At 35.7% G+C, this 144,179-nt stretch overlaps 1 protein-coding gene, 1 non-coding gene and 2 pseudogenes across 2 annotated transcripts; 1 reads left to right on the top strand and 3 right to left on the bottom strand.

Annotated features, from left to right (window-relative positions):
* The first annotated feature begins 8,717 nt into the window (after window positions 1-8,717).
* LOC144253077 (BUB3-interacting and GLEBS motif-containing protein ZNF207-like) lies at window positions 8,718-10,212 on the top strand (annotated as a pseudogene).
* An 11,656-nt stretch (window positions 10,213-21,868) lies between these two features.
* Window positions 21,869-22,370, bottom strand: LOC144253078 (profilin-1 pseudogene; annotated as a pseudogene).
* Window positions 22,371-61,464: 39,094 nt separating this feature from the next.
* On the bottom strand, window positions 61,465-125,962 carry LOC144253073 (DNA polymerase alpha catalytic subunit-like). Its single transcript, XM_077795001.1, is given in 26 exon segments — window positions 61,465-61,506; window positions 67,373-67,495; window positions 67,922-68,071; window positions 70,402-70,526; window positions 73,256-73,266; window positions 77,170-77,345; window positions 78,592-78,708; window positions 81,734-81,823; window positions 83,140-83,201; window positions 84,121-84,205; window positions 87,097-87,251; window positions 88,120-88,267; window positions 89,135-89,206; window positions 90,820-90,936; window positions 91,685-91,797; window positions 97,946-98,121; window positions 98,660-98,861; window positions 99,118-99,205; window positions 99,637-99,729; window positions 100,557-100,619; window positions 101,087-101,202; window positions 107,203-107,283; window positions 108,313-108,409; window positions 112,546-112,677; window positions 117,972-118,306; window positions 125,947-125,962. Coding segments are annotated over 26 exon segments (2,985 nt in total).
* On the bottom strand, window positions 71,252-71,381 carry LOC144253082 (small Cajal body-specific RNA 24). The gene has a single exon (XR_013343112.1).
* Window positions 125,963-144,179: the final 18,217 nt, after the last annotated feature.

Below are 144,179 nucleotides of genomic sequence, written 5' to 3'. Positions count from 1 at the left end.
CCATCCATTATACACCCCCTCACTAATTTCCAAAGCGGAATGGTACCGCCCCTTAAAGTTCCTTGTTTGTAAGCGAAATCCAGATCTTTCCCTAATTTGTCCCAACTGGAAATCGTGAGACTCCCTGAAAAAGCAAACCAAGGAGCTACAGAGTCAGTCTCTTCTAAAAACCTCTGTAATGTGCACTGCTTCACTTTAAGTCCCTTAGAACGCAGTAACCTGTCCAAGGCCAGCAAAATTGGACTTGAGGGAGTAGCACCCATACTGTTCCAAGCAGTATAAAGAAAGTGAAAATACAAAACCCCGCTCTCTCTTTATCTACAGAGGAGCGTCTTATTTATTTATTTATTTTTTCCCCGCTCTCTCTTTATCTACAGAGGACACAACAACAAAAGAAACACAAAAAACAAAAGCGAAATGACACAACAAAAGAAACACAGAAAACAAAAGTGAAAGTACACAGTGCAGCTGCAATAAATATGAGGCTCTCTCTTTCTTTGTAGAGGAGCTGACCCCGCTTTGGACGCGGATCCCACTTACTGGGACTATCCCTGCTTTGATCGCAGATCCCACTTACCTAGGACTAACCGGTGCACCACCCCTGACTGACTGAAAGTTCTGGTTCCCGGGTCTCGGCGCCACTTGTCGCGACCCCTTGCCCGCAAGGAAGACGCAACTCAGGAATCTTCTTTCAGCAGTTTATTCAGGTCCTTGATACTTTTTCTTCTTTCAGCTGTTTATTCAGGCCTTTGTATTGACATGTCTTTTAGCTTCTACTGCTACTCCTACTACTACTTCTACTGCTACTCCTACTGCCACTACTACTACTGCTACTACTACTGCCACTACTACTACTCCCGTGTGCCCCAGCCTTAATAAAGCAGATAAAGCCCCAATGCACAACTGCCACGTGGACTTTTCTCATAGGGTGCCAAGTCACAGCGTGCCAACTCATTCTGATAAGGAGTTGTTTGTCACAGACTACAGGGGAAACCAGCGCCATCTTGTAATGGCGGCCACAGTTCACAGAAACGGCTCACCACACTTTCACTTTCTCAATAGTTGCCCTGCCAGGCTTAGTAGGTTTTTTGCACTGTTTATAGAAAATATTGAGTATGTTCCTAACTCTTCAGAGGTCAAGATTGTTCTTAAACTTTGTAACACGAAAATGTTCAAATGTACACAGAAGCGGGACAGCACCTCTGCCCGCCTCCTCAGGGACTCCCTCCACTGCTCTCCGTGGTGGGTCACCTAAAAGCAAACCCAAGACCAGTGTCACTTGATTCACAGCACGTCAGTATGTCTCTCCAGGCTACAAGGACTCTTCCCTAAGTCTGTAAATTACTGATCCTAGTAACCGTTAAACACTGACAGTTCCTTTACATCCTCTAATATCAAGTCAGCCTTCATGTTCCCTAATTACCTGATCCATTCCTTTAACAGCAGATTTTTAAATTTTGTTTAATATGAGATGCATTTCACTTATCGTATTGGTTTTTAATATTCACAGAAATCTTGATATCACCCAGGTAGGAACCCGCCCTCCTCCACAGTCATTTCCAGTGGCTCCTCTCGTAGCTTGCAGCCACACCCTTGTCCCTGTGGGTCCTCCCATTCTCCAGGGGTCTTCTGTAAACAGGATCCTACAGTGCGAGGGCTGTCACCACTGTCTTCCCTCACTTAACATAACCCTTCCAAGGTGCATCCATGTTGTAACATATCTATTACGTATTTATTCACTTTTATTTTTTTCAGTGCTTACTAGGCTAGCACTCTACCACTGAGCTATATCCCCAGCCCCCATCGTTCCTTTTTATTGCTGAATAATATTTCTACTAAATGCAACATTTTGTTTATCCTTGCATCAGTTGATGGACATTTAGGTTGTTAACAAATGACATGAATTCAATTCATTAGTGTCTATTTTCCACATATTTTATTATATTGAATTTTTAATGTTACAGCATTCTTGCACAACTATACTCACCCCTCAGAATTCAGATTAAAAAATGGTACAATGGAGAGCCTCATCCACCTGTTGATCAATATATTAAAACTCAACTTATGCATTTAGATCATTTAAATTTTGGGGGAAGGAGGTACCAGGAATTGAACCTAGGGGCCTTCAATCACTGAGCCACATCCCCAGATCTTTTTAGTATTTTACTTTAGTATTTTACGGGGTCTCACAGAATTGCTTAGGGCTTCACAAAGTTGCTGAGTCTGGCTTTGAACTTGCAATTCTCCTTCCTCAGCCTCCTGAGCTGTTGGGATCACCATGCAAAGCTCATTTAAAAATATATATATTTTTAATGATGTAAGAAGCCAGGCATGGTGGCACATAATTGTAATTCCAGCAGCTCAGGAAGCTGAGGCAGGACAATCACCAGGTTGAGGCTCTAAGCAACTTATGGAGACCCTGACTCAAAATAAAAAATAATTAGGGCTGGGCTGTGACTGAGTGGTAAAGTGCCTCTGGGTTCAATCCCTGGTACCAATAAATAAATAAGAGTTAGGGGTTCAAGCCTACTTTACATCTTCAGGTTTGTGGGGCAGTGAGCACCAGGTACCCTCCTCTGTGCTTTGCCCTGTTCACAAGGGCGTGTCCAGAGGCCTGCAGGGCAGTGCTGGGAGTTTCTAGAGCTGCCTAGAGCTCCACATGGGGTTGGGACATGGCTTACTCAGCCAGTGTCGTGCGATCTTACTTACAAATAGCTCTGCCGTGCTTGGCCTTGTGCAGAGGGTGTTTTATATTTTGGCCAGGACGGCTTTAGGATAGATTCCTAGAAGTGGTGTTGCTGGGCGGGAGGACAAATGCTTCTGTGATTTTGCTAGGTCCTGGTGGAGGTGACGACAGGAATCTTCCCTAGCACTCAGCAATCATCTATTTTGTTGTGCAATTTAGCAAAACCAGGTTGCCTTCTCCTATTCCAAACATGGACATCTTTTAGATTTTGAAATAGATATTTAGGAATTCTTCCTTTCTTTTCTTTTCTTTTTTGGCAGTACTAGAGATGGAACCAAGGGCCTTATGCATGCTAGGCAAGTGCTCTACCATTGAACTTCCTTCCCAGCTCTTTTTATTTTATTTATATCCTCTGCCTCAGCCTCCCAAGTACTGGGGATTACAGATGTGGCCCACCTGGCCTAGTGAAAATTAGGGATTCCTGATGCTTAATGGTCAAATGTACTAAATTAAACTTCAGATTTCCACATATAATCATAGAAAAATAACATTTTGTATAATTACATTTATTTCTCAATCTAATGGGAAGTTGTAGGTACCAGATATTATACACAGAGTTATGAATATCATGTAAGGTAAAGGGATTGGTTGATCTTTAGATTGATACTTAATCCCATAATAATATGCTTTAGTAGGTTTGACTAGCTTATACTGGAAATTCTGTATTTACAGCAACTGCGATTTTGAAAATATATCATCATGATTAGTACCTCTTGAAATCTAGATATCCCAAAACTCCCATTAAGAAAGATGAGAGGAGAAATGTCACTCCCGGCTCGGGGAGTGTTTCCGTTGCTGCCATCCTGGACATGCTTTAGTTAGAGCCAGAGATCTTTCAGTCTCCTAACTCGAGTGCGACTGCAGGGAATTTGACCCCGGGTGGTTGGTGACACTGTCGGTCAGCGTGGGGCGCATCAGGAAACCACCGGCCACACATGCTCTGCCTCTTGCTCTGGCTGCTGTCCCTCAGGCCTCTCAGACCTGACAGTCTGCCAGCGGGAAGGGATGCAGCATGCTCAACTGCAAGCCTCAGATGTCACTTGACAGAGGCTCTTCTCACCTGTGAAGGGGCATGGACTGCAGAGCAGGAAATTCCCTAAGCAACATTTAGATGGAAGCCTTTCCCCTGTAGGCAAGGAAAGCAGGGCCCAGGGGGCCTCACCTGTGGTCACACTGCCAGTGGGGGACATAGCAGGCACCAGCGCCCTGGTTGCTGACCTTACACCTGAGTCCCCTCCCTGCTCTGCCACCTGCCTCCCTTTGCCTGGCATCAAAGGGAGCACTTCTCTGAAAGTGATTGGCCACGGCTGCTCCACTTCCCTGCTGTCCTCGTGGTCCAGGCGGAACCTGTTCAGTGGAAGCTCCATCAACCAGCTTTGCACTGCTGTGCCAAATGCTACTGGTGACCTGCTTACAGGAGGAAAGGTTTACTTTGCTCCTGGTTTCAGAGGTTTCAGTCCACGGTCACTTGGCCCATTGCCTTGGGCTGTGGTGAGGCAGAGCATCACAGAGTGAGCACGTGCTGCAGGGAGCTGCTCACCTCAAGGTGGCCCAAGGTGGTCGGCAGGCAAAGAGAGAGCAAAAAGAGGTCAGGTCACAATGTCCTTGTAAGGGGATGCCCCCAGTGACCTGCTTCCTTCTGCTGCTGGACCCCACCTTCCAAAGGTCCCACCTCCCTCAGCACCACAGGCTGTGACCAGGCCCTCAGCAGTGGGCTCCTAAGTCCGTGCTGTCTGGAGGGCAGCTGCCCTTCCTTCCCCTAAGGGAGAATGCGAAGGGCTTCAGAGCCTGAGGCTTTTGTGATTTGGTGACAGAAAAGGAGCCTGGAGAGACATCACGTGCAGAATCGGGGTTCAGTGCACTGTTGGAGCTGGGGTGATGCTGGTGTGGGAGAGGCCAGTGGTGTCACACGTGGGGAGTGTGGCTGGAAGTGATCTTGCCAGTGCGGGAGCTTCCCAGCCTCATCCCAAGGGTGCTCCCTGGCCCTCCCTCCCTTCTCCCTCTATCCTTCCCTGATTTCTCAGCCCAGCTCCAGTAGTTCTGTCTACTTCTGATGCTACTCTGGTAGATTTTAAGGTAAAATTTCTTATACGCCGTGCAGCGTGCACTTAGTTTTCATTACACAGGCTTTTAAAATCCTATTTCTGCTTTAGGGAGAAGGGCAATGCTAGGTTATTATGAGGCTGAATTTGAACTATAATTCAAGAAGGAACGAGCAGCCAGGTGTGGAGGAGCACGCCTGCAAGCCCAGCCCTCGGGGGGCGGGGGGGAGGGCAGGCCAGCCTTCCTTCTCCTGAGACCTGGTTGTAAAGTGGGAGTCAGGCCAGGCCTCAGTGCTGGTCAGGAGACGCGGTGTGCTCCACACTGCTGACCCTGCCCAGCTCCAGGCGCTTGGGGACTGCTGTCGTTCCAGCGGTTGCATTTTGCCTGGACTGACCACCTGTAGCAGGTGTAGCAGCAGGCTCCCCAGGGCCCAGGAGTGTGGGAGGCCATCCTCGCATGTGATTTGAGTTACCTCCCTGGCTGGGAGAGAGGCGCTTAGACACAGCCGTGTCAGAGCCTTTCCCACCCTGTCCCAGGTACGAGGGCTTGTCCGTGCAGAGGCGTGCCTGGCCACTGCCCCAAAGACCCAATAGCTGGCCCTGACCTTGGGATGCTGCCCCCCTTAACCTTCATTGGATGGGATTTTCCCTGGAATTTTTTTGTTCCCCAATAAAAGCTCACTCCCTGGCATGCACTCCCTCTCTCGCTAGTCTCTTCTGTAAACCTCTCCACCGCATTAGGTGGCTGGAGGCGGGAGCAAGGAGAAGCCGTCCCGGAGCTGGGAATAAAAGTAAATGAGAGTCTGCCTCTTTAATTTAAAACTCACTAGCAATTTTTTATGCATCGAACCTTCTTTTATGAAGCTCGCGCTGGTTGCCTGGCAGACAGGAGTGTTGCTGGGGTGTTCTGACCAGAGCTGTAAGGAGACTGGATTGGACAGAAGCAGATGGCGGGAGATGTGCTGGTGCTGGAAGGCTGAGAGGGGAGACTCAGAGAGAGCAACAGTGGGGACAAAAAGAACTGTGCCACCAAAGCCCACTTATTCTCTGGGCCTAAATCAAGGTGTCAGCAGGTAGTTCCTTCTGTACTCCAAGGGAGCACTGCTCCACGGCTCCACTAGCTTCTGGTGGCTCCTGAAGTCTTCAGCGCTCCTCAGCTGGAGACACATCATGCTGGTCCCTGCCTCTTCACACAGCCTTCCCCTGGGCGTCCACACATGGCCTTCTTGCGAGGGAACTCTCACTGTGTTTAGGGACCACTCAATCCAATGGTTTCATCTGGCTCCCTACCTTGATAACACCTGCAAAGGCCTAGTTTCCAAATACAGCCATATTCTGAGGTTCCCAGTGGATGCAAATTTGGTATATCCAAATTAGGAGCTCAGTATGTATATTCATATATATATATATATATATATATATATATATATATATATATATATATATATATAATTTTTTAGTTGTAGATGGACACAATACCTTTATTTGTTTTTATGTGGTGCTGAGGATCGAACCCAGGGCCTCCCATGTGCTAGGCAAGCGCTCTACTGCTGAGCTATAACTCTGGCCACTGTGTATTCTTAAAGAATGGATGAGACTGAAAGGTGGGTAGGGCCGAGAGAGGAGGCTGAGATGAGGCGGACAGCAGGAAGGAGAGCAGATGTGAGAGAGACTGAATTCTTGGATGGGAGCCACGACGTGTCTACTGAGGAGGGCATTAAAATAACAAGGGAGTATGTCCCTCTACCTCGGCACTAGAAGGTATTTTAAAATTGGAATTTTGTGTGGAATTGTCATGGGTAGTTTGGAGACCTAAATTTAAGGCAGATTTAATTTTGTGATTAACAAGTAAATCATGCTAGTGTTTTGAAATGAACTTTTATTTTAGAATAGCTTATATTTACCGAAGGGTTGCAGGGGCAGGCAGTCCCCTGGACCCTGTGCCAGTGACCTTCTTGCTCATGATTCTCTGGGGCCGCTGTTGGTACAGTGTTAACGAAAGCCCATCCTCTGTCAGATTCCTCACTGCCCCTGCCCTTGCTGTGTCCCAGGAACCCATCCATCCAGGACACCATGTTGCTTAGTCATCTGTCTCCCAAGGCCCTGCTAGACTGACGGGCCCCCTGTTTTGATGACTGGGCAGTTTGGGGGAATTCTGGTCAGGGGGTCCCTTGGCCTTCAGTGTAGGGGGCTGCCTTCTCCACTCCTGGTTAGCCTCGGGTTGTGGTTTCAGGCAGGAAGACCATGGCGAGTGTCACTCTCTTCCCATATCCTGCCGGGGTACAGGTCCTGGGCATGACTCACCTCTGCCCGTATTGACCACCTTGTGAGGGGTCAGGCTTTCCCTGCTCCACCTTGTGTCCTATTTGGAAGGAAGTCACTGGGCCACCCACACTGAAGGAGTGGGAGTTGAGCCCTGCCTTCTGGAGGGAGTACCTATAAAAGTCAAGAACATGGACATTGTCATTCTGCCTGGGGGTGTCCCCGTTTATTTATTCATGCAACCATTTATTTATTTGATTTTATGTTTTGGGCGGGGTGAGTGCAGTCATTTATTTTTCAGTCTGTGCTTATGAATACCTACACTGCGCTTTGGTTACAATCCAGCGCTCTGTTCCAGCTTTGGCCACTGGGAACTTTCAGTTGGCTCCTGTATCCCTTTGGCCTGCCCCCTCAATCCCGGGTTTGGGAGTTCTCTGTCACTGAGTGTTTCTCTCCTTATCTCCCCCTTGTCTATCTGTCACTCATCTCCACCAGTGAGAGACCCTTCTGTGTTTCTCTCCTTATCTCCCCCTTGCCTATCTGTCACTCATCTCCACCAGTGAGAGACCCTGCTCCTACCATCACCACTGCCTCCCAGGGCTGGTCACCACCAGCACACCCTATTCTGCACAGTTCCTCTGTCTTTGTCTTCCAGTCTCTTCTGACCTCCAGAGTTTCCAGGTGGTCACTTCCCCTCACCCTGCTCAGCGGGGTTGTGGCATGCATTTGCAGTAGGGTTGGGCTGTAGGTGTGGCAGAGCACTTGCCTAGCCTCCAGGAGGTCCTGGGCTCAATCCTCAGTGCTGGGCTCAATCCTCAGTGCTCGTAATGCAGGTACATTCTTGTTTGCAATCTGCATTCCGTCACAGGTCCCTATCTTCACTTTGGATTTTACTTGGTTACATCCAGTTCCACTCTTGGTGGGTCTCTGGGTTTTCACAAGGAGTGGTGCATATATCCACCACCACAGCATCACAGAATAACCTAGAACGTCTCCTGCTCGACCCCACACCAGCCTCAGCCAATGTGCCCTTCCAGAATGTCATGTGAATGGAATGACACAAACTCCCAGCGTGGCTCACTCAGCCACGCTATTGGTACCTTGGTTTGTCCCTTTTACATCCCAAGTCATGTCCACTCTGTGACGAGAGCACTTTGTTTCTCTGTTTACCTGTCTAGGGGAATCTTGATTGCTTCCAGTTTATGACAGTCACAAATGAAGCTGCTCTTTGTTTAAAATGCCAAAATTCAGACCAAAGAAAGATTTTTACAGATTCAAGAGAGAAGCACCAAGTCATTGGTAAAAGGTAACACATCTGGATAACTCAAAGGGCCAGAAGGACACGCAATAATATATTTCAAGCATTAAAACAGAAATACTATAGTGGCACCTCCTCATACACAAATGCATCTTCATTAAGCTTCTCCACAGACCCTCACCATAATTGTTCTTGTTTACAATGTATCAGCAAAGATCTCTACAAAATGGCTCAAATGTGGTTACACTCCCTATTTCTTTTTGATCTGCTCTGACTTGCAGAAACTAAATCTACCCCCTGGGTTTCTTGTGGGACGAGGTGGTGGCCATTGGGTCAGAAAAGTGAGCAATTTATTTCCTCCTTTTCCTGCTTTTTTCTCCTCCCTTTAATTTTCCAAAAGGACACAGCTATGGGTCGCAAGAAGAAGAATTAGCTGAAGCCGTGGTGCTGGTATTGTAATAGAGATTTGATGATGAGAAGATCCTTATACAGCACAAAAAGGCAAAGCATTTTAAATGCCATATATGTCATAAGAAATTGTATACAGGACCTGGCTTAGCTATTCATTGCATGCAGGTTCATAAAGAGACAATAGATGCTGTAAGGAATGCAATACCTGGGAGAACATACATAGAGTTGGAAATATACGGTATGGATGGTATTCTAGAAAAAGATATGGATGAAAGATGACAACTTCTTGAACAGAAAACACAAGAGAGTAAAAAAAAAGAGGCAACAGGATGATTCTGATGAGTATGATGATGATGACTCTGCAGCCTCGACTTCATTTCAACCACAGTCTGTTCAACCTCAGCAAGGTTATATCCCTCCAATGGCTCAGCCAGGACTGCCACCAGTTCCAGAATCACCAGGAATGCCTCCAGGCAAGCCTCCACTGATGCCAGGTGTTCCTCCTCTGATGCCAGGTATGCCACCAGTTATGCCAGGCATGCCACCTGGATTGCATCATCAGAGAAAATACACCCAGTCATTTTGTGGTGAAAACATAATGATGCCAATGGGTGGAATGATGCCACCTGAACCAGGAATACCACCTCTTATGCCTGGTATGCCACCAGGTATGCCCCCCCCCCGTTCCCTGTCCCGGAATTCCTCCAATGACTCAAGCACAGGCTGTGTCAGCACCAGGTATTCTTAATAGGCCACCTGCACCAACAGCAACAGTACCTGCTTCACAGCCTCCAGTAACTAAGCCTCTTTTCCCCAGTGCTGGACAGATGGGGACACCTGTAACAAGCTCAAGTATAGCTTCATCCAATTCATAAAGTCTTTCTGCATCTTCTAAACTCTGTTTCCTAGCACAGCACAAGCTCAGGCAGCTGTGCAAGGACCTGTTGGTACAGATATCAAGCCCTTAAATAGCACCCCTGCAAAAACTACAGAACCCCCAAAGTCTACATTCCCTGGTTATACACAGTCTACAGCTTCAACCACTAGGACAACAAATAGTACTGCAGCAAAACCAGCAGCTTCAATAACAAGTAAGCTTGCTACACCTACAACCACCAGTGCAACCAGTAAGTTGATCCATCCAGATGAGGATTTATCACTGGAAGAGAGAAGGGCACAGTTACATAATTATCAGCATAATCTTCCTCGATTAGGACAGGCCCCAATCAGTAATCCACCAGTTGGACCAATTGGAGGTATGATGCCACCACAGCCAGGCATCCCACAGCAGCAAGGAATGAGACCCCCAATGCCACCTCATGGTCAGTATGGTGGTCATCATCAAGGCATGCCAGGTTACCTTCCTGGTGCTATGCCACCATATGGGCAGGGACCACCAATGGTACCCACTAACCAAGGTGGGCCTCCTCAACCTCCAATGGGAATGAGACCTCCTGTAATGTTGCAAGGTGTGCTGTTTATATAGCCGAGCTTCCGTCAATAAGGCTTCATTGTGACTTTAACAAACATTATCTTCTCACATACCAGGAAGTATTGTAAATTTATTTCACATAGGAAAAATTATTTGGAATAATAAAGCAGGAACTTTTCCTGAGGTTGCAATTTATACTGTATGGCTTCTTTTTCATGTTTTGTCTAGGTTTTTAGAAGTGAAGTATAGTAAATTTGGATTGTTAAATTGTGAAGGCGCTGGAATTACATGAACATACCACCTTAATAAAGGCAAGTTCTGTAAGCTTACATTGCTATTTGTAAAGTTATGCATTCACAGCATTTCAGATGCTGTTGGACTTCATGTCCCCAACCTAGTTTGGTGAGGGCTGTTTCCAAGTACCTGTACATTGGAAGTCTGAATGTGTAACAATACTTAATGAAGGTCATGTGACTTTTCTGTACTGTTAAACTTCATTGTAATAAAGAGAGAAAAAAGTATGCCTTTTTATTTATAACCCAGCTGTGGACCACTGCCTGAAAGGTTTGTACAGATGCATGCCACAGTAGATGTCCACATAATAAAATTCATAGTTATCAATGCAGTTTTGATACATTATTGAATTCTGTCCTTTGAATAGTAGATTGTTTCTTAGCTGCATGTTTTAAACTGAACAGTTTATATAGAATTGTATGTTGATATTTCCATTAAATATACATATTAATTATTATGTAATAGGTTTGAAATCTTCATATTGTCACCTTTCCACACCCTTGGGTGTCATCAGATCTCATAGATATTTAAAATATATAAGCCTTAATAGTTCTTCCATGAGCTATTTAGAGCCTACTGCCAGACCGATTAATTTCATGCTGATTATTTTTGAGATTTCAGTACTGCATGGACCTCAGAAGCTTTTCAGGTACAAACTTCTAGAAGCTTAGGTGCATGTAGTAATAGCTACTTATGTTGTTAATGGGTTGTTATATGTTATTCTAAGTGTACTACTGTGCCTCTTGGGGTACTTTGATGGTAATTGGTGGACTGACAATTTTTAAATATATTAGGTTCCTGGAAGGTAACATTATTTATTTGATTAGATGGATACCTTCTGTTATTAAGCCTACTTGGCTTTGCTGTTTTTATCCTTGGCAAATTTGAATATTATTGTGTTCTAATAGAGAACTTTTCTGTAGAGATAACTGCCATTATTCAGTATTTTGTGTTACAAATCTTTTATAATAATAGCCCTTGTTGGACTTTTTGTTTTTCCTGATATCTTTAAGTATCAAATAATCCACAAAGTAATTATCAATGAATACAAGTGGAGTTTCTCTAATTGTAAGGCTTCTAAAAAGTGAGTATTTCTTAAAATAATTTTGAGGTTATGGGAAAAATGTTAAAAAATAAAGTTTTAAGGCAAAAAGGCTTTAACTTTGTAGGAAAATATATTTAAATGTTTACTCATTACAGAAGAGTTTGTATTTAAGTGAATAATTTCAAGTATTTTAAAGCTGAATGGTTTTTAAAATCTGGTGCTGTGCTCTTCTGATATAGCTTCTGTACTCTGGTACCATTGAGGTGCAAAAAATTCCATACTTTGAAAAGACAGAATCCATTTATCACCATGAAAGCTTTTGCCAGTCCCACAATCCTTTCCACTGTTTGCATAGCTAAATTGTTTTGTAATATGCATAAGTTTTTTTTAGATTTGGTCACTTGTTTTTCATACTTCCAAAGAAAAAAACTTTGTTGAAAAGTATTTAAGGTAAAAGTGGCCTGATTAAGAATGATTAATCATTTATAATGATTAAATAGGAAATGTTCTCCCAAATCAGTGTCAATAAAGGATTTCATGTACAGATTTATCCACAAACTTTATAAGAGTTGGTAGACCTTTATAAAAATTGTGTAAAGCTTTATGTGCATTTTATGAGAAGACCAATATTTTATAGCAAAGTTTATTGTTCTCTGGGGTCCAAAGGGATAAAAAAAATTAAACAAGTGATAAAATTCTAATGAACAATTAATTGATGGTGTTATGCATGGCATTTAAGAACTAAGTACATGATCTTTCCTGTACCTTGTAAGTTATGTGGCTCATAGGTGATGCCCATTTAGTGTATGTAATCTGTAATTTTCATGCACCTAAAGATGATTAAGCTTCTAGAAAATACCTTTTACCTAACTGCTTCTGGGGTCCTTAATGTGGTTGAATCATGAGTGGGACAAATTATGTTGAAATAACTCTTTTGACTTGTGCTTCTTTAAGTAGTAGATAAAGTTGAGTCAAATTGAATTTTAACTGTCCTACTTTGGGGATTTGATAAATTCAGGCAGGCACTGTAATTGCCATTATTGAGGAAGTTATAAGATTAATAGAACTGCAGTTTTGGCTCTTTCATCTACTCCTCTTATCACCCTTTGTAGAAAAGCAAAAACAACATTTTGTCTGGCACTAGTTTCTATTTTATAAGATTTACAATTGATGATAGTAACAAGGCTGGCAAATGAGGATCAATTTTTGAGAGACTGCTGGAATTATTTCATTTGAATTTGTGTTTTAGAAATCTCTCACAATGTTTGCCATTAGATATGGGAGAATACCTATTCCATTGATCAAGTTATGTGTTGAACTCAGTTTAATTAAACTTATATAGGGGAAAATTCCCTTTCCCTAGGAAAAAACAAATATGGGCTCAAAATGGAATTGTAGTAGATAAAAGAGCTGCTCTTTTCTCCTATTCTTGCTTGATCATTGGATTTTTTTTAAAAAATAATGCATGTATTTTAAATTAATTGGGTAATGTTTTTCTAAAATTAAAATTTTCTTCTTCCTATAGCCCTGCCATAGGACAGGCTGAGGCTGAGTCTCAGTGTTGCCCTGTTCAGTCTGAGGCAAGTAGGATTTATTTTATTCCTTATAGGGGCTTTCACAGCTTTATGGCTGTTGGATATTTATGTCCCCAAACTTGCAGCAAGTTTGGTGAAGGCCCCTAAATTTAATTAAACTTAGGATTTTTATAATCTTTGGGCAGAGAAGGCTTTATATTAATATTCACATTTGACTATGGTGTAAACAAACAAAAACAAAGTATTTTATATTACATAATTAACAGCCTCAGTAAAGTTTATATTATTGTATAGAACCTCAGTAAATTGACAATTTGACATTCTTAATTTGGAGCCATGAAATGTTTCTTTCAAAATTTTCACTTTCATTTCTAGGAAAATCTTACTGGTTATACTCTCCCCAAACTATTAAATTTAACCTCAAGGATAAGTTAATTATTGGAACTGCCACAGGGTACTGATATATGTTATTAATCTTAAGCTTATACATTGACATCAAGGTTTGAAAGGACATCTGGAGATGTTTGTGATTTTTAATATTTTCAGATGTCACCACATTAGAGCAAATGTTAATGTAGTGCCCTGTGAAGAGTGGGAAGGTTGTATGTGTTTGTGTGCTTGTGTGGTATGTACAGGTGTAGAGTACATGTGTGATAGAAGAAAAGGGTTTGAGTGTTACAGACCTGTCAACCTCGATAGTTTACTAATTTTTAGGAAACCAAACTAAAATTGGATCGTGTGGCAAAGTTACAACTATATTAAACTGGTTTTGAAAATGATTACTTCATAGTTCATACTCACTCTTAGTGAGCAGTGTTTTATGCAGTATGCAGAGATGAATAGTATCCACATTTGTTTCCAAGCAAGATTAGTTTTATTTGGTGAGAAAAGTTGTATGTCTATGTGTGTGTGTGTGTTATAGGGGATAAAGAGAAAATTGGAAGAGGGGCCAAAACAAACCTGGGTTATGTTTGTTCCTTCTTCTGTATTAAGACACCATCCTAGCCAGATAGCAATTCCTCTGGATGAGAGCAATTAACATATAGTATGATATAGACCTGTATTGTGTTTTTATTCTTGGAAACTTAAAAATCATTAAAAGCAATTCAAATTTGGGGAAAAAAATTACCCCTGGACTTAATGAATGCACTCTGCTTCTGTGGATTTATAATCTGTAAAATCCCTGACAGTTCTAAGAAATGAGACACCAGGTAACTTATGAGAACTCACAGAAAAAAATAACTTTCATGTAGACCCCTGCAAAAATGTATACCTTCAAGCTCCCCTGTCCACACCACTGGGTATAAAGCTCAACAAATGTCTGGACTCAGTATTCAGTGAGAGAATTTGTTTTAAGTGAAAGCTCCCTCTGGAGATGCTGCAGACAATAAACCTGCTTCCTGCTAATTCCTCTGGTGTCCAGTCTCATCTGTCTTACTTCAGTACTGCCAGTCTACACTGTGATCTGCATCAAAGTTATTCTTCAGAAATAAAGACTTTTCAAAACAAGAATAAACTAAAATAAACTATGACAACTAGGCTACCAGTGTAGGAGATTCACAATGGAATTTTATATACACAAGAAGAAGATTAAAATAAATCATTGGAGAATACAAAGAATGAATGTAACCAGAAGAGTGGATAAGCAAATGCGAATTAAGAGTGAACCCTCTATTATAAAGAAACACACCTCATTAACATTGGATTCACATCATGTTAATTATCAACTTAAAAGATATAGACTGAAATATTAAATTAACAAACAAGACCCAAATGTATGTGGTTTATAAGAAACACACCTGACTTGCAAAGTTGTTCACATAATAAAAGTGAAAAAATAGAGAGATATTCCATGTAAATGAAAGCCAAAAAAGTAGTAGCTATTTGTAAATGTGATAAAGGTGACTTCAAGCAACAATTACTCAAATGTAGCAAAGAAGGTCACTACATACTGCTAAAGGGAAAAATCCAACAAAAATAAAAACGTCTGTAAAATATTTACACGTGAATGGCATTGCAACCAATTTTATAAAAATAATTACTATTCAGTCTAAAGGGACAAATAGGCCCCAATAAAAAACATAAGTGTTGGTGAAGTTAATACTACTATCAAAAGTGACTGGTTAGGTGGACAAAACATCAATAACTGTCCTATATATCACTTTTACTTTATTTCATATCAACTTAATAGTTATCTACACACTATTTCATCAGAGAAGAACAGAACTCATAATTTTTTAGCATACAAAAAACTTCCTTTCTAATAGATCATATATTAGGATACAAAGCATGTCTTAGTAAATACAAAACTGAAATAATTCCCTCTAGCCCTTACCACATCACAATGGATTGCTATCAGAAAACAACACATACAGCCTTTTTAACAAGTGGGTCTGGGAAAAAATAGATACACACATGAAGAGAAAAAGTCAACTTAAGAGTGGATCAAAGATTTAGGAATTACACAAGAAACTCTACAACGGCTAGATAAAATTGTAAGGTGAACTTTTCAACACATTAACACAAGCATCAATTGCCCTAACAAAACTCGTAAAGCATAAGAAATAAAACCAAGAATCAATAAGTAGGATGGCATCAAATTAAAAACTTCTGAACACTAAAGGAAACAAATAAAAGCATAAAGACAGAACCTGCAGAATGGGAGATCTTTGCCACCTGATCCACAAATGTGTGTTAATATCCAGAATATATAAAGAACTCAAAAAACTTATTATAAAGCAATTAATAACTCACAGAATAAATTGAAAAAAAACTAAAGAGATCGTTCTTAAAATAACTACAAATGAACAATAAATATATTTAAAAAGTTCAACATCTCCAGCAGTTTGGGAAATACAAATAAAAACTACATTGAGATTTTACCTCACTCTCTATAGGATGGCAATTATCAAAAACTCAAGTAATAGTAACTGTTGATGAAGATGCAGAAGAAAAGTACACTTGTACATTGTTGGTGGGACTGCAAATTAGCACAAACACCTTGGAAAGCAATGAAGAGATTCCTCAAAACACCAGTAATGTATTACTCAACTCTCCCAGTCCTTGGTATATATTGAAAAGATTTAAAATCAGCACATTTTAGGAATGCAGCCCCATCAAATTTTATGGCAGCACAATTCAAAATAGAAAGGCTATCAAAAAGAAGCCTAGGTGCCAATCAACAGATTAATGTATAAAGAAAATGTGGCACATACATGTAATGCAGCTCTACTTAGTAAGTCTTCAATAAAAAGAAATAATGGCATTTGATTGTAAATGAATGAAACTGGAAAATGTCCTGCTAAGTGAAATAACTCAGACTCAAGAAAGTCAAGGGTTGAATATTTTCCCTTATATTAAGAAGGTAGATAAAAATAAAGAAAAAATGGGGGATTCCATAAAAATAGAGAGGTTAGAGGAGTAGAGGAAGGAGATTTAAAGGGATGGAGGGACTGTCAAAGGAAGTGTGGTGAAATGAATCTGAAGAAATTTTCCTTTGTACACTTAGGAACATATCACACTGAATTTCACTTTGATGTATATCAATGATGTACTAATTAAAACAACTACAAATAAATACAAGAAAGAACAGTGGAGTAGATAAGAGATAACAGAGGTAGGGAAGGGAGAATACTGGGAATTCAAACTGGAAAAATATATACCATGCTTGTATGATTATTGCAAAATGAACCCCAATATTATATGTGAAATAATTATCTAATTATAAAAGAAGCAAATAGTGAGTAGAACTACAGAAACTGCATGAATACTTGAAGAATCAATAATACAGTTGCACAATCAAAGGGTCACTGATGAAATCAGGGGTGGAAAAGTTTTAAATAGACCCAAGAACCACAAGAGAGTCAAAACACAACATCTCTATATTTATGGGACAAAGTAAAAGCAGTTATTTTTATTGCTTGTTTTTTATTTTATTTTACTGAGACATTGTATGTAAATATAATAGTGGGGTTCATTATACTATATACAGAAATGCACATGTCATATTTTGATAAATCTTACTGCACAGGAACTTTTCTTTCCCTCTGATGTCCCTTCACTAATCTACCAAAAGCAATTGTATGAGGGTAGTTTATAGCAATGGCTACCTCCATTAAAAATCTGAGATATTTCAAATTAAATACCTCATGAAGCATCCAAAGTCTAAGAAAAACTTCAGTAAATGAATTCTAAAACCAATACATGAAAGGAAATAATTAATGTCAGAGTCAAAATTATAAAATAATTAAAAAAACATATCAATAATAAAACAAATAATTGTTTATTGAAATTGTGAATAAAATTGATAAACCCTTTGCCAAGGGAACTAAAAGAAAGAGAAAGAAGATTCAAGTGAATAAAGGTAAAAACAAAAACAGAAATATTAAAACAGACACCACTGAAATCCAGAAGATCTCTAGAGACTATAGGAAAACTTATTTGTCAATGAATGGGAAAATCTAGATTATTTTAAAAACTAAAATTGCAACAAAAATATCTAGAAGATATTTGTAAAATATGGCCTAAAATTTTTGAATCAAAGGGATAGAAAAAAAAACCAAACAGCTCAATAACAAGCAATTAGGTTGAAGCAATAATAACAGGCCTCCAAGACCAAAGGTGAATGCATGGCTAAATTTTATCAGATATTTAAAGAAGAACTGATATTAGTCCTCCTATTACATGTAAGAGCAAAGGAAAGATTCTTCCAAAGCAATTCTGCAAAGTATTACCCTTACTGGAAAAGAGAATATGAACAGAACAAGGAAAAAAATTGATACCAATATCTTTGAGGAACATAGTATAAAAATCATAAAATCTTTACAAATCACATTTGACAACACATTACAAAATTACATACAGTGTCAGGCATGGTGGTATATGTCTACATTCTCAGAAAGGCAGCAGGTTGTTGAGGAACACTGTAATTTCAAAGCCAGCCTGGGAAATTTAATGAGACCTGTATCAAAGTAAACAATAAAAGGTGCTGGAGATGTGGCTCAGTGGTACTGTGCCACATCCTGGTTTGAGACTCTAGTCACATAAAAACAAAAACAAAAAACATAAAAGCTGGTTTTGCTCCAGGATGATTCAATACATGCCAATCAATAAAACTAATGCACCACATATAAAATCAAGGGCAAAATTTTATGATCACTTAAGCAGCTGCAGGAAAAGCCTTTGATAAATTCAATCGCCCTTAATAACAAAGCCCCGAGAAACTAGAAATATGAGAAATTTATTATAAGATAATAAGGACCAAGTATATCAAGCCCAAAGCCAATAGTATAATGAAGAGGAACTGTTGGAGTCTGTAAACAAGTCAGGATGGCACCTGGCATTTTGCCAGAGAAATGTTACAGTCTGTAAACAAGTCTGGATGGCGCCTGGAAAAATGCCAGAGGGAGTGGTTTGTGAAGTAAGGCCAGCGAACCATTAAATGTGGAGATTCCTTATTGGTTGACTGATGTATCTAGTTTATGCTAATTAAGATAAGCTGGGTGGAATGTATAAATACCTTTGTTGTCCTACAATAAAGGGCTTCTACTCCTGCTGTATCAATCTACACAAGTTCCTCGTCACCCCCCCCACCCCCGCTATTTTGCTGCAGCTGGAGTGCGGCAAGGAACATTTTCACTAAAATCGGAAAAGACAAAAATGTTCATTGCTACCAATCTCACTAATCACAGTACTTAAAAGTTTAGACAAGAGAAAGAAATAAAAGAGATTCAAATAGGGAAGTTAAAATGTTAAATCATTTCTATATGCAAATGATATAGTCCTATTCTTAGAGGAACATAAATGATGTATCATGAAAATTCTACTTTTGATGAACAAATTCATCAGAGTAACAGGAAACAAAATAAATATATAAGAATAAAGTGTCTATACACCATAGCATACCTAGTGAGAACAAAGAAAGAGTAATAGCTCATTCAAATAGCTTTAAAAATAGCTAGGAATAACCCTCAAGAAGACAGTGAATGACCTCTTCAAGAAAAATTACATTTGATGAAAAAGGAAACTAAAGAAGAAAATAGGAATTAAAAAGACCTCCTATGTTCATGGAGAGGCAGAATTAATATTGTGAAAATGGACATAGTACCATAAATGAATTATATATTCCATGTATTCCCATTCAAATTCTAATGACATTTTTCACAAAAATTGGGAAAAAAAGAACTACTCCTAAATTTGTATGGGAGGAAAACAAACAAAAAAAGACTTAGACAAAGTGATGCTGATTATAAGACAAACAATGGATAAACAACAATGCCCAATTTCAAAATATAAAACACAGCCATGGTAATAAAAACCATGGCCCTGGTGTAAAGAAAGACCCATAGACCAATGGATAGAAGAAAATTCAGAGAGCAAAGTCACACAGATACAGTCATGTGATACTAGGCAAAGACACCAAAAACATATTTTGGCGGATAGACAAAAGACATTTTAGAAATAGTGTTGGAAAAACTAGATATCCATATGTAAAAGAAGGAAATTAGATGCCTATTTTATAACACTATACAAGAGTTTATTCAAAAAGGACTAAAGACATATGTACCAGACTAGAAGGTTTACAAATGCTAGAAGAAAAAATATATGGAAAACACTTCAGTATGTAGGCAATGACTTCCTGAATAGAGCCCCCTACAGCTCAGAAAAAAAGAGCAACAATGGATAAGAGGGGGTGCATCAAACTGAAAAAATTCCTGCATAACAGTAAGAAGTGGTAGCCTCCAGAATTGGAGAAAAGAGTAGCTTTACTAGCTACTCTTCTGACAGAGGGTTAATAACCTGAAAATATTAATGCAAATATCTTAACACCAGAAACACAAAAACCTTTTCAATCAATGAGCAAATGCACAGTGAGTCCTCAAAATAAGAGATACAAAGGCCAACACTTCAGTGAAAAAAAAAAACCATAACATCTTTATCAATCAGGAAAATGCAGATCAAAACAACAAGCTCCCATTTTCCACAATTCAAAAAAGTAATCATCAAGAAAGCAAATAATACTGGGAAGATGAGGAGAAAAATCTCTTATATGTGAATGGTAGGAACATAATTACTATATCCCTATGGAAATTCATATGAAGGCTACTCAAAAACTGAACATAGAACTACTTTATTATCCAACTATACTACTCAGTACTTAATGGAAAATATTAAAATCTGCTTACTTTAGAGATATACATATGCCCATCTTTACCATGACACTATTAATGATAGGCAAGTTATAGAATCAGGCTAGATGCTTGTTAATAAAAGAATGGATAAAGGAAATGTGGTATATATACACAAGGAAGATTTCTATGCATAGAGAACAACAAAAATAAGTTAATTTTAGCAAAACGAATGAAACAGGGAAGCATAATGTTAAGTAATATAAGCCAGACTCAGTAAAAAAGTATCATATATTGTTCTCATATGAATAACTAGAGGTGGAAATGTTCAACATAAAAATAAATGAATAAAAATTTTTAACCATTAGCATACATAAAATTGGGAGTATGGAGGAAAGAATGTTGAAAACAGAATTATGGGAATATACTTGATCTATATGTATGTACAAATATGCCACCTTGAAAATTCTGTATAATTAATGTGTATCAATTTTTAAAAATTTACCATCTTTTTTAATTTTTAGAAGTTCATTTTTTTATTTATTATATTCATTAACACTAATACTTTTTCTGTTTAGATTTTTATTTTTTTGAATAGCAGTACTATCTGTATTATATATATGTATATATTTTTAATTGATTTCTTTTTAGTTATATGTCACATTGATTTCTTAAGCATATAAAATATGCCACATTTATTTGCTTAGTTTTCTATTCATTATAATCACAAATGATTGTGATTGTAATCCCAAACCCTGCCTCCTAGTCATTGAAGGACGTCAAGAGTAAATGATAGACAAATATGACACATTGTTCTATATGTCCAGCATGTACTTCCCATAACATTCCAAAGTTTGGCCTAATATTAAGTTGCTACTCTTATTAATTTTAATATTTATTATTTAAGTATCAGCCATCTTGACTCTTATTCAATCTGGACACAACTTTCCCTTCATAAATGAATTCTTTGTATGCATCCCCTTTTCTCAGGTTCATATTCATAAAGCTGTTCTTTTGGCTTCTTTTCTATTTCTTTCATTCCATAAGGGCACACTGAAAAACTGTTTATTCCCACCATATTCTCTCAATGTTAATTCTATAAATATATCTCATCTGTTGCTATCCTTGTTTTCTACTATAACCTGGTAGCCTTATTTCTTTCTAGCATGTTTGTCATCATGGAAGATGATATGTAAAAAAAAATGCAAAGAATTTTTTTTTTAAAAATACATTACCTTTGAATCAGGTGACGGAATGGAAGGACAATCATTCTTTATTCTGATTGCCTGCACAAGTGTGGTTTCAACTACTTCCTTCTTTGATTGGTAGGTTTACTGTTGACAGGTAAGTTTCCACTCTTTTGGTTCCCAATGTCATATTTTACTTCTGACGGTAAAAACATAATAAACAGTATATAAAATTCTGTAATTTTTTTTAGTAGAATCTTTTTTATTCAGAAAAAAACAAAACCAAAAAAAAAAGAACAAAAAATCCAAAACACAAAAAAAAAAAAATGAGAAAAATTTTTTTCCAACCACACACAGGAGGAGTATGGGTAAGGGGGAGGTATCTTTCCATCCAGCCCCGGCCCTGCCCCAGCCCCAGCCCGTGGTTTTGGCAGCAATAAGGGATGTGGGGTAATGGCCCAAAAAATAAAAATGGTGTCTGTGTATGGGAAGGAGGGGTTGCAAAAGCTGTGGGCAGTGGTGAGGGAAGGGACAGAAGAGGTCAGTACTGGGCATGCCGCAGGTGGGAAGCCATTTCATAACATTTCTTGTTGATCAAACCACCGTGGACACCTTCTTTGCCCATCAGCAGGACTAGCGTCTTGGCAGTCATGGTGACAGTGACATTGAAGGTGGGGGCTCCACCAGTGCTCTTGGTACGAAGATCCACGGTAAATTCCCCATCCTGCAGCAGTGAGTCCCGGATCACAGAACATTTCTGGCCCCCAAGTGTCAGCCCATTCACGAAAAAACTTGACCGGTCTTTGCCAACCAGGACACCAACCTCAGCTGGCGTAATGTTGACGAAGGTTTTCCCGGGGACGCCGGCCCAGACGGAGGGCGAGTCCTTGTAGCCCACGATGGCTGCGACCTGACAGGTCCCGTCTGCCATGAGGTTGTCGATGTAGGCGTTCCACCCGGCCATGGCGCTGCTGCTGGGACTGCTCTCGGAGCTGCTGCTGGGGCCGCGGGCTGGGCTCGGGCTAACTCGGACTGGCGGGCCGGGGAAGGCGGAGAGCTCGGGGCACGCGCTACCATCCGGACCGCAGCTCTGCTAGCTGTGCAGCAGCCCTCGCACCGCCACTTCCTGCTCTTCCCCCCCTCTGGATTTTTATTTGCAAAGGCGGTAGGGGCGGGGCCTGCTCCCCATTCTCTCCCTCCCCGCGTCTGCCCAGATACCGAACTTTGCAAATGCAATTTTAAAAATCCCTCCCCCCCTGGATTTTTATTTGCAAAGGCGGTAGGGGCGGGGCCTGCTCCCCATTCTCTCCCTCCCCCCGTCTGCCCAGATACCTAACTTTGCAAATGCAATTTTAAAAATCCCTCCCCCTATTGCAAAATTTGCAGAGTTCGATGGAAAGCTATGAAAATGGCTGGGGGTGGGGGCTGGCGGGGGAAAGGATAAGATTAGGTCTTGCCCCAGTCGGCATTGACTACAAACTAGACTTTGGTATAGGGGAAAGGGGTGAGCCAGAGAATGTAAAAGAGAAAGGAGGAATAATTAGCAAAATGCAAATTGAGCAAATTAAAGCGAGTTCGGTGAACCCAGGGTTAAACAGAACGACTCCTCTTTCCCCCACCTCCGCCGGAGGGAAGGAACGGCCAAAATTCTGTAATTTAAAGTCAATAAGCATCAGAATTTCAGGCAGTCTTCAAATATCTTACCATTCTTCATGGATTGTCTGGAAGCTTCAATTAATTCTTTTCCTTCTTCTGGGATGTTCTAGGAAGAAAAAAAATTAAAATATAATAAGAACCAAAGTTGACAAAATAATTAATGTTCTCCACTACTGCAGGGTACAACAGAATAAGCATTCTGATGTATACTCAAACTAAAATTCTCTCACTAATGGGGTAAGGATTATGAGCCATGACAGAGATATCTCCAAAATGTCACTCCCCTTATCTCCAATTGATTTTTACACAAATACTGAAATACATTATACTATTTTTAAGTTGAATGTTATAGAATAAAAATCATATCCATATTTATTTAGAATACTTTTGAAAAAGACTAAAAATATGAGAAATTATAGGTAATATTTTAATGTGTTTTTATGACTTAATATTGGCATGAATTACCTCTTGAGGGGAAAGCTCATAAGACATGAGCTTTTAGAGTATCAAAGATGATTGACTGTATTCATAAACAGTATAAGTTTTGTCCATCTTATGTGTTAAATAGCTAAAGATAAATGATTATACAAATTTTGCTGCTTTCAAAAGAAAGAGAAATGACAAAAACCATCTTCTGGGGTGATATCAATGAATAAAAACCACACAGAGTTACTAAACAGAAACACTAACTCAATAACCAAACCAAAGTGACAGAAATGGCACAATGAAAAGACACTGAAGAATGTTTTCTGCAGGGAAAATTAGGCATTAGAGTAGGTTATTGTTTTAGAAAGGGATATATATATTCTTTTTATTCCAGTACCTTCATATAATTAAATTAACAAAACAATAAGATATAAAACAATACAATATCTCTTAATAAACCAGGTGGTGCTGCTAACCACATCACCAGGTTTGCTTGACATAGGTAACAAAAGACAGTGGAATATGTTGTTTTTTAAAGGATAAGCAAGAAGGAAGAAACTACAAATTTTCATCTGAAGTCCAAATTTAAACTCAAATTTGGAGAAGGCTTGGAGGATATTGTTGTTCCTACTAACACATTTATGACATTACTCTAACTTGTTTATTCTTCCTTTATAGCACCAATTTGAGATAACTTGCTCAAAACTTTCACATCCAACATATTAATAGAGAATGAAAAATTAAAGCATATTTTTGAATTCAATATACTTAATTACTAGTTATCTCATGCATATTATATTACATATGACATTTCAGCAAGTAGACATTTATTTTATCCACATTTACTCATGTTCAACAAAGTATATAACACCAATTGCTAGAAATAGTGCATTTTTCCAAGCCAAATGAGCTCAGTTAAGTTATGAATAATATCATAATAGCATTCTAAATGGAATACAGTATGATAACTCTATACTTTTATCCCCCAAATAAAAATTACACCCTTCTTACTCACATAATATTTGGATCTTCATAACTGAAATAAAATTAAAGTTATTCAAAAACAAAAGATGTTGTTTACATTTAACCTTATTTTAGCTGCTCCAGGATATTTGCAAATATATTTCCTAACCTAGAATAGTTTATAAAATAGTAGTGTTTTGCAATGAACATTTAAGTAAATATAGAAACATCTAAAATTTGAAATTTCAGAGTGTGACATAGAATTTGGATATTTTAAGAAAGTATAATGAAAAAACAACAATTCTGAAACTAAAGTATTTCAATTATTGGAGTTTCTGCTTCTAAACTGGTTATTACTTTGCACATGCCATCTAATCTTCGATTAGATGAAGAGTAAATTTTTAGAAAATTTCATTACCTGATATTTTTTTGAGAATTTTTATTGGTTCTTTTCAGTTATACATCAAAATAGAATTTATATACTAGGATATAATTATAAAAGCATAGAATTTAATTTGTTCTAATTCAGGACCTAGTACTTCCTTATGTTCTTCTAATCTATCTGCTATTTACTTATAGTTTTTAAAATTACTGAAAGTTTTAGTGGAAAGACTCAATGTATGGATATGTAAGCCCTTCTTAATGCAAGTATTAAGATATAGATTCTAGATTACTGGGTTGCCACAATTCGCAATATTACTTTAGTATAAATACAGAGCCAAGGAGTGAAATAGAGAATACAAGTCTCCTTAAATGTTATGATACCAAAACATCAAGGGTCCAAGTGAAAAAAGAAAAGTTATATGCAATGTATATTATGCATTCCAAACTAATGGCACCAGGGAAATTCCACAATTCTATAAAAATTAATTTAGGAATGGATATTGTAAGTCATGTAAGAATGATTTAAAACCACAGTAATATAAACTGACCCAAAAATCCTTGACTAAAATATTATTTTTTTCTGCAGTTAGAAAGCTGCAATTTTTCTGTTACTATTTATTTCCCAGGCTATCATTCCTTCCTACCCCCGGGACCCCCAAGTACTTAAGAGAACATTGATACAAAAAAACATTTTTAAAAAATTCAACATAATTCTTTAAAATGGATTATTAGTAAATTTTCATATAAAATGTAAGAAAAATATAGCTACATTTTCAGCATTAACATCTTAAAACACAAAATTCAGAGCAAGAACATGAGCTTTACAAAACATCACTTTACCTTATTATGAGCTTTATACTTGCTCTCAACCCTTGCAAAGCAGCAATCACCTGGATGTGATTTTTTAGTAGATTTTTAGAGCAAAAATGTATAAAAAAACAGGTGAGTAGTTTTCTTTTTAAAGTAAACTCTGTTTAAAGTTAAGGTATAATTTATTAAATAAATGGTGTTTCTTGATTGCCATAATTAAAATATGACCTCCATTTAAAAAAAAATAGCTCGTATTTACCTCTTTCTGTCTCTACTGCTGTGAATCTATAAAATATTCAATGAAGGCACTCTTAGTTCCAATTCAGAGAAAAAGCCAATAAATCAGCAGAACCTGATAATAATTTATTTTTGCAAATTGCCTGTCTTGAAGACTGAACTTAAAATCCATGTAATAGCTGGCATTTTTCTTCCACCTGAACTGAAACAAACCTCTGATAACTCAAGACAAGGTAGCAAGATGCACAGTTCCCTATCTTGGAATTCCAGGAGTCAAATACTAAGCAAGGTGGCTTGAAAATGTCGGTCTTTGTTATTCAGCATGGAAATCACCAGTAATAATACACTATCCAATCCCTTTATACATAAAAAGTGCGAAGAGTTCTCTGGAACTTTAAAAAAATTTTGAAAGCTACAAAATTTGTCTGAAAGATGTATTCTAAATGTTATTAGAATACATCTTTCAGACACATTGAAATAAATTATAAAATTGATTTTTTTTCCTGTGTCATTCCCACTTTATTCAAGTCCTCATAAACTAGGAAGCATTTTAAAACCTTTACAGACTCTCAAGGGGAAAGACTGCCAGAAAAGCAGAGTCTTGGTATTTGTACCTCTGTTTCCCTAACTATTATGTAAATGTCCTCCTTCCTCTGGGAATCCATTTCCCAGTTTCTCATCTGCAAAAATCAGTGGCAGTCTCCAAACTTGAAGTCTACATTCCTTAAATATACAGATTCCTGACATAAGGTTAAACTAAAAGGAATCTCAATCAGTGGCCTGTCTAAATATATATCTAATCAAAATAGAAATAAAAATATTAAAAGCTTATGACACTGATGTTTTGTTATAAAATATTCCTCCAGACCCATATTGGAGAAATTTTTAGAATTAATATTAATTGTATTTCTGACAGGTAATTAATGAATGCATTAAAAATTCCTATGTCTCCCACTTTGTACTTATCAAATGCAAGGAAGAAACATGGGGATTATAAAAGTTTGATACTTAAAAGTAAATTATTGGTCCCATAACCTTAATCTTTACTAAAAGCTGTAAAAATGAAAGAAAACCTTATCTTTGTCACATAAAATAGGATAAAGATATCAGTGTCAAACAAGGGGAGACAAGCAGGAAGTGGCTTTTCTCACAGCTCCATGACATGGGATTCAGAGAGTGAGAAAATTACTTCTCTGTGAGGTGGGGATTAAAGCATGCCCCTGATACTCAATATTGGACAGAGAGCCTTGAAAACTGGGGAATTTGGGGTGCATCAGATGAAGATGAGAAACAGAACTGAAGCTTAGGTTCTGATGTGAGTGGGGGAAATCAGTACATGAGGACGGAAAAGACTGAAAAGTGCTGCAGACAAGGGGCTAGTGTTATGCCTCAGAGGTAGAGTGTTTGCCTAGCATGCATGAGGCACTGGGTTCAATTCTCAGCATCATGTAAAAATAAAATAAAGATACTGTGTCCACCTAAAATTAAAAAAGATAATAATAATAAGAACAAAAGTGCTGCAGACAGTCTTGGAATGCAGAATCTGGGACCAGGGGTCAAGCCTGCCCTGGGCAGACTCAAGTTTTTCTACTCATTAAACTGTGGAATGAAAGTCACCACCAGTCTGCCTGCTATGTACAGGTAGCAGAAGCTGGAGATATATTTAAACATCTGTTACTGCAGTGGCTCCAACTCAGACTGAGAACTTAGATCCATGTGTTGAGGCTCAGTCCGATACATAAATCTGCCAGACACCAGCCACAAGGCCTAAACTGAGCCTAGCAAATCAGTAAAATTCCTGGCATGGACAGTATTTTTCCTGGAGGTAATGCAAGTCAGATAAGCCAAAAAGAGCCTATCCTCCTCTCTTCCCTTGACACAACAGTGCCCAAAACCAGTGGCAGTGGCTTCAAAATCTCATTGAGCAGTATTGATGGTTCTTGGTGCTTGGTAACAGACCTCAGGATGTCAGAAAGAACAGTGCCCTGGAAATACAGAATGGTAAAGGATTGGCTTCACTGTCCCATGAATGTAGCCCTGAGGAGAAGAGTGAGGTATAGTACAAGGTGTGCATTTATTTATTTATGCCTAGTAACTTCCCATGGAATAAAACAATTGGGGAAAATACTGGACCTCACTGCCTTCCCTGAGTATATCTTGTACAATGCAGCATAACCCTTATCATGGAGATGCAGCTGACAGCACTTCTCACAGCTCCCTATGCCATTCCATGGAGAAGGGAAACTGAGATATGGAAAGATACTTTGGAACAGACAACAAGCACATAATCTCAGTAACAAACTAGGTTTTTATTTTTGTTGTTGTTATTGTTGTTTTAGTTTTTCTCTGTGTACAGATGGATGCATGATGAATATTTATACATTTGCACATCTACATATGTTTCTGGTTCTTCATTTGTGCCATTGTTAAACATAGTTATTTTTTCCATTATCTGTTTCTGAGGGTTAAAGATTTCAATTAGCATATTTTGCATTGGCTTTTTATTCTGTTTCAAATCTTTTATTTCCCTTTGTTTCTATATCTCTCGTTTCTCTTACAAATAATCAAATTCCATTGTTCTCTCTTTACTCTTTATTTCTTTTACTACTAAGCAAATAATCTAACATTACATTTTAAGGACCTAGAGAAAAACACTAAAATCAGCAAAAGAAAGCAAATAATAAAAATCAAAGATGAAACTGATAAAATCAAATATTGAAAAAGAAATTAATCAATTTTTTAATAAACAAAATTGGTAAATTTTAGCCAAGCTAACACAGAGATAAACATGCAAAGTACTAAAATCTATGGTGAAAATGGAAATATCAGCATAGACACTACTGTAACAGAGCATAAATAGAGTCTATTTTTCAATATCTATATCCAAATAAGCTAGAAAATCTTAAAGACATCAGTAAATTCCTGGAAACATGAAGTACCCAAATTGAACCAGAGGATATAGAAAATTTAAACAGATCTATTGCAAATAATGAGAATAAAGAAGTCGTCAAGACTCTACCAACAAAGAAAAGCCTAGGACCAGATGGATGCTCAACCTATTTCTACCAAATCTCTGAAGAAGAACCAATACCAATCCTCCTCAATCATTTCATGAAAGTAAAAAAGAGGGAACTATTCAAGTTAATTCAATGAAGCCTATCTCACATTGCTACCAAATCCAAAGACTCATCAAAAAAAGAAAAATTCAGACTAATATCCTTGATGAACATAGATGCAAAAATCCTCAATAAAATACTGCTAAATCCCATACAAAAATATATTTTAAAAAATAGTGCACCATGACCAAGTGAGTTTCATCCCAGGAATACAAAATTGATTCAACAAATGGAAATCAATAAATGTAATTCATCACACAAATAGACACAGAGATGAGAACACATGATTATCCAAATAGATGCACCATCTACTTTTGACAAAATACCACATCCATTCATGCTTTAAACTCTAGAAAATACAGGAATTAAGGAATCAAACCTCAACATTGTAAAAGCTATACATGACAAACCCAATGCCAACATAATTCTAAATGAAGAACAACTACAGAATTTCTTCTAAAAACTAGAATGAGACAGGGATTCCCACTTTCACAACTTCTATTAGTACATAAAGAAACTCCTAGCAAATACAAAATGTAGATATAATACCCTGCAATCTATCAGATCATAATGGAATAAAACACCGAATAACCAAATTCACTATTGAATGATAAACAGAGAGCTGAACAAATCAGGTCCTTTAATCTCTAGCTAGAGCAATGTGGCAAAGGAATGTAATTAAAGGGATATCAAAATGAAAGAAAGGGCTAAAACTAGCTCCATTTAAAGAGGACATGATTCTATACTTAGAACACCCCCCACAAAAAAAAAAACTCACTAGAAAACTTTTAGAACATAATTGAATTCATCAAATTGCAGGATACAAACGTAACACTCATCAATCAATTTTGTTTCTATTCTCCAATAAAGAATGAGCTAAAAAAGAAATTAGGAAAATTATCCTATTCAAAATAGTATAAAAACACTTGGGAAAAAATCTAACAAAAGAGGTAAAAGACCTCTACAATGAAAATTACATAACACTCAAGAAAAAAATTGAGGAAGACCTTGGGGGATGGAAAGACTTCCCATGTTCTTAGTCAGAATTAATACTGTCACAATGACCATACTACCAAGAGTGCTATAAAATTTCAATGCAATTCCCTTCCAGAGCCCAAAGATGTTCTTCACAGAAACAGAAAACATGGAATCATGAAATAACTTAGATAAACAAGAGACCTAGAATACCCTAAACAATTCCTAGCAAGAAAAATGAAGCATGAGGCATCACAATATCAGACTTCAATTACACTACAGAGGTCTAAAGACAAAAACAGTATGCTTTTGGCAACAAAACAGGCAAGACCACCAATGAAACAGAAGACAGAAACAAAACCAAATAAATACAGTTACCTCATACTAGACAAAATCACCAATATAATATGCTGGAGAAAAGATAGCCTCTTCAACAAATGGTGCTGAGAGAATTGGAAATCCATATGTAGTAGAATTAAATGGAAACCTAATCCTCTCACCACACAAAAAACACAACTCAAAGTGGATCAATGACTTATGTATTAGACTAGAATCCCTGCTCCTGATGGAAGAAAATGTAGGCCAAAAACTCCAACATATCAGCTCAGGAACAGACTTCTTAATATAATCTCTAAAGTACAAGAAGTTATTGGTGGGCCTGACCATGGATCGACAAAGAAGAATGCCTATCTTGCTCATTGTGCAACAGAGAAGTCCTAACATACAACACTATGTTTTGGAACAGAGTGTTGTCAGAACACTGGCAAGCACCATTTCCCTGCTCCTTTGACAATAAATTATTCCCCTGTTGGTACAAGGCAGTTCCTAGACTCTTGGTTTCAAGAATCCTGTAATATTGGCACATACCCACTATAGAAGCTATTTTTGCTGCATAATAGAGCAGAAACAATTCTCTGAAAATGTCTTTGGAGCAGTTTCTTTGTGCCTTCATGCTCCCAATAGTAGATGCTGGAAGGGCAAGACTCTTCTGCAAAAAGTAAAATCAATTATCAATAAATAGTACTGCATCAAACTAAGAAGCTTCTTCATTGCAAAGAAAAACACCAAGAACATGAAAAGGGAACCAACAGAATAGGAAAAATACTTTTGCCACCTGCACCTCAGAAAAAGCATTAACTTCAGAATAAAAAACTAAATAATGGGGCTGGGGATGTGGCTCAAGCAGTAGCACGCTCGCCTGGCATTCGTGCGGCCCGGGTTTGATCCTCAGCACCACATACCAACAAAGATGCTGTGTCTGCCAAGAACTAAAAAATAAATATTAAAAATTCTCTCTCTCTCTCTCCCCTCTCTCACTCTCTCTTTAAAAAAAGAACTAAATAATGATGATGATTTTGATGATGATGATGATGATGATGATAATAATAATAACTTAAAACTAATAATAACACTACCACCCATTTAATAAATGAGCAAAGAAATTCAACAGGAACTTCACAGAAGAAATACAGATGATCAACAAATATATAAAAATGTTTACAGAAGTTAAAGAAAAGCAGTAAACAGACCAGGGAAAGATGGCTTACAAAGACATTCCAGTGTAGGAGAGAGCAAATATGCTAATATCTTACTTCCAGCTACTTTTTCTATTTTATGTGTGGTACAAACAAAACTTTACCTCCCTTAAGGGTAAAAGTGTTCAAAGATGGCAACCTTCAGAGTTTATATACTCTTATCCACACCACATTGTCATGGGTAAATGTAGAAAGAAGCACTAGAAAGGTATCAGTAAGTTGTTATGTAGTAGCTGATACAATAAAATATTTACATAGACTATTAACTCACTCATGCTTTCAGAAGGAGCCAAACATTGTCTATCCACATAGGAGAAGAAAATCTTTCCCACTTCATTTACATTATAGAACAAAACAAAATAATATAACAACAACAATCAAAGAAAAAAAACAATGTGAATCTTGTGGCATTTCCTCTGAGAGAATTTACTGGTAGGACAGAGGAAAGAGATAAGTGGTACTGTATAGCATAGAATGTATGAGCTCTGGCTTCAATCCCCAACAGCGAAATAAATAATGATGATGATAACTATAATGGAGATGATGATGACTATGATGATGAATGATGATTTTTTAAAAAAAATTGTACTGTTAAAATGATACAGGCTGAATTTATATTCACCACTCAAAAGAAGAGAATTATTTCAATTCATGCATTCTATTCAAATTTGAGTCTTATTTCCCATGGCAAGGTAAATGTAGAAGACTTTTTGATGAGAATTTTATAAACTATGACTTCTTTAAAAATATGTTTTTAGTTGTAGTTGGACATAATACCTTTATTTTATTTATTTTTATGTGGTACTAAGGATTGAACCCAGCATCTTGCATGTACTAGGTGAGTGCTCTACTGCTGAGCCAAAAAAACCCAGCCCAAACTACAATTTCTTGAGACTGTAAAATTCCATTAAGAAGAGTTTATCTGGTCCCAGGAGAGCAGGATGGTCCATTTAGCACTGTGTTATACAATATGATGTCAATTTTCCCAATCCTCCTCATAAGTGGAAGTCTTTTATAGACTCCACACTTCTTCAGCATGCTTCAGTATGCATTTTATATGTCCTCATGTCCTATTCTGATGAACAAAAGCACTAAAAATGGAAGACAACAGCTTTAAATGTACCCAACTCACAGAGAATGTACCTCAATTTCATGATGCTATGCTGGCACCACAAAAGCACTAATATAAATATAAATAAATATATATATATATATATATATATATATATATATATATATATGTTCAAATGTATTGTTTTCTTTTTCTGTTTAATTGTGACCTGAATGATTTATGGGCATTAATACAAATTCATATTTTTTCTCATTTCTAGCATTTTTTTTTTTGTTACTGGGGATTGAACTCAGGAGTACCCGACCACTGAGCCACATCTCATCCTTGATTCATTATTTTATTTAGAGAAAGGATCTCACTGTGTTGCTTAGCACCTAGCCATTGCTGAGGCTGGCTTTGAACTCAGCCTCTCCTGTCTCAGCCTCTCAAGCTGCTGGGATTATAGGCATGTACTACTGAGCCCAGAGACTACTAGCATTTTTGAAGCCACTTATTTTTCATGGATCAATATTTGGAGCTACCAATAAAGAAAATTCCATGAGTAGATAAATTCTATGTCAATTCCTACCAAATCTGTAAAGAAGAAATTACACCCAAAACTCCTCAAATTATTCCATTAAATAGAAAAGGATAGAACACTTCCAAACTCATTCTATGAAGGAAGAATCACCCTGATAACAAAACCAGACAAAGATACCTCAATGAAATAAATCTTTAGATAAATATCTCTGATGAACATATATGCATAAACTCTTGACAAAATACTGAAAAATTACATACAAAAACATATTAAAAACATAGTGCACCATGACCAAGTGGAGTTCATCACAGAGATGCAAGGTTGGTTCAACCTATGAAAATCAAAACATAACTCATAAATAGACTTAAAAATATCACATAATTATCTCAATAATTGAATAAAGAGCATTTGACAGAATACAGCACCCATTCATGTTCAAAATGGTAGTAAAACGAGGGATAATAGGAACATAACTGAACATTTTAAAAGCTCTATTCCCCAAAACCCAAGACTAACATCATTTCAAATGGAAAAAAAATGAAGAATTATTTCTAAAAACTAGAACAAGACAAGGGTGCCCTCTTTTACCACTTCTATTCAACATATGAATATTGAAATTCTAACCAGAGCAGTTTGGTTAAATAAATTAAAGGGATATAAATAGAAAAAGAAGAGCTCAAAGTGTCCCTATTTGCCAACAACAAGATTCTAAAACTACACCACAAAACTTCTAAAACTCATAAACAAACTCAGCTTAGTAGCAGGTTATAGAATTAACACCCATAAATCAATTATGATCTTGTACACAAATTATGTATCAGCTGATGAATCACAATAGGCTCAAAAAATTAGAAAAACAAAATAATTGGGAAACAATCTAAGAAGTGAAAGACCTCTTTTATGACAATTACCAAACACTAAAGGAAGAAATTGAAGAAGCCCTTAGAAGATGGAAGATTTTCAATGGTCTTGGATTGGCAGAATTTATGTTATCAAAATTGCCATACTACCAAAATTCTATAGATTTAATGCAATTCCTATTAAAATGTCAATGATATTTTACAATGAAATAGAAAAAGCAGTTATGAAATTCACTTGAAAAAACAAGAGGCCCAGAATATTCAAAACAATCCTTAGTGAAAAAAGTGAAGGAGGCAGCAGGCATCACAATATCCAATCTCAAATTATAATATAGTGCTAAAAATGGCATGGTTTTGACACCAAAACAGGCAAAAAGTCCAATGGAACACAGAAAACATTACAGAAATCACATAAATATTATTATCTCAAACTAGACAAAGGCACCAACAACATACATTGAAAGAAAAGACAGCCTCTTAAACAAGTTGTACTGAGAAAATTGGAAATATGTATATGGCAGAATCAAATTGAACCCATATCCCTATTCCTGCACAAAACTCAACACAAAGTACATCAAGAACTTAGGCATTAGACCAGATATCCTGTACCCATGGAAGAAAATATAGGCCCAACTCTCCATCATGTTGGCTTCCTCAATAAGGCTTCTAAACTGCAACAAATAAAATCAATAATCAATAAATGGAAAGGTAACAAAGTAAAAAGATTTCTCACAGCAAAGAAAATTATCAGGAACATGAACAGAGAGCCTACAAAATGAGAGAAAATCTTTACCACCTGCACCTCAGAACATTAGTCTTGTGGATATGTAAAAAACTCAAAAAACCAGCTCAGGAGGCTGAAACAGGAGCATCAAGAGGTACTAAACAACTCTGTGGCTAAATAAAATTCAAAACAGGGCTGGGGCTGGGGCTCAGTGTTAGAAACTTGCCTTGCCGGTGTGAGACCCTGAGTTTGATCCTCAGCACTACATAAAAATAAATAAATAAAAAACAAATAAATAGATAAGTAAATAAATTGTGTTCATCTATAACTAAAAATAATAAAAATAAAATGCAAAACATAGGGCAGGGGATGTGGCTCAGTGGTTGAATGCCCTTGAGTTGAATCCCTAGTACTTGCCCCCATGGACAAAAATCAAAAAACTTAACCCAAACATACAAATAACCCAATACAGTTGGGCCTATATTCTCTTCTAGTGGGCACAGGATGTCTATAAATATGCAAAGAATCTGAACTGGTAGTTAATAGAACAAGAAATACAACTGGTCAACAAATATATTTTTAAAATGCTCAAAGTCCCAACAATTAGAAAAATGCAAATTAAAACTACATTGAGATTCCACTCTTGGTTCAGTCAGAATGGTAATTATCAAGAATGCAAGTCACAATAAATGCTGGAGAGTATGTGAAAAAAATGTTACACTCATACATTGCTAGTGAGACTGCAAATTTGTGCAAGCATTCTGGAAAACAGTACAGAGATTCCTCAGAAAATTTGGAATGGAAACCCCATTCAACCAGTTATCAACCCAGTTGATTCTTGATTTTATTTGTTGCAATTTAGAAGTCTTGTTGAGGAAGTCAGTTCCTAAACTGACATGATGGAGAGTTGGGCCTACATATATAACCAAAACACACTGTAGTATGTTAAAATCAACATACTACAGTGACACAGCCATATCAATATCTACAGCAGCCCAGCAATAGTTAAGCTATGGAAACAACCTAGGTGGCCTTCAAAAGATGAAATTTAAAGACAATGTGGTATATATACACAATGGAGTATTTCTCATCCTTAAAGAATAATGAAATTTATGGCATTTGCTGGTAAATGGATGGAATCTGAGATTATTATACCAAGTAAAATATGCCAATACCAAAAAACCAAATGTCAAATGTTCTCTCTGATTGTAAATAGAATAAGTTATATCCCATGTATGTACAAAATACACTATACTGTCATATATATCTTCAAAAATAAAAATAAAACCTGGTGCTGAAAGAAATTAAAAATAAGAACAGAGATAAAAAGTTTTCACCTAACACACCCATTTAGTAATGAATAGAGATGACTAAAATTAAATGGTGTGAACATCCTAAAGCAAAACTAAAAATAAATGAAGCAACTCTTATGGAATTATGCAGGTATGAGATCTTCATTTATTCAGGTCCTCAGCCTAGGTCTCTCCAATGTATTTGCAGACAGCACATTATTGACAAGTTTGGAAGAACCACAACAGAAAATGCATTTCAGATACTCTACTGCCTATATTACTAGTCCAATAACGTGACTCCACTCTCACAACACCAACACAAAAAGTTGTTACTTGACAGTGCAAACTATCACAACTCAGGAGTCAAAGATAAGACATAGGAAACTACAATACAGACACCATTTGGAAAAGAATTCAACATTACACGTTTAACCAATAGCACAGGACACATCATCCAGGGAAATCTATTTCCTTAGCAGACACTCACATAAATGTGGAAAAGATATATATCCCTGAAAATGTACAAATTTCAATACAGAAATATACGAAAGGTAAAATGCAAGGTAGCATGACTGCTTCATAGTTCATAACTCTAGAAACTCTTTCCAAAGATAATGCAATAGACAAAAGTGCCAGAAAAAAAGTTTGGAAAAGGGGTTTAAAATTGTGAATTAATTCAAAGATGAAGCAAAGAAAAACTGAGTAAATGAAGGAAAACAATGCAGGACATGGAAAAAAAATTCAATACAGATTCTGGAAAAGAATCAATTAGAAATCTTAAAAATGAAGAGCCCAATGCCTCAAATTAAAAATATCCAGTTGAAGTCAGACCCACAAACTAGATCAAGTGAAAGAAAAATATCATAGCTTGAAGGTGATGAAATATCACATTCACACAATATCAATAACAATTAAAACAATTGTAAACAACTTACAAACCCACTAGACACAATTCATAGACTACTTTTATGAATCACTGGTACACACAATGGAGAAGAGGTACAGGCTGCAGGCAATGCAAATTTTCTCAGTGAACAAAAGTAACTATTTCTTTTATATTGTGAAAGTTATGGACATCCAGGTATAAGATTTTAGAATACCAAGTGGACATGGCCATATGAGAACCTCTCCAAATCATAGTCTATAAAATTACCAAAGGTAAACTGAAATCTATAATAAGGGCCAAAGCAATTATAAACACATCAGAAAAATATTAGATTTATGAGTAGAAATTTAAAGGCCCAGGATAGTAGGAAATGGTATAATTCAAACCTCACATGAAAAGGTTAATAAAAGAAACGAAGAAAAAACTGTAAAATGGATGAAAAGGGTGGTCATCATGTTAAGGTGAAAAAATCAGAAAAAAATCCAATTATCATATTCTCTTCCTAACATATGGTATCTGGAAAGAGAAATTATGGAGGGAATATTAAAGAATAGGGATGGTAACTGGGGATGAAAAAGAGAGAGTAGGGAAAATTGGAATTAAGGAGAGTGGTCAGGATTCAAGTATTGTATATGAGTGTATAGAAATATCACTGTGAAATTCACTAATTTGGTCATTCAATAGGAGTTGATATTAATAGTTGACAAGAACACCTGTTTTTATAACAAGGACAATTTGTTATCATGTGACCATATACAAAACACAATGTACTAATTTAAAAATATTATTCTTACTTCTGCAAAGACATAAAATTTCAGAATCAAAATTAATGTAGAATTTCTTCACAATATCATTTAGATGATAAATTTCCTATAATTAATTACTAACTCCTGAATTCTATATGATCAAGAAAGATATTAAGAAAAATATGAATGGAATTTGAACATTTATTTTTTTCCACTGTTCTTTTGTGATCAAACTTTCTTACTCTTATTTACACAGGGCATGAACACCAAGAGTAACTCACTTTTGTGAGTCTTACCTGGATTGAAATTTACTGATGTTCTAGATTATGCTTTCATATAACAAAGAATTAGATTCCTGTTGCTATGTTTTGAAAAGTAATAAAATTGGTATTTTAATATTCAGATGAAAACATTGACCAAATACATTTCAATACTTATTAATGTTTTAGATCTAGTATCAGAACTTTTTAATATGCTCTCCAAATCTGTATGCTGTATAAACATTTTATTAACTTGAAAATTATTTGTACAGTGTTGTTCTGTTTTTGAGATGGTTTTTCATGATGATGGTCAGGCTGATCTTAAATTCCTGGGCTCAAGCAACTGTCCTGCCTCAGGTTCCCAAGTGGCTGGGGTAAATGCATGTGTCTCTGTACTCATAACTTGTAATTAAAAAGAAAAAGTAAGATGAAATGATCATGAATTGAGAGAAAGACAGGTACATATATTAACTAGTGTGTCTTGAACTCAGAAAATTCTCTGTCTGTAAAAAATAGCTTTTTGTTCTTGCACAAGTACTTTCCCTTAGGCTTAAAAGCCTTCTAAAAAATTAGGGTTGTATAACTTTAGTTCACCTGGTTGTTATTGAGATTTACCAAGATAATATTGAAACATTTTAAGCAAAATAGTAAAATAATGACATACTTCACTACTTAAAACTGACCTAGAACTAATGTGTATTTTTCACAGATTCTAATATTCAAAAGTTAAAATTATTTTAAAAAATGCTTGTGTCCTAACTTTCATTATTAATTGGGCTCTTCTTTGTGCTTTATAACTCAGAGCAAATCAGCAATTAATTTATAAATCTATTTATAAACATCTCCTTTAATAAAGAATATAATCATCCCCTTCTGTGAGACTAATCAATAGCATCAAAGGCAAGAAATTAACAAATGCCAAGTACTGGCTTGGTCGACTACCATTTCTTCCCTACCTAGTTGAACAGAACCAGCAGATCTTTGTAAGAGTAGCTACGTTTCCATGTTGATCTCCAACTGACATGGAACACAAACTCCTCTTTAACACAATGGATGCTGAGGAGTCATGATGGGGCTTAGCTCTCTTGCATTCAATGAATCTACTTAATCTCTTCCTTTTGAGATAGAACTTAATAAATGCTCAAAACTTTAGGCAGTGATTCCAACAGCTTGTAAATTTTTCATTGCTCCGGAAAACCATTAGAAGTGCCATTCAAAAGTTGGCACCCACCCTGGAAAACATAGATATGGGGCTCCCTGCAGTTAAAGAAAATCTATTTCAAGGGATGGAAGGATTCAGGGAACAGATCTATTAGCCACATTGACAAAAAACTCTTGGTATCTTCCAGTGACATTACTTGAAGCTCTCTAATAGCTTTGAATGATTTTAATTTTATGACAGAAAAAAAAGTCCTCAAAGGATAATTCACCAGAAAGGGCAAGGCTAATAGGAATCAGGTTCCTACAATGGGGACAAGGTCAGAGTGTTTAACATTTGTTGGCCAAAGCTAGAGGCTAAGTTGCCAAAGCAGAGTGCTGCTGCTTGGAAACAATTGTTAAATAAAAAATCATGAGTGCATAAGAACTAAAAAGAGTGTTGTAACTATTGAGTCTAAGTGTGTGTTACCATGAAGACTCAGAGTTTGGGATCATGTTATAATAAAAGCTGTTCATTACCAGACTGCAGGGCCAGTTCTGGCAGAAACACCACAGCAACAGAACTGACAGAGACAAAGGAATAATTTAAAACCTATTTATCCCCCTCCTTTTGATTATAGAATTGTCTTCATTAGACTTCAAGAACTACCACATATCCAGCAATCCCTATTGGCTATATATGTCCCAAAGGAATGAAATAAGTATGTCTAAGAGACATTTGTACTCTAATTTTCATTGCAGCACTATTGAAAATATCCAAGGTAAAGAATCAACCTTAGGATCTATTAATAGATGAATGGATAAAGAAATGGTACATACACACAATAGAATAATATTCAATCATTAAACTAAAGAGAATCCTGGTCTTTGTGAGAAGATACATAAACATGGAAGGCATGCCATTATTAAATTAAAACCATGCACAGAAAGATAAACCCCATGATTTTACTTGTAAGTACAATCTAAAATTATTTCCCATTGAACTGCAGAATGGTGCTTACCTGGGTCTGAGGTGGATGTGGGAGGGTTGATAGAGAGATTTTGGTCAAAGGAGACAAAAATCTCAGTTAAGAGTAACAATTTTAAAAGTTCTGTTGTACTTCATGTTAGTTATAGTCAATAATCATATAGCTTAACTTGAAAAATTCTGGGACAGTGGATAGTATGTGTTTTCACAACAAAAATAATAAATATGAGACGTAATACATATGTTAATAAATAAGATTTTATTATTCCATAATGCATACATACTTCAAAACTTGTTGTACATAATAAAGAAAGAAAGAAAGAAATACAATTTTATCTGTCAATTAAAATAATAAAAAAGAAAAAAATAGAAAAAAATGTTAACTGTAAAGTAGGTGGGTATAAGATCAACATCTTTATTGTGGTAGCTCTTACCTAAATTGAATGCTTGAATAGAACAAAATAGCAAACTCTCCCATGAGTAAGTAGTAAGGAGCTTCTCAACTGTTTCAGTTGTATATTTAACTATATATATCACAGACAAGGGCTTTTTCAATGATGACCAGATTTTGTTGTATCTACCAATGTAATTTGTCACATAATGAACAGAAACTGATGAGTATTAATAGGCAGATGAAACATATTTAATAATATTCAATGTCTATTAGTGACTAGGAAATTATTTTTAAAAATCAGAAGTATAAATCAATTAACCTATTAAAATTAGTTTCCATTTTTCAAAAGGACAACAAATATGAAGCAAAACATCATCTTGATTTGGTGTGCTTGTATAAGAGACCATACATAAATATCTGCTAGAATAGATTTTCTTATTTTAAGTATATTTTAGCCTTGTCTCTCAAGGCAAAAGTATACTTAAAATAAGAATATTTAGAAGAATTTGAGCAAAAAAGTAAAACTCAATACACTCTTTGAGAAAATGGACATTTAACTTTTATAATTATTAAGACAGCTTGAAAAGTAGCTGGCTATAAGATCAACATACTAAGTTTGATGTTTTATCCGTCAGTTAATGTTTAACATGCTAATTATGTTAAATTAATAAATTCAGTTCTAATCCAATGAGAGTTATTTGGAAAACCTGTGTTTTTTTGTTGTTATTGTTGTTACATTGATAACTTTATTAAAAATTGAATAGAACATAATTTAAAGGATCCATATCCATCATCTTGCTCCCCACTTCCATCTTCACTGAGAAATTCTGCAAAATTTTTTTCTGGGTCTGCTGTTTTTGGCTTCTATTATTAACCACATCTTTATTTCCAAATCTGGTATTGCAACTTTTTGATCATTTTAGAATTAGCCTCAAGAGAATGATGTCTCCTATTGATCCATTGCCAAAGCTGTCACTTTTGTCAATTTTCTGATAGTCTTTTCCTGGATACATTTTGATCCTCCAGTTACAAGTTGCTTATATAGCCTTCAGAGGACTCATTGCATGTCTGTATTTATTTCATCACATTTTGAATAAAAGTTCTGCTCAATATGGCATCTTCTGCACATTCCTCCTACTGACTTTATTCTTTCTTTTTTTCTGACAAAATCTTGATTTTACTCAAAATTTGGACATCTTATATCTGTACTTGCTCCAAATTTAATTTAATAGAATCAGGAAAGTTTTGGAAGAACATTAAATAGGGTCTGTCAGAATCATGTAAAAAACAATTTTATACAAAATTTTGATGTAGTTCAAAACCTACTCATGTCTAAAAATATTACTAACAAAAAGTTGGAAAGTTTTCCTCAGATATAAAATATTGGTACCTTTGTTTAAAAACAAATTAATCTAAAGTGAGATTGTTCATTATGTTCAATCTTCAGAAGAATTTCTTTGAAATCAGAAACACAATGTAAATACCTGCTAACAACTGTGAAACACGTAATATTTTAAATGCACATCTTCTATCATTCAGTAATTTTACCAAAATCCTTCAATACAAAAATATAGGTACATGTAAATATTCATGCCAATTTATTTGTAAAATGTAAATTCAGCTAGGCATAGTGATGCATGCCTGCAATCCCAATAACTCAGAAGCCTGAGGCAGGAGGATTACAAGTTCAAGGACAGTCTCAGCAACTTAGAACTTGTCTAAAAATTAAAAAAAATAAAATTAAAAGAAATGGGGATATAGCTCACTGGTTTGGTGACTCTGGTTGTTTCCACATAGGAGCCTAATTGCACTGTGACTTTTGTATATAAAATTGTGTTTTTATATAGAATGTAAACAAGATTGTATACAGAGGGTGCAATGATGAAATGCATAGCTTCACAGTGAAATCAAAATATCTTTCTTATATTAGGAAATCAACTGTAGTGTGAATGTCTTTTTTATATAAAAGAGTGCAATAAAAAGATACAACAATGTACACAATTCATAATATAATGTATAATATTCCATAAAATATTATGCTTCATATCTCTAAATAAGAAACATGGATCCTAAGGCAAATTAAAAGATTAATTTTGTTTTAAAATTAGCACAACATGTTACTAAATTGTCTCATTTCTAATAAGATTTTAGTCTATCATTTTCTAATTAGACAGGATGAAAAATACTAATGACTCAAAATCAAATGATAAACAACATAAAATAAAGAAAATAATGAAGAAATTAATATAAGCTGTACACAGAATGATGAGATTTGATCATTAAAATATCTAAATTTCTTACTTGCAGATAAAATACCAGATTTTGGTTACACAGTTTTATGTTTAAAGCCTTGAAATTTGGTAATTTTTTTTGCTATATCTAAGAGATGAAGATACAATAATCAGAGTGAGACTTGTGTGTATATATAAATAAAAAATATCTAAGTATATTATGGCTAACATAATTGTAAAATGATCTCATTTGTCTTTAAATCAGTGGCTAACATAATTTTAAAATGATCTCACTTTTCTTTCAATCAGTGGCATTCAGGAAATGAAAATATAATAAATTTTTTTATGAATAAGCATGCACGTGCATTTCTAGTGATTAAGTTTATGCATGGATTCCTCTGAGCCACTTGTCCCCATATGTTTGGTCAAATATTATTCAGATGATGCACATGAAGGTGATTTTTTAATGAGACTGATTTGAATCAGTAGAGTGTGAAAGCAGATTACCATTTTTACTGTGGTAGCTCTTACCCAATTTGAATGTTTGAATAGAACAAAATATTATGATTAACTGAGTAAGTAATATGGAGCTTCTCACACCTGATTACCTGAACAGAAACATCTTTTTCTGCTTTGTTTCTGCCATTGGACAAAAACTGAAACATCAGTTCTTCTTTGATCTTGAATTGTCTGATGTTTAGACTGGAACATATCTTCCCTCTTCCTCTTCTATATCCCCAGCTTTCCTACTGCAGATTCTACAACTCCTCAGCTTTTATAATTGCATAAGCCAATTTCTTAACATAAGTCATATTTATGTCTGTACAAGAATGAATGTGTGGTGTGTGGATACAATGTTTTTTTTTTCTATTTCTGTAAATAATCCTGACTATCTCACTATGGAAATCAGATACCAGTAAATTTACCACATAATTTATTCAACCAGAATGAGATTTTGAAGAAGTTTTAAGTCTCCTAAAAATTTCCAAATGAGGAAAGGAATATGCAGACTTCAATCATCATGTGAATTATTCATGGCCCATATCACACTTCCCCTAAAACCTTTTTAAACTGAAATACAATGAGAATGTAGGGAAGTACTATGTAAAGGAAACAACAGTAAGAGCTGTTTGTAAAATCAGTATACAGATTCTTCACCATGGTTCCAGATTTATTTGCCTACATAAATTAGAGTGAAAACAGCATCTAAGACGTTAGGAGGAAATTATGAGTATGTGATTTTTCTAGAACCATTAGGGACAGTTTTTTTTTTTTAATATTAGAGTAAAAACCCTTTCCATGAAATCTATGGACACACTTTCCTTGCCTTTTACAGTCACCTGTTCAAAACTTTCATTGAACATTTATTGTGTGACATTACATCTTCTAAATTTTGTAGATAAACTGGCAAGAATCAAGGACTACAAGATGCTTTTATGTAACCTGTTTCATAAAGGAAAAATTACAAGTAATGAAAAAACATATTTTCCAACAGCATCTCCTTCCCCTGAAAAAAGGCAGCAATCAAAATTAATTTAAAAAGAGCATCATGATGCCACAGAGAGTGAGGAATTTAGAGCATGTACAACAACAACAACAACAACAACAACAAATATATCCTTTTAATTCCAGAAACACAGGAGGCTTGTGGCATAAGGATTGAAAGTTGGAAGCCAGAATGGGTAACTATCTCAATATTAAACAACAACAACAAAAAACTGGGAATGCAGGTCAGAGGTAGAGCACTCTTGGGTTCAGTTTTCAGTGCTGACAGCAAAATCAAACTATACAAAAAAGAAAGAAATCACCAAATCAATTTCTTGACTATGTGCCTAAAATGTATGTACAATAATTATTCTGACATTTATTTAATATTTTTACTAAAACAACTAGATGGAAAAAGTGTAAACAGGCTCTCTGAAGCAACATAATCGAAAGAAGTAAATTAGGCCAGGTCTGCCTGTAATCCTAGCAGCTCAAAAGGCTGAGGCAGGATGATTACAAGTTCAAACCCAGATTCCTCCACAATGGTGAGGCACCAAGCAAATTAGCGAGACTCTTTTGGAAGGAAAAGTCAAAATAGGGTTGGAGATGTGGCTCATTAATTGATTGCCACTGAGTTTAATCCCCAGAACTCCCCCAAAAGAAAGCAAGTACAAAATAGTTAAGCAGAAAATTCATTTGCTTTTTAAAAATGTTTGAGAAGAAAATTTCAGTGAACAATATTTGTTGGAATCACACCTGAAAAATCAAAAGCAATCTGAAAGTAGACGAAAGTGCTCTGATAATAGCTGAAATCAATGGAAATTAGTAGCACTTGTGGAGGGAAATGAGATTGGATGGTTCCAGAAAATCTCCTTCTCCCACATGACTCTTTGGTAGTCCCTCCTGCTTTTAAAAGATTAAAGGAAAGTGCGTGGGCACTTGAAGTGAGAAAAGAAACTCATTGATTAGTTTTGATTCTTATTTAAGGATAGCAGTTACTCTCTCTTACTAGGTACTTTAAAGTTTTAAATAATTTTTACAAGGAAACCACCCATGTGTAATCAACAAAACTATAATCCTTGGCATAAATATGGAATATTATTAGTTTTAATTCAAGCGTGGCAGATTTGAAAAACAAGAAGTGTAGAATGGAAGGATAAGCCAAGAGAAGATACTTAAAATGGGGAAAAATTTTAATAACTCCACAAAAGTTTATCCAAATGGCCAGTGAAAATATATTCAATCTCATTATTACTACTCAAGGAAATACAAATTAAAACCACAAGATACCATTACATACATATATATGACAGAACTTAATAATTGAAAATATGTATAAAGAGCAACATGATCTTTTATGTATTCTAATAGCAGTAAAATCTGTACTAGTTTGGAAAACTGCTTAGTATTATTTCTTAAACTTGAAGATATACATACTTGATGACAAAACATTTCTATCCCTGAATATGTACTACACAGTAATTAACTGCATAAGTCTACCAAGAGACATGCACAAGAATAAAATTATGTCATTTGCAGGTGTAATGGTGGAACTAGAAAACATCATGCTAAATGATATAAGCCAATTCCAAGAAACCAAAGGCTGAATATATTCTCTGATAAATGGATGCTGATCCACAGTGGGAGTGGGGGTAGGGAAGAATGAAGGACCTTTGGATAGCGCAAAGGAGAGTGAAGGGAGGGGTGAAGCATTGGGGATGGGAAGGACATTACAATTAAACAGACACTATTAGCTTATGTATATATGTATAATTACAGTACTGGTGTGACTCAGCACCATGTACACCCAAAGGAATGAGAATTTATGCTCCATTTGTGTACATTGTGTCAAAATGAATTCTGCTTTACTGTCATGTAAAACTACTTAGGACAAAAAAATCACAGTACCTGGCACATAGTAGATGTTCAATAAATATTGTTAAAGTAATTTACACAAAAGAATGTTCATAATAGCAAGTTTTATCAGTAATAGAAAAACATTGTTGGGCTGGGCTTGTGGCTCACTTGTAGAGTTCTCACCTAGCAAGTGTGAGGCGCTGGGTTTGATCCTCAGCACCACAGAAAAATAAAATATAATAAAAGCATAAAAATTATCAACCATTCCCATTCCCTCCCACCTCTCATCCCTGTTTACTGTAAATATTCTTCTCAAGCTCTCAAGGGAATGGGAGTGAGAAGGGAAATTGCATGGAAATGGAAGGCGATCCTCAGGGTTATACAAAATGTCATATAAGAGGTAAGGAGGGGTAAGTCAAGAGAATACAAATGGAAGACATGATTTACAGTAGAAGGGGTAGAGAGAGAAAAGGGGAGGGGAGGGGAGGGGAGGGGAGGGGAGGGGGGATAGTAGACAATAGGACAGACAGCAGAATACATCAGACACTAGAAAGGCAATATGTCAATCAATGGAAGGGTAACTGATGTGATACAGCAATTTGTATACGGGGTAAAAGCAGGAGTTCATAATCCACTTGAATCAAACCGTGTAATATGATGTATTAAGAACTATGTAATGTTATGAACGACCAATAAAAAAAAATACAACTCTCCATTTATGCATTTCATTGATTGTCAGTGTTTTTGCCTTTATCTTTTTAAATAAATGTACCTGACACAAAAAAAAAAAAAATTATCAACCATAAAAGAATAAATTACATCTTATGAACTTATGAAGAAAACTGGAAGAAAATTTAGTACAACACCATTATCAGTGATGCTTACATATAAGAGATGACAATATTCTTTTGTATATATGTACCACATTTTGTTTATCTGCTCATCTATTGATGAATTCTTGGGATTCCTTCCACCTTTTGGCTACCATGCACATCTCATTCTGTAAGGATTAGTGGTGTTGAGTACCTTTTTGGCCCTTTTTTTGGAAAAATATCTAGGTAAGTCCTTTGCCCATTCTCTAACCAGAATTTTAAAATAATTTATAAATAGAAATTCTTTATACATTCAGGACATGTATTGGAGACATGATTTTCATGATACTATTTAGTATTTTAGTACTAATTAGTACTCACTCAAAATAAGTTCAATTTCCTGTTACTTTGGAATGAGAATCATAAGAAATAAGGCTGGACTAGTGTGACTTAAGGTTATCACTTTCTTTAGGAATATAAAACACAATATCAGACCATATTTAAGCCACTGTTTTAATTTAAAGTGGCTATCTACTTCAGTGACAAGAAAAATCTATTTGTGAAATTACTATTTAAATAGTTTTTGAATTTTATTTCCCCAAAGCACATACATTATATGGTCAGATGGAAAAACATTTATATAATGAGAAATTGTTAGATATCATACATACACAGTTGCCTAAAATTTATTTTCAAATACATTGTTGAATTGCTGTTACTGATAGCAATATTTTAAAGTTCTTTTTGTAGAAAACACTTTTCTTTTTTGTTCTTTACAAATTGGTCCCCTCCCATGGTTGATTATAAATCTTGTTTTTCATTTTTTTCCTCATATTAATTCATATGAAGCCTCTTTATAAAGATGAATTTTAGTTTTTAAAACATTCTTCAATCATTATTTAATAGGAAGAAGAAAATAATCTCATTTCCCAATTTACAAATTCTTTATGATACAATTTTATATTCACATGAAAATATCAAGTCTGTCCTTCATTGCTAAAGACATATGTACTCTCTGACTTCAGCAAATTTAGAGTAAGCATTGGTTCCTTTTTTAGGAGGTCTGTAGTTTAAAGCTTCAGGGGAAGGTGTATTGTTACACCTCCTAAACCTTTTAGGCACATGACTTCACTTCTCTGTACTTCACTTCCTTTATTTGTGCCATGTTTATGATAAAAAGGCTTATCTTACAGGGATGTAATAAAGATTAATAAGCTAATGCATAAGAGAACATGGACAGAGAAATGCAAAAACAGTCATCTTTCTTTGGTTTAATATCTAATTTTTAAGTGTTTATAAAATAAGTCATTTATTTTAGTAAATTCTGCCAGTTTTGTGGGGGTACTTACCATGTGTAGGAACTCTAGTAAAAACGAATATAAATAAACTGTAAAATATCCACACAGGAATACTATAGAGCAGTTCAAATCAGTGATCAGATCTGATATCAACATGAATATCATTCAAAAATATAATGTTGAATGAAAAAAAGAAAGCTGTAAGCTCAAATATGATATGATGCCATTTACATAAAGTAGGCACATTAACAGGTAACAAAAGCATATAAAAAGGAAAGATATATACCAACATCATAATAGGTGCCTGCTTAGAGGGAAGGAGGAAACTAGAGAATTTACACACAAGAGACTAACAATCCATGATGTTTTCTTTTTTAAAAATGTTTTTAGTTGTAGATGGACACAATACCTTTATGTTATTTATTTGTTTGTTTGCTTTTTAAAATATTTTTTAGTTGTTGATGGACATTTATTTTATTTATTTGTATGTGGTGCTGAGAACTGAACCCAGTGTCTCTTGCATGCTAGGCAAGTGTGCTACCACTGAGTCACAACCCCAGCCCCTATGTTATTTATTTTTATGTGGTGCTAAGGATCAAAACAAATGACTCACACATGAAAGGCACACTGAGCTATAGCCCAAGCCCATGATGTTCTTTTATTTAAAGGAAAATCTGAAGCAATTATGACAAACTCTCAACATATTAATTCTGGGAGATGTGTACGCAGGTATTTGCTATTTTATGCATTTTATCTTATAAAAATTGTGGGAAAATGAAAAAAAAGTCAATTTGAAAATAAGAAATGGTGTTGAGCTGGATGGACCTATTTAGGAAGAGTAGTCAGGGAGATCTTCACCAAGAAGGTGACATAGAAGGGCTGGGACTGTAGCTCATCAGTAGTGCACTTGCTGGCATGTGTAAGGCACTGGGTTCGATCCTCAGCACCACATTAAAGATATTCTGTGTCCATCTCCAACTAAAAAATATATATTAAAAAAAGAAGGTGACATATAAGCTGAAACCTGAGTTGAAAAATGCAAACCCTGCACAAAGTTCGGGGGGGGGGAGTTTTCCAGACAAAAGGAACCACATGCATAAGGGCTCTATGGAGGAAAAGAATTAAATATGTGTGCAGAATACAATAAAAATGGTGACCCATGTGGCTGAACTAAAGCAGGGATGTGGGTGAAGGGGTCAGCAGGTAGGTAGCACAAAGGTGAGGTGATACAAATTAACACCTTGGAGTCCAAGGTAAACTGAGATGGGATCCACTGAAGGGCTTGCAGATGCTATTATACTTTTATAACAGAGTTCCATCTGCTATTGGGACTATATTAGAAGGGATAAGAGAAGAAGGGAAACACCAGAGGAAGGCTGCTATGGTGATCCTAGTCACAGAGGATGGTGGCCTGACCTTATCATGGGGGTGGCAGTATCAATGAAGAGAAATGGATAATCAAAATATTTCAAAGATAGGTTGGCAGGACTTAACTGAAAACAGGATATTAGAACTGGGATGAGAAGAAAGTAATGGAAAGAACTTCTTCTTAATATAAAAATATTTGGTGTTTGCCCTTTTGTGCCCACTACTTTCAAGCATTCTATTAGATGTTGCTGAAAGATTAAAAAAAAATTCCCAGCCCCTGAAACTGTTTTAAGAAAATGGAATGAACAAGCATATCAAACTCATGAAAATCTAACCTGTAAGAGTGAATGAATGTAAACGTAACCTGATGTCATTAAACTGGAGAGTGAGGAAGATCAGGTTAAATCACTCATGGAAAGTGAGTTGTGAAAAGTGAGTTGTGCACAGAAATTTGCGGTGTGGGTGGACAAAGGCAGAAGAAATGGCAAAGTAAAAACACAAACTTGAAAATAATTTGGTAAACAGCATACAAAAAAGCAGACTATACAGCCCTCGAACAAAAGAAAAACATAATTGGAGGTAAGAGAGGCTCTCAGGCCAGAAATAACAGCAAAATGTGTTTATTTTCTAGATAACATTTACTGAGTACTTTCTATGTATCACACATGCAACAAGGCATTAGCACCCATTATTCATTTAATTTTCTCAACGATCCCATTGGGTAGATACCATTATTAAAAAGAGGGAAGCTAAGGCTCAAGAGAGGTTAAATAGACATGGATTACCACTGGGGAAACAACAGAGGCAGAACAGAGTTATGTTTGCTGCCTCAGTCTACATGCTTAGCTGGTAAGCCAGGAGCCTAGAGGTGGTAGGCAGAACAGTTAGAGCAGGGAGTCTGAGGTTCCTGGGCCACTTAATAAAGTTGTTCTGCAAGTCACCTCCCTGTGCCTCAAATTTCTCATCTATAAACTGTGAATTATATCTTCCCATAACAATTCAACCTTTCCACCATGGTTGCACTCAAATAGCACCAACTGAAGGCATTGATCACTTCCCTGTTGCAAAATTCAGTGCAAAATTTTCAAAACTATCATTATTGTCTCTTCCTGAAAGCTGCCTACTACACCTCCCTGAAACACTCTTTCCTGGCTTCCATGACACCACTTGTTGCTATCTTTTCTACTTTTCTGGCTACTTTTTATAACCTACTTTTTAGGTTCATTCTCCTTCAGCAAGCTGAGGATCCTTACACCCATTCTTTTTCCACTCTCTCCTCTCTCCCAAAAAAATCTCATTCATCTCCATGGCTTAATTTACCACTTATATATCAATGACTCACAAGTTTATATCCTGCCACTTCAAACTTAACATATCCTTAACAGGGTGCTGTTGGATAGGAGAAATAAATTCTAATGTTCTATAACACAGTAGGTTAATAATGAGTGAAAACCTTTAATTGAATATTTCAAAATAGCTAGTGGAGAGGATTTTGAGGAACCCTACCACAAACAAACAAATACTTGCAGGGGTGGATATGCCAATTGCCACAGTCTAAGCATTAAATATTGTATACATGTAATGAAATGTCACATTGTGCCCCATAAATATGTACAATTACTATGCAACAATTAAAAATTTAATAACATTTTTTAAAATTAACACATCCAAGATCAAACTATTCATTATTCCCTCTCCCTGCCCCAAACTTGGTCATATTCCAGTCTTCTCTACCTCAGTAAAAGGCACCTCATCCATCTATCTGCACAAATCAGGCATTCAGGGGCTGACCTTCATACTGTTCACATGCAAAACTCCACATCAAGTTTATTACCAAGTTTTGATGATATTTCTCTCTTAATCCTACCCCAATTGCTATCATCAGCGAAGCTACCACCATATCTTGCCTGAAATATTCTAATAACAACCTACTAATCAGTTTCCCCTCATCCACTGTGACCCATACAATTCACTCAGAATGATGTTCTCAAAATGTCAGTGTAAGCCAATTGCTCTCATCTCCACATAAAACCCATTAACATTTGCCCCTTACTCAAAAATGGCCTGCAAGGCCTGTATGGCCTGACTGTGGCCACTTCCCAGCCTCGTCTCACATCACTCCCTACTTCTTTAGTACAATCCTGTTAAATCAGCCTTCTCTCTATTCCTTGGCCACATAATGCTTCTACCCACCAAAGGGCCTCTGCACATGCTATCTTTCATCCTGGAATACTTGTCCTACAACACTTTTTCTAATTAACTCCAGCCCATACTCTGCAGACTCAAGGGCTATGGGTTCTGGAATCCTGTTTCATTCTAGGTCAAGGGCCTTCCACTGCTATCAGCACTCAGAAATTTATGTTTCTTTTCTTAGCACTTATTTTCTTCAGAATGGCATAAATATTCACTTGGCCATTTGATTAATTGCTCTCACTTTCCAAAATGAAAACTCCATGAAGACAAAATCCTTGAATACTTACTCTTAACATCAATTCTCCAATACCAGAACCATGCCTGATACCTAGTAGGTGCTCAATACCTTGCACAAACGCTTCCTCTGGGTAGTTCTAAGAAACAATAGTAGAAGGACTACACTATGCTAAGGACTTTGTAACTGAAGCCCACTGTTACCTCTGACACTATCATCTTCTGACAAGGAAGAATGACATGCTCAAAGCAAATGAGTGGGTGAACATGGCACCCTTGGTGTCTATTCTAGGGCCTTCTCCAGTGCAAATGCTGGCATTTCCATGTGGTTTTGTACCTACAGAAGATCCTTTCCCTTGTTTACTAGTAAGTAATCATGAGTTTTGTCTTCCAAGCTCTTGCTCTAGTTTTATTGGAATCATTAGCTAAGGTTTTCATCTCAAGCTGGCAGGTCACTAGCAATGTCATTTGTCTCCATTTCCCTCCATGGTACACACTCAGCAAATATTACTTGAAGAATTTCTGGCTATGAGGCAAGAACCAGTAATTGAATTAAATATTTTCACTGTCTGTAAGTCAGTCTGCTGAAAACAAATTATTTTCTCTGCCCTATCAGGACACAATTAAAGAAGAAATATCCAGATTTTTTCTGTGGTTAAATTATCAGCTGTCCATTGCATCATGCCATGCAGTCCAACGTAAATAGAACACGTACCCTTCCCTGTTGGCCAGTGCTCAGAAATATTACATGTGGTCTCAAGAACAATGTACATTATTAATAGCCTATGAGCTTATGCCTTTCCCCACCCACCCCCAACTGTTCTCCCTACCACCCTCCTACACAGGGCTGAAAATGTTGCCTGCCACTACATCAGCATGGGAAAAAATACTGAAACAAATATAGACAAATGTCTGACAACCCAAATTATGAAAGAAACCTAATAGCTTTTGTTCTACTCCCATCCTTACTCAACTCAGCCTCATCACTAGTTTCAAACCATCAAAGCTTTTGTTAAATGTAAAAAAGCCAATAAAAATAGGTAACAGAAAAATAAGCCCCAATCTGTAAGGAAGAATTAGTAACTAGAAGAATTCCAAAGATTACATATAAACTGTTTCTGGAAATCACTCATGCTTTGCTGTCCTTTTTTAAATGTGATTAGTGATTCACTTTTCATTTACATTCCATTTCAGACTGCTTTTCAAAAGAGAGGGAATTTTCAAAGAAAAAGTTTAGATTTTTGAGACTGACACATTGAAGTTTAATATTGGGATATAAACTAATTCAACCAAAAAAAATAATAATAAAAAGGAAAAAGCTGAAAATCCAACAGTAGCACTCAATTTCAAAGGAGGGACAACATCTCTAAAACAATGACTACAGGGCTCAGGAATCTCTGGATTAAAATCAAACAGCTTCTTCACAAATATATACATATGCAAAAAAACTATTCTCCCCAACTTCCAAAACTCCTACAACTTACCAAACTCAGGTCACTGCAATTTTACACAGTATTTATGATCTGGTGAAATGACACAGGCTTACTCTGCTCACTAACATGATGAAACACAAACAGAAAGAGCTAATTCTATTAGTTTTCCCTCAGTTAATCAGTCCTAAGCCATAAGCCCGGCAAGTTTGTTTTTTTTTTTAAATTTGACATGGATATACCTTTAATGTGCCTGACTATACGCTTCGAGCCACCATACAGCACTGACAAAAGTAAATTCTTCCAATTAGCAATAAATATACCCAGCATGGCTAAAGTAGGGAAATAGTGTAGTAAAATGTTATACACTGCAGATGCAAACACTTGGGCATCTGATTAATTTGGGGTTGGGGAGGAGGAAATATGCAAGGTTGTCAAAAGCTGCCATGCCACTCATAAATATATTATCTGAGCAGATGAGAAAGGAGAAAACCTACGGGGGAGAAAAGGTCAGTATTTTAATTTTTAGCAATTCTTTCTCTTCAATCCATTTACTTACAATTTATGAAAAGAGAAAAATGGATACAGGGGGAGAAAAAGTGAAGTTATATGGTATTTTCCTCTTAGAGTAGTTTTATCCTGGAAATAACCTATGCAGACTGACTGTATAACCAGACAATTAAAGTGTACACCAGTTTCTATGCCACTGGTGAATAGTAATTAATAACTTCACACTTTTTGTCTCTTAACAAGAAGGGAATGGCACTTTCAAAATCATTACTGCTCTGTCATCTTGGTTCATTGCCAAAGCAAGGAGCTTCAGAACACCTGTCAAATAACACGCAGCTTGTGGAAAAGAAACATATACCAAAATAGGATCATATAAAATTTTCACGTAGGTAGAGAATGGAATGAATTTGGGTTAACAAAAAGTCACTCATTCTGACAAGCTTTGGGGGAAGAAAGGAAGAGATTTCCAAAGAATGTATATGACTGGAGTTAATATAATGAAAATCTACCTCAGCAGTGATCAGTGGCATCAACACAAAGTCTAATAGTAGTTATATTCTCAGCCTTAGCCACATTTCCAATTGTTTCAGTAATTAAAAGGACAAAATGCCTCTGCCTTCTCAAATAAGAATGCCTAAGTCAAATGTTTAACTATCCTTTTCCTTATTCTGAGTATCCTGTCCATTCTTATAAACTAAAAATAGGTTTCCATACCAAGATTCTGTTAAAAATATTCATCACCTCACATACACCCATCTATAACTGCAAAAACATGTAGGTGAGTATCATCCCAGAGGTAAGGCAAATAAACATCTATTGCATGGTGCGCAGGCCAAGATCAAATACAAACATTTAAAGCATGATCCCTGAACCATTAAACAGAAGTGGAGATTAGAAAATATAGAAATAATTTGAAGTATAGGCTTTCCTTTTATTTTTATGTTTGTTAATTTAAAAAAGCAATTTAAGTACTGATACTAATTTTGTGCAGATCCATTTTAAATATAATAATAAAAAATTCAACGTATAGGTGAAAAAAGAAGCCAAACTCCATTAGCACATAGTAGGTACTAAGTTTTGTTTGTTTTAGTGAACAGTTGACTATTACATGTTCTCAGTATACCCTATGCTATGTGAGATTGCTTTTGTTGATGGAATTACTAATTATAAACAATATGACTTTGTAATGTCTAGTCGCTGGACAAAACTGGGACTGTCTTCATCTTTGCACTGCCAGCAGCAATTACAGCATGGAGGACATGCTGGAGACTTTCATTGAAGATTACTGAATCCATGGAAGAATGAAGTTTCTGATAATTACTGTTTGGCTAAGTTCAATCATTTACTAACCTGAAGGGAAGGAAATCAGGAAAAAGACCCAAAGACAATCACAAAAGTAAGATATTTTACATATAAATGTTTGGTTAAGAACTGTCAAGAAGGTTACTACATTGATGGAGCAGCATACTTCCTAGCACTCAGAAGGTACATAAAGCTGATACATTATGTCCTCCAAAGCAAACCCAGGATAACTGATCACTCTATTTTACAATTCTAAAGAAATTTTATATTTATTATCCAACTGAAATACGTCTTAAAAAAGAGCATAAAAAGTACATTATGCTAATTGGAAAGTGGCATTATGAGAGCAATTGTATGGATCATATGCACACATTATAGGCATTGGAATGATTAACTTACATCTGTGTTTTAGGGGTAACAAGCCTCCACAGGGGTGCACTACTACTTAGTTGACTGACTTCAAAAAGCAGACAAACTGAATTATGTACACTCTATAGTTAACGCTTGTCAGTCTTTGAACAGCATCAATGAAAATCAATTTTCCACTTTCCTGCTCCACCAAAAAAATTTCCAACTTCTAAGATTAAAAATTCAGCTTCTAAGATTAATAGCCTGTGATGAAAAAGTACCTGTGTGGTCCAACATGGCATTCAATCCACAAGACGACTGCCAGCTGGCCTGGTTACCTTCACAGCACATGCCAGAAAGCTGGTTGACAATGGATATATTTGATCGGAACAGGGCTTTGGTTGTAAATTTGTGCAGTGCTTACCCTCCACATTATGCCATGCAAATGTGCAAGTAATTGCCCTGGCTCTAAAATTCCATTAAGGCTCAAAAAAGCTCCTTTGGAGGAAAATAAGAATTAAAAATAGTTCAAGGAGGGACAAGAAGACTGAAGAAAGGGAAAGCAAGCCACAAGTACAGACTCTGACATTTACAACTTCACAAAAGCAAGTAAAACATTAAGCAGGGAATTAGATTATGTGTCTTTCTTGAAAGCTTTCCCCAAGTAAACAGACTTTCAGAAAATTGTTGCTACTACAAGGGTCCCCATTAATGAAAACACAGCCTGGGAAATAAACAATCTGTCTCCAACACTTCTGATTGAAATGTTTAAATGAAGAGAACTAAACCCTCTACAGAGTCTGGAACAAAATCCTCAAATTTAAAATTAAATTTTGACATGGGTACTGCTATAGTTTAGATATGAGGTGTCACCCGAAAGTTGCTGTTAATGCAAGGATATTCAGAGCTGAAATGACTGGATTGAGAAAGTTCTAACCTAATCAGTCCATCCTACTTTGAAGGGATTGGCTAGATGCTAATTGCAGGCACATGGGGCATGACTGGAGAAGGTGAGTCACTGAAGATGTTCCACAAGGCTGCATCTTCCCTGTTATCATCCTTCCCTGCTTCCTGATACCACCATAAACTGAGCAGCTTTCCTCTGCTAGGCCCTTCCCTTGCGATGTGCTGCCTCATCTTGGGCCCAGAACAAAGGAGTTGGATATCTGTGGGTTGAGACCTCTAAAACCATCAGCACCAAATAAGCTTTTCTTCAGTTACTCTTTTCGGGTATTTTGGTTAAAGTGATTAAAAAAACAAACAAACACTAAAACAGGTGCTCAGACAAAGGGGGTTGGGGGGATTAGAGAGACAGTCTTTTAAACCAAGGATGCTGGAACAATTTGATATCAAGAATGAAATTGGATGTGTACCTCATGCCCTATGTAAGAATTATTCAAAGAGGATCTAAATTTAAGAACTAAAACTAAAGACTTTTATAAGAAAATACAGGAGTAGAAATCAGGGATGTAATTAAAAAAATACTTAGAGGTAAATGAGAAAACTGATGCAACATATCAAAACCTCTCGGACAATATAAGGTAGCGCTAGGAGGAAAGTTCAATGCACTGAGCTCATTCATTAAAAGAACAGAAAGTCAACAAATAAATAACCTAATATTATACCTCAAAGCCCTAGAAAAAGAAGAACAAATCAACACCAAAAGCAGGAAAGACAGAAAAATAATTAAAATCAGATCTGAAATCAATGAAACTAAAACAACCACAAAAAATCCAAAAAAATTGACAAAATAGTTGGTTTTTTGAAAAAATAAATTGATAAACCCTTAGCCAAGCTAACAAAGAGAAAGAAAGAAAACTCAAATTACTAAAATTTGTGATGAAAAAGAAAACACAGCAGTACATCTTGACCTTAGATTAAGAAATGGTTCCTTAGATATAATGAAAAGAAAAGGCACCAAAATAAAAATAGATAAACTTAAGTTCATCAAAATAAAAACTTTTGTGCTTCAAAGGACACTATCAAGATAGAGAAAGACAGCTTAAAGAAACAGTGAAAATATTTGCAAATCATATCTGATAAGAGTCTATAATCCAGAATACTTGAATATTGAGAAGTGACATCATAACAACATATATCCATGCGATGGAATGTTATTTGGCCAAAAAAACGGAATGAAATATTGATACATGCTACAATATGAATGAACTCTGAAAACTTGTAAAGTCAAAGAAGCCAGTCACAAAAGATCACACACTCTTATTCAATATAAAAATCCAGAACAACAACAACAACAAAAATCCAGAATAAACATATCTGCAGAGAAAAAAGGTAGTTTGGTCATTATCTAGGATTGGTGAGGCTCGGAGTAAGAAATGGAAAGTGACTGCTATTAATTATAGTGCTTCTTTTGAAAATGTTCTAAAATGGACTTTGGTAAAGATTGTAAAATTAAATATACTCAAAAGTGGTGAATGTCATACTTTATGAGAATTGTATGGCATACTTTATGTGAATCATATCTCAATAAAATTATTATATAATGTTTAAAAATTTTAAAAAAGATTTCACAGAAGTAATCTCAATTCCTTTAACATATAGCACTTCTGCATAGATGAGTAAAATAAAGCCCAGTAAAAGGTCCAGCATTAGCACTTCTTTCAATCATTCACTTGTTCATTTATTCATTCAGTAAATATTTAATAAATATTTCAGTAAACACTTAATCTCAGTAAATATTTAATAAGCACATATTATGATTCAGTTAATATTTAGTATTTATTAAGCCATGTATTACGACCAGGTGTTTTTCTAGGCATTAGAGAGAAAGACAAAAATCCCTGAGCATAGGAAGTATACCTCCAGAGGGAATATGGTGGAGAAAATACGCAATATTAGAAAGAAAAATATAGTGTGGTAGAAGAAGATAAGTATTTAAGGAAAATAAGGAGAGTGAGGAAATTAGGAGATGTTAAGAACTTACAATTTTAAGACTAGTGTTCAGGCTAGGCCTCATTTGAAAAGATGACATCTGAATAAAACAAGAAAATAGGTGAGGAAGTGAGGTATGAGATATATGGAAGTGAAAATAAGTAGTGGATATCACAAAGGCCCAGGTGGAAGCATGCCCAGAAAGACCAGAGTGAAGATGGAGAAGACAAGAAAGAGACAAAGTCAGACAAGTAACAGGAAGCCAAATCTTATAAGGTCTTGGTAGTAAAGACATTTTGCAGAAGGAGATGGGACTTTTCATTTTAATGAGATCACTCTAAACAGCGAATTGAGAGTAGACTGAAGGGAAAAGAGCAAAAACAAAGGTCACTAAGGATTTTACTGACATAATTGAGGCAAGAGTTGATGGTACCTTGAACTAGAGAGACAGTAGTAGAGCTGTCCAGGTGAAGTTAGATTCTGATATACAGACACATTCATCTAGAGAGGCAGATGGCTATGAATTTGAGACAAATAGAAAAGTCAAAGAAAAATGGTAAGGTTTCTGAACTGAGCAACTTATAAGATGACTTTACACATTAAGTACTAAACACGTATAAAGCACCCAATTATGCCAAATCTACTTTACTGTGTCCTGTAATACTAGAAAATCAGTGATATATCTGTTCAAGATGTAGGTCAGCATGTAATTTACTACAGTTTTAACTATGAGCCTCTATGTAGAATTTTTTTGGGGGGAGGTCATTTTAGTCCAATACTTAATAAATACAAAAGACTGAGGCACATCTGTAATTACATAAAATACTAATATGGTACATTTCACTAGGGTCCTCTGGACAAAGAGATGCAGCAATATTAAGCAGAACGTCTGAAGCAGACAGGCACTCACTCTCTCCCTTGTTCAACCTAAAGGAAAATTAGCATCTGTAGAGTCCATTCCAGTCCTGACTGTAATCTAACCCAAAGGGAGAGTAGCCTATAAAAAGAACTTCTGACCTTCCCCTTCATCTGCTTTCCTTAACCATGCAAGAGGAAGCAAGTCTCAGATGTGACTGTGAAGGGAGGGTGGTGTGACTATGAGGAAGAGCACGAGAGAATTTAGATTGAGAGTGAGGAAATCCCATCTTCCTTAATGAAAGGAGGCCCTAGAACTTTGAAGGTTAGTACTGACAAAAGATTCTGAAAGATTGGAGAAGACAACCCATAACCCCAGGACCATCTCCTACTACCTCTGACATCTAGTGGTATAATGTGGGAGGGAGGGTTACTCCTTTTCTGACAGAGACATGTATCACCATTGCAAATGGGCCCATGCCTGAATTTCCCCAAGCTCAGATGAGATAAATATATTCAAAAACTTCAGTAAATACAAGGGAAATAAGTCTAAATGGTCTTTGATGAAGCTTTCTTCTCTTATGCACACAGATCCCAGCCCATTTCACAGAGATCTAAGATAAGAATTGAGCCTATCTTTCTCTTCCCAGCTGTCTCTAACATCAACTGTTTTATGTCCACCTAAACTTAGACCTTTCAAAGTCCAAAACCCTAAAGGACACACAGAGGTCAATGTTACAGATATCTTGGAGGTGCTAGTTTCCAACTATTAAGACACGAGGATAAGGTCATGCTAAATTTGTCTCAAGTCTAAAGTTTTGGCTATTTTGAAAGAAATAGTTTCAAGTATAAAGAGTACTTCAAATCAGGTCTAAGTGTAATTCATTTACTTCTATAAATGTAATACAGTGTTATAATAAAAGACTATATGTTTATATAATAGACTATTATATATATATATATATATATATATATATATATATATATATATATTATATGATTATGCATTATGACAATAAGTATATATAAAAATAAATATGTATGCATCATTATTTAATTTTTGGTCACTGCATTTCTCTCAAATTATTTAAAGTCTAAGTTATCATAACCTGGACTGGACTTCCATGGGGTGTTTCCCAAGTGGAGCTTCTTCTTCTCATCTTGATATTTAGCAACATCACTCTCATCAATTTTTAGAGAGGATAGAGACAAATGGACAAGAAAATGGAGATGTTCCTTAGTACAAGTTCATCAATATAAATGATCTGCAGTTAAAATGCCACTTACTTGACTGCAGAAGTTGTTTCTATAGAATTTAATGACATATGACAAGAACCAAGCCTCTAAAATAACTATTAATTTGTACTAAGTACTTCAACTTATTCCATCTGAATCACCACAAATTCTGAGCTATTAGAATACAAATTAATAAAACTGAATACTACTGCATTATCAGATCTGAAGAAATGCAAAGAATTGAGAATCTAAATGTTCCTGAAATATGACAATAAAAAGGGAATAGAGCTGGGGTTGTAGCTTAGTGGTAGAGCATTTGCCTAGCATGTGTGGGGCACTAGGTTCAGTTCTCAGCACCGCATATAAATAAATAAAGGTCCATTGACAAGTAAAAAAAAAATTAAAGGGAATAGAAGTTTCCTTGGTCTTGAATTTTATACTATAAACAACTTCAAAAGTGGTAAATTAAAAAAAAATGATAAGTAATCTATGACCACTGAAAAAGGATATTACTTTTTCTTTTATAAAATATGTCTGCTAAAATATATTAAGCCCTCATTTTATTCTTTAAAAAAAATCTCACATTAATCTTGTATTTAAAAAATCAAAATGTTAATAGGCCAGTTGAAATAAAAAAATGGTCTTAATGGTGACTATTACAATTCTAGAAACAGAATGAGAACTTGCTTTCCTACCACTCATGTGGTTTCCATGGGTCTGGTCTGTGAATTCTTTATTTTAGGTGACAAAAGCATACATTTTTAAGGCTTATATATATATAAAGCAACAGTTCTTTACCAGTTTCACATCAAGTATGTGAGAATCTCTTAAATGCTTTGCACTTTCTTCCCCAAAAATGCACACATAGGCACGACATACAAAATGTTACATAAAATTTTCAGTATTCACAGATCTCCCCTTAGTGCTGTACTTGATTGATAAGATGTTCACATACAACAATCAAAGAATGAGTAAATTTCAAAATTTGTATTTTTTATGTCCAAAAGATGTTTTCATTCCTTCTTCCTACCTTTAATTTCCTCAATTTCACCAACTATGCCTGGCAATATTCAAAACCAGAGTTATTCTTCTGTTACACATGATTATCTTTTAGACCAGGACCAGCAAACTTTTTCTGAAAGGGTATACAATATGTGTTTCAGGCCTTTCAGGTCACTCAATCTCTGTGGCAACTAAACTGCACACATACTCCTACCTTACAAAAAGGAAAAAAATAAGAAAAGAAAAACATAGGGAAGAACAACAAAATCAACCCTGAGAATTTGTTCCTTAGAGGAAGACAAAAAATAAATGATAGAAGGTACGGAGAAAATGGTCTTTAGTTGTCTCTATAATATTTTACTACTTTTAATTTTAAAGGAAAAAGGTTAATTTTAAGAAAAAAAGATTGGAAAAGTAAAATCTCCACCTACATTCTAGGTTAAAATGGAGGACTCCCTTAACAATTATAAGATTCTATTTTACCACTGACATCAACAAAGGCTAGAGCCTTCTGTCCCAGTTCCATTCCCAAGGCTCCTGATAAGTGCTCCCATATCACCAAGAGGATCCCAGAAAGCCTTAGTCAAGATTGTAATGTTTGCATGTAAGGATTTGGACACATTTTCTAGATGAACAAATTTCATTTCTGAGCACAACTGTAAGCTATAGTCAGTTGGCAAACAGGCTGGCAAGGACTCATTTCAGCCTACTGGGTGGGAAAATGAAAATGCATGGACTCTACGCCCAAATATTAGAGCACACACTCACTTGAAAATGCAATGAGAAATCCAAATCAAAAATAATTTTCTCAAGAGTGCAGAAATAACAGAATGCAGAAATAAAACAATACCAATGTCAGTAAGTACTAATTATTCCATAAAGACAAATACAACCATTATGCTAAGGATTATGCAATGAGTATGCTTATAAATATATAGTAAGTTTTAAATCCCTTAATAAAAAAAACAAATTCAAAGAAGCAAAATTATATATCAAAATCATTTCTTATTTTCTCTAGATCAGCTTCTAGTACTGTGACTGAGGGAATAGTATATTGTGCCTCCATGGTCAGAGACATATTAGTTACTTGGTAGAAGCATTAGCTTACTATAATAAGTTAAATAATTAGTCTCATGAATAAAACTTGCAATTCAAATATCATCATTATTTTAAACACTAAATAGACTAGACGATTATAATCTTTTGGACAATTTTAACCTTTTATTAATAGTTTCATGAATAATAAAAGTCTAAAATGTGGACAGATTTAAGTCACTAAATGGCCTTCGCTATTGTTCACAGAATAAAATACTTAATTGATTAATGATCTTAGGGTGTCTATAGCCATCTAGTGAACAATCACTTCAATTACCACACCAGACACTTGACAACTGATAAATTTTCATTATAGTTTAAATATACATGCCCACTTAGTGCTGTAGGCTGACCCAATTTCTTTTTTATGTTCTACTCAATACACTGAGAACAAATACAGATACAGATGGTATTTGTAGTGATTCACTTTTGAGTGTCTATAAACAATGTTTCCATATTCTCTGGAAACACTAACTTCCGTTATTCTTAAATAAGTTTTCACACTGTAAGGTCTCCCATACAATTTCTTAATCATTAATCCTCTACCGCTGAGCAATTAAAAATCATGGGAGAGTTTCAGGATGAAAGATCACACCTGTGAAAAGACAATATTGATGCCCATTTGACACAACTATTAGCACTTTTATTATAAACCTATTTTTAAAGTACAATTTGCAATTACTGAGTACTCAAGTAGCCATAATATATTTGATTACAGAAATTATTAGTTCACCAGAGCCAAACATGCATGATTCCAACAAAACTGAACACACAAAAAATAGGCTTAAAAAATTAAAGGAAGGGGGAACTTCAAGGACTCCCAGACTATGCATTAATCCATCTCCAAATGCAAATTTTTATTTTTGCAAAGGTATGCCATCAGGTTTCCTTCTAATTAATTTCTGGTCTAACCTTAATATAAGGAATTTAAAAGCAAACTACTAATAAGTTCTTCAAGTTATTATTTTTTGTCCATTTCATCTTATCACCAAAAAAACATTTAATAAGTTATGAAAGTATTCCAAAATCTCCTTAAAAGGACTCTCATTTTACACTTTATCCTACCTATTGTTATCCCTTTAATAACTAAGAGATTCTTGAAAATCACAGCCTTAACAGTACATATGAAAAATTCTAGCAAACACAAAGAGAGATTATCACATAGACTATTTCCATCTGCTATTGCTAATAATTACCACCAATACTTTAACAATCATTTTTATCTTAGCAAATAATTTGTGTAGAGGACTTTGAATCTTCTAGAATATTTCCAGGGAGGAGTTGTATAATTATTATTTCTCATTAACCTCATATTAAAGACCTACTTCCCATAGGTGCAATATTCATCATGATTTACTGAAAGGAATAAGGGGGGAAGGGACAGAAACAAAGAATTCAAATCACATGATTATTTATACATTTGTCTGAAATTCTTTGTTTTTTAGTGAGTCGAGTAGGGGTTTTTAAATGATTTATTTAGTAAAAATTTGTTGTTGGGGCTGGAGATATGGCTCAAGCGGTAGCGCGCTCGCCAGGCATGCGTGCGGCCCGGGTTCGATCCTCAGCACCACATACAAACAAAGATGTTGTGTCCGCCGAAAAAAACTAAAAAATAAATAAAATTTTAAAAAAAATTTGTTGTTATATTTTTGTATAACAGAAAAACAAAAATTGAGCTTAAGCTCCCTATTAAAAATCTAGCTAAACCAAAATATTGCCCTTAAAATACAATGGATTAGGGGAGTGGGGGAGATTATTGGACAAATTTGGGGCTTATCATTATCAACAGTGCCCTTTTAAGCTTGTGGATTTCTGAGCCAATGCAGAAAATGTAACAACAGGGATTTCCCAACAGCAAGAGGCACTCTCCAAGGGAGTAAATTGTCAACTATTGCCTCTCATGAGAAACTTAAGAGTAACCTTGATCCAATCTCAATAGTCAACCCATGTATTATCACCCAGTTGGGGCATAGTGAGTGCATTTCCAAATACAAAAATAAGATGGTATTCTATCAGAAGCCACTGGATACATATACAGAAATAAAATTTAAATAATTTTGAAGTAAACTTAGCCTAAGAAACTGAAAACATCCTTCTCTCACTTCAACTAGTCCCTAAAACATCTATATCTTTCTAATGTAAAAAAAGGTCTATGTCTTATGATGAATATCAAAAACGATGACCTTCTAGAACTAAGAGGCAGAATATAAAGCAGAACCACAGTCATGAAAGATGTTCTGATATGGAGGAGATAGACCTAATTCCATAAAAGATAATCAGAAAGACATGATTCAAATTCAAAATAGCTACTTGTTATCCTTTACCTCTTTGGGGTTTTAGCTTCCTCTGCAAAAGGGGACATTAATACCCATGTCAAAAGACTCTTAGTGGTTTTTATAAAACAATGCAAATAGGTTCTAACATATCACTGGCATTCAATAAAAGCTTTGCCCTTCCTTGCTGTGCCCTAAGCCAAGACAGTGCTGCCAACAAAAGAATGACTCTAAACATCCTGATGTTTGTTTCATAATAATTAGATATGCACTATCCAATAAAGTAGCACTAGTCACATGCAGCTATTTAAGTTCATTTTAATTATAATTAAATAAATCTAAAAATTCCAGTTCTTCAGTCAGTTAGTGCTACAGGTTTCATGGCTAGAGACAATTGTATTGGATAGTACAGATAGACAACATTTCATTACCTTCAAATCCTACTGGATAGAGCTGATATAGACTCTAAAGCAGGGGTCAGAAAACTTTTTTTTTTTTCTGAAAGTGCCAAACAGCAAATTATTTAGGCTTTGCTGACCATGCAAGATTCTATCTTTTTTTTTATTGGTTGTTCAAAACATTACAAAGCTCTTGATGTATCATATTTCATACATTAGATTCAAGTGGGTTATGAACTCCCATTTTTACCCCAAATACAGATTGCAGAATCACATCGGTTACACATCCACATTTTTACATAATGCCATATTAGTGACTGTTGTATTCTGCTACCTTTCCTATCCTCAACTACCCCCCTCCCCTCCCCTCCCATCTTCTCTCTCTACGCCATCTACTGTAATTCATTTCTCTCCTTGTTTATTTTTCCATTCCCCTCACAACCTCTTATATGTAATTTTGTATAACAATGAGGGTCTCCTTCCATTTCCATGCAATATCCCTTTTCTCTCTCTTTCCCTCCCACCTCATGTCTCTGTTTAATGTTAATCTTTTCCTCCTGCTCTTCCTCCCTACTCTGTTCTTAGTTGCTCTCATTATATCAAAGAAGACATTTGGCATTTGTTTTTTAGGGATTGGCTAGCTTCACTTAGCATAATCTGCTCTAGTGCCATCCATTTCCCTGCAAATTCCATGATTTTGTCATTTTTTAGTGCTGCGTAATACTCCATGGTGTATGCAGAAAAAGCATTTGACAAAGTACAGCATCTCTTTATGTTCAAAACATTAGAAAAACTAGGGATAACAGGAACTTACCTCAACATTGTAAAAGCTATCTATGCTAAGCCTCAAGATTCTATCTTAACTACTCAACTCTGCTATTACCACATAAAAGCAGTCACAGATGATACATAAATGAATGATCTTGGCTCTGTTTCAATAAAATCTCATTTACAAAAATAGACGGCAGGCTAGATTTGGCCCAGCAGGGCATAGTTTGCCAAACCCTGCTCTAGAGTATTCCATGCCCAGACCCCAATACAAGCATTCTACCCAGAACACTATCTACCACCTTTAAGAATGAGTGGTCTTGGCTGGGGACGTGGCTCAAGCGGTAGCGCGCTCGTCTGGCATGCGTGCGGCCCGGGTTCGATCCTCAGCACCACATACCAACAAAGATGTTGTGTCTGCCGAGAACTAAAAAAATAAAAAAAATAAATATTAAAAATTCTCTCTCTCTCTCTCTCTCTCTCTCTCTCTCTCTCTCTCTCTCTCCTCTCTCACTCTCTCTTTAAAAAAAAAAAAGAATGAGTAGTCTTACATTCACTGACAGGAAATAGCAGTTTAATGGAGTCAAATGAATTTAATATTTACCATAACTATTCTTTTACAAATCAAAAATAATCATGTACATAGTACTAAACAGATGAAGTTTATAGTGTTCATAAAGTCATAGTACCTAAAATGTGTTTGGTATCTGGTCTATCATTGTAAAGCAGATACTCTCCATCCACATAAAGCCAGCCTGACATACTCCTGGAATTCTGAATTTACACACCCAATTAACTGCCTACTTAATATGCCTGGAGATCTATTAGTCATCTCAAAGGCAACACATACAAGATGGAACTCTTAATCCTTTAGTAAAAGGCTACATTGGCTTTCCTCCTGACTCCCACCTTTCCCTCACAAATACCGATAGTTAAACTCGGTACCAAAAACTAGCTCCCTTATGTTTCCTCTTCTAAAAAGGCCTAACCTGACCAATCTAAACTAGTCATATAAACATTCTCTAGGCCACTGCCCTGTTTTAGTTATCTGCAGAGCATTTGCTTCTGTCCTAATATCTTAGTTTTTTAATTTTTGTGTATTCATTTAATTACTGTTTGTTTAACCAAAGTATCTTCTTCATAATAGCCCAGGCCTCAAAAACATGTCTCCCTGCCCCCATCATCCTAGGAAGAATACAAGCTTTGCAATAACAGAGACCTATATTCTTGCTTAATTCTCTATCCCCAGTGACTAGAACAAAGTTTGGCACATAGATGTTCAATAATTACCCCCCACCCATGAATGAATAAATTTTTATTTAAATGCCTATGTCTTAAACTTTTTCTAAAAAGTGGGTATTTAAATCTAGATAACTAGGGAGCAAACTTGTCTCTCCCACACTACAAAATATATAGTTAAAAATACTCTAATATTTAGAGATGTGAATATGATTACATGATTTACCTCTCTTCCTTTGTATGTCACCAAGGCAGCCAGTGGTTTGGCGTAAAATCTGCTGTAGGAAAATGCCAGGCAACCGTACATACTGTTCGCTGTGAGCTTCAAAGCCTTCTGTTGAATGTCATACTGCAGGCCACACAAGGACGAAAGACAAACAACAATATTTGCAGATGCTTAAGAATTACATTAGGTATCTTTCTAGATCACCAATGAGAAAAAGAACCCCTCAATATCCCTGAAATAAAAAGAGCCCTTAAAATACTCTGTCTTCCAAGGTCTATGATGCCCTAACCTCCTGGAAGCAAGCATATATAGACTCCAAAGTTTCCAGAATTCAGAAAGATCTTGCACAGATACATCCATTGCAGATAGAAGAACCTCCTATTCTGAGGCAGTCTAGTGTTTTTGAATGGCAACTTACCAACAAATAAAATAAGCACATGTGCTTGCCCATAGCATCTTGAGTGTTTGTACTATTATATACTATTCCTAAATAATCAAATTGTAAAAGCTGAAATTTTCATTCAGACGTCTCTTAGTGAAAAAATATACCTGAAGAACAAGATCTGGGTTTAAATCTTGCTGTTTCATTAGCTGTTTGACTTGTTTTCTCCGTTCTACCAGTTTCCGGATTTCTCTGGGCAAAATGCCCATTTCTAAGCTTGGATCTGGCAACTCAGGGATCTGTTCTTGTTCTCCATCCTGATAAACACACAACAGAAATTTTCAGAGAGTAAAACTTCAGTAAAATAAAATTCCAAAATAATATTTGGTAGGCACTTTACCCCATGATCACATCTTTAAAAGCTTCTTTCTTATATGAGTAAAGATTAACGTTCCCTAAGAAAGAGTTGAACAGATTGCAGACCATGGCCCTTCCCACTACCACCTTCCTCCCACCCGTGTTCTATCAGCCTGTCATTCCCAATATCTCCCACCCCTGTAGTTACTCACAAATTTTGATTTCATTTAAAGGGATGGGTTTTTACACATGCTACCATCCTCTTCAACAAGATTGAGGAGCAACATGTTTGGGGAAATTGCTTTTAAAATACAAACGCTCAGACAGACTTCTAGGATTTAAAAAAAATAACCAGCAGCTAAACTACCATTTTAAAGCATTTGTACGAACAAACAAAATGCTATAGAAATTTAAAACTATGGAGAATCATAGCAATTATTGTAAATGTTTTAGACTAAATATAAAAAGCTAAATACTAAACTAGCAAATTTCTTTTAAGAATTTGAAGCACATTTAAATAGGCCATGACATTTCTAAAAATTAATACAATTAATAGCACTGATGTTATACTTTTTACCTATAAATTGCTTTACAATTGGCAGAAGAATAGCAACATTTTCAAAAAGCAACCAGCAGTCTTCTTATATTAAAATTTACAGCAGGAAAAAGCAGGGAAAGAATTAGACCATTTTTCTCAAGTCTCCATTAATTCTATTAACAGGCTACAAAGAAAAGCCAGATGCATTTGCCCTTTCAAAGGTACAAAATTTAAAATAAACCTCTTAGCTTAAAGTATGTCAAGTCAATGCCATTTGATAATCCAGCCATTACAAAGTATCTAATTTTATAAAGATCAATATCTGTAAATGAACACTCTTAGAAAAGTAACAGGGACCTATTGTTTTCCAATATAGCACATGATGATAGCAGACCTATTAAAAAGATCTTGCTACACATTCCAATTTATTTACAGCAACTATGAAAGTCAAATGAAAAGTAAACTTGAAACAATCTGGAGTCAAAAAATTTGCAATCCACTCCCAGCTTCACCATCACTACCTATGTGACACTAACTGATCTGAAGATAAAATATAGTACATGAAAATGATACAGAATCCATTAATAGCTACATGTATACTTCTTAGGTGACTTCTAAAGTCCTTCTACTCTGAAAGGATTCTGTTATATATCCAAAATCCAAATTGAAAAGCTCAAATAAACAAAACACTGCTGGTCAGCAGTTGGGGAAAAGGGCTGGATAATGATAATTACCACGTGCTGGTACAGTAGTAGGACAAAGCCCAAAGAACATTAATCAAAGTCAGTCACTATTTGGGAGGTTGTCTACCCAATACCACCTCTGTAAGATTATCCTCTAGTTCCATAGAAAGATTCATCTTTAACAGCCAGATTTGTACTCTGTGAACCCACTCCTACGGTCACAAGTGATAGGACCAGAGGTGCTCACTGACCTAGGCAAGCCTATTAGATTCTCTTTTTTGGGAATATGGAATTGGAAATGAAAAACAGCTCCTGGGCAGGTGGCTGGAACTAAAAAACATGTAAATTAAGAAGCTAGAGGGCAAATAGGCATCTTCTGCTATGAAAAAAGAGAAGGAAGGAAGGAAAGGAGGACAAAGGAAAGAAGGAAGGAAAGCAAACAGGAGGTATAAAAGAAAAAATAGAAGTATCAATACATGTTACAACACAGATGGACCTTGAAAATAATGTGCAAAGTAAGATACAAAAGACCACATGTTGTATGATTCCATTTATATGAAATGTCCAGAATACACAAATCTATATAGGCAAGAAGATTAGTGATTCCCTAGAGCTGGGAGGAATGGGGGGAGGGATATGATAGTAAAATGTTTCCTTGGGAAATAATAAAAATGTCCTAAAGATGAACATAGTAATGATTACAAACTGAATAATCTAAACGCCAGGACTGCTATGTGGATTGTAATGTGTGTGAATTATACCTCAATAACACTACTTTTAAAAAGATACTGAACCAGTTTATCTCTTTCTGGACAACCTCTCTTTTTGATAACTAAGGACATAATTAATATATCCTTTAAGAAGAAATACTACAGGGACTGGGGTTGTGGCTCAGTGGTAGAGTGCTTGCCTAGCATGCGTGAGGCACTGGGTTTGATCCCTGGCACCACATAAAAATAAAGGCATAAAGAAGAAAAAGAAAAACTACAACACTAACTCCTTTGGTTCTCCTCCTCCTTTAAGCAATACTTTTAATACTAATTTCAAGAGACCCCAGTTAAATACAAACCTCTGTAACTTTCTGTGTCTCTGAAGCAACTCTTTGCACTGTTGTAAAACAAATGTTAAATTCCTGAATGATGGAAGGGTATAAACTGTTGAAGTCCAGCAGCAAAATAAACTTATCATAAAAACCTGAAATAAAAAGGTCACATAATGTCAAAAAAGTCTAAAGAAAAACACTGTCAAAACATATTAGAAGTACTCTATTAAAAAGTGTAATAGAAACCATTTACTCTCCAGCACTATAAAGCAGACAAAAGAGACAGAAGTGGACTATCACACCATAAAATGATTGGATTAGAGTGAAAGCCCAGATCACAAAAGATTGATGAAAACATTCTGTCTCCCCATGAAACAAGCTTGATCCAGTCCTTCCCCAACAGTCCCCAAATATACCATTATTATGGGAAAACACCACTCAGGGCCAATTATTTTGGAGAGAGATCATATCTACTTCCAAAAGAATGTTGCTAAATTCTCCCTCAAGCAAGCATTCCTTCCCACCCAACACCAAATAAAACACCAGGGGCTGGAGATGTGGCTCAAGCTCGCCTGGCATGCACGGGGTGCTGGGTTGGATCCTCAGCACCACATAAAAATAAAATAAAAGATGTTGTGTCCACCGAAAACTAAAAAATAAATATTAAAAAATTCTCTCTCTTAAAAAAAAAAAAAAAACACCAGTAAGTGTGTGGATATCCACTCCCAGCTTCACCATCATTATATATATATATATATATATATATATATATATATATATATATATATATTTACAAACACACCTTCAAACAATAAAATGGGTAGCCCATTTACCTGTACATGAACTGTGCTGAAAACCAGATAAGAAATATTTATATGAATGTCAGTAGTGGAACGATCCACCCTTTTTGCTTACAAAAGGTGAACAGAAAGCTACTATATTTCTCTAGGACATTTACAAAGAGTTTCCTTCACTTTGAGAAGAAACTGAATAAAAATAAATGTCCAGTATTAAGACAATAACCATAAACATATATTATTGACAGCTTACCCTGTGTCAAACAATTCTATTTATTCCTTAAATCCCTCTATAGTAGATTATTCTTATATCCATTTTACAGAAGAAGAAAATGAGTCTTATAGATGTTCAACAGGCAACACAAGATCACATAGTCAGCATTCAAGTCCAAATGTAACACCAAAGTATTACTGTTCCATGTGACTCCAACCAATAATACATCCACTTTTGTCAAAAATGTCTCCTACTCAAGAGTGAATTACTTGATAAAATTCACATTATGTCCAACAATGTGAATATGTGTAACACTGCTATTGAACTGTACACTTAAAAATGGCCAAAACAGCTTAAAAATAAGATCCTTTCTAGCTCTACCACAAAACACTATCTTTGCCACTCTTGACAAGGAAAAGTTATTCTCTTGTTAAAATTTGATTTTGTGGCTATTATCTGTATTTAACTCTGTTGGCCAAATGAATTGGTCCTAGCATACTGGCAGAGGCAGAACCTACCCTCACAGAATGGAGGGAAGAAGGGAGAGGTACTCCCATTGCAGGACACATAGCTTCTACACCGGACCAGGGGTTGGCAAAGCATGCACAAACCAAACACAGCTAACTGCCTATTTCTGTATCATTCATAAGCTAAGAAACATTTTTAAGTGGTTAGAAAAAGTAAAAAAAAAAAAAAAAAAAAACAGTATTTCAAGATATGTAAAAATTATATAAATAAAAATTATATTAGAATAGCTCAGCCTCCTGAGCCACTGGGATTATAGGCATGCACCAATACACCCCAGCTTTTTTTTTAGATGGGATTTTGCTACGCTGCCTAGGGTGACTTCAAATGCCTAAGTTCAAGTGAATTCTCCTGTGTCCTCCCAAGTAGCACAGGGACTATAGGCACATGCCACGATGCCTGGCTCACTCTCATTGTTAATATGGACACTTTAAAATAACTATGTCCACATAATGAAAATCCATTCCTGTGTAGTTTACTAATGGCTCACATTTAATGCTTCTGGATAAATTAAATAGTTCTAAATTAATATTCACTATTAATTTTGGTAAGGTTCATAAAACAAGCAAATACAAGAACTTTAATCACACTTTTTTTAAAGAGAGAGTGAGAGTGAGAGAGGATTTTAATATTTATTTTTTAGTTTTCGGCGGACACAACATTTCTGTTTGTATGTGGTACTGAGGATCGAACCCGGGCTGCATGCATGCCAGGCAAGCATGCTATCACTTGAGCCACATCCCCATCCACCTTAATCACACTTTCAACATTAAATTTCCATTCTGTATCATTTACCATCAATAGATAGAACAGTAGCTAAAGTTTTAGCCCCAATATGATGGAGGCCACTTCAGAAACCTGATTGTAGTGTTCATAATCATACTAGTTCAAACCGAGTATCCCCAATCTGAAAATCTAAAATCTGAAGTGCTCAAAAATATGAAACAGGGGCTGGGGTTGTGGCTCAGTGGTGGAGCGCTTGCCTCGCACGTGAGAGATCCTGGGTTCGATCATCAGCACCATATAAAAATAAACAAAATAAAGATATTGTGTCAATGTATAACTAAAAAATATATTTAAAAAAATATGAAGCATTTTGAGTACCAACATGATGCCTTATTCAAGTACAAAATCCCCACTTCATGTAACAGGGTACAGTCAAAACACAGGTACACTAAAAATATGGTATAAAATTACTACAGGATGTTATATAAGGCATAAAACAATTTTGTGTTTAGACTTCAATCACATCCCCAAGATACCTCATTACAAAAATGCAAATATTCCAAAATCTGGAAAAAAATCAAAATCTGAAACGCTTCCAGTTTCAAACATTTTAGATTACGGATATTAAACCTGTACAGAAAAAATGCAACATAAAAATAAAAGCTCACTGGTTTAAGGAAATTAAAGGTTTAATTGACATTAAGCTTTGGATAGTGGTTAAGTGACAAAACATTTTCCATGTGTAGCTATCTACCAAAAAGGTCTAATTCCACCTTTAAGAATTTCATATTTCACAAATAATTTTGTCTGTACAGAAAAAAGTAGAGAAGGAAACCACACAAACCCACTGGAACAAACTTGACATGATTTCTAGCACACAGGGGATTATTCTAGAGGCAGATGTTATTGCAGCAATTTTTTAAAAAAAGCTATCTAGGTAATTAAAAAGGAGGAATAAGAAAAGCAAAATACTACGTAATTTTGGACCCACCATTTTTTGCTGAGGCTTTCTGAAAATATGCTTGTCAGGCACGATATAGTTGTTTTCGTAAAATGCATGAAGCAACAAGAACTCATTACGCTCAGATCGTCCACCCATCAGTGTCCTGGACTATTAAATAGAAATTCTTTTTACAATTTGAGCTCCAAATCACAACAAACAAAAACAACTTTGAGTTAGTTAATTTTAATTTTATCAAGATACCTCCTTCAAAACTACTACTAAAATAAAGGCTGCTTTTTGGGGGGGGAAAGTAGTAAATTTTTTCTAACATTTTCTTTAAGTATTATAAAAGAGACAGCTTAAATTATTAACAACTTGGCTATTTCCTTACTCCCAAAAGGACCACTCCACCAGACACATCCAGATGTTAGAGAGATGATCCTTATGTTCACACAAATTTCAGCACACTGCACCTGGCATTCCTCCCCTTCTCCCAACCAGTTTTTCCTTTTACAAAAGATGCCCAGCTTTCAGAATCCAAGTTACTCATTTTATAAGCATGCATTTAGACTCATTATCATATAACAACTACCCCAAGCAAGCACTGAATCCAACAGGAAATGCTTTTTCCCCCTTTCTAAGTTAGGTTTACCATAATGTTTCCAGCGATGTTAGTGATCTGCAATGCTAATGGAAGAACATTTAGCTCACACATGATCTGCAAAATGAACCTGGCATCTTTCCAGGTGTGTTCCAACAGGTACAACAGATGAGAAGATTCACTGTACAGAAAAGTAAGAATGAAACAGAATCAAGTAATTAAAAGAAACAATAACTATAATCAGAACTTCATAAAATCTTCCAAGGAATTTTTGGTGTAAGTAACTTCAGAGCAACAGCACCTTGCCTTTGGAAACAATTTAAAAGAAGGTCGGTATGTAATTAGGAATTCATTTATACCACTGATCCCAGTGCCCTTCTCTAAGCACAAAAAAATTCCACAAAAAAATTCATATGTGTTAATAACTGCATACCTGAAAATCACTGAATCCTTTCACTCATTCTATGAAACAAGCATATATTGCATGTTTACTATGCACTAGGCACTGGCTATACCCAAAATGGACAGGAAGTCCTATCCTCGTGGAGTTTAAATCCTCATGGGGAAGACAAGAGTTTAAAAAATAAAAATAAATTAAATATGTAGTATATTATATAATGCAAAGTGTTAAAGAGAAAAAGTTAAGCCCCAAAGACAGTATAAAATATCAAGAACAGAGATGGAACTTTTAGTTAGAGAACCAGAGAAAACTTCATTGAAAATAAAGACCTGGAAGTGGTGAACAAGTGTTATGATTTAGACCTGAAATGACCCCCAAAAGCTCATGTGTTGAAAGCTTAGTCCCCAGTACAGTACTGTTCAGAGGTGGGGCCTTTGGGAGGTAGCTGGATTATAACAATTATAGCATGATTCATCCATGATGGGTTTGGGAGGTGGCAGAAACATTTTAAGAAGTGGTCCTAGTGGGGGGATGCCCTTGAGGGTATACTTCTCTTTCTCTTTCACTCTCTCCTCCCCATGTGTTCCCCACCATGTTCTGCATTTAGACTCATTATCATATAACAACTACCCCAAGCAAGCACTGAATCCAACAGTGCTTAAACGCACAAGCCTAAATGCAACAACAGAGTCAACCAACTACAGATGAAACCTCTAAAATTGTGAGCCAAAATAAATCTTCCCTTGAGTTGCTCTTCTCAGGAAATTTTGTTACAGCATAGAAAGCTGACTAACACAGGAGCAAGCCTTATGGAAAGGTATCTGAGGGAAGAGCAATCCAGGTAGTCAGAAGAGCATTCCAATGCTCTGAGCTGGTTATAGACAGTGCCTAGTGCACAGTAAACATGCAATATATGCTTACTTCATATATGGTAGTTTCAGGACCTGGAAGTACATAAATATGGCTGAATGAGAGAGAATGATAGCGAGAGCAGAAGACAGTCAACAGCATAGAGATACAGTGCATAGGACCTCATAAGCCAAAATAAAATCCAGTTTTACTCCAAATGAACAGTCAATGGGAGATTTTGAGCTGACTTTAATTTCAGCAGGATAACCTTGGTCCTGGATTAAAAATAAACCACGAAGGAGCAAGAGCAAAACCAAGGAGACTGGCAATATAAACCCAGTGCTACAGTTTGAATATGGTTTATCGCTCTGAAACTCATGTTGGAATTTAATCCCCACTGTGAAATATTATGAGGGTAGAAACTTAAATACTAAAGTATTTAAAGTGGGGGCTTTGAGCCCCCATGATTGAATGCAGGTAGCTTTATAAGAAGAGAAAAAAGAAAGCTAAGGATACACACATTCACTCTCTGCCTCTCACCAGGTGATACACTGTACCACCTCAGGACTCTGACAATAAGAGGATCATCATTAGATGCAGCTCCTCAAGCTTAGACCTTCAGAACCATAAGTCAAAATAAATCTCCTTTCTTTATAATTTTCCCAGTCTGTGGTACTGCATTATAAACAACAGAAAACAGACTAAGACAGCTTCAATTCAGGGGGAAGGGGATGGTGGCCTAAACCAGGGTAGGGTCAATGGAGGTGAAAAGATGTTGTCAGATCTAGATATATTTAGAAGAGCTGATAGAATTACCTAATGGATCTACTGTAGGATATCAGAGAGAGGAACCAAGGAAGCCTCAGAGGTTTAGGGGAGAAGATGACTGAAGGCTTACAATGGTAATGAAAAAATAGAGGTATCATTAATTTAGTAAGGGAAGACTACAGAAAGACAATGGGAGAAGATCAGAGCTCAGTTCTGAACAAACTAAAGGTTCATATTAAACATCAAGTGAATACATGAATCTGAAATGTAGGGGAAAAGTCAAAACTGAATAAACACAGTGAGGAGCATCAGCCCCCATATGGTATTTAAATTTTCAAGACAATGAGATTACTTGGAGAGGATACAAAGTCAAAAGAGAGCAGTAGTCCAAGAACTCTTGAGAAACAGGTAGGAAAACATGAAAAAATAGCTAGAGAAGTAGCAGAAACCTTACTTTAAAAACAAGCAAGTAATATCTCTAAATGGCTTAGTGATTGCTCAGTTTTTTGTATTTCCAAAATATCTCATTAATTATGTGAAAGAATGGGGCTGGGGTTGTGGCTCAGTGGCAGAGCACTTGCCTAGCATGTGTGAGGCACTGGGTTCGATCCTCAGCACCACATGTAAATAAATAAATAAATAATAAAGGTACATCAACAACTAAAAAATATTTAAAAATTAAGTGAAAGAAGTGTCAAACTCTAAATTCATATCAATTTCCAAATTACCAATAGGAAACATCAAGGTAGTGTTAAAAAATGTGAAGGAGATGGACATAAACAGATTAAATTAGAATAATTCAAGAAGTAAACTAGTTCAAATTATGAAGTAATGGACATGGTGGTGCTGACATAAAGACAATGTTCTGCTCCATGGTACCATGGCACAGGTCCCTATAGCTTAAGGATAGTAGTGGCATCCTTCTATTGCTAATTTCAAGATAGACAGATTCTAAAGAATCTGGGATCATACCTGTACGTATTTTGTACATTTTCCATTGGAATTGCAACCCTTTCCATTTTCAGAATCTGTTGAACAAGTTCAGACAAATGGTAGCTTTTGAAATGAATCAATTCCTTTGCTGAAATTTCCACATCACAGATCATTCGGCCACAGGTAGCATTTCTTTCAGCAAATCCACTCCGGCCCTACAAAGATGAGGACAAAAAGCAAGTCCCATGAATATTCCATGCTATCCTACTTTGAGGTTGACCTCAAAATTTACAAAAATAAAATTCTCATTCTTCCATTTATCAATGAAAATTTTTGAACATTTACCATGTATCTGATTGACACTATTCTAAGGATATGGCAGTGAACAAAGTAAAAAAAAAAAAAAAAACAAAAAACTAAGAATCCTGACTTTATTTTTATTGTATATATTAAATGAATAACATAAATAAGAAAGTATATAGTTTTAGGAGTTAATAAGTTTCTGGCAAAGGGGAAAAGTAGAGTTGGGTAGGAGGGACAAGGAATTTGGGGGGACTATACCTACAGGTATAGACTGGTTGGGGTATACCTCACTGAGAAGATTCCATATTCAGGAAAGTCTGAAGGGAGTATGAAGGGAAAAAGGGGTGAGATAAGCAAATGTTTACAATAAGTAATAATAACCTCTTCACCTTAAAGATATGAACAGAAAAAGAAGAGTAAGAGTCCCAACTCTGATAGCAGAGAGCAGCAGCAGAATCCTCAAGAGATCATTAAAAAAGGGACAGATTCCTAAGTTCTCTGATGAGATAGCATGCTGATTTTATTTGTAAGCTTTAGGTAAAATAAGACTTCAATCTCTGAACAGTATCAGGGTTAGGAAGAAGGTGCTTCATACAAAGACGACCAAAACCTCTCCACATTTGAAGCAAGCAAGCAGAATAAAAAGTACATAGGCTTTAAAAGATTCAGACTGATCTGGGTTCAAATCTCAGTTCTTCCCCTACTAGACCTGTGTGAATGTCTACAAAATGAAATTGAAGTTGCTATGAGAGGCTAACTACATGAGAAAGCACATAGCTCACTGCTTTCTTATATTTCACATTAGCTCCCTTCCATTCATTCTTCCCATCTTCCTGAATGATAATACTCAATGAATTCTGAACCCTGCAACCCTACCCTAAGGCTTATCACTTTAGGAATGCTGAAGTAAAAGTAATATGTATGTGCTGTCTTTCTTTACTATTTCTAGATTCCAATCATTGATTTAAAAAATGACCAGTGGCTTTTTCAAGTAAAATGCTGGATTCCAAGGAAAAGACATTTGGTATCAAAGTTAAAATGTACTGAAGTTCCTATAAGACAATCAATTCCTATTCAAAAAAGTATAGTGCTTTCTTGGTAAGTACCCAATAAAAAAATGGCAAATAAAAGAAATAAGATTTTCAAAACTACCATTACCCCAAGCTTCGGCATGGTGGATCGCTTCAGACGACCTATCTTGGACCAGTGAGGAACTTTGCACACATTAATTCGCTGCAGTAGCACTTCCAGTTCAAACCCATAAATATTATGACCCTAGGCAGAAAAAGGAGGCAGCCAATAACATTATAACAAATGCAAATTAGATGATTTACCTTCAAACACACAGAATTTCTTTGCCCTTTCTTTTTCTGGTCTCTAATTGAAGACATCACATCGTGAGCTTACCTTCGATTGGGGGTCCTTTCTTCTTCAGGAATTTATTCATCAGCAGCATTCATTAGCCTTGACATTAACAAGGCTGCTAAGCAGATTGTTTGAATTAAACTTTATTTCATACTAATTGATGCAAGGTTCATATGATCTCTTTTAATTTGCAGCGCATGCCTCACAATCTCAAAAGCAAATGTAAATTTTAACATCCCATACTTTTACATGATCACTAAAAGCTTATTCAAACAATTCAATTTTGCTTCCTTAAAAACAGGAAACCTGCTTGTGTTGTAGGAGTTTGCAAAAAACTTCTTAGAAAATTCAGGAACTGCATTTGGCTTCTTTAAAACCTGAGTTCAACCCCTACTGATTTAGATACTTAATAAATATGCAACAAAATAAATATATAATACCAATGAATAGTTCAAGTAAAAAACTTAAAAAGAAGTAAACAAAATTGTATAGAATAGAAAATAACTCAAAATGCAACTAGATTTTTTCATTTCTATAATTCCCAATTTCTGTCACGTGAATAACATTACTCACTTAATTAAAAATTAGACGAGGTTCAAAATAATTGTTATCAATAAATAGATTTACTTGATACTAATTTTAATTAAAAACATATACTACCACTTGGAGTATACAAAATCATTGAGACAGAAGGCAGAATGATGGTTGCCAGGGGCTAGGGGAACGAGGAGGTAATTAGTACCATTTCAGTTTCAGAAGATGAAGAATTACAGAGATGGATGGTGTTAATGGCTGCACATTATGTATGTAGCTAATATCCCTGAATTGTACACTTAAAAGCAGTCAAAATGGTTAATTTTATGTTATGTGTACTTTACCACCACATAAAAACAATATACCCCATTATATATTTATGGCAGTTTTGTCTATTAAATTAAAGTCCCAAAGGATTATAAGAATGTATCATTTTCAAATTATCATGCCTGGGATCAGGGACCCAAACTCATGTCAGGACTCTATCTTACATTCGAATTTCTCACTCAGACTTGGCTCTAACATCCTAAGTCAGGCCAGGTATCATAGTGCTCCAAGACATCACTCTGGGGACCAAATTACTGTTAGTCGAGACTAGGTGAGGGCCCAGTGCTAAGCCAGAGCATCAGAGGACTATGGACAGATTTTTTTCACACTTTAAATATGGGTCCTGAAATAACAAAGGGATGTGGGTGCAGAGACATTTTTAACAATCCGCAGGCTTTCAGGACAGTAGCTATGCCACTACAAGATAAGATATCTGAGAATAAAAATGAACCTGAAGGATATGGCAAACATTTTTGCAAGGCTTCAATATAACCAGATTACTTTATGACTTTTGGCAGTAAATAGATGGATCTAGAGACTATCATACTAAGTTAAATAAGCCAATCCCAAAAAAACATGTTGAATGTTCTTTCTGATATGTGGATACTAACACACAACAAGGGGAGGAAAGAATAGAAATTAAGTGTATTAGACAAAGGGGATGAAGGGAAGGGAGAAGACTAGGAATAGATCGTAGAACAAATAGGACATAACTTTCTTATGTTCATATATGAATACATCACCAGTGAAACTCCACATCACGTACAACCACAAGAATGGGATCCCAATTAGACTAAGTTATACTACATGTACGTATAATATGTCAAAATACACTCTACTGCCAGATGCAGTGGCATATGCCTGTAATCCCAGCAGCTCAAAAGGCTGAGGCAGGAGGATTGTGAGTTCAAAGCCAGCCTCAACAACTTTGTGAGGCCCTAAGCAACTTAGCAAGACCCTATCTTAAAAAACAAACAAACAAAAATACCCTACTCATGTATATCTAAAAAGAACACATTTTTAAAAGATCTTTTAAAAAGAAGCTGTAATATAAGAACAGTTTTTTATTAATTTTTCTAACACTAAAAAATATATATATAGGGGCGGGGGTGTGGCTCATTGGTAGAGCACTTGCCTGGCATGTGTGAGGCACTGGGTTTGATCCTCAGCACCACATATAAATAAACAAAATAAAGGTATTGTGTCCATCTACCACTAATATATATTATAACCATATTACTAATATCATATTTAAAATATAGGCGTTTATTATAATTTCTGTCAAAAATAAAACAATAGAGTTTGACTGATCAATTGACCCAGAAAAAAAGACAAAAGGAAAAATTCCTATCAAGAAGCATATAAAGGAAGGCCAAAAAACACACAAAAATAAATATCTTGCTTTATAACTTCTACGAACTGGGGCAAAACAATGAATTATTAGCTCTCACTATCTAGTCGGAACATGGGAAGTTGTCAAGAGAAAAAAAAATTGCTAGTATGAGCTCTCAAAGGAATGTCATAGAGATCCACTAGGCTCATAAAACTAAAATACTTAGTTTTCTGATTTGCACCCAATCAAGGGAATTAATTAACTCCTGTTGACACTATACATCTGGGTCACTAAGCAAAAATTTTAAAGATACTAATAACTTATATACATTTATTAACTGATATGCTGGTCTCGTCAACTGTAAATAACTAGAGTATTTTAAACTTCAATAATAATTCAAGGGTTGCTTTAATATTAGAAAAAAAAGCCTAGGGGGCTGGGGATATAGCTCAGTTGGTAAAGTGCTTGCCTTGCATGCACAAAGCCCTGGATTCAATCCCAAGCAACACACACACCACACACACACACACACACACACACACACACACACACACAGCCTATCTTATAGTAGGCTAGGGTTTTTCCCCTTTCTATTTGTAATTAGTATAGCAATTCATTTCACTCTGAAAAGATTCTTTGGAGCTCAAAAGTAAATAAACAATAAAAATAACCAATAAAGTCACACTGAAAAGAACTAAGAAATGAAGAGTTTCCCCGCAACATGATCAAAAAGCTACTTACCACAATGATATCAGGATCAATTTTGTGAACTTTTGCAAGGAAAAAACCTAGCAGTGTTCTTTCTGTTGTAGCAACCTCAACCTTCACATTCTGTTAATAAAAACATACCAGTCACCAACTCTTTAAAGTATTATACCTTGGCTTCTTGTTTAACCAGGATTAAGATTTCTTAGGGTTAAAAGAAACTCCCCATTTCAAAACTAAATGCAGAAATGAAATTTTAGATTCTAGGTTTTGCAATAATAATTGCACAAAGTCTCTGAGGAGCTCATTCTAGTAATATGCATGAGAATAAAGCAAAATTTTAAGTGCTAAGCAACAGCAAGAGCAGAAATGTCCTTCCATAGAGACATGTTTGTACATTGGACACATTTGAAAGCATATAAATCAGAGTACCTTTCAAAAGCATTACTTAATTTCCTATATAATCCCTGGTAGACTTCACTGTTGATGTATTTATCAGGAAAAGAAATTCCAAGGGTTGTATAAACTATTCTCAAATAATGGTATAAGAACAGATAAATAAGAAACTAGACTAAAAACAAATATAAAAATTGTGAGTATTTTAAATATAAATAAAATCTATCTTTACACAAAAGCCTTCCACTTGGATTGCTGAATATAAATCAAGTATTCAATCTGCTCTTATTAAAAATCTCTTAAAATAGAAATTGAAAACTATATGTATTCCACAACTACGTCACAAAAATGTCAGTTTGACTCTACAAGAATTCCTAGGTCACTGTACTTGGATAGGTAATTCAGGGCATGTCACAAATGATAGCCTAACCTAAAAGTACCCCCAAATTGTTGGACTTCTCAAGTCAATTTAAAATAATATACATGAAACCTGACAAGGTTGCAGCATTTGATTTTGTCACGTGAAGACATTAACAAGTGAACTTTTAATCAAACATTATTACCCTATGTGTATATATGATTACACAACTAGTGTGATTCTACATCATGTACAACCAGAAGAATGAGAAGTTATACTCCATTTATGTATGATGTGTCAAAATGCATTCTGTCAGGCTGAGGTTGTGGCTCAGTGGCAGAACACTTGCCTAGCATGTATGAGGCACTGGGTTTGATTCTCAGCACCACGTATCAATAAATAAAGGTCCATTGACAACTAAAAAAAATTCTTTAAAAAACACATTCTGTCATGTATAACTAATTAGAACAAATTTTAAAAAAGGAGATGAAAGAAAAAAAATAAAAAATGTACACTCCAAAAAAATTATTTATGTTGAATACATTTAGCTTTGTGAAAAGCTCACTACATTTTATTATTCCCCTGCCATTTTATTAAGGGCCCAGAAAAAAATTCATGGAGCATACTATCCTCCTATTTTCTTTCCAAATACATACTTCATATTTAAAAGGAATAATTAGCTATTTACCTTTTCCTTAATGACTTCAAGGAAAGCACATGGAAAAATACAGTCCTTCGGTTTAGACACAACTATAAGAAGGGGGAAAAAATTCCAAAACCCATTTTATTTTAATTTCAGGTAGACATCAATGCATGTTTCCAAATAGAAATTTGGAAATTAGATATAAATATTCCCCCATCCCTAAAATGTTAAAAGGTTCAAGTATTTTCATTGATCATGTTGGGATTCAAATGAATCACCAAGCACAGAACTCTATCCCTACAATTGTTAAAACTTTGATCAAATTTTGCTATCCATCAAAGTCAAAATGAATGATTATAACATTCTCTCCCAGAGGAAATCCCACCACCACCAAAGCCTCAACCAGTTTACAATGAAGTAACTCAGTTCAAACTTCTCAAACTTGGAAAAGAGTTTCTCCTCTACAACATAAAAATAGCTGTTCTCACAGTAACATAGAGAGGAGGTGAACAAAGGCTTGTTGAAATGAGCTAATGACTAGTTTCATCCACATTTTCACCAAGCTATTACCAGGGTTTTCTTCTATGTATTCCCCCTACTTAAGTAATAAACTTCACAGTAATCATAAATTTTGTTTTATGTTTAGCAAAACTAATGTGTTGCTAAAACAAAATAAATTTGCTAAAACAAAATTTATTTAACTGGCTTTCAACATGGACTATATGAGTATCCTCCTTGGAGACTGACTCATTAAACACACAGAATTCTGTGGATGTTTCACACATTGAATTGTAGTACAACTCAATTTCAATTTGATATTACTATAACCTCTCCCGAATAGGCGAACATTAATTTATTCCTTGGCACCTGCCTCATTGCACAGAAAACTCTGGACAATAAAACTTAGTTTCCATAGCTAAAAACAACCTTAACAGTATGCACTATTTATTCTTGAAAATAATTTTTGAAAGTCTAAGAAAAAACTCAAATCAAGTCTTTAACAAAGTATCTTTAAAAAATACATACCACAGAAGTGTGACTGAAAGGGAGGTTGTGGGGGTGCTTTATCTAATGCAAAATTGTGATGAACCAAAGCTGCTATAGCAATAACCTGCAAAGAAAGGAAGGAGGAAATCACTTATCAGACACCTAATATATATTCTGCATTCTTACTGATATGTAAAATTACAGGTACAACCCTACCCCACTTATCATCTCCCTGCAATTTACATTAGTTGAAGAAACTGAGTTGTTTATCCTATAGAATGTTCTGTAGTATGGATTCTGTTGCTTATATCCTAATAGGGTCACTTTCATTTAACACATTCTGTTTCTGTACTGCCTATAAGTTCACAGTTAGATCAAATGACTTTATCAAAACCAGGTTCAACTATTTGGCAAAAATACTTTAGAGGTGCTACTGATTACTTCTATCAGAAAGCACAGACACATAATGTCTGTTTTTCTATATTTCAGTGAAATTAGCAGCCACTGTCAATTATTGCCTAGAGCCATTATTTCACTGGAGATTAGAAAGTGGTATTATTCCATTTTTCCTTCATTATTTATTAGCTGAAAACCTTCTAAGAACAGAAACTTCACTTCATCAATTATTTGGTTGCCTGAGGTACAGTATGTTTTCCAGAAAAGTCAGGATAATGCTTGATTTGATTCCCTCATTTATCAGTTTTAAGAATGAGTTAGTTCCCGAGTATCCTTCATAAATGAGCAATGTGGCAGTGGTATTGTTGTTAGTATCATCATGAACTGAGTGTTTCCATCTATTGCAATTATTCTTATCGTGCTCACATTGTCCCACCTTTGGTCAGTAGGATACTCTGCAAGTTGTTTCCTAGGTCCTTCTGACATATCTTCAGTAGATTTTAATATCATCCTTACTTTCTGATATAACACGATGTTCCAGATTTATCTTAAACATTCCCTGCCTTCATTAAGCCATTTCTCCACAGAGCCCTATTTACTTTTTTAGGAAACAGTCTGTGAAAACCTAACTCTGGGCACAAGAGAACGGGCACTTCTTTTTTAATTTTAACTAAGGACTTATTGAACCTTTCCCAAACACTTAACTATTAACTCCAATCATCTACAGAAATGATTATTTAAAGATCAGGGCTTGGGTTGTAGCTCAGTGGTAGAGCATGCACTCAGCATGCACAAGCGCTTGCATTCATTCAGTCTCCAGCACTACCAAAAATAAAGATGAAATCACATACTAAAAGAATGCAAATATTGTCCAAAATCCTCTTTTAAAAATACCCCCATTTATGTCAAAATGAAGCAAACATAAAGAAACTCCCATTGATCAGAGTAAGAAAACCATAAGGATCAAATGTAACAAGCTGACCACACTGGTGCTCGCCTATGGTTCCAGCTACTTGAGAGACTGAGGCAGGGGGCTCACTTGAGCCCAGAAGTTCAAGGCCAGCCTGGGCAACATAGTGAGACCCCATTTCAAAATAATAATGTCAAAAATAAAATAATAATGAATTCAACAGATAGGGAATACACATATGTGTGTGTGTGTGTGTGTGTGTGTGTGTGTGTAAAAACCACCATTTTAAAACTCTTAATGAAATAACTAATTGAGGTAAAATGACTAATTCATGGAGGCATTAGAACAGTAGTTCTCAACTGGGGATAACTGTACCCTCACATTTTCCTCTAAGGAATATTTGGCAATTGCTGGAGGCATTTTTAGACTGTTACACCTAGCAGGGAGAGGGGGTACACACATCTAGCAGGTAGAGGCCACGGACACTGCTCAACATCTCACAATGCAATAGACCACAACAGCACTCCACAACAGCCCAAAACACATGTAGTGGCAAGGTTAGATGAAAAGCTGATGCAGAAATATACAGTGGTTATCACCATTTGAGCCCACTGACCAATCTTAGCTTCAATAATAGCAGCTTAACCTGACATTATGTGTCTTCCAATATGAAGTACACTCTACTACCTATAAAGTATTTTGGCTAAGAAAGTTGAACTTGAATCTAATTCATCCTTTAGAGATAACTTATAGCATATGGATGTATGAAGGATGGAGGAAGAGTAGGCACTCTGTTTCTATAAAGGACCAAAAAATAAGTATTTTAGTCTTTGCAGGCCTCATGGTCTCTGTCATGACTAACTGACTCTGCTGTTGTAGAGCAAAAACAGTTGAAGATATGCTGTGTTTCAAGGAAACTTTATTTACAAAAACAGGTAGTGGGATGAATTTGGCTCACAGACCACTGTTTGCCAACCACTGGTAGAGAGGAAGAAGTCCAATGATACCACAACAGAGCAAACAAATACAGACAGAAAATGGGACATTATATGAGACAACTATCAGTGATTCTTGTAATCATTCAATCTCATTGAAAAGAAAGTGGGGGGAATGGGTGGGAGTTATACCATTTAAAAAGAGATGAAAGTGGCACAAAAATTAAACACCATCTGTGAATCTTGTGTAAATCCTGATTCAAACCATCTGTTAAAAGACATTGTGAGAAACAAAGTCATTTAAGTATGTGCTGGGGATTTCAGACTAAATCAAGGAATCACTGTTACTGTTATTGGGCTTGCTAATGATGGTATATAAGAAAATGTGCATATTTTAAGAGATGTATACAAAGGCACACAGGGTTAAAATGACATGCTGTTTGAAACTGACTTTAAAATACTTCAAGAGAAAAAAGAGAAGGGAGAAAAACAGGTGTCACAAAATTTGCTAACTGCTGAATATGTGATTGATATAGAGAGTTCATTGTATTATTCTCTGTGTACATTAAAAAAATATTTTCAGCAATTTAACTCCTTGAAAAAATCCACGACACCAGACAAAGAAACAAATTCAATTCCTTCTCCAAAATGAAGTTTTGTACTAAATTAGTATGCTTTCCCCTCCAAGAACAACTTTGTTGCAGTAAAGCTATACAAGTTCAGGCCAAGTATTACACCTAAGGAACAAATACAAAATATGTCCTTTTTTTTTACCTCATGTTGATGGTTCTTTGCATTCTGCAATGTTTTCATGCTGAAAGACATCACCACAAGTGGAGGAGGACCAATATCCTTAATTACATTCACCAGGTCAGGTTTCAAAGCCATGGCCTCAAATTTACACCAACTGATTGGCTGGTTCAAGAGCTCTGCAAAAAATAGAAATAACACATCAATCGCTTTTGTTAACTTAAAAAGAAAAAGTACCATAATTATGACAACTGTGATTAACTGAGATATTCTTCAGTCCTATCTTCTATTAAAAATGACATAATATCTAACTAAAAATAAGCCACATTACTGGATGTGTGTGTACCTATGTTCACTTTCTTGAGAAAAAAATGTCCAAACAGTGGCTGAGGCTATGGCTCAGTGGCAGAGCACTTGCCTAGCATGTGTGAGGCACAGCATTTGATCCTTAGCACCACATACAAAAAATAAGCAAATAAAATAAAGGTATGCTGTCCATCTACAGTTACAATTTTTTTTTAAATCCAAACAAAGCTTTTTGTAAAATGATCTAAAGAATCCAGAACCCAAGATAGGTTTAAAAAACCCAAAGCACTACCATGGAGGAATCATAAAACATTTTTAAAAGATTCATGAAGATAAAAGAGTATCTCAGATACAAGTGCTAGAAAATATCAAGTAACAGGCAAAACAAGTACTATCCACATTAGGATGTGATTCTTCTCCCCTCCAAAGGTCAGCAGTTTACTATGAAGAACAGCTGGGCATTATCTGCCAGGTGGAAAGTACATGTAAACAACAGCATAATGGGACACGCCCTGAATGGCTGCCTGTGCTAAGGCCTCCTTCTAAACTAAACTGCCAGGCATTACAGAGATAAAGTGATTCCAAATATACCTACAATCATCCAAGGAAAATCTTGATGAAAAAACACAAAAGGAAATAAACACACTAAAATATATAAACCAATTCCTTAACTTCTCTTTAGGGGAAAAAAAGCACATTTATCAGCAACCTACTTAGCATTATGACTAAATTTTTCCTTACGTGGATTTTTTACTTCAAGCCAACAAGGTACTTTGATCTTTCTGTTCATCAAGAACAGTTCCAAGCTGGATGTGTTGGTTCCAAATACATGAGAAAACGTTTCTCCTTTTAAATACTGAGGAAGCTTCTGCCTAAAAGGAAAAAAAATCTTTTTTGTTTAAAACTATTACTTCACATTTTCCAAGTCTATATTTGAAATAAACAAAAGCCTCTCTATGAAGCAGCAGAAGAAACCCCTTTGATACATGTGAAATGTAATTTGCTACAAATGAAATCCAAAACAATTCACAGTAGGAAACAAAAACAATTCACAATGACAAAATAATGCATCTTCATGACACCCATTAGAAGAAAATAGGCCAAGAAGCTCCCCCAAGAGAGAATTTGTGTCCAAAGCTGTACATGCCTCACTGATAAAGAATAGCCAAGTAAGTACCACTCCATTAGAAGAATGAAAGCAACAGAGTGGGACTCATTGAAAAAGCTTCCATGGTACTTTTCATCACCACTGCCAAAAACATTTTTTAAAAGTTTCCCTTTTCCAACATTGTGGGATCAAAACACTAGAACAAAGGTAAAAAGAGGTTAAGGTCTAGTTAATTAACACCCTACAGCAACGACCTTGCCTGTCACAGGAGCAAGAGCAAGAGCAACACTATAATGATGCTACTGACACTCCTCTCTCACCTTTCCACTGCTTACAAGAGACACTTAACAGACTAATGATGTCCAACTCCATCATGTGGCATTCATTCCACTTGACAAACAATTGTGCTGTTTCAAGTTATTTGTTTAAAGATGCATACTTGAAAGCAGAGAAAGACAGTATAACCTGTAGACTATGTACTTAAAATTAATTTTATCCATTTCAGTTATTCATTACTATATGTCCACCTCAATGAACTGTGGGCTTGAGGAGTTCTGTCAGTACTACTAATTGAAAGCTAGTTGAAAGTTCAAAAGTAGAAAAAAATGCCATTCACCAAAACCAGGTAATTTTCTTTGTTTAACTTACCAAGTATCTAACTTCCAAGTACTGAGATTTTTCGGGAACATCAGGTATCTCAAAAGCATAATTCTTTTTCCACTGTCTGGATAAGTAGATGTTTTAAAAAATCATTAAGACAAAAAAGTTTTCAAAACTCAAATTATCCAGCATTACATAAATAATACATTTTCCTATATTAAATCATCAGGAATCTAGCATCCTTGTGGGACACAAGAGTAATTAAAGCCAAAAAGGTATCCTTTCACCTTTCAACTAGGACTAAGACTCATAGTGACAATGTTAAAAAGACTTCTCTTAGACACTACAGAAATCAAAATATTTGCATTCAAATAGGAGCAAGAAGAGATTTATTTTTACAATGTTAATGCATTAAATCATTTGTCAAGAGACAGGTTGTGGCACATGCCTATAATCCCAGCTACTCTCAGAAATCTGGGTAGGAGAATTGTGGGTTTAAGTCCAGAGCTATACATGCCTCACTGATAAAACATAGCAAAACATTGTCTCAAAAAATAAAAATTATTTGTTACTAATTGACATTAAGCAACTCCATCTTGCTAGAATAATCAACATTATAATTATAGTTCATATGTAGTAAGCATTGGCTATGTGTCAAGTACTATTCTAATCATTCAATATGAATCAAGAGATTTAACCCTTTTGACAATGCTTGCAATAGGGCCTCATTTGTCAAATAAAGAAACAGGCACAGGGAAGTCACTTGGCACTTGTTCACAATCAGATACTAGTAAGCAGCAGGGCTAAGACTTAAATCACAAGCAACCTGACTCTAACATTCATATGCTTCACCATTACAACACATTGTCTCTGGAATTTTATGTTTTTAGTTTTTGTTTGCAGTGCTAGGAATCAAACCCAAGGCCTTGTGATTATTACTTGTGGAGATTTAAAAAAGTGACTCAGCCACAATCCAAAACTTAAGTAGTTAAGACTGTTTGCTGTATCTTTTGCAACTCAATCCTCCCTTTCTTTCCATCACTACTAACTTCCCATATTTTTAGTGGGCTACAGACCCCACAATTATGGCCAAAGGCATCAATATCTCACTAAAATCAAAATATTGTTTCTTTTTTTAGGGGCATTCTCCACTGAGCTATATCCCCAGCTATTTTTATTTTTTGAGACAGGGTCTCACTAAGTTACTATGGTTGGTCTCAAACTTGTAACCCTTCTGCTTCAGCCTCCCAAGTCACTGGAATCAGAGGCATGTGCCACCAACACCAGTTTGGACAATTTGTCATACATATCACGAATATAAGACTTTCATTCTATCAGAAATAACATCATAGTCCCTGATTTTTAAAACTAAAACTTACTTAACCTTCTAATCAAAATGCATTGGCAATAACTAATTATAAAATCAAAATGTTTTCTTTGCCATTTCAGAATAAAAACATGAAATGTAAGCATTTAAAGTAATTGGCTTTGAGTTATCTATATATTCAAATTCATGACCATTATTTTACAAGCAGTTTAAAAAGAAAGCAAACTATTTTAAAAAATCTAACACAGTTTTTATATTCATGCCTATGAGATTGCCATTCTATGAATTAGAGATATGCAGAAGGCACTTTGTATGAAGTAGATATGCAATACCTATTTACAAAATCAAGACATTAACAAAAAACAAATTAAGAAAGCTGGTCAAAAATTTACAACCAAATACAAACCTTGGACTTGAACTTCATAATTTTATATTTTGCTGCTATTCTTTCATCAAATTCATTGTAAACATCCTTCATTGTAACTGGAATTTCTGTTTCCTTCCCTGTATTTAGATCAATTTTCTGTTCTCCCGTGGGAAGGAGAAAAGGGAGAAAAAGTATCTGTACATAAGATCTTCTTAACCACCAGAAACCCAAGTTTAAAACAGTTTTCATCCTCCCCCATTTAAACACTTAATACCACAGTCTCAACAATGAGTTCAAAGGCAAAACAATCCCTAAAAAATACTAAACCCAATGGCCAATTCCTCCCAAAGCACCATAAAGCAAGGCAAAGATGATCAATGCTAAGAAACAATGGGAAAATAAATATTATAAATCCTAACCAAGATGCTCCACAATTCAACAGAAATGGGGAGGGGCTGATACTGGGAGGGAGCTGGAGATATTAAAAGTCCTAATAAAGAAGAAGCAAATGGAACTGATCTTGTTAAATGGCCACGGGGGAAATATTACAGCTGCCTATGCAACAAGAGCAGGAAAACTGGGCCAAATGCCATGTCACGTTTTAGAGCCTTAGAGTCCCAAGCCCAATTATTATGGAAATGAGGAGTAAGGGAAATATAACATTCTGTATTAAAACTCAGACACTTTTACTCTAACAAGTTGAAAAACTGAGTTCAACTTCATTTCTCTAATTTTCCCATCCTCTATTGGAATTGCTGACAATCAGTGGTCATGAAGCAAGGAGTAAGAAAGAATTGGGGTTGTGAAGAACTGCTGCCCTACTGAAGGACAGGGTTGACCTTGGAATAGAGAATGGGTGCCATATATAATTACTGAAATCTCAAAGCTAATCACTAATGCTTACCATTTCACGGGGAAGGAAGTACAGCATTCGCTCAATGTTTTTCACCATGACACAACAGCTCACATGGGTCTTGGCTGATTCAATAAAAACTTTTCCAAACAGAAATACCACACCTGAAAGAATAAGGGAAAACTTAATTGAAATTGAAAAGAAAACATTTCAATTACACCAAATCATGGGAACAACGTAAATGTTTACTGAACATGTCCATACATTTATACCTTTGTGATAACATTCTGACAGCAAACATATATAAAACCAGTTCTTTGTTTTTAAAATATTTATTTTTAGTTGTAGTTGTACACAATACCTTCATTTTATTTATTTACTTTTATGTGCTGAGGATCCAACCCAGGGCTGCACACGTGTAAGGCAAGCACTCTACTGCTGAGCCACAACTCCAGCCCCAAAACCAGTTCTTAACTCAGTACTTATGCCATAGTACACTATCACAGTGGTACAACCCCTGGGAGAAAGGGGATAGAATAATTCTCTAATTTAGTATAAACAGTTTCCCTATAACCAGTATTATCCAGATTAAGAAAAACAAAACAACTATTGTCCAACAAGTCTGCTATTACAACCTCTCATGAAAACATGCAAATATGAGAATATCATTCTAAATTTATTTTTTATTTACACTTACTGATAAAAAACAATCTTCATGTATTGGGATACATACATCAGTATTTTTCTGTATGTAAAGTTGTATTTGGGAAAAACAATTCATCTTGTATCTTATGGTTTGGAAATGAGGTACCCCTCAAAAGCTCCTGTTGATGCCAAAATATTCAGGAGTAAAATGATTTGATTATAAGAGCTGTAACCTTAACCTAACAGTCCATTCTAGCTTGAATGGACTAACTAAATGGTAACTATAGGGAGGTGTAGCATGGTTGGAGGAATTGGGTCACTAGGAGCATGCCTTTGAGGTTTGTATTTTGTCCCTTGCACCTCAACTCCTCTCTCTGCTTCCTGCCCACCATATGCTAAGCAGCTTTCCTCACTGTACCCTTCTGCCATGTTCTGCCACACCTTGGGCCCAGAGCAGTAGTCAGACAGTCGTTCATGGACTGAACCTCTGAAACCATAAGCCCCAAATGAACTTTTCCTCCTCTAAGTTGTTCTTGTCAGGTATTTGATCATAGTGATAAAAAGCTGCCTAACACATCTCTTATTCTATATAAACATATATATCTCATAACAGGGTTCTATTATAATCTATTTCACCCTTTCTATATCACAAGTTACTTAACATATCTAGCTAGGTAGTATTTATACTGTTCCTTTCTCTTCTGCTTCTATTTAACAAATGGTTTACTAATAAAATCAGTAGATATCCTTCTTTTGTGACCCTCAGAAATATACACAACAAAGTAAAAACATGCCTTTCTAAACATCAAGTTATTGTTCTCCTGTCTCTTCAACAGAAAACTAGCCATTAAGAAAGGACTGCTGGGCTGGAGTTGTGGCTCAGCAGTAGAGCACTTGCCTAGCACGTTCAAAGCCCTGGATTCAATCCTCAGCATCACATAAAAATTAATAAAATAAAGGTATTCTGTCCAATTACAACTAAAAAATATTTTTAAAAACAAAGAAAGAAAGGACTCCTAAGATCTGATAGTCAACCCAAGAGATGGTCACTGTAAAAAAAATCCCAGGCTCCATGAACTAGACAGCAGTAATCAACATAGCCACTTATCTGAGACACTAAGAAAATTGTGGTACATCACAAAGCCAATTACCCCAGTTTCACAAGACAGCTCATCATCAGTATTTCCTTTTGTCATTTATTCTAGTAGAAATAAGACTATCTAAGGATTTTCATTTCTGCAGATGATTAAAATTCTTACAAGAGTTGTGTGACTTTCAGCTGGGGTGGGGGAAGTGGGGAAGATAAGGGAGAGGAAAGGGCGGACCGTGGGATGATTTAAAGGAAAAAAATCACAGTAGCACAGAAATTTAGAAGTCATCCTCACGACAGTTAAAGATGGGAAAACAAAATTCCATGCAAAGAAAAATAAAGACTCTAATATTGGATTCAAAGATTCAAATAGCTCATTTTACAGTCAAACTAATATCACACTTCATGCAACACATTTGACACTGTTTATGCCTCGTTTGCCACAAAAAGATCATGGTAAACAAAGATTACATTCCCCCCAAAGTTACTAGCTGAAACCAGGTGCAGTCAGGATTATTCAACCTTGAAAAAGTCATAATGAAGACAGGATATCTTCCCATATGCAAAGAGTAAGATTCTTTTCATAATTATGGTGCATTCAGCAACAACTGACTGACTTAGAATCTGTAAGAAAGTGAGAAACAATAACAGGGTCTTTGGGAGTACTTCGTTTTTATTAGCATCATTGATTTCACAAAGCTCAGTGATCATTACCTACTATCACGATGAAACTGTTCAACCCTCTGAAATTAAAGGACTTTTTAAAAAAGCTATTTTATTTAACCCATTGGCATCAAAAACAGAGAAAGATGTGCCACCTCAGAGAACACAACTTGCAAAGTACCACAGAATGGCAAAGTGGACTGACAATGAGAAGGCCCGACTTCTGCCACTGAAGAGTCAACTACTTTTTTTCCCCAAAGCTTGTTTCCTGCTAAGTGAATAACTAGACTAGATAATCTCTGAAGCTTTTTTCAGCACTTGTATGACAAAAAAAATATTAACTGAGCTGGCCATCATGACATGTGCCTGTAGCCCCAGCTACTCAGGCAGCTGAGACAGGAAAACTGCTTGAGTCCAACTGGAGCATCACTTGAGCCCGTAAGTCTGAGTCCAACAGGGGCAACATAGTGAGATTCCCCCATCAAAGAAAGATAATTGTGAAATGTTTCCCTGGGCCAGAGGTACAACTCAGTGGTAGAGTACATGCCCTGGTTCAATTCTTAGCACCACCAAAAAATTTTTCCCCACTATTGATTTTAAAAGCCTATCCATGGCCGGGCGTGGTGGTGCACGCCTATAATCCCAGAGGTTTGAGAGGCTAAGGCAAGAGGATCACGAGTTCAAAGCCAGCCTCAGCAAAAAAGCAGGGTGCAAGAAACTCAGTGAGACCCTGTCTATAATAAAATATCAAACAGGGGTGGGGATGTGGCTCAGTGGTCAAGTGCCCCCCAGTTCAATCCCCAGTACAAAAAAAAAACCTATCTATGACACTGGCCTGATATTAGAAATTAATTACTTTGAAAATTTAGTTGTGCCTCCATGTTTCAATCTTAGTCTCCAATATCCCTTACTACAAACCATCACTAATTAAGAAAAATGTCTGTGATGATATATATTTGTTTGGTATCTGACCCATCCAGTATAGTAGCTACTTTTCACATGTGGCCATTAAGCACTTAAAAGGTGGCTACTGGTTGAGAAACTGAATTTTAAATTTTACTTCCTTTTAAACAGTATAAATTAAAAGAACTACAAATGGCCATTATATTGGACATTATGGTACCTTAGTAGATCCCTGCCCTGTGAAACAATGGTATTTACTAATAAGAGTATAAACCAAAAAACAAACGATAAAAATAACAAACTCTCTTTCACAAAGAGTTTAGTTGTGGATGGACACAATATCTTATTTTTATGTGGTGCTGAGGATCAAACTCGGTGCCCCATACATAATAGGCCAACACTTTTCCACTGAGCTAAAACCCCAACCCAGAACTGTTGTTTAAGGTTCTGATCCTTGGCAACCAATGCTGGCAATGATGCTTTATAGGCACTTACTTGGGAGGGGGTCACCATCCACTTTTGTTTTACTCATTCTTATTTCACACTGCTACAAGAATTTAGGAAGCAAACTAAATAATGGCAGCAAATTCAACTCTGGTGCTCTGTAACTCTCCATGTGCATCCACCAGACTGTCAATCACTGTGTAGTTTATTTCAGAGACCATTTACTGAATGCCTACTATGGACCTGGCATTATACTTAATACTGGAAATGAAAGATTTCTAGCAGCTTAAAGGCTTTGAGATAGAGAAAAAAACTGATTCAGATCATTTCAAAATCAGATGACAAAACTACAATGAGAAAGGGTATGATGGGGTCATAGGACTCTAAGGTCCATCTAGAGGTTTAGGAAAACTTTCAGGAAATGACAACTGAGCTGAATCTTGAAGAATGTGTCAGATAAGGGCATCCCAGTCAGACAAATACTATGAGTAAAGGGACACACTGCAGCAATTTCTAGGGCAAAAATTCATAGACAGCAGGCATCAGAAACCTTGCTAAGGAGCTTGGACTCTGTGTTATAAGCAATAGCTACTGAGGATTTTTTTTAAATGAGGAAATGATATAGTCAATGTTTCTCTTCTGATCAATCACTCTGGCAGTAATGTGGAAGACAACAGTTTAGAGATCAATTAGGAGGCTGGTACAATGAATTCAGTAGGCAAGAAGGGTTCAGGGCACCAGTTATGAGGAGATAGATTATCTACTTTAGAAGAAGTAAACTAACAAGTGAGGAAAAGGAGGGAATCAAGGATGGCTTCCAGGTTTCTGGTTTTGATGGAACCATTAACCAATGGGTTAATAATTAATCAAATCTATAAGGTCCCTTTTACCATGCAAGGAAACATCACAAGCTCCAAATGTTAGTACATAGACATCTTTAGGGAGAGGGGTCATTATGCTACCTATTACACCTCTCAGTTCCATGAAGTTGAGAAGTTCTCTCAGAGGTCTTAGAAAACAGGAAGAAGGTTAAAAAACAAAAAAAACAGGACTTAAAAAAAATCCCAGAATTAACAGGCAGCTACTCAAATTCAGAGATGAGAAACAAATGAGATATGTCAAAATTATTTTGCCTCCTATCTTTTAGGCAAAGGGTAAAGATTAAAAACAGAGAATCTCCACTATTTCTGTTTAATGAAAAAACATTCATTTGGAGGTGATTTTTAAATTTTAAAAAAAGTTATCCTGAAGAACTGAAATAATACATATTCAATTTGGTTAAAGAGAAACAGGCCCAGAAGCACCACCAGAAACATATTTGTTCAATTTGAGGAGGGTCTTTCCTAACAGTTACTGTTGTTAAAAATGGAATGACCCTCCTCTGTCATCTTAAGGGCATTCTTGGCTCCTGTAAGATGATTTTTTTTTCCTCTACAAAGAGGGAGTTAGTAAGGCTCCCCCTCATCAGAAGGTCAGGCCTATGAATTCTAAAAGAGAATAAACTTTTTGTTTCATTTGTTGTGTGGCCCTCTTCTTCAATTTATCCCTAGCATTTTGTGAATCAAGAATTCACAATACTAGTTCATTAGGATGACCTGGGAATCAGTCTTGATTTCTCCTTTCCATCAATGCTCAGATTCAATCCATCAACAAGTTTGTATCAAAATACTTGTTAAATGCCTTCATTTCTCTCCTTCCCAGCCTCCAGGGTCCAAGTAACTAGTACCTCTGCCCTGGAATGACTGATCTCCAGGGCTTCTATAATTTCCTACCACCCCACTCTAGCTCACCCTTCTACAGCTATATATACAAGCATGCACACACAGAATAACATGTCTGTTATTCTCTTCACAGACAAGAGAATTCCTGTTTAAAGGCAAAGTCAATTATGGGACCATCCATCATTATATGGCCTTTTACCTTTATCTCCAACTTCACTGCATACCAATCTTATCACTTGATAACTATGCTACTATCACACAGGCCACCTTCTTCGTGTCAGTCCTTCCCACTTACTGGATTCTTAAGCTGAAATGTCCTTTCCTCGACTCTGTATGTGCCTCACATCTTAGCCCAGGGATCATCTCTTAAGACAGGCCTTCACTGAGCATCCTACAACTAACTCCCTTTTACATCAGTTTCTTTTATTTATATCCAATTTCTCCCCACCCACTCCCACCCCATTAAAATATAAGCAACATTATAGCATAGGGAATTTGTGCAGTTTGTTCACCCCCTCTCAGTGCCTTAAACATAACATGTGTCCAATTTGCTAAATAAAGAGACAAATTAATGACTGATTCCATTTGCAGAATAATCCTGCAACTTCAGATACATCGATGGCAAAGTACAAGCACATTCAAAAATCACAAATAACTGATTTTTGGAATAAGCATTTTAAGGACTATTCACACCACACAGTGGCTCACGCACTTTACAATGAACAAGTCCTGCTCTCCTATAACACACTTACATGAGGGCAGAGCCTGTGCCAATGTTCATCACTAAATATTCAAGGGAAAACTTGCTACTCCATCAAGACATATGGTTACTTTATCTTTGATTACCTGGTTGGTTATACTGATCTTCATAAGCATCCAACCAATAAAACTGGAACACTTGTTCTTCATCTGTCCCTTTTACCAATGGGAGTTGACTGGAATCCACTTGAATTTCTCGTGCTGAGAAACTATCATCTTCCTGATCAATGCCCCAACAAGAGTCATCTGGGAGAAAACTTCCCCTGCAGAAATCAAATTTTCCAACCTTTTCAAAATCTAACAGAGTAGGGCTGGTGCTACTGCTCAGTGGCAGAGCACTTGCCTAACGTGTGAGGCACTGGGTTCAATCCTTAACACTGCATAAAGACCTAAACAAATAAAGGCATGCTGTCCATCTATAACTATGAAAACTTTTTTTTTTTTTTTAAATCTTGGCTGGGACTGTAGCTCAGTGGTAGAGCACTTGCCTAGCACATGTGAGGCACTGGGTTCAATCCTCAGCACCACATAAAAATAAATAAATAAAATAAAGGTATTGTGTCCATCTACAATGAAAAAAAAATTTTTTTTTAAATCTAACAGAGGGGCTGGGGATGTGGCTTAAGCGGTAGCGTGCTCGCCTGGCATGCGTGCGGCCTGGGTTCGATCCTCAGCACCACATACAAAGATGTTATGTCCACCAAAAACTAAAAAATAAATATTAAAAAAATTCAAAAAAAATCTAACAGATTGATTAGAGTGCTATCTGCCAGGAAAAAAAATACCAGAAAATGCTCTTACAAGCAAGACGTGGTCTCTTTCCTAGGATCCGCCTTATGTTTCATCCTCTCTGCTGGCTCACTCTCTTGGTCCCAAGTCTTGGCAGCCACAGGCTTCATATCCACCTCCTCAGCTTCCATGGGCTCATCAAAGTCACCATCTTCAAACTCCATTTCCCCTGACTCATACTCATCATCCGGACACTCTGGCTGCACCAGCTCTCCTATAGACATCAGCATATATTCCTGTCACATGCTAGTACCTGGGGCACAATGGTTTACCCAACACTGAAACATCAGCACATCCCTTTTCCTACACTTGTATTTCTCTTTAGTCTCCAAATTGGATGTTTTTAACTTTTAGTGCTACAAATCCAAATCTTTCACACTTAGACTTGCCATCACAATACCTCCACTTCTTCTACTGCTGTAAAAACAACTGCTCAACACCCTTGCACTTCTGCCTGACATCAGACTTACCAGCAAATTCAGCTCGTTTAAGAGGAGCAGGAGTTAATGAAAGCTCCTTCCTGGCGACAGGGGAAGCAGTTTTTCCTGAAGGAATTGCCTGTAAACATTTTTAAATGTTTAGTCACTTAGACTTGCATACTAAAAATAAGTAACTGTCCTACCCTGACCAAAGATAATGACAGTTCCCATTTATAAAAAGATTTTATGTATTATTAATGTAATAGCTTCAATTATTTTACTGTTACCTAGATTTACAGAAAAAAATACTTGTTTCCAGGAGGAAAATTATTGCATTTAGCACAGTTGTGATACCTATAATAAACACATATTAGTTACTACAAAATTTACTATGAAAAAAGCAGGCACATGCTATTTTTGAAATACACAAAACTATATATTGAATGGCAGTCCTAATTTAAAAAAAAATCAAAAATAAATTCAAAGGCATTTCCTTCACATAGAAAAGCAAAAATACATAAATTTAAAACAATATCATAAATCCAGACAGGGTATCTCTATACACTTTACCTTGGGGGTGTACACAGCAAAAGGATTCAGAGAAGCTCCAGTAGATCTTTTCTTCTTAGGTATTATTATAGGTGGAAGAGTTATTTGAGGTTTCTAAAAGGAAGGGTAAGACAGATATTCACTGCCATGCTTGGTTTACCACATAACAGATAAAGTGCATTTCGCTCACTGAAACCCAATAAGCATTTTTCCTTCCCTGCCCCCCCCCCGCAGGATCTATGTTCATACACTGTGGTTACTATAGCAACAATACTACAGAAATCACTAGAAAACCTAAATAGATACTGAATCCACCCCTCACCAATTCTTTTCTTTTTAAAATTTAACACAGTCTTTCACTTATCCTTCCAGAATATTACATTTAAAAACAATCAAGATACATATGACTGCATAGTGTTGATGCTAGATTATTTTGATCTATGGCCATTTAGAAAGAAATACACTTCTAAATAAGCACTTAGAATTTATGAGAAATGCCCAAATTTCAAATTCACAATGTAGGTGAGCCTATTTGAGTTCTATCAGGAATAGGACACTAACTCTTTCTTCACTCCCACTCAGAATTAAAGACTGACAGGCTTCAATCTATTTAGGGAACATATGCTATAGAAACTGAACACAAGCAGTGAGCATTCACAGAACTGATTCCTGGGTGTATTCTTACTACTTCCAACATACACCCACACAGCCCCATCTACATAATCGCATAGCTGTAACAGCTAGAAACTACTCACCTAAAATGGTGAGAAGAAACTAACTGGAAGATTTTATTTTTCTTTTTATTTTTGTGGGATATTTCTTTTGGTGGTACTGTCCTTGCATTTTTTAAATTCTAGCAAAAGTCTATTCCATACAACTTCTGAATTATTTCTAGAACCAATGTTCCCTGCACATTTTATAACTCCCAAAGAATCACTTACCTCAGTGTTCAGATCTTGTAGAATGTCACCTAGCAGTTCATCCTTAGGCAAATCTACAGCTTTCTAGAGATTATAAAGGAAGGCAAAATGAGAAAGCCCTGCACATTAAATTTTCACCCAGACCACACACATCACTATGAAAGGAAGAACCTAACCAATCAGTCCTTACATCTTCATTTCATTCACTCTAAGTGCTCAAATCTATTCAGATTTTAACTACCACCTGTGTATACGTAAATTCTAAATTTATAGCTCCCATCCTCTATTTTAATTCTCATTACATGATATTCCTTCTAGTCACTGAAATTAAACACACTTTCAATTCAGTTTTCCTGTTCAATCTTTCTTTTCTATGTCCCAAATTCTAATCATTGAGGTGCTTAAATCATTTGAAAACTAAAGTCAACTTAGTGAGTGAAGCTAGGAAAATGTTATTTAAATATGTATTAAGTTTCTAATATCTGTATAATCATATTCTAAATTCATTTCACAAAGGAAAAGACAAAATATACAGAAACCATGAAACTCACATCTGTGGTTTTCTTTCCAGCACTGGCAATGAACATTGACTTGATATTGTTCGGTTTTGTCACTGCAAGTTTCTTTACATTCTTCTTGTCTCTGTTGCGTGCTTTAGCATCCTTTCCTATTGGAACATATATTATTTAGAAACACAAAAGGTCCCAGTTCAAATTGGAAAACAAAAAGCCTAGTAGTCACTTGTTCTCCATATATGGGAATTTGGGAAGAAAATATTAAAACTTCAAAATACAAATATATAAGATTTTACACAAGGTACATAAAGAAGAAACTTTAAAATAAGCTAAATTCAAAAACTCAGGCTAAACGTTATTACAAAAACTGATAAAACACAAGTTAAATATCAGGATGAGTTAAGTGTGACTATTTAATTGCTAATGTTAGTGTTAATAAAAAGTCTTTTTTTTAAGTGAGACAGGAGGGCTGGGGTTGTAGCTCAATGGTAGAGCACTTGCCTGGCACGTGTGAGGCACTGGGTTCAATTCTCAGCATCACATAAAAATAAATAAAAGTATTGTGTAAAAAAAAAGTGATATAGGAAAGATAAAGCCAAGCTGGAATCAAGATATTATCCTAGTAACCTTCATGAGATCATATCTTTGATTTTATATGTAATTTGACAGAACAACTTAACTGTAAAGAAATGGAATTACCAGTTATGATACTGTAGCATCCTGAATTCCATTTTTATGAGAACAGCAACTAGACACATGCAACTATGTCACATTAACACTAAACAGCACAGAGGCATTTGCTCATTAAAAGAAAACTTTTGCCATTTAATCTCTTCTGACCATGTGTAAATCAACTTTCCTAATACTGTTGATTTTAATCTCACTTTCTGATTCATCCCCAAATAGTCTCAATCTCAAAAAAACTAAATGAATAATTAAAATAGTGTGGTAGTGGCATATACATAGAGAGACCAGATGAGTAAAAAATACAATCTAGAAAAAAGACCCCATCACATATGGAAATTTAGCATATAATAAAGGTGACAACTTACATCACTTGGGGAAAAATAGATTTATAAATAAATAGTGTCGGCTAGCCATTTGTAAGATCCATATAAACATCAAAAGGAAATTTTAAAAATAAAACTATGCAAGTACTTTAGAAAAGCAAATTCCTTTGTAACCTGGGTATAGTAAAAATCTAACACTAATTCAAAATCCACTTTCAAGGAAAAAACAGATTGATAAATTCAATTACACCAGAAAAGGAATTTAAAGAAAAACCTGGAGAAAATATTTACAATATGTATCACAGATAAAGTATCCATTACCCTGACAAACATTTCCCTGATATAAAGACCTAAAACAACCAATTGAAACTCAAAAGGAATGTGAGCAATAAATACAAAGTTTTATGAGAAGATCCACAACTTTATGTATAAAAGAAATGCAAATGAACACCACACTGAGATGCCATTTCTCGCATATCAGACTCACAAAAATTCAGCTTAACAACATACTATCAGCAGGGCTTTGGGGAAATACACACTCAGACACTGTTCATAGGAGGGTACAAAAGAAAAACTCCTAGAAGAACTTGAGAACTTGGCAATATCTTGTCAACGCCTAATAAAAATTTTGTGAGCATTTACTCTCTGAGCCAACAATTCCACTTCTAGGAATTTTCCAAGGAAAACATAATATGCACAAGAGTTACTGGATGTGTGGCACTATTTGTAATAATAAATTATTGAAAATAAATGTCTACCCAAAATAATTATTTTAATAAATGATAGCATATCAATATAATGGAGTACTATGCAGCCATAAAGACATAAATAAGAAAAATCTGTTAAGTACTAATATGAAGTGATTTTCAGAATATCTTAAATGAAAAAAGCAAACTACAAAACTATCTATAGATGATATCTTTTGTCTAAGAAAGAAAATAGAAATACGTACACACAATTCCATTCCTAGGTATATATCCAAAAGAAATGAAAACAGGTATTCAAACAAAAGCTTCAACATACATGTTCATAGCAGCATTAAAAAAGGTAGATAACTCAGTGCCCATCAACTGATGAATGGGTAAACAAAATGGGCAACACATATCCAGATAATATTATTCAGCCACAAAAAAGAATAAAGCACTAATACATGCTATAGCATGGAAGGAACTTTAAAACATTATGCTAAGTGAAAGATGCCAGACAAAAAAGGTTACATATTGTATGATCCCAGTTATATAAAACATCCACAACAGGCAAAACCATAGAAACAGAAAGCAGATTAATGGTTGCCAGGTGCTGAGGAAAGGAAGACTAGAGAGTGACTGCTTAATGAGTATGGGGTTTCCATCTGGGGCAATGAAAATATTCTGAAATTAGATAATGGTGATGGCTGCAAACACTGCAAATGTACTAAATGTCATGGTAAATTCTGTGATATGTATTCTACCATAATAAAAACAGGCATTTTTCACATGTCAAGGCTATGAAAAGGTTTACAGGACATTTGTAAAATATGTGAGACCAGAGAATTGCATTAAGGAACTTGTATCTTTATTGAGACCAACTGGAGCAGTTTGAAGACAGAATATACTTAATGGTTAAAATGTTTAGTATGCAAGGGGGCTGGGGATATGGGGATATAGGTCAGTTGGTAGAGTGCTTGCCTTGCATGCACAAGGCCCTGGGTTCAATCCCCAGCAACCGCCCCCACACACACAGTTTAGTATGCAGAAATCCACAATTAGTGTTTGTTTTATTGTACTTTTCCAGTTATTTTTCTTCATTTGGACTTGACCAATATTTTTCTCTATTTGAAAACAGCATGCCAGGGACTGGATTCACACCATAAGGAGCTGACTTTATACTCAAAACTACAATTTCTTGTAAATTTTTAAAATGGATTTCAGAATTCTGTTTACCTTCATAATATCTTGTGACCTTACGTGGGCTCTTAGTGAGGTTCACTGAAACAATGGGGATTTGTGGGTGAATGGCAGTGGCAAAGCATGAAATAAAAATTTCTAAGACTAGCTGTCTTCCAGAATATCAACTCATTCTTTTTACTAATGTATTGCCAAAACAGATAACAATATGAAAAGAAACAGTGGTGGCTCATTTATTCAACAAATACTGCATACTTCTTTCATGTCTGCTGCTGTGATCAGCCCTGGAGTGAGTGGGACATGGGTCCTTTCTTTGAGAAGCTCCTTAACCAGTCCAACATCCTAATTTGCAGCTGACCAAAACTAAAATCTACATAGGTGTTCGGGACTATGTCAAGTTGATATAATTAACAATATAGCCATAACACAGGTCTCCTTGATTCTGGGACATAATACAGTAAATGGGTTCATTCTATCTTCCAGGATGCATATAAACTACAAATACACAATTCGCAACAATTCTACAAAAGGGTCCCAGTGTATAGAGTTTCTACACTACAGTTTGGCAGAAATTAGTCCATTCATACTCTAATGGATGGATGAATGAATAAATAACATCCCCTCTGAGGGAAAACCAAACATATGTTTTTTTTTTTTTTTAATAACTGTGAATAAAGGAAAGATAAACAAGAAATTAATTAAAATGGTTATTTATAGAGATGGGTAGAAATAAGTCAGAAGGCATAGGAATAAGAGCAAGACTTTTCTGCATATATCTCTTGATATCATTTTGATTTTGACATTATATAGTTATTTTATAATATTGTAAAAAGTTAAAGACTTTTAAAAATTTGAATACAAAAACAAATGAACCTATAAACTCTCACAATAAATCTTTAGAGGGATATATGCCAAGAACAAGTAAAATTGCAAAGAAATCATAAACTTTACTTAGAAAGGTTGTTAATAGAGGGCTGGGGTTGTGGCTCAGAGGTAGAGTGCTTGCCTAGCATGCATAAGGCACTGGGTTCGATCCTCAAAATAAAATATATTGTGTCCATCTATAACTAAAAAAAATGTACCTTAAAATAAACAGAAAGGTTGTTGGTTTAGTAATTCTAAATCAACTGTGTATATTTCAGAAAACAAGGATTTTCATTGAAAGTGTAAAAATATGAATTGAGAAGATGAATTCAGTAGTATTGGACTGGGATAAAATTTATCAGTATGAATTCAAAACATACATAATTTCCTAGTTCTGTTCACCAAAAGGGCCTAGAAGCTAGAAACCATCATACCCCAAGAGCAATAAACACATCCTTCTCCCAGATCTGAATAATACTCCCCATGAAAGGAACCAGATAGTGGCTAGAAACAGTTGATTCCAAGTCTGGTACAGGAGGAGTACAAGGTAAACTTTGAACATCTTCTCAGCCCTGATAGCTAGGAAATGCTCAGACTGATTGGATCACATCAAAAGGATGCAGGCACCAACTAAAAGGGGTTTCACTCCTACCAGCTAAATCTGGGATAATTTGAACACCGAAAGGAGAAATGGTAGCACTGAATTATAACAGTAAATTTTCTAGAAACCCATGAGTTTGAATTGATAATTTTAAAAAGGAAAGAAGCTGAGTGCAGTGGCATGCACCTGTAGACCCAGCCGCTAAGGAGGCTTAAGCACGAAGATCACCTGACCCTAGAAGTTCAAGGCCAGCCTGGGCAATGTAGCAAGACTCTATCTCAAAAATAATAGAAAAAATTTAAAAGGAGAGAATCATCAACAGATGCTGAAAGCACTGGGTGAAAATTCATGGGAAAATGGGATATACACATGGTCTCAAATTATCACCACTTATTTGCATTAATCATAAAGGGGGAAAGGTAGCTTTAGAAGGAATCTGACATATCATCTTAACCAGGAGATCAAATTTATTATCAACACTAAGGGAATGGTATGCTCTTTACAGAGGGCATGAATTCAGGGCCTTGTGTATGCGAAGCAAGCCCAGGGTCAATTTCCAATACTGCAAAAAAAAAAAAAAAAAAAAAAAAAAAAGCTGCAAAGACCTTACTCAGCAAACTGGACACATATTACTATAGACAATGATAAATGATAATGTTACTGTGGTTAAGCAGATGAGAGCCTTTATTCTTAGAAAGGGACTTCTGAAGTTCAAAAATTACACCAACAATTAGTCTGTGTCAGTGGTTGGAAAAGGGAGAGGAAACAAATGTTGCAAAACATTAATGTGCAAATGAGAGTCCACTCCCTCTGTAAGAGCATGATAGCAGAGACGTAAGGCTTTGTGGCCAAATAGGATTCTGTAACATGATTATGTATTCTTTATATTTATCGTTTTTTCAAAAAACACACTTTGGGAGCTGGGGATATAGTTCAGTTAGTAGAGTGTTTGCCTCCCATGCACAAGGCCCTGGGTTCAATCTCCAGCACCAAACACACACACGCACTTTGGAAACATAAAAACCTTTCCTTAGCTCAATGGCTGTATAAAAACCGATATGATTTGATGATATGGGGGGGGGGCTGTTAATGGAGAATGTTCTAAAATAACCTATGGTGATAGTTGCACAATTCTGTGATGAATTTTATACTTTAAATGAGTGAATTACACAGCATGTGAGTTATATCTCAATGAAGTGGTTTTTTTTTCCCAAAAAAATTAAGCCATAGTTTGCTGACCCCTTATCTATCACTTGGTGGTAGAAGACCAATTAACAAACTAAACCAAAAAAAAAAAAACCAAGGAGTATTTCCCATTCTCATTTTACAGAACTAAATCTGGCTTGTTTACCTGAAAAAAAATGCCAAGATTGTACAGTTAAGAAAATTTAACACATTCATTCATATCATTTTAAATTTCAATTAAACAAAGCAAGCTGATTACACTAGTTCTAAACTTTATTATTGTACTGTACAATTACTGAAGAGCTAAAATTCTGAGTTCATCATTTCAGTAGGAATTAAAACACATCACTTACTATGGCAGTCCTCAATATCAACAACTCTAAATTGACCATAGGACTAAAAATTTCATGCTTTCTGGTACTGTTTTTGTTTCTTACATTTAATTTTCTACACAACTGTGATTCTCTCACTGTCAGAACATATACTCTATCTAAAAATAATTGTGTAGGTTCTTCTCCCTCAAAAGGAGACTGTTTCAGAATACCAAGTCATCTTAAAAGTTTAGACAATTCTTCAAATCTCAAAATGACATTCTCTTGTAGGTACCTTTCTCACTGGTATCAAGAGCATTATCTTCAAGATCATCATCAAAAATCTCTCGGCCATCTTCCACATAACCAATACCATCTGCAGGAACAAAATTTAATATTGGGATCAAATTTTCACAAGTCACCAACAATATTTTAGCCTTGGCAAAAAGAATACTTTTGTACCCACTCAGATGTTCTCCTAGTCTGTTCCATTTATAAGTGCAGCAGAATCCTATTCAAACAGGTCTCAGACAATGCAGGTCATCCACACAGCAGATGTGGCATCAAAACCAAATATATACTATACCTAGCTAGGTGAAACAGGGAAATGATCTGGTCCCACAGGATCAAAAACTTAGCTACAAAAGCTTGCTTCACAGGTATTTTACTCTACCAGAAGAATTTTTTAAAAACCCTAGTCTACATGGGAAAATTAGAACATAGCTGAGCTCTATTACAGAAATAGAAACATAATCACAGACACAGTCTATATCTCCTTCCTGTGGTCAGCAATCACATAAGCAGGAAGCTTTATACAAGGGATAGAAGAACAGTAGAAAAGAACCAGCTTTTACAGTACTTTCCATTGCTCATATTACCTCTCATACCTAAAACTTCATGTGCTCCTTGCAGCAATCAGGGAGATAGTTTTCTTATCTCCATTTATAGAATAAAAACTTGTGGCTCAATGGCATTAAGTAACTTGGCCACAGTCACACAGTTGCAAAGGAGAAAAGAGAACCTCAACCTCTGTCCCTTAATTCAGATGCTGTGTTTTGGCCCCACAGAAACAATTCACTCCAATTCACCCTCCTCCCAATTCACCCTTTCCCACTTTGGTGTTGGGGGTTGAATGCAGGGTCTCATGCATCTTCACAATTCCCACAGAGTCGTTTCCTGGATGATTTTTACTATATCTTGAGGTATGTGCCTTGATTCTCCAAAATGTTGCCAAATCAACTTCTTATTGTTCTGCTTCCTCATCCTCAAATAACTAAAAATGATCCAAACCAAAGGTATGATTCTAACAATGCCTTCCCTCCACCCAGGCAAAGTAGAAACTCCACATGAAAACCTACAAAAAGCAACTAACACAGTGCCTGGCAGGTAATTTCCTCCTACATACCATCATCCACAATCCAGTCATCATCCTTCCGTGCCTGAACCAGCTTCGAATACTGATCTTCATCAACTTCTTCATAAACACTTGTGAAGTCCTCGATCTGCCATTATACAAGTTTGAGAAAAAGCTTCAAATGGAGTGAAAGTGTTAAACAATTCTTATGAAAAAAAAAAAAATTGTCAAATTGAAACTGGAATGGCAGCCTGATGGAGAAGCTGCAACCAAATCATGAGTTCTGACATTCAATATCACTACAGGGTTTTCCTTAAATAGACATCAATTAACTTAGTATTCCTTTTAGGTGGGTGTTAACATAAGATATTAAATGATTCCATTAGCATAATATACTTGTCACACCATCAATTACTCATCTACTTCATAAAAAAAAAACTGAATTATAGCCAATTCTTCATTAGCTGCTTTGGGGATTATTCACTTGTAATTTCTAGACTGGTTGCTCCTATACTTAGCAAACCTGTAAGGCATACCACCTCTTTCTCCACTACTGATGGATGTTCTACAAATAGACAACAATTTTAATGCCTGTTTGACTAAATAAAATACAAAAGGAAAATCTCCCTCATCCAGCCCCCTACAAAAATTTGGCAAAACAAGCATATTCTTCTATAAGCCAACAAGAAAAGGCTTTTGAGTGTTCGTTCTTTGCTTCACCACTGATCCTCCACCACTCTCAGGTTTTGAAACTGCACAGGGATTTATATGCTGAGCTGTTTGAAAGGCAATTCCAGAGAAAGTAGCCACACTAGCTGCCTGTCAAAGGGTCATAGTACCATGAGCTACTGGTACAACTAAAGCAGAATACCTCTGCACAAAATAACAGAAGTGCACCATTGCTGCCACTGCCCATGGTAATGGGCCACATACACCCCAAATGAGAATCTGGTGAGCTGGTTAGGAAGATTTCATAGATATCTCATGAAAAATATCCACCTTCTCTCAAGAGTTCTGCATTTTTCAAATAGGATATCAGGGGAGATGACTAAATCTACCTGAAGAGCTAAGACTCTAGGAAAAACCTGGGACACAGAGATTTGAGAGCTTGATGAACAGAGCTGACTGATTTCTGCCACACCTATAAAGCATATAATGATTACAGGACTAGGCTTTGTTTCACCTCTTTTTTAACTTACTCTCTAGGGATCACTGGCAGGTACTGATTTGGCCTTTTACCATTTGATAAAAAACGACCTACTCTACCAAACTTATTAACAAGCCAAATGTAAACTAGTCCAATTAATATTATCATATTAACCAATTTTATTTTTCAGGAGGGGAGGCTGGCATAATTATTATTGTTGGTTGAAGGCATACTGTTGTTTTTTATTTAAATAATTGATTTATATGCTATTTTGGGGGGGTACCGGGGATTGAACTCAGGGGCACTTGACCACTGAGCCATATCCCCAACCCTTTTTTATATTTTATTTAGAGACAGGGTCTCACTGGATTGATTTGCACCTTGCCATTGTTGAGGCTGGCTTTGAACTCGTGATCCTACTGCCTCAGCCTCCCAAGCCACTGGGATTATAGGCATGTGCCATCACGTCCAACTGATTTATATACTATTTTTGAGGGGATGGTACTGGGGATTGAACCCAGGGGCACTTTACCACTGAGCTACATCCCCAAACCCTTTTACTTTTTATATTGAGATAGAGTCTTGCTAAGTTTCTGAGGTTGGCCTTGAATTTGTGATCCTCCTACCTCAGCCTCCTGAGTCATTGAGACCATAGGCAGGTGCCACTGTGCCCAGTTGATTTATATAACATTAAGAAGATCCTAGAAAACTTTCTCTTTTTGATACTGAGGATTGAATTCACGGGTGCTTTACCATTGAGCTAAATCCCCAGTCCTTTTTGTTCTTCTTTGTAGTTGTAGATGGACAGCATGACTTTATTTTATTTTTGTATGCAGTGCTAAGGATCAAATCTAGTGCCTCACACATGCTAGGCAAGTGCTCTGCCACTGAGCCCCAGCCCCAGCCTTTTTATTTTTTGAGATAGTGTCTCACTAAGTTGCTTAGGCTGGCCTCAACCTTGTGATCCTCCTGCCTCAACCTCCCAAATTGCTGGGATTATAGGCATGCACCACTGCACCTGGCTAAGAAAACTATTTTTAAAAATCATTTTGGGGGCTGGGGTGTGGCTCAGAGGTATAGCACTCTCCTGGCATGTGTGGAGCACTGGGTTTGATCCTCAGCAGCACATAAAAATAAAATAAAGATATTGTGTCCACCTACAACTAAAAAATAAATATTTAAAAAAATCATTTTGAATAAAAAGTTCTTTTGACTCTTTATTTTTTCAATATTTTTTAGTTGCAGTGGACACAATACATTTGTTTTATTTATTATTTATTTATTTTATATGTGGTGCTAAGGGTCAAACCCAGGGCCCCACACGCACTAAGCAAGCGCTCTACCACTGAGCCACAATCCCAGGCCCTGACTCTTTATATATATAAAAGCACTCTACCACTGAGCAACATTCCAAGCGCAGCCGACTCTATCTTTAAAAACAGTATTGCTACTGTTCAGCATGAATTCTTAGAGCCATACAATTAATATCACAGTGTTTAAAGGGAAATCAGCCAAATTGTGCCAACATCAGAAATGCCCCACAAGACCTACATTAAAAATGCTTTACTTTTGCTTCACTCTAATTCTTTTAGCAACGTTTTATTATCTGATTGCCTCCCTTAACTTGAACAAATGGTGCCAGCCATATGGCAAAAATCCTCTTCTATTTGTTTAATTGCCCAGTACAGTAAATGCCATAGTGAAATGTGCATATTCCAAAACCAGACTGCCTGGGTCTAAATAAAGGATCTGCCATGTGATCTCACTGAATTTCTGTGCCCTCACCTCAAACTGTTGTTAGTCATAGTATCTAATTTATATATGGTTACTAGATGGATTAAATGAATAAACATATTAGTAAAATCACTTATAATAGTGTCAGCTGAAAAATAAAGTTAGGTATTATTATTTTCTTGCATTAATCACTTTCTAGCCTTGGCAGTTAAGATACTCAGAAAGAGTGCTGAAGGTAAAGCTAAACAATGATATATAGATGGTAATCATTTTACTTTTCGCCTACAGGGCAAAAATAATGAGCAGAGGAAAACCACCAAAAGTGTATTACATTCAATCTTACAAGCAGGACATTGCAGAAGTAAGGTCCAAGTCTCCATTCCCTTGCAAATTAAAACAATAATGTCCAAGGAGAAGGTACTTAACTAGGCTGCTAAAGACTTTAAAGTTAAAGCACCGCTCAGTTCCCCCAGCGAAGCCAAGGGACCTAGCAGAGACACAGCACACCAAATAAGGAAAGTATAGATATAGCTACTTTAATTTTGGAATTTTAAACTCATCTGTAAAGTGCCTTACAGGAACTTTTAAGGAATGAGTACTCTCCATAATCTATAAATCTACCTCATAATTACTATTAAATTAAATTAGTATTTAGAAATACACGAATATTTCTAAATCCATGTGATTTCTTCTTTGGTGCTCAAATGTGTGTAAAATCACTTTGTAAACCCTAAAACAACTTTATAAAAGTCAAAGGGTGTTTTGTAGTTTTGCTTTGTTACTAATGACTTGTATTCAGTCCTCAACTGAAGCTATTCTGGGAAAGTATTATTTCAAGCAGGTTACAGTTTAGGTATACGGTATGCCCCAAAAGCTCATGTGTGAGACAATGCAAGAATGTTCATAGGTGAAATGATTAGGTTATAAAAGCCTTAACCTGATCGGTGGATCGATTGACTGGGCATTAACTATAGGCAGATAAGGTGTGGCTATAGGAGGTAGGTCACTGGGGTGTGCCTTTGGGGTTTATATTTTGTCCTTGGTGAGCAGAAATCAATCAATCAATATCTATCTCTCTCTCTCTCTCTCTCTCTCTCTCTCTCTCTCTCTCTCTCTCTCTCCCTCCTTCCTCCCATTGCCATATTCTGAGCTGCTTTTTCTCTGCCATGCCTTTATGCCACGATGTTCTGCCTCTCTCCATAGCCCAAGAGCTATGGAATTGGCCAACTATGAATTCAATCTCTGAAACAGTGAGCCAAAGCAAACGTTTCCTCCACTATGTTGTTCCTGTCAGGTCTTTTGGTCACTGGGACAAAAAGATGACTAATACAGTTACAGAGGTGACACACACTACCAGCAGGCTATAAATTAGATAAAGTACAGGAAGAAAAATGGTTACTTACTTCTTATTTATACTTCTCACCGGCTTTAGCCTTTTTCAGTCTTTCTAGAGCTTCTTGGCAACCTTTCTTTGACTTTTTTTCTCGACAAGCCTGAGAAGTTACAAAACTTCCTGAATCTGACACAGGTGATAAAAACAGAAAGGTATAGGAGATGTTACAAAATCACAGCCAGGCATGGTGGTGCATGCCTGTAATCCCAGTGACTAGAGAGGCTGAGACAGAAGAAATGCAAGCTCAAGGCCAGCCTCTTAGTAAGAGCTCTAAGCAACTTCATGAGACTCTGTCTCAAAATAAAAAGGGCTTGGGGATGTAGCTCAGTGGTAAAGTGCCCCTGAGTTCAATCCCCAGTACCCCCCCCAAAAAAATGAAGAACACTTCTAGTCAACAATAATATGCAATTTTATTATATGTAATATTAAATTAAATATTATAATGTAAAACAATTCACAAAGCTCATGGCCAAATATGCAGATCTTGTAGTTCTTCAAAAATCTTCTCTAAGATCCTGTTACAACTTAGTAAGGCTCTAAGCAACTTCATGAGACTCTGTCTCAAAATAAAAAGGGCTTGGGGATGTAGCTCAGTGGTAAAGTGCCCCTGAGTTCAATCCCCAGTACCCCCCCCCAAAAAAATGAAGAACACTTCTAGTCAACAATAATATGCAATTTTATTATATGTAATATTAAATTAAATATTATAATGTAAAACAATTCACAAAGCTCATGGCCAAATATGCAGATCTTGTAGTTCTTCAAAAATCTTCTCTAAGATCCTGTTACAACTGAAGCCAATGTTATTTTTTTCCAGAAAAAGGAAAGTCTCAAAGCCAACTGATACCCTACAGAAATATTAGCTGTTAGCTAGTCTACAGCCTTTCCATTGGAAATGACAGGCCACAAATAATCCAGTAGGTCATAAAAGAACAATTCATTTTGCTTCCTATTAATCAACATTTGAAAGTCTTTAAGAAGGATCTGTTCTTTGCAAAATACTAGGTGCTATGATAGACTAAAAGATCAAAAAATATGGTCTTTGTGTTTACCCTACCTACAATCTAATGTAGGAGATAAGTAGCAATTGGATCTTAAAGAATATGTAGAACACATGCCCTAATAGAAGTTCAGATAAAGTACCTGGAATTTCAAAGAGAAATACATTAGAGACTGGGGGTATTTAACAAAGATGGTACCATAATTCTAATACAAGATGATACTATATAAAGATGCAAAAGTAAAAACATTAAAAGTGGAATTATTCTTGGGCTGGGGCTGTAGCTCAGTGGTAGAGCACTTGCCTAGCACGTGTGAAGCACTGGGTTTGATCCTCAGCACCACATAAAAAATAAATAAAGTGTCCATCTAAAACCAAAAAAAAAAAAGTGGAATTATTTTTTTTTTTTAAAGTTCATAGTGGTGAGCTGAGGTCATGGCTCAGTGGTAAAGCACTTGCCTAGCATGTGTCAGGTACAGGGTTGATTCTCAGCTCCACATATAAATAAAGAGCCATTGACAACTAAAAAAAATATTTTAAAAAAAAGTTCATAGTGGTATTGAAAGATCATGACAGGATTAGAGGACAACAAAACAACAACAAAAACAAAGATGGTTCTAAGGAACCATCTTATTAATTCTATCACTGACTTCAAGACCTCAGTGGACCATGATATTATAGGTTAATAATAACACATTACCAAGGTTAAAATATATTTTGTCAAAACTGATTGAAATACCAGAGGGCCTCAGCATTCACTCATTCAACTTTTTAACTCTTCATGCTTTTGGTCATTACAAACTGACCACCCCACACACATACTGAAATGAATTCATCCACAGATAACAGCTGATGAATAATCAAATCAAGATGACAGTGCTGCCTGCCAGCCATAAGTTTAGGCTCAGCAGCCATCTACTATATTCCATGCTAATTTATTAAAATGAGTAGGCACAAAAAGGGAGATGTATTGATAAAGAGGCATCTTAAAAGCTCCAACCCCAATGGCATATTCATAACAACACTAAGTTGTTTGACTGTTTGAAGTATAAGAAACAATCTAAAGAACATGTACCAAATACTGGCAATAAACTGTTGAAAATTATATCTTAAAGGTCAAGTATAATTAGAGAATCTTATTTTTTAGCTTCCTGTAAATGGAATCTCTATAACATCTTAGCCTATTGTTTGACTTTCACATTTGACTTTTAAATCCATTTTTGGAAAGGCATTAAGTAAAAATTAAGTAATGTGGGTACTTAATGATGACAGTCACAAAATCTTGGGTATAATTCAAATGATTTAAAATTTTTGAGTAGGCTTACATGAAAAGGTTTCAGAGATTATTAAACACAATCAATAAGAGTGAAAAGCTAGCCGCAGTATATTCCCTTTAAGACTCCCTTGACATCTGACAAAATCTAAAGGTCTTCAAATGGACTTACTCCACAGGAAACACTGCTCCACTACACAGGGTTTGTGGTACAATTACAAATAAGACAGAGCTGCCTGTAGCCTCAAGAGGTTCACAGTCAAGTAAAGCAAAAGACCCTGAGACTACCATCATAATATAAATATAGTGCCATAGAAGAGGTAAGAACAGCAGACAGGAAATGTAGAGAAGAGAACCATTAATTTTCCATGAGAAATCAGGTCAGTTTTCATAGGGGAGGTCTCCAATACAAGCCTAGAAAGAATTTCACCAGCACAGAACAGGGTAAAAAGTGGAACAAACAGAGGAAGAGGTGTGAGACAAGCTACAAAGGAATTCAAATCCAAGGTGTACTCAGGAATCAAGAGAAAATCAGTGCAGAAGGTAAGTTTTACATGAGTGTAAAGTGAGCAGTACAACTGAGAAATTAAGATGTAGCACATCCCAGCTCTGCCATTTAGTAGGTAATATGAGACTACAAGTTAACCAGTTCAGCAGTGGACAGCTGTTTTATTTGAAGCTGCCCAGCATCTGAAACAATCTGTGGAACCCCCCCCCACGCCACACACACACACACACACACACACACACACACACACAGAAACACACACACTTTAAGTCCCATGGGTTCACAGAGCCTATGCCTATACAAGCTGAAAATTCCCTTTCCCAAACACTCTTGCAGCTGGAGCTAGGGCATTAAAATAGGCTCTAATGATTAGAAAAACCTGCCCAATGGCTAATGTCCCAATAAGAGATATATGGACTTAAGGAAGATTCTAGAAGTAGCAAGAGTTGCAGGAAGATTGAGAATGTGAAGCAACAGTGTCAGCAATGTCCCAAGGTACAAGATCTAGCACCAAGTATTTAGTCATGGTTGGTAATGACCTCCTCAGTGGCCCAGTTTTGTGGCACAATTTTAATCACTGTTTCTGGCTAAGCAACCTGCAGACCAGATTTCCAGTCCTTCAGGATTTGTGCAAATGCTATGGAATTCTAATAAATTCCTTTTCAGTTTAAATTAGCTAGAGTTGGTTCCTTCAGCTTATACCAAAGCACTCTGACTAATGCAGAACCTGAGGGTCCTGTGAAATGGAAATAAACCACATCTGTCTACTTCATAAAGCTGCAAGGATTACATGAGGATGGCTATCTTCATTTGTACTTAGCAACATAAACTAATTTAATGTTTATATTTGTTTCTCTTTGTGTAGATGCAGGGCAGTCAAATACACATACATATACTCCCACATACATAGTCTAGTTTCAGAGAGCAAAAATAAAGCAAAGCAGTTTCCTCAGGGAAGATTCAACACAGCACTGCATATAACTGAAAATTCATCTCAACTCATGAGGACAAAAACCATGCCTAGTCTACCCATCATCAGAGCCTGGCAGAATACCTATGCCTGGTATGTACATAATAAATATTTACAAATGAACCATTATACCCACTTTTTTGATCACTAAACTCCCCTTGATCTCTTTTCATCCACAAAAATAGTTATAGATATTTCAACTTTCCACTGCTATTGTCAAGGTGCTCCACCTGCTAACATTTAAAAGAAACAAAATCCAGATTTCCCTTTTTGGAACATGTCTCTAATGCTTCATGTAAGTAACTAGTAAATAAAGGAATAAGCATGAAAAAAATCCATTTACAAAGACTTAAATATTTGTTTTAAAATTACTATCTGGAGTACCTGCATCCTCCCCAAAAGCAGGCCAAGACACTAGCTTGCAAAAGAAGTCTTTCAGGTAACAATCTTTCAGTCTGCTCTAAAGGAAAAATTCCAGTCACAAGTTCTCAGCAAGTACTTAATCAACATCATGACTTAAGAGGGGTCACAAGATTGCACAGTATCCTCCAGAGAGTGATTTCTTGATGTTCATGGATGGCATACAGTTTTTAGGGTGAAGAAAGGGCTTAGTGGCAAATCACTGATAGAAGGCTGCAAAGACTGTTCAGATACTCACATCCCATATCCCATTTGTAATCCAGGCTAGTCGACTCTCCAAAATAAATTGTCTTAAAAAACGAAAGGCTAAAGAACAAATTGAAATCTGTGATTTACAACTAGCTGAATGCAAAGGAAGCTGATTAGGAAGCAAGTTCTCATTAATGGTGATGTATTTGAGTGACAGGAGATGCTTGGGCTAAAAAAGTGAAGCATCTGATTTTATGTTAGAAGTTCACCGGAAGTTAAGTCACATTTTAGTTGAACACTGTTCAAAAATCAGAAATCAGACGAATCTATTTGCATTTCTGTATTCTATTTTTGGAAGTAAAAGATTACCACTGACAAACTGAGTGATATACAATGTACCCGAAATGCTGAATTGATGTATTTTTTAGGAACTTCGCCAAAATGATTAGATTTGAACGCTAAAAAATAGCAGCACTTGAAGAACTTTCCATAGAATAATTTGAAAGAAAAAGTGTTAATGCATAAAATAGAAATCCATTACTAAAAAGACAAAACGCATTTGTATATGGTGTCAGCACTTGCAGCTTTCTCTCCTGCCTAGTTAGAAAGTGTAACAATTTTCTGGGAGTTTCTAGCAAGGGAGGGGCAAATATCTTCTGTTGTAGTCCTCAAGCGGGTGGGAGAAGTGAAATACCCTCAATCAGGCCAGTGCCCCACCGACCCTAGTCTCGCTGAAGTTGTTCCCACACGTGGGTATGACTTACCAAAGGAATTTTTAAAAGGGGTCACTTGCTGACAGAGATGTGACAGTCTCCCAAACAGAAAACCCTGCAACGGGTGGCTCGGATTTGCAAGCCGCCCTACTAGAATGCTGGTTCTGACACCAGAAAGGCCCCCGCCCTGAACCACAAGGTCTGAGCCAAATCAGACCCGCACAGCGAACCCGGCGCAGGCCTCCTTCGGAAGAAATAAAGCAAAGACCCCACCACCACCACCACCACCACCACCACCACCCGCAATCACGCTGCTGTCCCCACACTCCCAACCAGTGCTCTGAGTGCGGAGTCGTCCCTCACCGCTTGCCCCCAGTTTGCAGTCGTGCACAGGCGGTATAGTCCCGCAGTCTCCCGATTCCGCGCCAACCAGCCCGAAACTGGCGGGGGGGCCGAGATAGGCGCCAGCCTGAAAGCCAAACAGAGGCTTGGGAGGTGAAGGACTTCCGCCAGGAAGGCCACTGACGTGCCGCACCGTGCCGCGCCCCGCCCCGGGCCTTCCCGGGGCGCGCTTTTGGCGCCCTGTGATGACCCCTCAGGGAAAAACGAGCTGAGAAGAGACCGGAAGAGAGCTGGAGAAAGAAGCGGTCGGGCTCTGTAAAGGAGCTTGGCAGAGGATCTGCGCAGGCGCACGCAAGCTACTGGGAAAATATTTGGGCGCGTGGGAGTAGGGGCTCTCTGGTTCTGAGAAATGATTTTCTAAGCAAAGAGGCCCGGGCGGGCAGGAAGGTGGGCGTGGTAGGGCTGGCCCCCTTGTCCCCCTCCCCCAAACCCAGAAAACGACTGCCTCCTGGTGCACACTCTGAGTTTTGTCTGATCCTTTGCCTCAAGGAATGTGAACACTGTGTGTGTGTGTGTGTGTGTCCTAACTTAAAGGTATATGCACCGCTTAGAGCGGTGGCTCACGCCTGTAATCCCAGCAACTTGGGAAACTGAGGCTGGAGAATCATGAGTTCAAAGCGACCCTCAGCAACTTAGCAAGGCCCCGAACAACTTAGCGAGACTCTATCTCAAAATTAATAATAAATTAAAAAAAAAAAACATGGAAAGGGCTTTGATGTGGCTCTGTGGTTAAGCACCCTTGGGTTCAATCCCTGGTACAAAAGAAAAAAAAAAGTATATGCATCATCATCTTAACCAAATGACCAAAAGAAGCATCACTAATAAGTAGCAGTCTAACCTCATCACATTTGACCTGATGTGATGCACTTGAGAAAAGAACAACATCGCCTACATGCTCTTCTTGCAAATACAACACACACTAGCCTGAATCTAAACATGAAGAAACAATCAGACTTTTTCAAAGTATAGGACCACTTATAGATGCACAGTGCAGGATGACTTACAAAGCATCTTGCCTGGACTCCTCCAAAATGTTAATGTTTTGAAAGACAAAAGGGCATTAGATTCTTGTGTATGGTACAATGCATGCAATGTAAGCATCTCATTTTTTTTCTTTTTCCAAATAGGTATATTTTATTGAATAATGCTTACTGTACATTGGTAATATTTTCTCTACACTTTTGCCCACATGCTTGTTGACCCCTTCTTCGTGTGATGACCATTTTGTTTAAATAATGATTAGTAACATTACTTAATACCCAATAAACCTATGTTTACTCCCTGTTTCTCTTCCTGACACATATTCAGTCCATAACATAACCTACAAAATATTTTTGAATGCCATTCAAAATTCTTATGTGCCTGGTCTTGATATTTTTCTACTTTTTTTTATTGTGCATTAGAGTTGTACATAGGAATGGGATTTTTTGTTACATATCCATACATGCATAACAATATAATTTTGCCTTTTTAACTCTCTATAGCTCTTTATATAAACACTATCCACTGCTGGTAACATGAAGTGTGCACTGCTCCTGTGTTAAAGGTGGCAGTGTAAATTGGTACAATCTTTTGGAACATAACATTGCAATGTGAGTACAATAAGCATGGCTAATTCACAATAAAGGGGAGGAGGTGCTAGAGACAATTTTCTGTAATTCTTATTTGCAGAAAAGTTTTATCAGAGTACTAATTAATATTGCCTACTTTGTTCCTACCAAATGAACTTCAACTAAATGCTCAAGTCAAAAGGCATTTTTGTAATAAGCTTCCAATTTCCTTCTACTTTATGACCTTCAATTTTGTCATTGTGTGCAGAGTTTGTTAATAACACATAAGTCTCCCATGCTAAGTCAGAATGCTCCATAAAATGAAGAGATTACAAGCTTACACTATAAAGTAGAATTTCCCTCTAGCAGAGATATAGTTTACTTCCTACTCTACGAAGGATCATGTAATTTTTCTATTAAGTCATTCTTTAATAAGTCATTCTTTGTTTTGACTGCCAAACTAAGCCCATAATGAAAGAAAAATTCCCCCACAAACTTCTCTATCATTAAGCATATGAATAATTCTAGCCATCTGATGCCTCCTGATGAAGTCCATTGTTAATTCTGTAATGATATCATCCTGATCCCAAGGTGAACTGACTGAAATCCTTTCCTTTCCCTTTATCAATTCTCCTCATTTTACTAGTTGATACCACCATACACCCAAGTTGCTAATACAAAATTTGTAGCTGTCATTTATTCCTTTACCTTCTATGTGAATGAATCATCCAGTCCCTATAATTATGTTTAAATTCTTTCCTGATATCTCCCTACATTGTACTATGATGTGAGAGCAATAAACACCTATTTTAATAAGCCACTAAAATTAGTGATTATTTTAGAGTATTTGACCTACTTTAATGTATATGCTGTCACAAAATTATAGTCTAATCAGATTACATTTTGGTGTGCTAGCATCTTACTATGCCTTGGCATTCTTTAAACCTCAGAATATAATTATTCCACCATAGAGTGCGGTATTAGAACTTACAAACTGAAGCTAGACTCACCTAGCAGAAATTAAATGCCATTTTGTAAAATGAGGCCAAAATTTACATGGAAAAGGAAGTCATAGAAATGTAAAATCATAGAATAAGTTACCAGAGACTTAAAAGGGAAAAAACTTGTTAAATCAGTTCTTTTCAAGCTGTTTCTCTTTTTATGAAATTATAATAAGAATCTGTTTTATGTCTAAATCTGCTTTACGCAGCTCTGTGCAGCAATGTGTCACTTCTTTCTCTGTCTTTTCCAATTCTTTTCGCTATTTAACAGCTGAAAGTATACCTGCTCTGCCATTTCTAGAGACTAATTGGCACTTGCACTAATTGCATGAGGTGTAATATCAGTATAATGGCAGTCATCTTGTTTTGGGTCATGAGGCTACTGGTTCTCTGGGCTCTGTAACAGGTCTTTCCATTACTATATAATATCCTTTAAGTGGGTTTTAGATTTTATTTTCAGGTATTAATTGGTGCCCCCTTGAGTCTAAGAATTAGAAATGTCAAGAGTGACAGCAGTTATAGTGTTGATAGTTCACTTCACACTTCCTTTCACTTTCACTACCTGAATTTTTCTGATTATTTTCCCTTTTTCTGATTATTTCACCTGTTGTTACTTTGGCACAATGCAAAATGCCTGTCCATTAACTGTTTTTGCAGATTGACCCTAGTGTGGGAAATGTGTACTAGAGAGCTTATATTTTTAAAGTTTAAGGAGAAAATTGGACTTCCCAGACCATGATAGTTAATTATAAATTTTCCGTGAGTCCTTCAGAATTACTAAACTGATGTCCTACTCAAAATCATTGGAAATTCACATTTTGTCAATGTTTGCGATTCATGTCATTTTCTAAAATATTTTAAGATAAATGTATCATGTATTATAACTTATTGATGATGTCAATCCAAGAAAACCAATAATGTTTTCTTTATATATACATTTCCGTAGAAACATATAGGTCATTTTTTAACTCAGGGAAATTTTTTTTATTAATTCTGGTCTGTATTGATTGACACCCTACACACAGGACATATAAGAAATCAATAACATGAGTATAATTTATCTTAATAGGCACTTACCCTGGCACTTTGAGATTGATTTTGAGATCAGGTCAAGGAACCCAAAGCAGGTCATTGATGTATTAAGGTTTTATTGTATTAACTGAGTATGTGAAGTGTTTGCATTTCGAAACTTAGATAGGAAACATCATCTACAGGGGTTTCTTATTTAACACAAAAGGAAGATATCAAGTTAAATATCCCATTGGAATGAAACAAATGGTTTCTCTGGGACTCAGGCAGATAGAGCAGCTTTTGGCTTTGCTCTTCTGGGCCTTGCCTTTGTACCTTGGGGCCTTGCCTGTGTCTTACCAAGTTCTTTTACTAAAGCTCAGATAGGCAATTATGACTGACAACTTGGTTTCTATCCTTCCCTTCCTCTGTGAAGATACTCTCTATACCTTTCATTACCCTTCTCCCTCAGGGCCTGGCATTGGTTTGTGGCTGGGGAAGGGTTTCTGAGTGAACACCACAAAGTTCTGCAGTGCCATTGTTAATTGCAAGGAGTGGAGTGAAGTACTCCCACCACTTCTAAACTCCCCTGGTGGATGGCCAACAAACTCTACCAGCAACAGAAAATGCTTGCCCAGGTCAACAGTGCCAGAGCCCTTCTGTTTGAAAACACTTATTTTAAAACAATGCACTTAAAAAAATAAAACTTGAAAATGGGAAATTATTTGGCATGGATTTAAATATGTAGTGATGCTTCATTTGGCAAAAATTCTCAAAGTAAAATTTCATGATGACACCAAAGAAATTTGTTTGATTCTGCTTCAGATATATAGATATGAAAGGACAAAGGTGTTTTTTGTTCTTTAAATTTATCTTTTTAAAAAATATTTATTTTTTGGTTGTGACTGAACACAATATCCTTATTTCATTTATTTATTTTTATGTGGTGCTGATGATTGAACCCAGGGCCTCCCACTCTACCACTGAGCCACAAACCCAGCCCCTAAAATTGATCTTAATGTGTAATTTTACATCATATTGGAGACTTGTTAGTTTCTATTAAAAATGGTTTTCAGAAAAAAAAAATCTCAAAACTGAGTTGCCTTATTCTAAGAGTTGTGTTGGAATAGTAAACACTGAATTAGAAAACAATGGGCTAATACTGGTTTTACTTCTTAAACAGAAGGCCACTAGGCAAGACATTTGGCTTCTCTATATTAGTCTCTCACCAGAAAGGGGTGCTTTCATCAATGTTTTATATGTTCTACCCAAAGTCAGATTAAGTTATTTTAGAACTGGCTTTTACATTTCTTTTAGTTTTCAAAAATACCACTATTGCTGTGGAAGTTACATTTTATCTTGAAAAAAAAAAAAAACAGATTCAACAATGGGTGGAAACTCAGGGGTAGCACATTTGATGGCAAAGAGAGAATAAAAAGGTGCAGGGAAGCAGACTTCCAAAGGGCCTTGTCTTCTGTGAGCTGAGTAGACATTCCAAGGACATATGCAAGGTGCTCCATGAAAACAAGACAGGCCAGAGGAGCTGGGTTACAATAAGAGGTGAGGACAAGAACCCTGTTCTGTGTCATTGAATCTTGACATTCAGTACATGTGTTCACTAGTGGGAGAACAAGGAACTCTAAGTCTTATGTAAAAAAAAAAAATGCTGGGGTCTTCTGGAACTTGCATCTCTATGAAGAATGTGAGCTTGACCTCGAATAACTGTTATCTATATTTTGAACTTTCTTTAAAACCAATTTCTTCTGAAAATATGCTTTTTGTTTCTTAGTAGTTTACTTTAATATGTTACCCACATTTCTTTTGAAATAATTTTTAAATTGCTTTCTTGTGTAACAATGTTTACTAGGTTTATATTAAAGTTTTAAGTCAACATATGTAACACTTTACCTTTTATCATTATAATCTTTTAGATTAGGGTTTTCTCTATTTTATTATATTTCAACCAGTGTAATGATTTTTTCTTAGCTTTTACTTTATTTACTTTTAAGTCCATTTATTTCATTGCACCTTATTTGTAATGTAGCCTAATTTATTTTTTATTATTCTAACCCATTATTTGCTTCATTTTAACTTCTAAAAATATGTTCTGTTGATGTTTTTATATTTTAAAATATACTAATGTGTGATACAAACACAGTATTTCACCTAGGTTGAAAACAGTTTTAATTTTCTTACAAGTGTGTGTGTGTGTGTGTGTGTGTGTGTGTGAGAGAGAGAGAGAGAGAGAGAGAGAGAGAGAGAGAGAGAGAGAGAGAGTAGGTAGTTGACCAGTAAGGAAAATATTTTATTTTTGTTTGCTTTTTAGGCCTTATTTTTGGAAAATTATTATTATTACTGAGACTCAGGGAATCCCATTATTTTAGGAAATAACTACAGAGGCAAACCACTATTGCCTGATCTTGTAGATGTACTGGGAAGGCCATTTCTGAACACTAATACTGCAGACTAAGCTACCCCAAGTCCTCTTTAGTCACATAAAAGTAAAACAACTTTGGGGAATGTCCCTAAGGATTGAAGACCATTTTGTATAAAGAAATACTATACATGAAAGATTGTCTCTCACCCAGTTTGAGGTAGACCAAATGTTGTGAGAGTGGAGATGAGCTGTGGTTGCCTTGCTTAGGCAATCTATACTTTTAGGAAGTTCTAAGAAATAACTTATTTTATCCTTAGTGGATTTTCAGGTTAGAATTCCTGAGGTCCAATTCTTACTGGACCTTTTTGTCAAGTGTATTATCCTGGGCTTCTTACTAAATTTCAGTTTATCTCACTTTCCACCTCTGTTAAATTGTGCCACTAAGTACAATAATCTTATATTTAATTAAATGAATTTATAAATCACATAGAAAAGTATTGATATAAAAGAAATGGCTAGATGAATTCTAGATGGTTTTACCAGCCCTCACCGTGATATAGTTCTAGGGACATGCTACAGCTGAGTCTTGAAACTCCTTCTTAAAGACCAAGTCTGGCCATCAGCAAAGTCAGACAGTGGAACATTTTTCTCTGCCTTTCCCAGAACATTTTAGTGTAAGCCAACACCATTATCAAGAACAGAGGAGAGTTGGACCTGTTGACAGGAGGCCCAGAGTTCACATGTCAGAGTGCAAGCTATAGTAATAGGAGTACCCACTGAGGACAGAGGAAACAATACTTCATACACCCCATGGCATTCTAAGGGTACAAATCCAGAAAAGAATAGACTGGTCCTGTGCCATGCAGTCTTGAAACAGCACAGTCCATTTGCCTTATCTTCCTCTATGTCATTGCATTTTAGTTATCACTTTCTAATATAACAAACAATAGTATACTTTTCTATTGAATTAATTTTATGATTTTCTTCTCTCTACAAATTAGAATGAAACTCCCAGTATGTAATAATTTTTGCTCATACGCTTACTTCCTCAGGATATGTAATGTGTGTCACAGAATAGGTCCTCAATAAATATTCAAATGAACAAATAGTAAAATGCAAAAGATAAATTAACTGAGAAGGGATTTTTAAATACAAATCTAATGAAATAGAATAAAATAGTTAAATATTTTTAGTGAAAAATGAATGACTCTGGGCAAATAATGCATGGTAGGTGGTCTTTGGTGATTTCAAAAATACAGAACAGGAAATTAATAAATTGTTATGGCATGAAATAAAGAAAAATAGTGTCCAATTCCTTTCTTTAAGCTTATCAAAAGTGAGCTATTTTTTATTTGTTGATTTCACCCACTGATATAAACATGAGGTATATATTATTAAGTTACTTCCTCTCAGAAAATGACACAACTGTCCATCTGGTTACTAAAGTCAAATTCTTGAATCACTGTGCTTGATTCTGTTCTTTCCCTCATCCCTCATATTCATTCCACCAACCAGTCCTCTCAGCTCTGCTCAAACAGACCAAATATGTCCATGCCACTCTTTCTCCACCCCCGCCTGTGGCACCTTCTTCCTCTGGATCCCTGCAAGAGTATCCTAAATGTCCACCAAGCATCTGCTCTCACTTCTGTACTTTTCTTTTTCTTCAAAACTTTCAGATACATCTTATGAATCACATCATGCAGTCTTCTGCTTAAAATCTCTCCTATGCCTTCCGATGATACTTAGAATAAAAGTTAAACTCTGAACCATGTCTGTAGAACCTCACCCCTCTGACTTTATTTTCTATTCCCTGTCATACTACAGGTTCACCTCCCTTAGAACCTCTGTATGTTTGGTAAAATTCAGGACCGTCTCCAGTAAACACACACACACACACACACACACACACACACACACACACACATACTTTCCCATGGCTGGCTCTGCTGTTCTCAAGGGGATTTTTGTTTTTGTTGTTTTTTTTACAAATAAGCATATACCTGTATTCTTTTCCATTTTCGTATAAGTATTTGGAAGCACATTGTTCATTTATTTGTATTCTTATTTAATAGTTGCCACCCACCTAGATGTAAGGCCCACTATAATAGAAACTGCCTTTTCTTTTACATGGAAACATTAGAATGCAGATTAACATTTTAAAGGAATATGTGAGGTCTTTGTACTTTATTCAAAACTGGTAATTCCCATGTTAGAATTGATTTCCCTTGCAAAAATAAAAAAATAAAAAATACTAACCGTGTTTTACTACTACTTTGGAAACATAAAACATAGAAATGGAATCTCCTTTAAAATACTTTCCATGATCCTTTAACATTTGTTTGTTTTGCTTTGAGTACCATAAAACTGATATGTACCATCTGGGGAGTGTCTACCTTATGCCAAATTTATGTTATGTGGTATAAATACATTATCTTAAAGTTCAGTGCGAACCTGTGACAAAAGGAGTGTTGTTATCCTTATTTTAGATTTCTGGAAACTAAGGCTTAAATCCTATTCAACATATGTATGTTAATACTCTCATTTGATTAGCATACTTTCAACCTCAACTTTTTTCTGTACTTAAAAACCTAAGTTTATCCTGAAAATGAGTTGAAAGCCAACCATCAAACATTCATGCAATACATATTTACTGACCACTAAAAATTATAATCAGGTAAGAAAGAGAGCATAATACCTGATATTTAAAATAAGTAAAATAAAATATGCCCTGACACAATAGGATCATTGATTATAAAATGAAGAAACTGAGTCAACAGCAATAAGAAGGATGATGAAGTACATGGAAGCCTAGAAACCGTTTGTAAGTTAGCCTTGGGATGCTTAGGGACTGCATCCTGTACAATAATGAGGGGACTGATCAGCTCAGGTGAAGAGCTTCTGCTATCTCTAAGACCTATTTTGGAAATTAGGCTTATCAAAGGCTCCAGGTATGTATGAAATACTTTGTCTTAATGCTAAGATTAGAATGTTCTTAGATTTCCAAGAGAAACATTTCTGTTTCTCTATGAAACATATTCCAATTAATCTCAGTCCCTCATGCCTTACATATATTCTAATTTGTGTGATTTAAAATCAATGGCCACTCAACTGGGAATCCCTTCACAGTGCTTTGTAGCACAAAGTAAGGAGTGGCTACACTCACTACTCACTCAAACTAAGTAAACTATGTCATTTCCTTATGATTCAGTTTCCTTTAGAGTGACAGTTCTAACTTATCCACAAGGTTATAAAGGGTGGAGTCAGGGGAATCACAGACAACATATACCCCAGGCACAGAGTTGTGGCAACAGATTTAATCCTCATTTTTTGCTATATAATTCCATAGGAATTAAGAAAATTACCTCACATGCCTAATACTCTTATGCTCAAAATTCTTGTAATTGTCCACTGGCAAGAGCATTAGTCCAAGAACTTCAGGCTACATTCAAGACAGTCTCTAATCTGACCCAATCCTATAATCTCAATTTTCATTTGCCCGATGGAGCACATTGTCAAGCATAATTGGCAACTCTTACAAGTCACAGTTTTTTAAAACAACAAGACACAAAAAGGTTATATTTATTAAAGAAAATGAATCTATTTTTCATATAAAAACTATATACTCTTTCTCTGGCCATAAAAGCCTAACATCTTCCTCTGTAATTCCACCCCATCTCTCCAATCTCAGCACTTGTTTCAGGTTGGATTATCCCCATGCATGCTTATATTGGATATTTGATTGCAGGAGGCAATATTAGTTCATTATTATTAGTACCTATGAACTAAGTCTATGTAATTATTTTATTATATACCCATGACCAAAATAATTAGTTTAAAGTTGGGAAAGAGATCACAGTAAAAACCAATGAGAAGCAGTGAAAATGTGTCCTATTGTGTTTATGGGAAATATTCTAGCTCTCCTTTCTGGTCTGAAAAAGAAATCTTATCCTGAAAATGAGTTGAAAGCCAACTCCAGCACAACACTGAAGAAGGTTAAACGTGGCCAGATAAACTGTTCAAAATGGAGAGGAAAAAATGGGTTTTCATATAATTATCTTAAGTCCCAAATCCAATATTATATGAAAAAATATACCTTTGAGTGATTTATGGAAGCAAATACATTTCTTTTCTCATTTTTCTTCTTTATACTTTTCCTTAATTTTTCTGCTTAGGCAAGTTAGGTCTTTCTGGGGAGTTACTTGAAGATTTCTGACCAATAATCTCCCATGTTTAAAAAACTCTGAAGAGTTCAACATGTATCCTTCTCATAAGAAGTTTACATTCATTTTGGAATAGGAACTAGACACAAATAAAAAGTGAACTAGGTGCACAATCCAATTTATATCCCCAAATAACCAATTGTGACAATAGAGCCAATGGTGCTTAAGGCAAGGATTTGATTTGGGTCTGAAAGGGTAATGAAATTTAAACTAAAATAAATAAATACTTAAATGTGAGCCAAAATAAATTTAAGTCTGTCTCAAAAATTTCAATTTTTGTAGCTTTGCTCTCTCATTCTAAACAACTTGACATCCTTTGTTTCTATACACTAGCATTAAAGAATTTCAAAGATTATATTAAATCTGGTTCTATGAAAAATAATTTTTGTTTACCATTGACTTTTAAATGTGGCTTTACTCTCATATTTGATGTCTGATTCCAGAAATCATTATCATGCCATTTGGAGATATGCTTATGTTTATCATAGTGTTTTCAACAGAATACTCTCTTAAAAAAATCCATAAAGTTAGCCAATCAAGAAGATGAATGGTCTGCAGCTGTTTTTTCCCCTCCTATTAACACTCTAGCCTTATCCAACTTCTTCATTTATCCTTCTGTTTTTAAAGGAGCTCTTAATTACTTCCATCCCCATTTCAGTTGTAAATGTCTCTTTATTACCATTCTTTCTTTAGAATAAATCCTCCAACCTATTCAAGGACCTGACACTTCACCACTGATTTAAAAGTGATTCAATTTTATTAATCAGATGCTTGCTCTGGCTTTGGGATAGCTGCAGTACCAGGGCTAGTAGCTGTTGATGAAGCGTCCCCTTTCTTCCTCCTTGTTTCTTAAAAAAAATATGCAGGTACATTTGCAGCTTCAGCTTCTTTTTTTGAGGAATATTGAAATTAAAAAGAACTAGTGAAAATAGAAAATCTTGTAATTGTCTTGAAAAGAGTTATTCCACACTGTTGGCTGTGGAAGCTATAGTTGCAGTGGGGATAAAGTTACCTATAAAGGATTTGTCTGAAATTTTCCATTAGAAATTCCTTCTTTATAGATTTCAAGCTACTGCTGAAATTACTGTCATGAGACCAAGCCATGACTCCATTGCAAAATATTCTAAAAGCATAATTAAACTTATAGGTAACCAGGCTATACAAGCTTCATAGATTTTAATATTTCTATGTATGTTCATAAATTCCTCTTTAAAATATATATGAGACACACTAACGATTATATATATGTATATATTATATTTATTGTTCTAGTTTTTCTCTAACTGTGACCAAAATACCTGAAGACAACAATGTTACAGTAGGAAAAGTTTATTTGGCACTCAGGGTTTCAGAGGTTTCAGTCTATAGATGGCCTATTCCATTGCTTTGGGCCCATGGTAAGGCAAGACATCATAGCAGAAGGGTGTAGAGAAGGAAAGCAGCTCAGAACATGACCACCAGGAAGCAGAGATAGAGCTCTGCTCACCCAAGGCAAAGACACACCAGCAGTGATCTATCATCTCCAGCCACACCCTACCTGCTTAGAGCTACTAACCAGTTAACCCATTCAAGTGAATTAATACACTGATTAGTTTAAACCTCTTACAACATAATCATTTCATGTCTAAACTTTCTTGCAGTTTTTCACATCTGAGCTTTTGGGGGACACCTCACATCTAAAGCATAACATTAATAAACTATTAGACACATACACTTATATCTAGCAATTGTGTTTGTGTGTGTGTGTGTGTGTGTACATACATACATAAATACATATTAAATTGTTCTTGGCCTATGCCATCCACTGGCCATATTTTATATCATTGATGTAGATCCATGTATTTATTTCTATTTGTCTTCCAAGTTTTCCATTACTTGCACTAAAAATAAATTAGATTAAAACTCCTCTGCAATTCTTGACAGTATGAAACCAGAGGAGAGGGTGTGAAAGGCTTACACACTTAGATTTTGTGCTTGAAACCAAGTTCTGTGTATGTTTTTACCAGAAAAAAAATGCATTGAGTGATGATGGGTTGGGGATACAGATAGCAAAGGAAATTGCTGTTTCCCATTTGGTTATTGCTTCATGTATTATTTCTATAAACAAAAGGAAGGAAGAGTTCACTACCATTTGGATATTAGAATTTCACATAAAATTCCTAAGAAAAAGAATAATTTTAGAATAGAAAGAAGGAGGCTTTATTATGTCTTCATTCACAAATTAATAACCATGTGGCCCTTTAGAAGCATTTAAAAATTCTCTTAAAATCAGTTTTGTTACCTGTAAAATAAACTTAACATATTTACTCAGCAAAGTCTCTGTGAGGAATGAATGAATGAATCCATTCTATTAGTTTAATCCATTAGTTTATTCTATGTATTTTCCAGATAGATCTTTTTTTCTGTCCTTTGAGTGATCCTCCAGGTTTTTCCTGTCAATCTACCTCCTCTGACTTATGAAGTATCACAAACGTTATGTTGCCTTTTTTTGTGGATAGTTGGTAGTTTGTTCAGACTTTGAAATTACTTGTCAAGAAGATCAAGCTGGATAAAGTCACAGCATTGTTCCATGATCTCTGTTGAGCATCCATTTATTCACTTATTCTTCAAGTCTTATAATCTCCTTGGAAATAGTGAAGATTTATTTGGATCATTGTCTTACTTTGAACTTATATGGTACCTACGTACAAAGTATTCTTCTGACTACCCTCTTTAAATTAAACTCCATTTCATTATCTGTAATTTCCCTGTGTATTTCCAAATTCTTCCCTAAAATATTAATTTGATAGTTTCAAGATTTTTTTCTTTCATTGTATGCTCAGCATATAGCATACTACCTTATAGATAATAGGCAACCGATCAGTATCTGGTGAAGAAAAAAAAATGAATTAATAATAAATTAATTATGGCAAAAAGTGTGTTCTATCTTATTACTCTCAGAATAACCTTTTGACTTTCATTTCAAACTTTCAAATCTTACAGATGTAAAGCAATGTTGGAGAATGACACAGAGAAGATATAAAATCAAAGAGAATGTCCCACAAAGCAGAAAAAAGTCATTTCCAAATACTTCACCCGCTAGTTATAACACTGCAACTGGAGAAAACTCCTATGCAAATCCAGTCATGCAAGCCCCATTTAACTCAGGAAAATGTGTAGAAATTGATTGAGTGAGCAGCTGGTGATATTGTAGTCAGGCTCTCTGGAAGTTAATTGGGAAGCGTTGTGAAAAATCCTGACATTGTACATGTAGCTCTGCTGCCTTCCATTGTGCCCGAGACACTCATCACACACAGTTGCTCTCTACTATTACAAAATAACTGGATGCCTAGGAGTCTCTGATGACTCTCATCAATAGCCTGCTAAGAAAACGGAGGAGGAGGGAGTGATGATATGGAGCTAGAACTTCTGTAATTGGAATGAAACGGCCCTTAATCTTATGGGTTTTTTTCTTCAGTCATGAAACATTTTTATTCCCCTACATATAAAAACAAAGTTTTTCTTTCAGGGTCTCCTTTTGCATTATACTCATGGAAAATCAATAATTGAAATTCATAATTTTCTTTTCTTGGTGTCTTGTTTATACAGTTGCATGAATTAGGTATTGTCTTGAAACAAACCTCCCAAATTTACTATGTAAAACAACAGGTGGACATCTCTTATTTCTCCTAAGTCTTCAGTCCAACCTGACAGTGTTGATGTTGCAGAGTGGGCTTGCTCCTGTGTCTTATGAGCTGAAAATCTGCATGGTGGTCCAGGATGGCCTTGCCTGCAAGAGTATGACTCTATATATGTTGCTCACATGTTAGTGATACTCTACTCCATGCATTGAGCTCCTTGCCCGGAATCCAAAGATCAATAGTGTTCTTTGACCTTGATGAGTTTAGACACAAAAGAGGTAAATAGATCATATAAATGAGTATTACATTCAAATACCATGCACAGTAGATATTCCATAGTTATGGAGAGAAGTTTGTGATATACAGGAGGGATACCAGAGAGGAAATGATCAACCCTGAGTAGAGTGAGAGGAGGAAGCAGGACAAAATTTGTAAAAAGTGCTTCTCAAATTAAGTCTGAAAATCTTTGCAACATTTTGCCAGGTCCGTAAGCCAGGAGATAGCATCCCCACCGGAAAGGCCAGGTGAACAAAAGCACAGATATAACCTGAAATAGTTCAGTAATAGTTTGGTAGGAGTTAAGTAGCATGAGATAAAACTACTGAGATAGAGATGGATTATTGGTTTGGGGATTTGTGTATGCCAGACTGAATTTTAATTTTATCTTCAATATAATAATAATAATTATAATAATATATTTTAAAATTATCACTAGGCATTCTTTTAAATGACATCGGTATGCCCTTATCCACATTTTAAAAATATGTTAAGAAAGGGTAGAGAAGTTAAATAACCTAAGAGTAAGTAATACGGTTCAGTCCAATATTAGTCATCCCAAGTCTTTAACCACTATGCTTAGGGAGCCTACTAATGGAGGCCACTCATAGGTTTAAGTAAAAAAAAAAATCATCAAATTTCCCTTTTACTTAAAAACAAAACACTTATTTACAGTACCATGAAGGCTATAAGTTATTGAAAAAGGAATAACCATTTTGAGGCTATAGAAACCGTTTTGGTTAGAAATAATGAAGATTCAAAGATAGACATTAACAGTGAGGACAGAACAAAGGGATTTCTGACTTAATTGAATAGAAGGTAAGAGCACATGTGTTATATGTCACAGGTTCTGAGGGCAGAAAGCCTGAATCTGAATCCCACATCTACCACTCACCTAAGTGCTTGAATTTGTGCATAGTAATGTGGGGTAACATCTTCCTAAGTAAGATGTGAGCAGTAATTAAAGACATATAAAGTGCTCTGCAGAATGACTGATACAAAGTTACCTTTCAATAAATGGAGAAGTGTAGCAGGAATTTGAGATAAATCTGTGAGTAGAGTTTGGACACATATGCTATGAGGTTCAGTTGCTCAGTAAGTCTCTAGAGTTCAGGAGGAAGATTTATGATGAAAAGGTAGATTTGTGAGTCATTAGCATTGTTAAAGTCATATGTGGTTGGGATAACAATAAAATCAGAGAAAGGCAGCATTTAAGCGGTGGGGAGACCAAAATGCTAAGAAACAAGAACTAAAGAGCAAGGAGAAGCAGTCAAATAAAGCCAAGCTTTGAAGTTATTGAATGCCAGACACTATGTTAAAGTAAATAGGGATGTTTAACAGGCATCTTTCATTTAACATGATCAAAAGAGAACTTCAGGATTTTTCCAGCCATTTTCACAGTCTCAGTAGATGGCACTGCTGTTCATCTTGGGAGTCAGGCCAAAATCTTAGGCACCATACTTGATTATATTCTTTTTCTCATGGTCCTCTCCCTCCAATCCTGCAGTGATCAAATCCTTTGAAACACAAAAAGTGAAGTCTTGACCATTTTTATCCCCTATACCACTAATCTATAGTCAAAAGAATACATAAATCTTCCATTCTATTACTAAGAATGTAATATTAAGTAAAATTGAAAGCTCCATATATGATGAATCCCTGACTTAGCCTTTGCTTTGCTTCATGGCATATAATGGGGCACTGAACTAATAATAAACATGCCAGAAATATTTGCTGCATGTAAATAAGCCAATTCATCACATCATGTTATTGAGAAGTAAAATCTTTGTAGGTTAGTTAATTTTGGCAATATGGTATATTGTGAGTTCACCATAATGCTAAATGTTTCTAGGGGGATAAAGACTTTGACACAATCAACATGCTTCTGAGGCATTTTAATTAATTACTGTGTTAACATTTTATTTGGGATATTTTCTGTCACTCAATACAAACTATTTCTATTGAATTTATAATTTTCATGTATATTTTTTCCTTAAGTGTAGCTATTCATTCTACTTTATAATACCTTGAATTATGTATGTTTCCCTTTTGATTCTGGCTTTTCTTGTATACTTATAAATATGAATCATATTACCTGTGTTGACCTATTTTGAAATCTCTTCGATTTTGAAGTATATATTTTATTAACTTATTAAATATGCCTTTTACTATAAGATAGCTTAAATTATTTGCACAAGAGGCAAATTATAAGCAAACATATTGATATTTAAAGCCCAAAAGGAGTCTTGTATGGATCAAAACTGACACATATGATTGATTGAAGAAAGTTATGTGACAGTTGCAGTGACTCTGTGCACCAGGTAGAGAGATTGCAGAATGATCAAGGATGCCTAACCAGAAAAAAATTACTTGATTTAATGTCCAAGAATGCTGTGGGAAAAAACGGTGCATTACAAACAGGATTAGATACATACATATTTGATATATTTTCTCTTAGAAGAAGCCTGATCATAGGAAAGAGCTCTGTGTCTCCAAGGAAGATGGAGACTTCCCTGGAGTAGGTTTGGATCTGATTTATCCCCTAAAGTTTCATGAGCTGAAAGCTTGTTCCCCAATGTAATAGTAGTGATAGACAGTGGGACCTCTAAGCAGGATTTATCCTTTTCTTGAGGAAGTAAGTTCCAACTGGGTTTGTTACCAATAGCAGGGTGTTATAAAGCCATCCTGGTACTTCCTGTGTCTCTGTCTTCCACAAGGCCTCTTCCACATGTTGTGCTCCTCTCACTTCCACCACTCCTGCCATTGTGATGCCATCCACTATGTTATATCACCACTTGAGACCCTTACTGGATGAGGTGACCCAATTTTGAATTGTAGCCTCCAAATCTTTGAGCTAAATAGACATCTTTCCTTATAAATTACCCAGTCTCAGGTATTTTGTTAGAGCAACACAAAATGGTCTAAGGCAGTGGGCCAATCTCAGCAGCTCAGTCTTAGTTTCTAAAGAGGAGTTGGATCTACATGAAGTATGAAGCTATTCTTGAGAACACTTTCACACTGTCCCCAGGAACCTAGATAGATGCCCTGGGAAGAAGAGAAATATGTGATACAATCTAAAGACCTATGTTACTCATGTCACTAAAACTTCTCATGCAATACCCTCCTTCAAAGGAGCTGAATACTATAATAGGAAGCCATTATCCTTCAGGTTGGAGAGAGGAATGAAGACTGGAGAAGGAAATAAAACAGTATGAAAACCTGGTAGGTATTTCCAGAATAGATATATCCTCCTTTTTTGGAGAACCTGAGATGGGCATGCTTGGAAAGTATTGCTGAGGTTCTATAATTTAACAGAGTAGTAAGACAGCAGATTAAGGGAGAAACTGCTAAAACAATTTTGTATAGGAATAAGAAATAGTCAAAGATTATGGGAACATAAAATATACAGAAAAACCTTTTATTCGTCATTTTGCATACACAATCATTTTCCTATGGCAATCCAGCTTTTCTACTTCCATAATAAAATTTCAGTAATGGTCACTAATGGCCTGTTATTTATGGATTTTTTTTTCATTTTTTAAACTATTCCACAAATATTTATGCAATGCTTACTAAAGTCTAGACATATTCAAGGTACCTGTTACTCAATAAATGCCATTTCAGTAGCGAGGTTAGGGAGGAAGGGAATTAAAATTGATTTTTATTATTCTTTTCAATTGGGGGACTTAAGCTTCCTAATTTTATGGTAAGTAAGGTTGATGATTTTATTTATGAATTTTGCCAGGAAACCTAAAAGTAATTAATTCTTCCAAAAACCACATTCACTGTTCCCTGGAGAATTCCTAACGGAGATGAATAGTATGAGTAGATACAAATGGAGAGTGAGAACTAATGGAAATGAATAATATTAATAGATACAAATTGAGAGTGAGAAGTTATATTATTTTTTGTTGGCTTGTATCAATACACTACTATAAGATTTCTAATGAATGTCCTAAAGTTCATGAATTGACTTGAGCTTAAAACCCAATTCAGAGAACTTCCTGCTCCTAAAATAAGCCTTAATTCTAGAACATTAATAGTGTATCTTATTCCATTTATAGTTATACCACAATGTACATCACTTGTCCTAATATTGACTTTTACTTTCTTTATATATCATCATTATTATAAGCAATGATATGAACCAATTTGAGAGGTCCTGGGAGGCCAGGCAGGCTTTAAAAAAGATCCCTTTATATATCCATCTTCTCCTGTGTAGGATAAATACATGAGAATAGAATTATTGAGTCAAAAGGTACATACATTTTTAAGTGTTTTGACATAGGCTATCAACATACATTCACAAAAATATGTAAAAATATATAATTGTAAAGGAGATTATGAAGATATGTTCATTCCCTATACTTTTTCAAATGTGGAACATTGTAATATATCATTTTCTTTATCTTTTGATTGCTAATCTGCATTTCTATGTTCACTAATGGTGCTAAAGTTAGCCTTATAGGTTTGTCATTAACAATTTGGGACAGTACATTTCTGCTTCAAATAAAATAAAGATTTCTAGGACAGAAACTTACCCACTGATCCATTTAATTTCAAAGAAAGTCCAAGTCCCTAACAGAAATATTTCTGTAAGCAACTAACCATCTTTACATTTTTAGGACTGTACTGGCAAGAAGTAATTGAAACCCAACCAAAACTAGTTTAAACTATCAGAAATATTTTTATTTAAAAATTCCTAATAAGACACATGAACACTAGAACTGGAGTCAAATACTCTTTTTTCTCCCATATGTATAATATTTCTCAACTCCATTTTTTTTTCTAAACTTTTATTTTCCAGATATTGGGGTTGGAGTTAGAAGAAAACTTTTTTTTCCTGATTACAAATTTTGAAATTATTTTCTTATTTCTAGTTTTTAAAACTTCTAGAAAACATCTGTGAATGGCTATACTGAGTTTTGTTGTTGTTGTTATTTTATTTACTTGTAGGATTTTTTGTTTGTTTGCCAAGGGATGGTGGTAATTTGTTTTTTTTTTTTTTTGGGGGGGGTGGGTGGGGGGTGGGGGGGTAGTGTTTTACTTTGGTACCAGAGGTTGACTCCAGGAGCACTTAAACACTGAGTCACATCCCCAGCCCTTTTTATTTTTTATTTTAAGACAGGGTCCCAATAAGTTTCTTAGGGCCTTGATAGATTCCTGAGTCTGGCTTTAAACTTGTGATTCTCCTGCCTCAGCCTCACTAGTTGCTGGGATCATAGGTATGCACCACTATTCCCAGTGGGTCAGATTTTTATTAAGAGAATTGGATGCTAAAATGGGAGGTTTCCATTACATTATTGAAAGAAAAATTACTTTTTTTCCAAAGAAAGAAATATGATTTCTAAATGAAAAAAAGAAATGGGCTGTTTAGACAAGTAATGTGATTACTATATTATTAATAGTATCCATTCTTAAGTTATCTTTCCTGAAGATATTGACCAAGAGTACTGTAATGAGCTCTTGCATGTTTTACACCTAGAAATGAGAGAGAGAGAGAACAATTTGTTTAGATAGGACTTTCTGTCATGTTTGGTATAAACCTTTGTTTAAATGGAGTTAATTAGCCAAGTCATCCCGGTATCAATGACAGAATTTGGGAAAGAAAGAGTTTTTCCTTGCTCATCTACATAAAAGTGGAATTAAGAGGCTCAATGATCCAGTGTTTTTGACTCAGAAAAAAGTTGTCAGTTTTCATGGAAGGATAGATCTCATCCATATTAAACCTTATTAAACCTACATAAGTTCTTTTCAGGTTTTCCTAGGACAACCACCAGTTAACAGTTATGAACTGGGTAAGAGATGTAGTATCACAGGAAGGTTCTACATACCTCAATAGTCATATATGCATATAGTAACTAGGTTTCACTTATTAAGGCATAAGGAACCTAATTGTAAATATCATACTATTCATTTAATATTTTGAAATCTTTAAGTCAAGATTAAAAGAAATATATTTCTAAGTGCTCATTCTTTTCCATAGGGACCATGGATATTTACCTAGTTAATATAACTTACTAAGAATGAAAGTTAAAATTAAAATGTGATATGAATAAGAGTTAACTGCATGGGCCATAGATCATAACTATTTAGTAAAATTACCAGAAACTATATATGGCATATTTTCTTGTGGCATCATCAGTCTTAAAATAATTGAATTGCTTATCATTTTTCATCCTAAAGACTTAACACTCTAAAACTATGTTCATGCAAATTCCCTATGTCTGTTCACTGATGACCCAAGAGGTAAACACCTAATAAAATATAGGCATCATGAGAACAGATTGCCTATATAAAACTTTTTGTCTAAAATTTACAAGCTCAACCTCAACATAAACTAGTAATTTTGTAATAACATTGCACTTTGAAGGTTACTGGAAAGAAGAAAGGGAGGGTTCGGTCACTATATTTTCAGAAAAAAAATAATATCTAACATAACACAGGAAAAGCTTTTATTGAAATAGTGACCAAAGTCTCTCTAGAGATCAAATTAGAGATGAAAGGAGAAACAATCAACAACAAAACTATTCAAGCTTTCTCTAAATTTGTATATAAAGTTAATTTTACTTAATGTATCTTCAATATGCAACCTTAGATGGAAGATATCTTAGTCTGGTGTTGCTATAACTGCTATAACAAGATACCTGAAGCTAGGTACACTATGATGAAAAGAGGTTTATTTACCTCACAGTTCTGAAAGCCAGCAATTTTATGATCAAGTGGCAACATCAGGCCAAGGCCTCTTGCTGCATCATAACATTGCAGATTGTATCACATGGTTAGAGCCCATGTAGAGTGGCAAGTGACACATATGGAAAATAAGAAGCAAGAGAGCAAGTCAAACTCACTTTAAAATAATATGCACTCCGGTTAACCAATCCAGTTCCACTAGCCAGGCACCAATCCCTTCTAATGTTGGAGCTCCAAAGGACCTAATAACCTCCCAATAGGTTGCATCAGATCTTAAAATTTCTACCACCTCTCAATTCCATTGTACTTAAGGACCAAGCCTCCAGCATATTAATTTTTGGAGAACAAAACATATCTCAATCATAGCAGAATATATTTTAACTTTTATGATACATACAATTTAATTTATTAATAACTATCTTATATTTCAAAGCTAAATTATTTATTGACTTCAAATAATTTTTTAAAATATGATATAGCTAAGATGTGATTCTTTGGAAACAATCCAATTGAAACTGTCTCTATTCAGTCATCTATGAGGATGTGGGTCATGCTAGAAGATTCATTTACCATATAATTTATCAAGATATCAAACACAATTTTTTCTGATAATATGATTTTTTCAATTAGCACTATGGGAATAATTGACAACTAAAATGATCTACCAACTTATAACTTACATGCCTTTCTTGCTAAATGCATTTTTAGTGTAAATATAATACTAATAATTTTGCCAACCCTTCCTTATTAAGGATTAGTAAAAGAGTGGTAAGTATGGGAAAGTATCAATTGTAGGTGTTCCCCACTTAGCTGCATATGAATCAGTCATCTTTTTTCTGTTTGTAGCAGTAAACCTTGAAGCATAGTAAATCCAGAAGCTTTTCAAATTCTGTTGGAGTTTACTTAGAATCACTTTCAAATATGGAAGGCATTTTTCCTTAAAAACTCTTGATAGTCTTCTGAATTTGTTACCCTTTAATCTTACTGTGTCTGCAGGCTTACATTATTAATGTATGCATTAAATATATTTGAGCACCTGTTACATGTTAGTAAGTGTCCTAGGGGCCAAAGATACAAGTTGAATGCTTAATTTGTGGAATGGAGAGGAGAGAGAGAGACAGAGATGTGTGTGCACACACATGTTCTTAATAAAACTAAAGGGATAAATGAGTGGAAATGAGAATTTGGGGAATGAAAAGTAGAGGCAAAACATGTGTCTCCAGATTTGAAGCATGTAAAAAGTTTCCAGAGTAAACAAGGGAGTTCAGAAAGAAATTATTTCAGACATGAGAAATGACATATTCAGTCTGATCCATCCTATGTGCACCACCTGGCCTGCAATATTCACCAGTGGAAAACATCAGTCGGGATACTCTTCTTAGGCCATATTTTTCAGTGATTTCTCAAGGTTGCTCTTCATAGCCATGATCTCACTCTTACACTGTCACTGAATCCACAGGTTATGAAGCAAGTATCTAGTCTCGCTAACCATTCTGATTTCACAGAGCAGGTGTGATGTTCGCCATTTGGGACTCAGCTAATGGTGCCTCACTCTGCCCATCACCCCTCACTCAATAGTCAGGTTACAGTCATCTGTTCCATTTTCTTCAGAGCTTATTATTCTGGTCATAATAGTCTGCCTTCTTGGAATGGCAGTTTAATTATATTCAGTGGCTTCTTTTTTGCAAAGGTTGAGCATCTAAAAACACAATGAGAAGGCCATCTCCATTGCTAAGAAAAGAGTTTTATCTTTATGCTCTTTTATTATGTCCTTTGTATAACATCCTTTTCTTTCTCCTACATTTGAAGGGAACACAGAACAAAGTAATCAAACCTTTCTAAAAATGTTAACATCCTAAGTGTCCTTGCTGTCCAAGAAGCAAAACCCTACAAAATACTTAATTTGTTCATGTTCCACTGTGAAGAGCTTATATAGATGGCACTGACTTAAAATGCAGAGAAATAAGTGTTCATATATAAGATCTTTAAAAGTTTGAAAAATCATTACTTAAAATTGAAAATTACATATATTGTACAATATGCATACACATATGTATACATAGAACACACTGAAGCTGATATATCACCTTCTTAAAATGTACAAATATCTATAATACTGTAAACTGTGATGCAGATGTTCATTTTTTTTTTTACTGCTGCATTATAATTACAATTTTGGGATTCATTATGCTATGTTTATACATGCATATAACTGGATAAATTTCATTCCCCAGTCTTCCTTTTTTTCCTCCCTTCTTCTCTGATCTGCTTGTTTTACTCTACTGATCTCTACTGATTTCTCAAGGTTGCTCTTCATAGCCATGATCTCACTCTTAAACTATCACTGACTCCACAGTCTTCTATCATTATTATTATTTTAATTAGTACACTATGATTTTATATATTTGTATATATACATATAAAACCAGGATTTATTGTGGTATATTTCTCCAAGGACATAGAATAATTTGGTAGATTTTGTTCCCCCATAGTTTACTATGTCCTTCTCTTCTCCCTCCTTCTTGATCCCCTTCTTCTACTCTATTGAAAACCTTTTTTTAATTAAGAAACTAAAATTGTTAAGTGTCCAGAAAACTACAGTGGCACATGCCTGTAATCCCAGCAGGGATTACATGAGGCTGAGGAAGGAGGATCAAAATTTCAAAGTCAGACTTAGCAACTTAGTGGGGCCCTAAGCAACTTCGTGAAATTCTGTCTTCAAATAAAATGTAAGAAAAAAGCTGGGGATGTCACTCAGAGGTTTAGTGCCCCTTGATTCAATCTCTGGTACCCCCCCAAAAAAAATGTTAAGTGAAAGTTTTTGCTTTATCTTAAAGATAATATTACATATAAAACTATTCTGAGAGGTAGATTTTGTCATTATGATTTCTTAATTATTTTGATATTTTACCAACATATGCAAAAAAATCAAACAATTATGTCATTAGTTCTTCTTGTAAGCAATCTTATTATTTCTATGTTTGGTATAATAATCTTTACTTTCAACAACAGTTTTTCTTACATCTATAAACTGGTTTCTCAAAGAATGTCTAAATATTTCTGGAATTTGTGGTGAATTATAGATGCAAATAATTTGAAGTTTTAAGTTTGCTTATATACCAGTTCTTTATTTTTGGTATCAAGAAAATACTATAATTTGAAGTCAGTATATAAAAGTATTAAAACAAAATTAGGTTGCATATAACTCCCATCCTTTACCAACATTAAATACAGAATTTAATGGGAGTAGGTAATATCTGGCTGAATTGTACTAAAATTCTTTCTACGTTAGCACAAGTAGTCCTTTAGAAGTTAAGAATTCAATTCCCCCAGTTCCCTGATATATTACTTTTTAACACTTGCTATTAATTTTAATGAAAATGATTGAAAGTAATATTCACTAAATGTTTTGGAAATTTTCCAATCTATGTTAATACTTAATTGAAATGTGCCTGAGGCACTTAACATATATTAGCCTTACACTGATGGTTGTTTGGTTTTGCACAGGACTAAGAAAAATTGTAAATAACAGCAATGCCTTTGGGCAAGGAGCCTGGAAATTACAAACTTAAGGTTAATGAAAATGACCTTTATGCATAAGTGTTACTGTCAGAGTTAAAAAAAGAATGAGTTACTTGCTAGTTATGAAAGCTAAACAAAAATAAAGAGCACTCTGATACTCCACTGCCGTTTTGCAATGTCTTGACCTTATATGTCTTTCTTATTTGGGATGTATTTCCTTTGTACAAAGATTTGTTGTAATATATAACATCCCACTTTTATCTATTTCCTTGGTTTTGAGTTAGTTTTAGGTGTATATGTAATACAACCATTTTGGAGTTTTTATTGCAAAACATCATATGATTTGTGATAAATTCTAAATTCTGCTCAAGTTGTAGAGAATTAACAAAGAAGGATATATAACTGCAGGATATTATTTTGGATCAACTTAGCAGATATTTAACTCTTTACTGTATCTCATAAATAAGGTATTGAACTACTAGACTACTCATTTTTAAAAAAGGAAAAATGATCTCTGATCACAATAATCTTGCATTGAATTGGGTAAACAAGAGATAGGTACTGACATAGCTAGGTAATCAAGTTTTTTTTTTTTAAATAGCAAAAATCAAATCACTTCAATTAGAGACACACTTTCTTCCCAAATTTTTCTTTATAGCTATGAATAAGATGTCTTAATCACTCAATCACTCTAGGTTTAACAATTTATCAAAACTAGCATTATAGAAATTAAAGCACAAGAATTCTGGAAGACTTTCTTACTTAATTACCAAAAGGAGTTTTCTACTCAAAGATTAGTCACTAAACTGTCATTATTATTGCAGACATGTACTGCTAACTAATTTTAAAGGAAGCATTAGGAAGTTTTCTCTGAAAGATACTAAACACACATTTAATTAGAAATGTTTGGGTTCACTTGAGAAATTAGAACTCCTATTAGCAAATCTTTTGTGCATAGAACAACTGTAGTTATAACAGAATATAAAATTGTGTACAAGACACTTGAGAAAGTATTGACAAAGATACATAAAATTTAAAAGGAGCACATATGTTTTGGGTTCTCTTTTCTGAAATATATACAAATTACATGGACTAAGGTATAAAAATGAAAAGATATTTACAGACATCAATTTTGTCATTCACTGTTACTGCAGCCAAAGGTATGTAAGCAACATTTGCATACATCTACCTTCAACTCCAATACCAACAACATCAATTCATTCAAAAACCAAGTCTTGACCCCTTCAACATTTTAGGGTTGACTATCCTTAAATCCTTTCCCCTCTTCTGCTTCTGTTTCTCATGGCACTTCTAGTTTATCTATTCTACTTTGCTTCCTCTTACTCTGTTTGCTCAATTGCATTTGCCTATATGCTCCTTTCAACTCTTCATCATAGGGTATCCGTAAGCCTCCAGAGCCTTATTCCTATTGCTCATTATTTTATCCATTATCCATTATGTCATAACATTTCAATTATTATCTCTGTTCAGATGGTTCAGAGTCCTGTATTCCCAGTTCTGAGTCCTCTCCCAAATGCTAAATGGTAATTTACCTCCCTCCCACCCCAACCCCTCAATGTCTCTATCTGGACCTGACAAATCTTGGGCAAAATTATTCCAAAAGTTCCTCCCTGAGTTCTTTAGTACCTACTTTCTCCTCTATGCCAAAATGTCCCTTGATCTCTTTACTTCATCCTACCATTCTTCCTTAGAGACTCAGGTTTGATGTCTCTTTTTCAGTTGTATAATTGTAACTTCCAAACAGAAGCAAAGTCACTTCTTCTCCAAACACCCTTAAAATATATCTATGTTACAGTTTTTTTTTCATCTACTAAAATATCCTCTTCATGGCAAAGTCTTCCAAAGCTAAGAATTTTTGAATCTTCTTGAATTCTTTCTCTT

This window comes from Urocitellus parryii, unplaced genomic scaffold, assembly GCF_045843805.1.
Source record: "Urocitellus parryii isolate mUroPar1 unplaced genomic scaffold, mUroPar1.hap1 Scaffold_90, whole genome shotgun sequence".
Classification (NCBI taxonomy): domain Eukaryota; kingdom Metazoa; phylum Chordata; class Mammalia; order Rodentia; family Sciuridae; genus Urocitellus; species Urocitellus parryii.
Note: the sequence above shows the minus strand (reverse complement) of the source record. Positions and strands in the feature narration are given on the sequence as shown.